The sequence below is a fragment of the Copidosoma floridanum genome, unplaced genomic scaffold (genome assembly GCF_036245765.1).
Source record: "Copidosoma floridanum isolate Cflo_tuat_1 unplaced genomic scaffold, Cflo_Japanese_pri ptg000033l, whole genome shotgun sequence".
NCBI classification, from domain to species: Eukaryota; Metazoa; Arthropoda; class Insecta; order Hymenoptera; family Encyrtidae; genus Copidosoma; species Copidosoma floridanum.
This window is the reverse complement of record NW_028321910.1, coordinates 1,091,538-1,223,602: the sequence shown is the minus strand read 5'-3', so window position 1 is coordinate 1,223,602 and position 132,065 is coordinate 1,091,538. Positions and strand designations below refer to the sequence as shown.

General features: G+C 35.1%; 1 protein-coding gene across 3 annotated transcripts; it reads left to right on the top strand.

Moving 5' to 3' along the window:
* Positions 1-12,175: 12,175 nt before the first annotated feature.
* On the top strand, positions 12,176-117,923 carry LOC106641867 (uncharacterized). Of its 3 annotated transcripts, XM_089597546.1 has the most exons (12): positions 12,190-12,248; positions 12,340-12,961; positions 13,050-13,293; positions 13,423-14,088; positions 31,083-31,568; positions 31,760-32,012; positions 32,094-32,576; positions 34,055-34,331; positions 34,423-35,652; positions 55,529-55,841; positions 55,923-56,088; positions 115,939-117,923. In XM_089597546.1, the coding sequence occupies exons 2-12, from the start codon at positions 12,588-12,590 to the stop codon at positions 116,160-116,162; spliced, it is 4,716 nt and encodes a 1,571-aa protein (XP_089453672.1). In that variant the 5' UTR covers positions 12,190-12,248; positions 12,340-12,587; the 3' UTR covers positions 116,163-117,923. The 3 variants fall into 3 exon arrangements, 2 of the variants coding, with proteins under 2 accessions (XP_089453673.1, XP_089453672.1); XR_016293419.1 differs by lacking the exons at positions 55,923-56,088; positions 115,939-117,923 and adding an exon at positions 49,634-49,873 and having other exon boundaries at positions 12,176-12,961; positions 55,529-55,581; XM_089597547.1 differs by lacking the exons at positions 55,529-55,841; positions 55,923-56,088 and having other exon boundaries at positions 12,176-12,961; positions 115,939-116,054.
* Positions 117,924-132,065: the final 14,142 nt, after the last annotated feature.

The following is a 132,065-nucleotide window of genomic DNA, read 5'->3' as shown; positions in this document are numbered from 1 at the left end:
TGTTTTTGTGATAAAGCTGTAAGTATTTGTTACTGATTTATTATAAAAGTGTAGTGAAAATGAATAAATGAGTAATTAGAAAGACTTGTTCCCCCATGTCGTCTATCATTCCCAAAACAGTGATTAAAAATCTAAGTCAAAATAAAGTAGATTTTAATATTATTGTTGATAAATTTATGGAAGGTAATGATGGTTTAAGATCGTTTCTAATAAATGGGCAAAGCCCTTTAATCAAAAGAGCTACCAGTGTAAATAAAATACTTGAATTTTTAAATGACTTGACAAGTCTCATACAGCATGGGATGTCAGATAAGTAGGATGATTTCTAAGATGAGTGATTCAAACTATGAGCATGTGATTTTGTAATGTGCAAAAAAATTGTATCTTAAGAAGAAATAATAAATCTGAAATTAAAAAAAAAAAAATAAATAGCGTGTTATTAACATTTATTGTTTTTTATGGGAAGGGGTGGGCGTTCTGTACATACACTCACGCACACACGTAAGCTTGTATTTTATGCGTGAATGCATAAATATCTACAATAATATTGAGATATTTACTGATCAACATCCTGGAACATTTTGAATTTCCCGCCACTTGCGACGTTGCCGTTGCGTTTCGGTTGAGCTTTTATTTAATTTTTTATTTATAAACGAATCAGACGATCGTCGCAAAACTTGGTATACATCAAATTAATAACATTATCTGTAACATATAAAAAAATTGGCCAAATTCACTGGCCCAATTTGCTTAAAACTGTGATTTAGTCAGTTCTCCCATAAGCGACAGTGTTAAAATGACTTAACTTTGAAATTCAATATCTCGAAAACGAAACAGAGGAACCTCTTTAAATTTTGACTGGTTTATTGTAACAACAATAAAAACGTCTGGTCAAAATTTCAGAAAAATTCGTTGGAAAATTCAATCACTACCGAACGTCCTTAAGACGCCCATGTACAGGCACCCTTAGCAAGTTTGGTGGGCACGAACCCGACCGTTGCAAATACTACTACCATTGTGAAAGGAGCGTTCGGTAGTATCAGTGAGTTTACTGCTCAAGATGACTGGATTCAATGGCATGAGCGTTTCGAGCAGTACATCGAGGTTAATGAAGTGCTTCTAGGCAAAAGGGTGCCACTGTTCATTACGATGCTTGGACGGGAGGGGTACGGCTTATTGAGAAACTTGTGCTCGCCAACCGTTCCATCATCGATGCCACTGGAGACCCTCGTTAGGTTCATGAGAGAACACCTGCAGCCTGTACCTTGTGTTATCGCCGAACGTTACAGGTTTAGGGAATGCCGACAGCAGGGGTCGTACCATGTAACTATTTTTCAGTACATCGGCTTATGTTATAACATAGGCCTGCAAAGCAAAAAAAGTTATATGGTACGGACCCAGGAGAATCAAGATATTAAAGGGTTTGTGGCAGACCTGAAAAGACTATCAACATATTGTGAGTTCGAGGCTAACCTCGAAAATAGCCTGAGGGATCAATTTGTCTGGGGACTTGCAGAGGAGAACATTAAAAAACGATTATTGGGAGAGCGAGATCTAACCTATCAACATGCACTAGAGTTGGCGTTTTCTGGCTAGGAAGCTGCGAAAAGAGACGCAGCCGGGATGAATGCAGGAAAGGAGAATAGCCTCAACTTTGTCTTAACGAAGACGGAAAACAAGTCCAAGAAGCTAAGCAAAAAGGTAAAGTGCTACTGTTGCGGTAAAGAAGGACATAAAACGTGTGACTGTCGATTTAAAAATTACACGTGCAATCAGTGCGGAAAAGCGGGTCATTTGAGAAAGGCATGTAAGCAAGGGAGCAATCGTAGTGAGAATGATCAGGGTAAAAAAGGGACGCGACATAATTTTGTAGAAGAAGTTGATAATTTGTCCGAAGATTTCGAAAGGATATGTAATATTAAGTCGGTGCATGCTCTAAAACCGGAGAAGCCGCTGGAGGTTATGTTGACTGTTCAAAACACCCCAATGTTGTTTGAGATTGATACGGGTTCTCCGATATCGGCGGTTTTTTACGAAAATTATGTGGCTTCGAAAGAGTTGAGAGTTTTGCGGACCCATCCAACTGCGAGAGTTTTTAGAGCCTACCCGGGAGATAAAATAATTCCAAAGGGAATCATTAATGTAAATGTTAGTTTTAAGAGCAAATCGAATAATTTAGAACTTTTTGTTTTGCCGGGAAACAGTGCGCCGATAATTGGTTGTAATTGGATGCTCGAGTTGGGAATGTTGAAGCTAGATAGCGAAAATAATTTATTGACCATTGGCTCGATTAAACAGGTGGTGGTTGAAAATGCGATTTTTAATGAGTTTAAAGATGTCTTTTCTGATACACTCGGTTGTTATAATAAGCGTAAATTTAGCTTGCAACTTAAAGAAGGAACAATGCCAGTGTTCAAAAAGCCGAGACCTGTACCGTATGCCTTGCGTGACAAAATTGAGCAGGAAATTAATCGTCTGGAAAACGCAGAAATTCTATAGAGCCAGTTAAATCGAGTCAGTGGGCAACGCCATTGGTCCCAGTGCTTAAGGCTAACGGCGAGATTCGCTTGTGTGGTGACTTTAAAATAACCGTTAACCCGTGTTTGGAAATTGATCGACACCCCATACCTCGATTAAGTGACTTAAGCACTAAGCTGGCTGGAGGAAAGATTTTTAGCAAACTAGATATGAATCAAGCATATCAACAAGTGTTAGTCGATAATGAATCCAAACAGTTGTTTGTTTTGTCAACACATAAGGGCATAGAGATATAAGGATAGAGTGCGCTAATTATACTAATGTACGTAAGGGGGAGCGATACGGTAAAAGAAAGAGATGGTCGCCGAGTGTCCTCTCCATCTCTTTCTAGCTGAGCGCTGTGATTGGCTGAATGGCTGCTGCTCAAGGGGGTATTCTGGCCGTCAGCGGCAGTTACTGGGTCCGTACCATATAACTATTTTTCTGTACATCGGTCTATGTTATAACATGGGCCTGTGAAGCAAAAAAAAGTTATATGGTACGGCCCCTGACATAGGTTATTGCCTCTTGAGCATCAGCCAATCACAGTGCTCGGGTAGAAAGAGACAGAGAGGACACTCGGCAACCATCTCTTTCTTTTACCGTATCGCTGTATTCAGCCTCTAGCGCACTCTATCCTTATATCTCTATGCATAAGGGTCCTTACGCCTGTAACCGGTTAATGTACGGAGTTGCGTCTGCTCCTGGTTTATTCCAGCGTGAAATTGAAACTCTTCTACACGATATCAAAGGAGTAGTATCTTATTTTGATGACATTTTTATCTCTGGTCCTACCAAAACTGAACATGATAAAAGCCTACGTGAAGTGTTGAAAAGATTGCAAGAATGTAATTTAACGTTAAAGAAAAATAAACGTTCCATTGCTAAAGACAAAATTACATTCTTGGGGCTTGAGTTGGACGCAGAAGGTATTAGAACTAGTAGTGTTAAAACCGATGCGATTACAAAAATGAAAAGGCCAGAGGAGGTGCCTGAATTAAAATCTTTTTTAGGTATGGTTAGTCATTACTCCAAATTTATTAAAAATTATGCTGACATTGCAGCCCCATTGTATGAACTTTTGCGAAAGGAAACTGATTGGGTTTGGACAGGTGAACGTGAAAAATCTTTCTTAGATGCAAAAAGAGCGATCACATCGCCTGAGGTTCTAACACATTATAATCCCAAACTGCCTGTGAAAATTACGTGTGATGCGTCTCCGAGGGGACTGGGAGCAGTCCTTTCGCATGTATTTAATGATGGAAACGAAAAACCGATTGCGTTCGCGTCTAAGGTTTTGTCGCGTGCAGAAAAAAATTACTCCCAACTGGATCTCGAGGCTCTGGCACTGGTATTTGGGGTCAAATCATTTCATCAATTTGTGTACGGAAGGAAATTTATTTTAGAAACTGATCATAAGCCATTGACTTTTATCTTTGGTTCAAAAAAAGGACTTCCCCAAATGGCAGCGTCAAGGGTTCAACGTTGGGCAGTGTTTTTATCTGGGTATGATTTTGATATTGCTTACATTAAGGGTTCAAGCAATGGACCAGCAGACAGTCTCTCGCGAGTTATAGTTAATAAAATGAAGCATACAAGCGATAATACCAATGATTATACATATTTAAATTACGTTGCCAGTGTGTCCCGGGACCTGTTGATGTCCATATCATTCGCGCGGAGACGTCTAATGATCCAATTCTGAGCCAAGTGCGTAATTTTTTACTAATGGGATGGCCAACAGAAATTGATGAAAAATTTTATGCATTTAAATGTAAACAATTAGAATTAAATTCGAAGATGACTGTGTCATGTGGGGCCACCGAGTTGTCGTTCCTCTTAATCTAAGAAAAACAATGCTTGACGAACTTCACTCAAGCCACGGGGGAATTGTTAAAATGAAGGCTCTCGCCCGGTCTTGTATGTGGTGGCCTAACATAGACGCTGACATCGAAAGTTTGATGAAGTCCTGTATGTTGTGCGCTCGTAGTGCAAATAATCCTAGGCGTTCTGAATTACATGTTTACAAGTGGCCAAAAGCTCCGAATGAGCGGATTCACATAGACTTTTGCGGACCAATCGAAGGTCATATGTACTTAGTGATTACGGATGCTTTCTCTAAATGGATCGACATCCGAGAAATGTCTAATATCATGACCTGAAACACTATTCGAATTTTAAAAGACTATTTTGCGACTTGGGGCCTACCATTAATGATTGTGTCTGATAACGGGCCTTCTTTCACTTCGGACGATTTTAAGTTGTTTTTAGAGCAAAATCATGTCGAACATTTGAAGACAGCACCATATCACCCTCCGTCCAACGGAGCAGCGGAGAATTCAGTTAAAAGTTTTAAAAATAAATTTAAATTATTGATCCAAGGAAAGAATTCGCGACAAGATGCGTTGGCTAAATATCTTATTTATTTTAGATCAACCCCGCATTGTACAACAGGCGTTAGCCCAGCTGAATTACAATTGGGTAGGGAAATAAGAACGCGCTTGGATGCAATTAAACCGTCAATACAAGAGAAAGTAGAACAGAGCCAAGCAAAGCAAAAATTTTATTTTCGGGGGGATAGAAAGGAAAGCTTTAACGAAAAAGATCATGTAATGACTAAAAACTTTAGTACAAACAAGTGGGAACAAGCGGTAGAATAACCTGACGGTGCTGCGCAACAACACCTCGTAGCCAGGCTACTGGCTACTCGTACAGACGCACGCAACGCCATCTACTTGATGATGTATATACTATGCAGTCGTATATATCACAACCGTCACTTTAACAATGATTTTCTCACATCACTTCAAGTATTTAATTAAAAATGAAATTTTTCTTAATCACTTAATATTTACAGGTTATCTATGTACACAATATTTATTCTCTCTCTCTTTCACTCATATTCTGCATTTCTGCTGTTCTGCTATAGTGCTATATATATATATATTGAATTAAATGAGGCAGAAGAGAGCATTTAAGATAGCCAATCAGGATAGGAGCAGAGAGAGATGCAAGACCAACACAATCTTCTTTCTCTGTCTATCATCTGTGTGCGGTCACGGCTTGTTTGCTTCCTCTATTATATTATCTCTATGGTCGGCCCACCTTTAGAACTTTGGCAACTGAAACTGAATTCGGACCTCCAGTCCGCTGAACTAGAATTTCTGTTCGGGAAGCTTTAGGGAGTAAGGTAAGGAGACAATGTCTGCCATTTAAGTCTCATGGGGAAAGGCATGAGCTTGAAAATGAAAATGCATCATTTAGCACACACACACACACATGGTTACATACATACATATATATATATTCATAAATATGAATACATACACAAGTATATGACTGAAGTCCCCTTAACCCTCACATGGCAGTCGACCAATCCTGAGCGGGCCCAAGATTGTCCGCTAACACCCTCGAAGCTCACTAGCTTCCGATACAGTGGGTCGAGGGCATAGAGATATTATAAATAGAGTAGGCAAGCCGCAGACTGTCCCGTAAGTGAACGCGTTGACACGAAAGAAAAGGATGCAAGATTGAGCTACCCGTCTGTCTCTGTCTTTCGTCGCTGTTGATTGGCTGTGGATATTTCGCATATATATATATACAAGCATTGTACAATACAGCTGAGTCCTAAGGAGGGAGTCGTAGCAGAAAACTATTAACAACGCGAATTATTTGTATTATTGTATATATTTGTATTATTTTGTATATTGTATTATTTGTTGGAACAGCCGGTAATCCATGACGTAAATTATTTACGACGTTTGTATGTGTGTTGTTAAAAATGACTTTAAACCATCAACCCAACAACCGTTCAATTTCAATCTGCCATTAAAAAACTATTGTTGAATAACATGGACGTTATGATTTCTCGTAATGCTAATTGTTTGCCCCAAAATGAAAGTTCAACGGCATCTAATTTTTCTTATAAAGGCTGTGTCGAAAAAATAAAAGAAAATAAGCATGATATTTGTAGTAATAATAATGAATTGAAGTCGATAAATAAATCACATGTAGAAAAAGCCACGAGTAACATAAAGGAAAACAAAGTTACACTTTCTCATGTTGAAAAATATTTACACTTCAACTCTAGTATAATAGAACATGATTATGCCAAAGAAGATACATGGGTTAAGTCTGAGTATTTAGAGCACGTAATGAAACATACTGCTGGAGCTGTTGTATTTTCAATAACAAAAAAAATAAATTGTCAACATTGTTTGCATTTGTTAAATGGAGATGTTTCATCAAAATCGAAATTGACTGATTTGAAAAATCGTGGTTCATTGAAATATGCTTCCGATGATGTAAATTACAATTGTCGACTAACCGAAAAAATTATAAGACAAAACAAAAATTTATTATTATCTAAAAATATTAATTTTAAGCTGGTGACTGAAACACTAAAAATTATTCCAATGCACAAATTGGATGATAAAAATCATTTTTTTTATTATGATCACCAAACTGCATGCGAGCATCGACAAAAACTAATTCATCTTATTGTACAAAACTACATTGATAAACGCTTAAAACACGAATCGGATAAGTTGGGGGACATTAAGTATAGAGTAAGAATGTTATACAATAAGCTCACTATTTTCAAAGGCGAATAAAAGATGTTAGATTTGTTATTGTACAAGTTTTTACATTATAACATTTTTTCATTGAAAAACATTTTTAAAAAAATTTTTAATTTACTTCTAATTTAATGCATGTAATAAAATGTTTTCTTACAGAATCTTCCTTCGATTGTAATAATTTATTTATCTTAAACTTAAGTACACTTTTATTATTAAAAATTATTAAAGATAAAGTTATTATACATACATTGTTTTAATAAATCATACGAAATTCCTAGTTTCATTATACGTACAACTTTTTTTACTCTTATTTTAACTACAGTTAACATTTTTATAATTTTTTTTTTTATTGATAGGACAGTTTACAAAATATTTTTCAAAAGTAAAAAAAATGTAACAAAATTAGTTTGTTATTATTAAACATAAAGTAATGTATGTATGTATATTTTTTTTTGTATTGGGTTCTGACCTCAACTGAGATATGAACTATATATATATTGTCCTTATTAAAAACAAATTACTCTCTTACATATTGTTTTGTACTTCATATAAAAAAAGATCAGAAAAAAATCATGAGTACACAATAGATTAATAGTTGCATTGCAGTAATTTTATCTAAATATATATTACAATTTTTAAATTGATAATTAAATTATTTATATGCGACTATTAAAGGCTGTAATTAGAAAAAAAAAAAAAAAAATCGGCGAAGATTCGAAGCCACTATCTTCGCGCACTCAAAACGATTAGTCCTCTCAGCTATCGAGTATACTCTCAGAAATTGTGTGAATGGCATATTTAAGGTGTGCCCCAGGGGGGAGAGGTTTAGGTTAAATTTGGGTGGGGAGCTCTCCCTCTACTCCTTGTCCGTTGGAGTTCGAGCCCCATCCCCCTACTCTGGCTCAACGCGCGTCTCCCGTATATCTATATATACGTTTGCGCAGCAGCCAATCAGCGTAAGCCCAAGAGAGAGACAGACGGGTATCTCGGTCTAGCATCTCTTTCTACCATGGCAACGTGTTTCTGGGCTGCTTGCCTACTCTATTTATAATATCTCTATGGTCGAGGGACAGACAACGACAGTGCGGCGGATAGCCGCCATTTATAGCAGATGTCAGTTGCGGTCAATTTGAAATAATTAATATTTCATATCACACTACTCTACAATGTGATTCTACAATTGAGGACCCGGATCGAATAACTCGCCCGACGCTCGAAATGGAATTTAAGTTCGCGACCAAGGGGCCGATTTTCAAAAGTCCTTAAATCGCTTTTAAAAAAATACTAGCTTATAGATAGTAAAAAGCCGCATCTTTTTTGTTCGTATACATTTTTCATCCGGTTAATACTTTTCGAGAAAAAAAATAAATACCGTACTTTCTGAAAACTCAAATCCAATGGATTTTAAAAACATATATCGCTGTTTCTCAGCCAATTATTATCGAAATAGTTTGAAACTTGGTATGGGATCGGAGAATACCTTAGCGTTGCTGATAAGCTGATTAGAATTCGTTTTACTTGTCATGAATTATAAATATCTAATGACAACGTGGTAGTGCAATAATTTCCAAACTTGTAAACTTTAACGAAAAAAAGTATGCGGGAAAGTTTCAGCTTGACAAAACTTCCAGCGACAAAGTTGTTCCTTAAGACTCGAAGAAGTTTTCCTCAAAGTTTCAACTCGATTATTCAAGAAACAGCTGAGATACAGAACTTTTTGTAACTACGTGCACAGCTGGTAGTAACCGCGCCACGACGGCTGTGGACCAGCTCCTGCATCAGGTTAGGTCGTCTGCTGCATACTGGTGACAGCTTTTCGCCTGCCGTCGGTCATACGTGCATTGTTTACACTTTATCCATGAGACAGGGGCAGGATATTTATATTGAATTAATATCAAATAGTTTTGTAGTATCACTTTATATTTACACAATTCGAAGTACGTATATACATGTGATTCATATAAAATATTTCTTAAATCAAACTTATACATTTTCCTATTCGGAATCCGTTTATTTTAATAAACATTTTTTTGTCTCTTTTTTAACTACCGCTTTTGATTTTACAGTTTCTTTATTTATAAGTTTTGTCTTAGTCAACTCTGTTTTTATTGTTTCTTTTTTAGTTTTTATCACAGCTTTTCGAAAAAAAAATTATTGTAAATCTCCTGCCCTTCACTACTTAAATACTGCATCAGCGATTTTACATCTTGTAATTTTTCTTTGCAAAGTCCAACCGCTTCTGCTGGTTTAGTTTTGATTAAATCATCGAATGTTACTTGAGATTCTATCCTATACTCTTTTGATTCACCTGTATAAGCAGTATAAACATTTATACAGCTATTTGGATAGTAAATTATTCTGACATATTTGCTTATTTGTAAATTCTTAGGTATATTCACGTTCTTTAATGTTTAGATAACATTTTGTTGTGCAACAATAATCAACAGGTTGAAATACTTTTTCTGGAATAACTTTTTTTGCTCGTGGCGTATACTCTTTTCCCTATAAAATAATATAAATCTCACGTCAAATTACTGATATCACTATAAACACGATATTCATGAAAGAGTTAACAGAAAAGCTCACTTCATTCCTTGCACGTTTCCTTTTATTAAACTCCCAATCACTTTCGTTTCTTTTTCTTTTTCTACTTCCTTCAGAATACTGATTGCTCGACATTTTTCACTTGTATAATAATCTAAACGTTTCTAGATAGTGAATATCAATCCTCTTATAAGCTCAATCGACACATCCAGCTCCTGTCTCATGGATAAAGTGTAAACAATGCACGTATGACCGACGGCAGGCGAAAAGCTGTCACCAGTATGCAGCAGACGACCTAACCTGATGCAGGAGCTGATCCACAGCCGACGTGGCGCAGTTACTACCAGCTGTGCACGTAGTTACAAAAAGTTCTGTATCTCAGCTGTTTCTTGAATAATCGAGTTGAAACTTTGAGGAAAACTTCTTCGAGTCTTAAGGAACAACTTTGTCGCTGGAAGTTTTGTCAAGCTGAAACTTCCCCGCATACTTTTTTTCGTTAAAGTTTACAAGTTTGGAAATTATTGCACTACCACGTTGTCATTAGATATTTATAATTCATGACAAGTAAAACGAATTCTAATCAGCTTATCACCAACGCTAAGGTATTCTCCGATCCCATACCAAGTTTCAAACGATTTCGATAATAATTGGCTGAGAAACAGCGATATATGTTTTTAAAATCCATTGGATTTGAGTTTTCAGAAAGTACGGTATTTATTTTTTTTCTCGAAAAGTATTAACCGGATGAAAAATGTACACGAACAAAAAAGATGCGGCTTTTTACTGTCTATAAGCTAGTATTTTTTTAAAAGCGATTTAAGGACTTTTGAAAATCGGCCCCTTGGTCGCGAACTTAAATTCCGTTTCGAGCGTCGGGCGAATTATTCGATCCGGGTCCCAGCGATGGGATATAGTTCCGGCCAGATTTGGGAATTCTCTAGGACCCAACCTCTCTGACGTGGGAAATCACTAGATCAAAAAAAAATTAGTACCGAAGGTGACGCGCGAGATTCAAATAAGGTCCAATAACACAAGCATCCATCACCTGATGACCCGGGGCGCTTACTGGCCACTCTGTTAAATAAATAATTATTAGTAAATAACACAAGCGCCTATCACCTAATAACCCGGGGTGCTTACTGGCCACTCTTTTAAATAAATAATTATTAGTAACACAAGCGCCTATCACCTGATGACCCGGGGCCCTTACTGGCCACTCTTTTAAATAAACAATTATTAATAAATAACACAAGCGCCTATAACCCAATGACCCGGGGCGCTTACTAGCTACTATTGAATAATAAATTATCAAGTAATTACAAGAGCGCCAATTAAAAAGATCTTTGTCGTACTAGATAGGCAATCAAAATTGTGATATAATTAATATGTTATCGATCAACTTTTTATCATTTAATAGTGTTGCAAACAAGTGTCCTGGATCCTCAGGAAGAAGGTGCTTGACATACTTATGAATAATTATTTATTTACTAGATTTGCAATTAGCGCCCCAGGTAATACGGTGATAGGCGCTTGTGTTATTTATTAATAATTGTTTATTTAAAAGAGTTGCCAGTAAGCGCCCCGGGTCAATAGGTGATAGGCGCTTGTGTTATTAATAATTATTTATTTAAAAGAGTGGCCAGTAAGCGCCCCGGGTCATTAGGTGATAGGCGCTTGTTTTATTAATAATTATTTATTTAAAAGAGTGGCCAGTAAGCGCCCCGGGTCATTAGGTGATAGGCGCTTGTGTTACTAATAATTATTTATTTAAAAGAGTGGCCAGTAAGCGCCCCGGGTCAAAAGGTGATAGGCGCTTGTGTTTTTAATAATTATTTATTCAACAGAGTGGCCAGTAAGCGCCCCGGGTCATTGGGTGATGGATGCTTGTGTTATTGGACCTTATTTGAATCTCGCGCGTCACCTTTGGTACTAATTTTTTTTTGATCTAGTGATTTCCCACGTCAGAGAGGTTGGGTCCTAGAGAATTCCCAAATCTGGCCGGAACTATATCCCGTCGCTGCCGGGTCCTCAATTGCACTTTTGCTGTACCGCGCAAGTGCGTGGGGGCAGCGCAATTATAGAAGAGCCCTAAAGGCACAGAACTGTTAATCTGTATACACTGGAAAATAGTGGGGGCTCGAACTCGACCCACTGTAGCTTTTGAACGCCCGGAGCGCTCCCAGGTAGATAAATGAACAAACCTTATATAAACACTTTAAGTATATAGGTTTACTGTACATACCATAGAGGAAAAGAATTATGTAGATTCGTTCACCTTACAATCCAGGGACGGTCGGGGACAGTGTGAGCGAGTCGGAGACGAAAGTGAACAAGTGCTCTTCTCCAATCGTCCGCGATCGTCCCTGACCGTACGCGATGCGCAGTTGTACACGTTAGGTTAGGTTAATGCTGTATGTAAACAATAATTTGTAAATGAAGAAGTGCAAATACAAAAAAGTTTGTTTACTTTTTGCATTAACCTAACCTAACGTGTACAACTGCGCATCGCCTACGGTCAGGGACGATCGCGGACGATTGGAGAAGAGCACTTGTTCACTTTCGTCTCCGACTCACCCACACTGTCCCCGACCGTCCCTGGATTGTAAGGTGAACGAATCTACAGATATGCGATGCTCACCAATGCTGTTTATACAGACGCGTCAGTGCGACACATTTTACACGTTCACATTACCATTAGTTTTTACTTGGGAGTTGGAACTCCTTAAATAGCCTCAGGCTCAGGCTTCAGTACATCATTCGGAACGAGTCCTGGAAACTGATTCCAAGAAATCGCTGTCATCATTGTCATAAGCGGAGGAAACATTCTACAGGAACATTGATCAAGCATCAAAGATTGGGGTTTAGCTGAAATCGACTCTTAATGTTGATTTTATCATAAAGAAAAAAAAAATCGTCATTGTCGTCAACAGAAGATGCATCTAGTTTATGCTTTTTAATCTAAGATGTGAGAAGCCCAAGCGGTCTCCTATTGTTGTACAGACTACAATGGAGCCTGACTTAGAGAAAGGTATTGACAGTAACATTACAAATAAAAAGAAATCACCTTATACTGATGAGCTAGATCCTCAGTTAGTGCAGAAAAAAGTGCTTCAACAGGAGCAATCAACTGATGACACTTTTAGTCAACAGCAAAAAGCATGTCAGACTTTCTTGCCCTTAGCTCAGAACTCTTGGAGGCCAATCAAGACTTCTACTATGACCACTACTTCTACATCTGCTGCTACAAATATCAGAATACCACTGACAGAAACTGTTGCTAGCAAGTCGCTTTCATCTCAAGTCATGGAGTATTATGAGAAGTAAAAATATTTTTGGTGTTTCAATAATAATTAGAAGGTATTTCAATAATATTAAATTATTTTTCCCACTTTTTTTATTTTCTACTAGATACTCGCAGAATTCTAACTTAAATCAGTATTTTTCATTGCCCACATCAATGTGTAACACAGCTGACTGTGCCAAGTATTATTATAGTATTTATGAGTTAACACCTAAGTATGTTACTGGTAGGCAAGGCTGCATTGGCCAGGATCATGGAGTAAAATCGTGTATTCCTAAAGAAAGACGGCGCTGGGCCAGACCTCCATTGATTGGGCAGTCCTCCTCTGCTGATGAATCTCTTTACTTAAAAGTAAGTTTGTTACTTCTCAAAAAAACCTTCTCTCCAAGATTCAGCTTAAATTTTAATTATGAGTATAAACTTTTCGTCTAAAGGGTGTGAGCCAAACAAATACTGTGTTATTACTTTAATTATTTGTAGCAATCCATGACAGAGTCACAATCATTGTGCCACAGCAGTCCTCAAGATCAAGACCAAGAACTTCGAAATCAACAACAGTCGTCATCAACGATCAGTGCAGAAGCTCTCGTTGTTACCAAAGAAAAGACAAGCGGTTATCAAGAATCCGTAACAAGTCATAGCGAGCGTAAAACCTCCGCATCACCAACCTCGAGCATTGCCTCACACAAACCTCTTGAGTGGGACAGTGGGGCGGACGTTGGTTACTTGTATGCAGCCGCGACATCATCATCGAACGGTGCATTAAGTGCCCAACGCTTCCAGAAGCTGAGTACACTAGAACGTATGGCTCTAACGCGTGGCTGCTCAGCAGCTCTTAGGCTCGACCCTGAGGGCACTACTGGTCAGCAGCAGTCACCCGGATCGTCAAACTCTGCAGTACATACTACTGTTACTGCTACTGTACTGTCGTTGATGACGACCCAGAAAACTGAAGGTAAAAGCAGCAATATCAGTAATAATGGTGAGCTGAGAGCAAGCTCCACACCCGTACTTGGTAACGCATCTGGAAGTGAAAGTGAAATCGAAATCACGCCAGTTGTTAAAAATCATTTGACTGGTATTGTCGTTGAAGATGATATTGGTTCTGAGCTGCCAAACGATAAGTACAGAAGAGATCTTTCTAAAGTAAGTGGTAGTTTTATCGACTGCTTGCCTATTAATCTTGCATATCGAGTGCTTTATGAAAGTATGTATTATATTTTTTTCCTTATAATGCAATCCAATTACGTCTTGACATGGTTTTTTTTAAATAAGTACTTATTCTGATATTCTTACTATTTATACATACAGGTATATTACTATTACGAAGTTAGTAAGAACCATTTTGACGCCTCAGTCAAAGCAAGTGCAAACTAAAAATTGTCATAAGGTGGTTGCGGCAACAAATAAAAAATGTTAGATGACGTTTTATTTAGAACATTGTATGTGCGTATGAATTTTTTAATATTTTTTTTAGACGTATCCTCGAGAAAAAAAATTAATTAGCATAGACTTTCATGCGAGTTAGTAACCAAACGGTCTTCAAACTACCATTAAAATAAATTATAACTTGAAAAAAAACCATTGGACAGTGGGTGCTTAGGTACCCAAGTATAAAGTTATACTTCTATAAAATTATATGGCAAATAATAAAATTATGCGTATAAAAATACCTTCTATGAAACAATATTGTGTACAAAGGTGGTGCAATTATCGCGGGAATAAGTATACCTGGGTCATTCTACTGAAAGTGGCATATTTCGAGGACCAGAATGGACAAACACTTGAAACTGATTTTTAATTTTTCTGAAAATTTTTTGTATCGTCCGTGACCAAAATAAGCTAAAATTTTTTGGGCCTTACTGGATCTGTGCAAGAAAATTTTTTAAGACTTTTTTTATTGTATTTAAAAAAAATATTAGCTTACGGGTTAGAAAAAACATCTTAAAATCATGATGATACCACGCACTGTGAAAATTAAGCTGTATCTTTGCACTTGTACCATATACTAGGTTCCTCCTATTATATACTACACTATCGGAGTCGATAATAAAACACTGCACAAAGATATGCGATTTGTTCAAAAAAAAAGTAGCGTTACGGGTTTGAAAACTCATATTAAAACCATATCGTGAGTATACCACTCACAGCGAAAATTCAGCTTTATTCTTGCACTTATACGATGTACTGAGTCCCTACTATCATATGCTATACTGTACCAGCCGATGAGTTAACATTCAGATACAATGCAGTGAAGATACAATGGGTTTTGTACCGTTACGGGATAGCGTTACGGGCTTTTAGCAAAAAAAAGAGCTTTACGGGCTCTTATAAAATCGTCAAAAAATCAAGACTTAAATGCACCAAACGCAAATTAAACTTTGCCACTTCACTTGTATCATATAAAATAGCTAAATTGTAACCCGCCACCTTCCGAGTCAATAACCGAACTCTTCAAAAAGTTACATAACATTCCTTAGCACTCTGGACTCTTAGTTTTTATTTTGGAGAGACAGAATCTCCAAATTCGTGAGCTTGTATAATTGACTTATTAGGATGGAAAATTTGAAAAAATTCCTGCAACATCCTTGATCTTCTTTATACAAAACGCCCTATTTGGAATGCCTAAATCCAATCGCGTGCGTTTGTGAAAGTTATTTCCGTTACAATGTTTAATTTATAAGATTTCGATCCCGCAACTTTAACAGCAGCCAACTCTAAGACCCAATTCTTTTTGTCTGCCTAAAATTCATGTAAATGTTGTTTGTTTTAATAAGTTCAAGATCCCATACCGTAAAAAAATTAAAAACTCCATGTTTTGATTCCAGGCATGGTTAAAACTGCAAATTTTAGAATAAGACATGAGCCCATAACGCTAGTTTAGCCCCTTTTTTGCATCTTAAAATAAAGGAGTGCTCTTGTATGGTCTAAATTATGTTGTACCTTTAGCAGTAAACATCCCTTGAATGATTAAAAAAGTTTCCAGATCAATATCTCCTTAAACGACTTTGTATTCGGCTGGGACATAAAATATGCCGTTCTTAGTAGAATGACCCACATACGTTGATTGGGTATGATTTCAATTAATATTTAATGAGTTTACGATTGCAAAAAATATATTACAGCGCAATACAAGAAAAATAATATATAGGCTGGCCAGTACAAGACTGCGCTTTCGTCGAATCTTCCGATGGTTTCAAAGCAACTTCTTTCTGCCTATACGCTGATTACATTTGTAACATCACGGTTACATTTATCACATACGCTCCCACACTTATTTCTAGTCCATGTTTGATACCCAAAATATAATTGTATCTAGAAAATTAAGAAAAACCATCTTGTAGTATCGCATTCTTCAACAGAGTAGTATTACAGGCCAGTGAATGCCCCATCCGGACGTTTATCACACATATGTTTTTTTGACAGATATTATTCAAATATTACACGTATATTGAAATAGCATAAAAAATACCCATAAAAATTGCAGCTCGTTTGACTGTACCATTATTTTATATATGTTTAATTTTAAAAAAATCGAGATTTAACATTTAACCTTGTGAACAAATCATGTTAAATGGGATTTTAATGATTTGTAGGAATCTCCTAATTTTTTGGGTACCAAAGATATATTTCTTTTAGATGAACCTATCGAATTTTCAAATAAACTCATTAGTTGATTTTTAAATGAATGTAGAAAGAGGGGGGAGCAAGTATGTGTAAAAGCATGTATGTGAGTACCAGTGTTGTACATTGTGGCATAATATCAGCCGCGAAATTCAAAATTACAAAAAAGTGAAAAAAAGTGATATTAAAAAAAAATTTAATTTAGGCATTTAAAAATCATAATAAACTAGAATAAGCATAATTACAGTGATAAAATAATTTTTAAGCCATTATTTAAGCAATAAATGGCAATTTAATGTTACCTCAGGTAAACGAATATTTTCCCAATATTTCAATAAGCTCGGGCCTTGCAAAGTTATAATAAGTTTCTAAAATCATTATTGATCATCATGGTGATAAAAGGTATGATTTATTTATTAATAAATTAATGTTATATTGCAAGATTTCATGCTCATACAAAACATGTACTGGAGTATATCTATATATGTGACACATCAATTTTGCTGCTCGAAAGTTGGCAGCATCTCGCAAGCCAGCAGACAGCTGAAGTAGGGCAGTGGAAAACGCGCTTTACGTTTATTTACGTTTTCGGCAAGTGTTGCGGTATTAAAACCGAATCTTTTGATTTGTACTCATTTATATTAAATATAATATGAGAATAAAAACTTATTAGTTTCATACGGTCATCGAAGAGTTAGTGCCTAGTATACTCGATGCTTGACAGGGTTAATATGGATTAACCTATAGTATGTCAGATAAGTAAAAACATTGCTTTACACAATAAACATTTTATCCTCTTAAAAGACAAGTCATCTTTTCATTTTAAGCTCTATTTACTTTGTTCAAAATTATCATTTCAGGTGTAATGTGCAACAGTACTTTCCACATCAACTGCAGTTTTCTCAAGGGAGTGCTCAAGTACGGCTACTGTTTGCACTGAAATTGTGGATTTAGTTGTTCAATTAAAAAGTAAATTTCATCCAAGCAAGAATTGAAGAATGCTCAATACCAGAAAATCCAAAATGTCACCTAATGAAGGATAATTGCAGCTTCTTAATCAATCAAGAGCTGATTGAAAAAGAAACAACATCATCAGTAAAGCTAATTCTAAATACTCTTTTTTTGAGCAAAAGTGCAATGGATATTAAGGCTGTTTAATAAATTGCTCTAGCTCTTATGCACCTACAAATTCTTATTTTTTCCATACACTTAGGCCTCAAATGTTGATAGTGACTTTTACTACTGTATACTACAACTCCGGATTAAGTTTATTTAGAGGATCAACTTTATTGGAAAGACAGAGCATGTTAACCACCTGGAGATGCAAGATGTCATCTGTCGAAGAGTATTGGCAACTTCTGGACTGATTCTAATGAATCGTAAGTTGATTGGAAAAGAAATATCACTTATGAAACTGTTACTTTTTCCCTCAATCCTGCATCAAAGTAATGTTCAGTGGAATGGATTATAAAGTGTTTTGGTAAACAAACAACCAGGCCGGGTAAATATCTTATTATTCTTTTAATTTGGACACTTTTCAATTATTAACTGATTTATCTGTCATTATACCAAACAATGCTCATTTCGTTTACCCACTTAGGCCTCAAATGTTGATATTGACTTCTACTACAGTATACTACAACTCAGGATTCAGTTTATTAAGAGGATCAACTTTGTCGGAAGGACTGGAACTGCTAACCACTTGGAAATGCAAGATGTCATCTGTCGAAGAGTATTGGCAACTTCTGGACTGATTCTAATGAATCATTAGTTGAATGGAGAAGAAAAATCTATAAAATTGTGACTTTTTTCCTCAATTCTGCATCAAAGTATTTTTGAGTGGGATGAATTATAAAGTGTTTTTAGAAACAAGCAAGCAGGCTGGATCAATCTTTGATTTTTTTTTTAAATTTAGATACTTTTCACTTAATGACTTTTTCATCTGTCACTATACCCAAAAATGCTCATTTGGTTTATCCACTGAGGCCCCAAATGTTGATGGTGACTTCGACTTCAGTATACTAGTACTCAGGATTAAGTTTCTTTAGAAGATCAACTTTATCGGAGGGACAGGGACTGTTAACCATCTGGAGATGCAAGATGTTACCTGTCGAAGAGTATTGGCAACTTCTAGAGTCATCCTTATGAATCATAAACTGGATGGAGAAGGGACACTATCAAGGAAATTATGACTTTGTTTTGCCCAATTATGCATCAAAGTATTTTCTAGTGGGATGGTTTAAAACTTGCTCTTTACTTAAGCTTAAGTGCAATTAATAATAAGCTTATTTGTTTTTTGCACTAGCTGTTGTACTGAATATCAACCAAATCTAAAAGTTCTACATCAAGCTTAAAGTTTTCTTAAACTTTAAGTCATGCTATAAATATCTTTGGGCCATTTTTAAATGTAGTGATATTCTTAATTGTTGACTGATAAATCTCTGCAATTACAACTAGAAATGCTCTTTTTTTTTCTCATCCACTTAAGCCGTATATGTGGTTCGTGGTTTTTAATTAATACTGAAAGTCTGAGTTCAGTTTATTCAGATGATCAGCTTCAGCGGATGGACAGGGTCTGATCTATATACCTGGAGATGCAAGATGTTAACTATCGATGATTGAATATTGCTTCTATACTAAATTTAGTCTATTGAGAGCAGGATGCAGAACAAAACTTTCAATTATAAAATTGTGTCAACTTTTTTTCACAATTCAGCATTAAAGTATTTTCAAGTAAAATGAACCTCATGTTTTTGTTTTATTCTTAAGTAAAAGTACAATGAACAATAAGTTCTTAGTTGTACTAGCTTTCATTTTGAACAGTAATCAAATCAAAACATTTACAAGTTTTAAATGTTAAAAAACAATTAGACAGGCTAGTGACATTTTTGGGCTTCTTTTTAAATGGATATTGAATAAGTTATTTTTTATTGTCAACTGATTCATCTCCAATATTAAAGCTAGAGTTACTAATTTTTTTCGTTAATTTTATTCTGATAGTTAATTTATGACTTTTAGTTCATATGAATGGTATCCATTTCATTGGAACAAGCAAGAAAGAGATCAGAGGGACTGCTTAATACTTCGAGATACAAGAGGTCACCGTTTTTTTATTATTTTACTTGAGTATATAAATTTTTTTAGATTACTTTAATCTTCTTGCTTTGAACTTAACTCATGTCGATCTTTTTGCAATAAATTGGAGCTTGGGTGAGCAAGCGCTAGCATTAAACAGCTCCACTCTCTTTCAATTATAAATAACAACTAAATCCATTTTCAAGAATCAAGCGCAGGCACTCAAAAGCTTAATTACTTTTTAGTTATAAATAATAATCCAATTAGTTATAGTTAATGGTTGAGCGAGCAAGCACCGTAGATGAAAAGCGAAATCTCTTTATGTCATAAATAAAAACTCAATTTATTTTTCAGGGAAGTTTAACCGATTTTCATAGATAAATATCAACTAAATTGTTTTTGACTACCGTAAACGGTAGTATAACGACTACATGTACTTTTTATAGTGAAATTAATTAACACGTTAATGCTTGGATGAGCAAGATCAGGCGATGAGAAGCTTTACCTTTTTTCATTCATCGATAATTATTAAAATAATTTTTTAAAAAAATCAGTCTAACGACTAAATTAATTTTTTTTAATAATAAATAATGAACAATTTGATGCTTGGTTAAGTAAGAGCCGCAAAAAAGGCGCTTAAGTCTCGTTGCGTTATAAGTAATAACTAAATTCATTTTTGGGGAATATGAGCAAGTGATGACAAGCTCATTTTATTTATAAATGAGAATTAAATATATAATCTTTTAAGGAATTAAACGCTTGCAACAACTGAATACATATTTTTCTCATATAATAAGTAATTAACAAATTAATGTTTGGGTGAGCAAGCGCTGTAAAATTGAAGCTTAACTTTCTTTAAATTATAAGTGATAACTAAATTAATTTTCGGGAAATAAGCGCAGGCGATGAGAAGCTTTACGGTTTTTCAGTTATGAATAACAAAAATAATAATTCAATTGATTCTTACGAAAGTAAAATCTGGTGACGACTGAATAGAAGTTTTTTCGTTATGAATAATAAACATTTAATTCTTTAGCGAGCAAGCGCCGTAGATGACGTATCCCCAATACGCTAAAAGGATTATATGAAGTAAATTAGAACATAGAAGAATTCTGTGTCCCAAAAAGTAATCGAGTATAATACTTATTAACGTCTTTAAAAAATAGTGAATGTCATCTGTATTAGAGTCCTTTTTCAGTGTTTGAATATTAGTGTATTAATATTATAAGAAACACATAAATATATACTTTTTTTAGTTTCTCAAAAGAGCCATTGACTACAAGCGTAGAATCTTCATTCTTTGCCAGCAAAAAACTGGAGGTCTGATATATATCAAAATGCGACACATCTCAAAACTAAAAGTTTTTTTTCTCGAATCATATAAAACTACCAGAACTAATGTGGTCTGATGACACAAACCTTTGATATCTTGCAATTCTTTTGTAACGGGGATGCCGAAGTCTTTTTTTTAAATTAATCTAAAAACTCTCATATTCCTCTTCAAATCTTTTATAATTAAATGTAAAATAAGTAAAAAAATTTTCAAAATTTTTTTTTTTTATACGCATAAATAAGTTTTTATGTGATATTTTATGTTTAGTTTTAGTAACACATACGAATTTGAAAAGTATTCTCATAGCTTTAAAGTTGGCAAGCACTTAACATTAACATTACAGTATTACAAATTATCATTTTTAGTATGCTCAATGAATGCTCACAGTAATGCTTATTATAATTCTTTTTGACAACTTTGGGAGTGTTATAAGTATGTCTTACATGAATTCTTTTAGTGCGGAGATTCACACTTTCTTAAAGAATTATTTTACCTGGAAAATCTGCGTATTGGAGAGTCTAATTCTTTTTTTCTTACAAATAATAACTACATTCGTTTTTTGGGTAACAAGGGTAGGTGATGAACATCTTATCTATTTTTCATCTATAAATAGTAATTTAATGAATTTTCAAGAAAGTAAGTACTACTGACAACTGGATAAATTGTTATTTTTTTAATCAATGATTTTTAAATACTAAAGCGAGCTAGTACCACAGGAAAAAAGCTAAATTCATTTTTAGTTCCAAAAAAAATTTTTTTTTTTTCATTTTTCGGGGAGCAAGCAAAGGTGATAAAATGCTTGATGATTCTTCATAGATAAATGATAATTAAATTGATTTTTAAGAAATTGAGCGTTGGTGACGACTGAAAAACATTTTTCTAGTTACAACCAATAAATAAATTCACGCTTGGACGAGAAAGCACCGCAGAAGAAAAGCTTAAGTCTCTTTAAGATATGAATGACAACGAAATCAATTTCTGGAAAATAAATGCAGGCGATAAGATGCTTCACTGATTTTTAATTATAAATCATAATTAACTGATTGTTTTTGCAAGTGCGTGCTTGGATGAATGAATAAACTTTTTATTTACTATAAATAATAAAAATTTAATGCTCTTTTACGTCAGTACCGCAGACGAATATCTCAACTGTCTTTTTCTTATAAATGATACTAAATTAATTTTCCAGGTAACAAGCGCAAGCAATGAGGAGCTTAACCGTTTTTTAATCATGAATAATGATAATAGCAATTCTTAAGCAATTAAGCGCTGGTAACGACTATATATTTATTATAAATACTAAATAAATTAATGCTTGGGCGAGCAAGCGATGTTAATAAGGAGTCTACCTCTCTTTTTTTTATAAATAATAACATCAATTTTTCGGATACCAAACACAGGTGATAAGAAACTATAAATAATAAACTAATAAACGTTCGGGCTAGCAAGCGCTGCAGAATAAGAACTCAACTGTCTTTGCGTTCTAAATATTAATTATTATAACTAAATCAATTTTTAGGAAAACGTGTGTAGGTGATAAACAGATTTACTTGTATTTTGGTACGCATAATAAATTAACCATTTGTAACTTTATTGATGTCGTTGTTATTGCATTTTTTTGTATAAAGTAATGCTTAGGTCAGCGAGGGCCTCGCTTGGAGAGCTCCACAATTTTTTATGAATAATCATTAAACTAAAGTCATTTATCGGGAAACAAATGCAGGTGAGGAGAAGCTTAACTGTTTCTTAGTAAGAAAAAATAATTACTTTAATTTGTAGACAAATATGTGATTGGGATGACTGAATGAATTTTTTTTATTGTAAATAGAAAAAAGTGTTTGAGCAAGCAAGCGCTGTAAACAAGGAGCTCAACTTCTTTTTAAGTTTTCAACAACTAAATTAATTTGTGAGAAAATAAGCGTTAGTGGTTAAAACCTTAACTTTTTTTTAGTTATAAAAAAATTAACAAATTAATTGTTATAAATGAAAACGCTATGGACGAATGGAAATTTATTTGTTTTACTATAAAGAATTGCCAAATGGATGATTCGGCGAGCAAGCGCCGTAGATGAGGTTTGAGTTATAAATAATAACTGAATTAATTTTTCGGAGAACAAGCGCAAATGAGGATAAGCTCACTGTTTTTTAGTCATCAATAGAAATTAATTAATTTTGATTTTTGCATGGTCGAGAAAGCGCTGTAGATAAGTAGCTTAATTCTCTTTTAGTTGTAAATAATAAATGTATTAATTTATTTTTCTTGCAGCAAGTGTCTGTAATGAGTAGTTGAACTATCTTTTACTTATTAATAATAACTAAATTAATTTTTCGTTAAATACGCGCAGATGAGAAGAAGGTTAGTGTCTGTTAGTTATGAATAAAAATTAACTAATTTTTATTCATGCTTGGGCTTGTTAGTGCCGTAGATAAGAAGCTGAACTCTCTTTTATTTTTAAATAGTAACTAAATTCATTTTTCGGAAAGAAAGCGCAGGCAATAAGAAACTCAACTGATTTATAGTTATAAATGATAATTCAAAGAATTCTAGGACAAGTAAGTGCTGGTGACGACTACATACATTTTTTTTGTAAATAGTAAATAAATTAATGGTTGGGTAAATAAGCTTTGTAGACGAGGTGCTCAACTCTCTTTTAGTTAGAAAAAAATAAATAAATTTTTTAGGGATTACACATAGGGAAACAGATGCTCAACTATGTTTCTTATTTATACGAAAAAATATGTCATTCTTAGGAAATAAGCACTTTGAATGACTGAATCAACTTTTTTTTATAACAATCAATGAACAATTTGATGCTTGGCGTGCAAGCGCTGTGTATGAGGTTTGGATTATAAATAATGACTAAATTAATTTTTCGGAAAGCAAGCATAGGGGATGAGAATCTGAACTGCTTTTCAGTTATAAATAATAATAATAATAATAATAATAATAATAATAATAATAATAAGAACAAATTTAGTTTGATATTTATAACGAAAACATGTATTTATATCTAAAAATGCAATAATATCGATTAGAACCAAGATAAAATTAATTTATTTATCATACATAACTGAAAAACAGTAAAATTTATTATCACCTTTGCCTGTATCTCTGAATATTAATTTTGTTCTTATAGTTATTATTTATGAATCAAAGAAAGTTGAGCTCTTTTCTTGTGGCGCTTGCTCGCCCAAGCATTTATTAATTTGATATTTATCCCAAAAGAAAAATTTAATTCAGTCGCCACTGTCACTTACTTTAAAAAAAATTCGTTTATTTACTATTTATAAAAAAAAAAACAGATAAGCTTCTCACTACCTGAGCTTAATTAATCCTCGAAAAATAAATTGAGATACTATTTATAACTCAAAAAAAGTTAGACTCCTTATCTATGGCGGCGCTTGCTTGCCAAAGCTTAAATTTGTTTATTATTTATAAATAAAAAAAGTCTATGCAGTTGTCACCAGATCTGACTTTGTTAAGAATCAATTTAATTGTTATTCATGGTTAAAAAACCGTGAAGCTTCTCATTATCTGCGCTTGTTCTCCAAGAAATAAATTTAGTTATTATTTATAACTCAAAGAGAGTTAGACTTCTCATCCACGGCGCTTGCTCACCAAAGCATTAATTTTTTAAATATTTTCAATAAGAAAAATAATATGTGGTCGCCACCAGCGCTTACTTTCTTAAAAATCACTTTTATTATAATTTGTAACTGAAAAACAGTTCAGCTTCCACCGCATCTGCGCTTGTTCCTCAGTCAATAAATTCAACTTTTATTTATAAAAAAAAGATAGTTGAGATCCTCATCTGCGGTAGTAGCTTATCTGAGCATTAAATATACATCATTTATAATAAATAAACAGTTCATTTATTTATCCACGTACTTACTTGCATAAGCAATTAATTATTTAAATTATATAACTAATCTTCGTTTGCACTTATTTTCCAAAAACTAATTTAGTTATCATTTATGACTATAACAGATTGGAGCACTTCTCATGTGGCACTTGCTCCCTTCATTATTAATTTGTTAATTACTTATAATGAAAATAATTAAGTTGATTATTTAGTTGTCGCAAGCGCTTACTTTCTTAAAAATTCGTTCAATTATTATTTATAAATAAAAAACAGTTAAGGTTCTTATCGCCTAAGCGCGTTCCCCGAAAAATTAATCTAGTTATTACTTATAACTCAAAGAGAGTTGAGATTCTCTTCTGCGGAGCTTGCTCACCCAAGCGTTAATTTATTTATTATTTATCATTAGAGAAAGTTCATGTAGTCGTCATACTAGCGCGTTCTTGCTTAAAAATTCTTTTAATAGGTATTCATAAATGAAAGACAGTTAAGCTTCTTGTCACCTGCCCTTGTTTCCCAAAAAACTAATGTAGTGATAAATCGATAGTAAAAGATTGTTAAGCTCCTCATCCACGGCGCTTGCTCGCCAAAGCATTAATTTATTAAATATTCATAATAAGAAAAATAAGTGTGTAGTCAACACCAGCGCTTACTGTCTTAAAAATTATTTTAATAATTATTCATAAATGAAAACAGTTAAGCTGCTCATCACCTGATCTTGTTTTCCGAAAAATTAAAGAAGTGATTATTCAAAAGTAAAAGAGAATTGAGCTCCTCCGCATCTACGGCACTATCTCGCCCGTGCATTAATTTGTTTATTATTTATAATTAGAAAAAAATTTATTGAATCATCACCAGCACTTGCTTTCGTAAAAATTTATTTAATGATTGTTTATAAATGGAACAAGTTAAGCTTCTTATCATTACCTAAGCTCGATCTTCGAAAAATGAATTTATTTATTACTTATAACTCAATAAAAGTTGAACATCATTTCTGTGACACGTGCTTGCCTTAGCATTTATTAATTAATAATTTTTAACAAAACAAAAACATGTTTTTTTAGTCGTCACTAGCACTTACTTTCTTAAAAATTCATTGAATTAATATTCATAAATGAAAAATAGTTAAGCTTCTCATCACCTACCCTTGTTTCCCAAAAAACTAATGTCGTTATTATTTATAAGAAAAAAAGAGTCAGACTCCTCATCTATGGCACTTGATTGCCCAAGCATTGATTTTTTTTTCATTTATGACTAGAAAAAATTTATTCAGTCATCCCCAGCGCTTACTTTTTAAAAATAACTTCAGTTATTGTTCATGATAAAAAAACCGTAAAGCTTCTCATTATCTGCGCTTGTTCCCCAAAAAATAAAGTTATTTATTATTTATAACTGAAAGAGAGTTGGACTCCTCATCCACGGCGTTTGCTCGCCAAAGCATTCATTTGTTAAATATTCATAATAAAAAAATAATTATGTAGTCATCATCAGCGCTTACTTTCTTAAAAATTATTTTAATAATTATTTATAAATGAAAAACAGTTAAGCTTCTTATTACCTGAGCTTGTTCCCATGAATTGAGTTATTATTTATAACTCAGAGAGAGATAAGATTCTCTTCTGCGGAGCTTGCTCACCCAAGCATTAATTTATTTGTTATTTATCATTACAGAAAGTTTATTTAGTCGTCATAATACCGGTCACTTTCTTAAAAATTAATTTTATTATTATTCATGATTGAAAAACAGTTAAGCTTCTTTATTACCTGAGCTTGTTTTCGGAAAAATGAATTGAGTTGTTATTTATAACATAAGGAGAGTTCGCTTTTCATCTGCGGCGCTGGCTCGACCAACCATTGATTAAAATTAATTTAATTATGATTTATAATTGAAATATAATTAAGCTTTTGACTGTCTGCGCTTGTTTCCTGAAAATGAAATTATTTTTTTTTACGCTAAAAGAGAGCAGAGCTCTTCAACTCTAGCGCTTGCTAACCCAAGCTTCAATGTATTGCAAAAAAAGCAATAACATCGACCACGAATTAAGTTCAAAGCTAGAAGATTCAACTAATATAAAAAGTTCTAAGTATTCCTGTAAAATAATAGAAGATCACAGGGTCCTAAATGTTATAAAGGCAAATGTTCTATGCTTGATGACATCTTGCATCTCGAAGTATTAAGCAGTCTCTCTGATCTCTTTCTCACTTATTCCGATGAAATGGATACCTTGAATCCAGACCTGTCATATGAACTAAAAGTCATAAATCAAATTTCAGAATAAAATTAATGGAAAAAATAATTAGTTCTAATTAGTTGTAACTAGAAGCATAACTAGTTCTAATATCAGAGATTAGTCAGCCAACGATAAAGAATAACTTATTCAATATCCATTCAAAAAGAAGCCAAAAATGTCTCTAGCCAGCCTAATTGTTTATGAACATTTTAAACTTGTTGTAAATGTTTTTGATTTGATTGCTGTTCAAAATAACAGCTAGTACAACTAAGAACTTATCATTCATTGTTATTTTGCTCAAGTATTAAAAAAAAATTTTTAAGTTTATTTCACTTCAAAATACTTAAAGGCTGAATTGTGGAAAAAAATTGTCACAATTTTATAATTGAAAGTTTTGTTCTGCATCCTGCTCTCAATTGACTGAATTTAGTATAGAAGCAATATTCAATCATCGATAGTTAACATCTTGCATCTCCAGGTATATAGATCAGACCCTGTCAATCCGCTGAAGCTGATCATCTGAATAAACTGAACTCAGACTTTCAGTATTAATTAAAAACCACGAACCACATATACGGCTTAAGTGGATGAGAAAAAAAAAGAGCATTTCTAGTTGTAATTGCAGAGATTTATCAGTCAACAATTAAGAATATCACTACATTTAAAAATGGCCCAAAGATATTTATAGCATGACTTAAAGTTTGAAAATACTTTGATGCATAATTGGGCAAAACAAAGTCATAATTTCCTCGATAGTGTCCCTTCTCCATCCAGTTTATGATTCATAAGGATGACTCTAGAAGTTGCCAATACTCTTCGACAGGTAACATCTTGCATCTCCAGATGGTTAACAGTCCCTGTCCCTCCGATAAAGTTGATCTTCTAAAGAAACTTAATCCTGAGTACTAGTATACTGAAGTCGAAGTCACCATCAACATTTGGGGCCTCAGTGGATAAACCAAATGAGCATTTTTGGGTATAGTGACAGATGAAAAAGTCATTAAGTGAAAAGTATCTAAATTTAAAAAAAAAATCAAAGATTGATCCAGCCTGCTTGCTTGTTTCTAAAAACACTTTATAATTCATCCCACTCAAAAATACTTTGATGCAGAATTGAGGAAAAAAGTCACAATTTTATAGATTTTTCTTCTCCATTCAACTAATGATTCATTAGAATCAGTCCAGAAGTTGCCAATACTCTTCGACAGATGACATCTTGCATTTCCAAGTGGTTAGCAGTTCCAGTCCTTCCGACAAAGTTGATCCTCTTAATAAACTGAATCCTGAGTTGTAGTATACTGTAGTAGAAGTCAATATCAACATTTGAGGCCTAAGTGGGTAAACGAAATGAGCATTGTTTGGTATAATGACAGATAAATCAGTTAATAATTGAAAAGTGTCCAAATTAAAAGAATAATAAGATATTTACCCGGCCTGGTTGTTTGTTTACCAAAACACTTTATAATCCATTCCACTGAACATTACTTTGATGCAGGATTGAGGGAAAAAGTAACAGTTTCATAAGTGATATTTCTTTTCCAATCAACTTACGATTCATTAGAATCAGTCCAGAAGTTGCCAATACTCTTCGACAGATGACATCTTGCATCTCCAGGTGGTTAACATGCTCTGTCTTTCCAATAAAGTTGATCCTCTAAATAAACTTAATCCGGAGTTGTAGTATACAGTAGTAAAAGTCACTATCAACATTTGAGGCCTAAGTGTATGGAAAAAATAAGAATTTGTAGGTGCATAAGAGCTAGAGCAATTTATTAAACAGCCTTAATATCCATTGCACTTTTGCTCAAAAAAAGAGTATTTAGAATTAGCTTTACTGATGATGTTGTTTCTTTTTCAATCAGCTCTTGATTGATTAAGAAGCTGCAATTATCCTTCATTAGGTGACATTTTGGATTTTCTGGTATTGAGCATTCTTCAATTCTTGCTTGGATGAAATTTACTTTTTAATTGAACAACTAAATCCACAATTTCAGTGCAAACAGTAGCCGTACTTGAGCACTCCCTTGAGAAAACTGCAGTTGATGTGGAAAGTACTGTTGCACATTACACCTGAAATGATAATTTTGAACAAAGTAAATAGAGCTTAAAATGAAAAGATGACTTGTCTTTTAAGAGGATAAAATGTTTATTGTGTAAAGCAATGTTTTTACTTATCTGACATACTATAGGTTAATCCATATTAACCCTGTCAAGCATCGAGTATACTAGGCACTAACTCTTCGATGACCGTATGAAACTAATAAGTTTTTATTCTCATATTATATTTAATATAAATGAGTACAAATCAAAAGATTCGGTTTTAATACCGCAACACTTGCCGAAAACGTAAATAAACGTAAAGCGCGTTTTCCACTGCCCTACTTCAGCTGTCTGCTGGCTTGCGAGATGCTGCCAACTTTCGAGCAGCAAAATTGATGTGTCACATATATAGATATACTCCAGTACATGTTTTGTATGAGCATGAAATCTTGCAATATAACATTAATTTATTAATAAATAAATCATACCTTTTATCACCATGATGATCAATAATGATTTTAGAAACTTATTATAACTTTGCAAGGCCCGAGCTTATTGAAATATTGGGAAAATATTCGTTTACCTGAGGTAACATTAAATTGCCATTTATTGCTTAAATAATGGCTTAAAAATTATTTTATCACTGTAATTATGCTTATTCTAGTTTATTATGATTTTTAAATGCCTAAATTAAATTTTTTTTTAATATCACTTTTTTTCACTTTTTTGTAATTTTGAATTTCGCGGCTGATATTATGCCACAATGTACAACACTGGTGAGTACATCCACATGAGAAAAACAATTGCTAGCATTACTGCACACATTAGCGTTCCTCTTACTTCCTCGAAGTTTTCCTCCATTAACTATGTGAAGAACGTCATTAAGTCAAAAATCACTTCAATCACGAATGAAAAAGTTGTAAAAGAAGAAAACACAATAAAAATCAATTATTGCATTTGTACAGTACAAAAAATTTTTTTTTAATTTTTGAATGAATTAATATACATTAAGTAAAAATTAACATAAAAAATAAGTAACGTACTACACCATAACATGCAGTAATCGAATTTCTAATTTTGGGACCATTCGTAGCAGAGTAGGTAAGGGCCTTGACTAGTGTGCAGAAAATCCGGGCTTTAAATCTCTGTGGAAACTTTTTTTATTTTTTTTAAGAAATAAAATTCAAAATGTGTGGCGTGGTGATGTGATGTGGAGTAGAGGGTAACCGGAACTACGTCATGGGGGAAGGGGGGAAGAATCAAGCAAAATTCACTTCTGTCACTTTTTCTCAAGGTCAAAATCTGAAATTTCTGATTTACCCTAGCGCATAACGCGCCTCTAGAAGTATAACTTTAAAAATTACTACCTCGGGCAATAAAAAGTACTAAATAAATAAAAAAATAAAACTGACTGTTTTACCACTACAAAATATGAGAAAAATTTCTTAGTTTCTCAGTTAGTGTTTTTTTTTGACCGAGGCGTCAATTAAATTAAATAGTTTAGATGGCAATTTTACATTTATAAGGGTAAGTATAGGTGAGAATTTAATCAATGAAAAAATCTTTTATTGAATTTTTATTTTTATGTAAAAACGCGTACTCCTCAATTTCTTTCTCGCATAAAAGTAAGTGATTATGATTGTACAGATTAAGTTTAATTTATATGTTATGAATAAATAGATCTAATTAACCATTACTGAAGGTGGGTTATTATGCTTACATTAATTATTGGTATGGACGTACAATTATTTTTTATAAATGAGCAATATGTGAGCGCACGAGACTGTCAATATCCTATATTCATCTTCTCATGTTACATTAAATCTAACATCAATTAAATTAGTTTTTGAAATTAAAAAAAAGTCTTATTTACTCTATGAAATAAACTTCTTATTATAAATAGAGTATTTGAATTGAGGTCCATAAAATTATACACAAATAAATAGAATATTACCACAGACTGTCTAATTTTCTCAGGATAATAGTGATTTCAATGAAACACCAAAATCATCGTCACATGTCTTCAAGCTCCCATACGCTTTCAAATATTCCAACGGAGATTCAGAATTGCAACCCAAAGAACAAGCGTCAATATCCATCTGCAACTGTTTGCCCGATGAGTCTGGACAGCATCGTGCTAAATCCTCCGCGTATCCCTCAAGAAGAAAACAACCGGCAACTACAGGTGAAAAAACAGAAGAAAAACGGCCACTCAAAAAGAGCTCGTCCATGAATCTTCTTGAGTCATCAAGTACCAAGTTTCTACTCAAACGCAGTCAAAGTGAGTTAAATTTATTTGGTCTGAACGAAAAGGCGGCTCAGAGGCCTATATTCCATTCGTCATCGTCGATAGCTACGGTGGTGAATAATCACCACAAGCCGACTACGTGTGACAAATTCATACAGACGAGCATGAGGGCCTGCGATCGGGAGTCCATTGGTATTCAGGTCTCTGTACTTACAGTAAGTTTATTCCTTAAATAATTTTATTTATTTCTTTTGATTAAAGTTCTTCAGCTCAATATTCTTTTGATTTCGTATAAGTTTATTCTAAATAAACCTTTTAATACATTTTTGGCGTTAATTTGCTTTATTTGATTCAATGAATACATTTTTAGTTTAATAATTTTTAAGCTAAAGAGTATTATTTTCAGGAGGAAGAAAAGCTGCCACCATTGACACGAGCGACGAGCTTAGCCCCACGATCGGTAAAACCGATCGTTAAAAGTGCATATAATATACTACATCCAAAAGCACCGTGCGTCAGAAAAAAGTCAGAAGAAGAGGATCAAAATAAAAAGGAAACGGATAGTAGTTTTGATTCTTCTAGAACCGTTTCATTGACACCTCACGCTGATAATACAGAAAACGTAACAGGCCAAGCAAACAGTTTCGAGTATTTTCCAGGTAAATTTTGTCCTATTCAAGTGACTTCAAGCTTTGTTAATAAGACTAATGATGTGTCCCTCTTTTTTGCATTACGCTCAGGTCACATTTATGAAAATGTACCTAATGTTAGCTCGAGTCACGTGTCAACGATTGACACCAGGCGTTCCAATTCGACAATGCCAAACACAAGCTCGAGCATAGATGAAAAACTTTGGGGTGACTCGGACAGCCTTGTACGTGATCTCGAGCGAAGCGTCAGTATACTAAAGAGCCTTCTAGATGCGAACAAGTTTAACAAACCGGTCAAAAGTCGGCTAATTCATCATGTAGTCAAACGGTTACGTAACGCTCAGTACGCGGAAAATGACACAATTGAACACAATTTGGAAGACAATGTACCTTGGAATCCAGATGACGCTAGAAGTAAGGTTTATAGAGCGGAGATCATACAGGCATTAGTGAAAAACACGACGGATTCGTCGGATGATTGGAAACCAGCAAGGGAACAGAAGAAGAAAAACTTAAAGAAGCTCGCGCCGACCAAAGAGGCGCGGGACATGAAAGAAATTATAAATATGTCTGGTGAGTTTTTTTTTGTGTTGTTTTAAATTTCTTTTTACTTGATTACTTACAATACTATATTACACACCTAGTGAGCAAGGTTAACAATGTCTTAGATTTTATGTGAAAAAACGCCAGAGATGAAGCCAAGGGTAGATAAGGTGGCTTGGGCATTTGGTGCCGTTCCAAGCGAGGGTCTTTTCAAGGTTCTATAGATTATGAAAATTTTCTTTGTTCATTGTCATGATAATTGAATATCCAAATCACGTGTTCAAATTCAAGAATTTTATTGGCCTAAAAAGTTATTAAATATCGATAAAAACAATTACTTATTAATTTTAATTTGCGCGTGCGCAAAAGACAGTAAATCGCTTTTCTCATAATTTTCTTGAAACCCACGCGGCTTACATATAATTTTCACAATTCTAACAGATTATACATAAATGAAAAAGGTACAAATGCATTTTTCATTTGTAGAGGTTTGTGAGTTACGTACAGAGTTAGTCGTTTTATGTATAAGATTGCTATAAGATTGCTTGTTAAATTAGTTAGTTTTTCGTAACGATTTTCAGAAAAATAAAGTGGCTGACTCTAGTATTTTTTCTATTCCAAATTAATTGGGCATACTTTATTTACACAATTTCAAAATTTCAAAGATTTTTATCATTCCTGTAAAAATCACCCAAGCCACCTTAACATTAAATCTAATGCATTTTTTAACCTCCGAACGTGGTAGTCAGCAGGCCCAAGCAACTTTTTTTCAGTCATTACCTACAAGCTGATACTTCGCTGCAGATGCCTTCATCTTGAGGAGTCGCAACAACTTTTTTTTGTTGCAAAAAGTCTTAAATATGTAGCGTTTTCACACCTTCAGCCCTCAAACTTGTCGATTTAGCGAGTATACCTTCTTTTATTATCAACCACTTGATTTTAATTGTAATCGTAAGATTTTGATAGTTAAAAGAAGGAAACAAACTTAGTCGACCAAATGGCCACTGCAATTGAAGCTTGTAGATGATAAAAAAACGATACTATCGAAATTACAACATATTGCGCCTGTCCGGCGCTTCAATTGCAGTGGCCATTTGGTCGACTAAGTTTGTTTCCTTCTTTTAACTATCAAAATCTTACGATTACAATTAAAATCAAGTGGTTGGTAATAAAAGAAGGTATACTCGCTAAATCGACAAGTTTGAGGGCTGAAGGTGTGAAAACGCTACATATTTAAGACTTTTTGCAACAAAAAAAGTTGTTGCGACTCCTCAAGATGAAGGCATCTGCAGCAAAGTATCAGCTTGTAGGTAATAACTGAAAAAAAGGTGCCTGGCCCCGCCAACTATGGTGTGTATACTATTTTTCACCAATCCAGCGCCGGGTGGCCTCCAATCGGCGCTGTATGGTGAAAAAAAAAAAATTATTAATAATAATAAAAAATACAAGCAGTTTATTGATTTTCTATTTTTTTTTTTTTCTTTGGTTTGTTGGCTTTTTTTTTGAAGCTACAATTGAAAGTAGCAATAGCGACAATTTTGATAGAAATATAGATCAAACTGAAATGGATGGGAGAAAAGCTAGAATGGGGTTGAGAACAGATGACTGCTCTAGACGGGGTAGGTTTAATACACCAACTAACAAGAGTGAGAGTTCAGAGTGTTTTTTGCCTCAACGTGGACGCAAAAAAAATAAAATGCTTAAAGACGTATTCATTACTTCTACATCAAATAGCTCAGCGCAAGATCAGAATAGGGTTCTTTTGGACGCTGTTGTTAATAACAGGTAAAAAAATTTCAATATTGTTACTTGGTTCTTCGAAATTGTAAGATCGATTAAACTTTTTAACAATTGTTGCCATTAATTTTATTACTAGGCAAAGTCCAATTGAATCGAGTAGCGAAGCAGGCAATAGTGTGAACTGGCGTCTTCCAGTCACGGCGTCTGAACGCAAATATGAGATACGACAACGCGACATTAGTACTTTAGATTCAATTGACAGCAAGGTCGTCAACTATGTTGAAATGGAAAAACGCAACCAGCTGATTTGGATAACTAACGAGATCACCCATTTGTCCAACCTTAAAAAACTCCTTGAGCAAGAGCCTAAAAGTAAAACCGAGCGCTCGTCGAATTCTTCAACACCTAAAAGCAAGCCATCTGACTTAAAGCCACTAAAATCTCTACCTGCATCTCGTGATCACTATTATTTGCAAAACGTCAATGAAAGCCAGCTAAATAGGAATTGGTCATCGCATTGTAATCTGATAAAATGTCCACTTTCGGCAATGAGCGCTAATGTAAGGCGGTTAAAAAAACGCAACAGCTGCACGCAAACTGACTCCGACAATTCGTTTGCCTACTCAAAATCTAGTAGTGAAATCGTGTCGGCTAGAATTCAGAACCCCAACACAAAACTAACTAACGTTTGCGTGCAGACTTCAGGAATCCTGCCGCAGGTGAGCACAGTCTGCCAAGTTTACCAATTTCAACCAAATTATCCTTGTGTGGGTAGTGAGCGAGCTTGTCCACAATGTCTGTTTAAGAATCCACCAGTACCACTGTATCAATTACACAGTAGTAACAATGCTGAGTGTATGAAAAATGACTTAGAAGGCGCCAAGGAGGTATTCAATCATTCCAGTGCTCGACAACTCAAGTGTGCTTGCAAAACTGACTGTGAGAGTAAAACAGATGGAATCCCTAATTACACTACAGCTGCAAATGAAACTTGCAACCACCATTATTGTGAAGACTCTACGTGTTCGTGCAGCAGGTGTCGACTAACTGGATCCTTGGAGACGAGTCAGTCGCAAAAAGACTGCGATTGCGAGGACAAAAAAATTGTTCATAATTTCGAGTGTATGCATATCAAAAAACTGCCAATGAAGGAGCTACTGGATAAAGCTACTGGTACGACGGACCTCGTTTGCCAGTGTACAAAATCGAAAGGGGCGCAGATGTCGCAAAGATTAGATTGTAGCTATCACTCAAACAAAAAGTCTTCTCCGTACTTTTTGAATGTTCCCAGTGAAGAAGTCAAGAACCATCAGGAAATACACAACTGTAGAATCAACCCAAAAGATCGTGAAAAATCATCTCTCAGGTAAAAACTGGTTAATGCACATGTATGTATATTACGGTTCATGTAAATTTTTGTCAGTGATATATAAAAAAAATTAAGTATATCAACGAACCTCAGATCATATTTACTTAAAAGTAAATGATATTAGATGGGTAAATTCAGCATATAATAAGGAATTTTCTGCGACTACAACGAAAATTGTTGGAATCGCTTTGTTTCGTGATAAAAATACATGAAATAATCGTTTTAGGGTATAATCGTGCAGAATTTTTTTATTGTACAATTAGCGAAAATTGATCGAATTTTTTCTTCAACTTACGCTTATAACTTTTTTTTGGGGCATCGTATTAAAAAAATAGCTAAGAATACTTTGCTTCTACACTAGGCATTAGATTCCTCAACTTTTGTCAGATTAGCGGCAGATATTTTTTGCCTCATCTGTACCCCAGCTCTTGGCCTAACATTCATTTAGCCCACCGTTCGGAAAACAGTATAGCACGTCAAAGTGTTCGACTAGAATTTTTTTTTTTTTATTGTTAATCTATGTAAAAAGTATTAACTTATTACATACATACATATAAAAAATATTATAATACTCAAAAGCTTTATTTAGGAATAATTGTTTGATAAATTAAATCTACAGGAATATTTATTTAATAAATTATAGATTTTTTTGTTAAAGAATCTGTAACATAAAATTTGATTAAAATTCTTGTATACAGTTTCATGTTCATTTAATTAACGTAACAGCTTAGTAATCTTGGGAACTTAAGGAAATACAGTAATAAATATTCTAAAATTTTTAACAGAAATAATAATAAAATTTATTCATTACGGAATGGAAGGGAAAACAAACTTTAAAATAAAACCAAACGAAATTCGGCACCCGCCTTCCTTTTTACAATACAATAATATTACGACTGTATCGAAACTATTGGAACATAGTAATATAAAAAAATACTTTTATTTAAGAATTTTAATGATTTAATTTTACTAGTTTGGGATGCGTTTTAATACGTGACGAACTTCTAGATGTATTTTCGAGTCTTGCGCGTCTCGAGATTTCCACTGAAGAAAATAACAAACATGAAGTCTTACTTTATCAAGTACTCTATGTGTTCCGAACACCTTAGATCAAGTAAATGTGGTTTAATCTATTGCCAATATTCTTTTTTAAACATTCTCTTAAGATGCAACCGTTATTTTTATCAGTTTTGTCAGCTGCAAATTCTACTACAAAAATTTTGTAATCAGTTAAAATGATGGAATCTGATAGCACTTTTAAATTTCTCAACTCTATGTCACGACCCACACGGTATGCTTTAAGGGATATTAATAAGTCACTATTATCTTGCAGCACTTTATCCCCTCGAGTTGAACTTTTTAAACAAATTTCACAGTTAAATTTTATATCGCATTTTGTAAATTAAGTATCCAACCACATACTTCATCTCACATTTTTAGAGGGTAAAATTTTTACGGATATCAGTTTTATTAATACTATCATCGTTTATATTTTCACAATCATCATTACCACCGCCATCATCCGAAAAACTAGCATCTAAGTAAAAAAAATCGTTAACATTACAAGAATCAGCAGGTACCTCGACATCGCGTTCATCAATTTGTTTGTCTTTGTTCAATTCCGATATTTTAGTCAATAAGTTGATTGATTCATCCGGCTCACAGTTTGCTCCGGGAGTTGGGTGAAGCAAAGTTGGGCGAATACCTCACTGCAGAAAACTGATTCTTTAAAGTATGTTGATTTAGTTTTTATGTCAGCAAGTAGCGTCGATCTTTTTTTTTTTTTTTTTTTTTTTTCTTCAATCATCTCATAACATGAGGAAACAGTTTATAGCTAAAGCTAAATTTACGAAACAATCTAAAACTATTGACCTATGATCGTTTAGTTGCGTAATTTTACTAATGTAAGACAAGTCGTCGCGTTAAGTTAGCTCTACTCTTGTATTATAATCACTTAAGCCACGTTTCAAGGGGTTGGGACCGTTCGGATAACGCGCATTCATACAATCAAATAAATCGTTCATCATTAGCAAAAAATTTGCTGTCGACACCCACATACGATTTTTTACTTCACCCGTACTCCATCCTGTCAACAATGCTTTTACAACAGACGCGCTCAAAACTTGTACAGCTATTTTAACACTCGTTCGTTCAAAGTTATTAAGATTGAGATGTTTATCAGTCGATTTCGGTACTTCTTTACAAGATTTTCCACGTTTGAGTGCCCTGAGTTCTCGAATAGCACTCCAAGAAATGATTTCAAACTCAATAACGTAATCATGACTAATCAAGTTGTCTTGCTAACATTTAAACGGATAATGATAATCGACAGCAAAATAAATTCTTCGTTCAAACATTTGAAGATACGGTTTATCTGAAGTTATTCTAAGCATCTGTGCCGTGCTTTGATTACCAGATATTTGATCGTACACCATTGAGGATTCTCTATGAGGATCCGTTTCCCTCGGATGTGTAACGACTTCGTATATACATGTTTTTTAGCTATATATAGAGCAATTTTTGATAGTCGAAATACTCTGGACACATAATACATTGTTAAAGTTTACTGATTCGTAGAAAATTTTGTATACAGTGGTTTTTAAGGTTGCTGATCACGAATCTGAGGTCGGATTCGTCAATTTCAAGATGACGGGTCCAAGATGGCGGACGAAACTTTAAAAAATCAATCGAATCGTACCAAACTTAGTATACGGGGGTTTTTGGGGTCGCTGATTACGAATCTAAAGTTAAATTTGCCAACTTAAAAATGGCGGATCCAATATGGTGGATAAAATTTTCAAAAATTAACCCATTTCAACCAAACTTGGTATACGTTGGATTTTGGGGTCGGTTATCACGAATCTAAAGTTAAATTTTCCAAAGTAAAAATAGTGGATCCCAGATGTCGGACAAAATTTAAAGCTTATTGTATCAGTATGTAAAACGAATATTTATTACCTGCTAGTATCCATTACATATCTGTTTATTTATGTTATTATTTATGTTTGCATATGTGAATTTAAGCTTATTCCAAGTGTGATTTTTGTTACATTGAATTAAAAAGTTTAAAGAGTGTGAGAATATCAAATTATTGTTCTTTTGACGCTTCTTTTTTTGAGAGTTATAATTGAGCGTATTAGTTTATCATTACTTATTTCATGTAAATATACATAACCACTTCAATATTTACGTATATGTGGTGCATTATTGAGTATGTGCTGATCTGCAAAACTATAGGAAACTTATCTCTTGAATAATATATTTATTATATTTTTTGCCATAATTTTCGACACAACAGTTTATTTATGTGCATTAATAATTATGTCAAAATAAATGTTGATAAATATACATATTGGTAAAATGTTTTTATTTTTCCTCATTCTTGTTATAACTATTTAACAAAACAGATTAAAGCCGGTTTATTCCGATAATGAATCATCACTCTCATCCTCTACTGAGCTATCAGTCTCGTAATCCTCCATTAATGCCTCAATGATATTTTCCTGATGAAGGGAGTCACTCCTATACTTTCAATATCTAATATTAGCAGAGCTTTTATTTCATTTGTTAAAATGTGGCTTATTTTTGGTATATCTCGAGATAACGAGAGATATGGATCAGAATTAAGTAGCAACCTGTTAAATACATCTGTGTTTGTTGTGATCCTTCAATTATACAAATATTATCATGTAAATGCTTGCACTTATCTAAAGTTAGTCTTAAATTCAATTTTACCTTTACGTTTTTCGTGAAACTATGCTAAACATAAAATTAATAAATTTATAATAACTTACAATTCGAACTGTAATATGACTTTATAGAGATTTCCGTACCCGTTATCCTCGAAATCTCATCTACATTACCGAAAAACTTTCTTGCGGTGTTACCGCTGCTTGTATTTCCTGATTCTTGGGTTGGAGCATCTACCAATGTACTAAGCTCTTTTCGAAGATTATCTTGGATCTCTTTTTTTATTTTTTCTTCATCATCTTTTTTAACCTATTATAAGAAATATTATCTAAATATTTATTGTTGAATCAAGATAATATTTAACCAAATTATTATTATTATTTAAACAATAATTAATTTGGGAAAAATTTCTATGTACACAATTTGTTCCAGTAAAAGATATGTTCTACGTTATGGAATAAGGTAAAGGGCCCATCTATGAGACAATTTTAAAATCGGTACCTATGCATGAGACACCCAGTTTAATTTATATACGTAATACTTAAACATGAAAAGAAATTTTTTTTAATATCATTATAATATAATCTTTTGAATAAACAAATATTTTAAAGAACTTCAAACGTTATTAAATAATAAAGAATTTTATTGTAAGACCCTGTCTCATACATAGGTACAATGTGAAAACATAACCTCAAACATGTGTTGTCCCTATTAAGAGACACTCAAGACGCATTTAAATAACATGGGTGTCTCATAGTAACGGACGTGTGTCTCATACACAGGGCCCTACAGATTCAATGTGTCTCATTAATAGGTGCATTTCCATCCTGTTTATATTTGTTTATAAAATTATTTTTTAACGTTTTATTTGAATTTAAAAATTATAATATTATTCGTAATGATCTAATGCTTTCATTGATACCAAAACTTGATATATTTCCGCTCATAGAGAGTGTACATTAATTTAATAGCAAAAAAAGTGGTAAAAAACTGTCTCATAGATGGGCCCTTTACCTTATGTGGTATACGATCATGAACTCTTGTACACATTATGAAACCATTATGTTACAAATCATGAGTTTAAAATAAGTTTCAAGTGTCGTACAAAAGATAAAATGTAGGTAATTGCTTATTAATATTTCTCTACTTACTGACCAAACTTGCAGTTCTATTCGATATGAAATATGAAGAACTACTTCCATCAATCGAATATTCGCATGAAGCACCGAGAATCTATAATTTAGTGCTTTTACGTCTACTGCTACTTCAGTAATTCTATCAATATCGTTAAAATGGGAAATTGTTTTTGTAAAAATAAAACACCGTTGACTCGATGAGTCGTTTAAAGCACCACACACCTGAAAATAGATAATAATAAAAAAATGTAATTTTGAATCACCCTAACAATGTATATAATCATCTATATACATATGAATATATATACATTTTCCAAGTAACATATACACTCATAGAAAATTGTTGCTTCTCAGAAAGGCCTTTAATCAGTGTATTTATCTATTAATATTGCAAACCTTGCCATCAACCATAGTTAGGAGCATATTTATAGTGACTACAAATCCATTAATAGAAATTTTTTGGAATTCATTTATTTGTTGCAACATACTTTGTTCGACTTCTTTACACAGTTCAACAGTTTCCTTCGCGTATTTAATCATAATAGGCCGACAAAATTTGGTGAAGATGGTTTTGGATTTTGCCATAAAATAGTACCCTTTGTTTTGTGCATGAGCTTTAACGGCACAAGTGATACACAAAAAAGATATTGTGTGACTGCACTCTCAATTTCAGTCTTTTGTCTGTATCCATTCACATGACTACCATCAAATACATACTTCAAATACAACACGAGCTCCTCATTATCATTTGACTTTATACATAAAAATTTACACAGCCTCTGCACTGTGTGTTATAGTAGCCTCTGCAGTGTAACCTCACATGTACTCTCCGAAATACTAATGTCTTCTGTATAAGCTTCATTTTTGGCTTGTAAAACCTGAGGAAAATAGATTGATGAACAATAATTGTGTCTTCTTACATGAAATTACACGTACATTCACCATGTATGAATGTTATGTGTAAAATCTACTTATATTATTTTAAGTAAGATGTATATTCCAAGAAAAATCTGATGAAAAGTTTCGAAAGTAATAAAATTATTCTTCCGTTATGAGTTGTCATGTGTTTTTGAAGTAGCATTATTCGTAGTAGCGTGTTACCCTTTTTATACGATGGGTATATATTATGTCTAACTTGTAATTCTGTAAGCCTGACCCTTAAGTACGCTGTTTTGGTTAAATTTGCACCCAGTATCAGTAGAACAGCCTCTTCCGGTGCTATTGCTCTGCTTTCAGGTTATTGTCTTTTTTTAATTTTTTCCTTGCAAGTGCAAAGCATTCATCATTGTCAACGCTATCATTAGGAGCCAAAACTTGTCTTTCACGGCTTCTCTGTGGTGATTCTGAATAGGTAGTGCAAGGTCGACCCGCTGTACCATCTATACATTATTTCTTATTATTACATTATACAACGCCAGAGATACAAGTAATTCTCATTTTACACATAATTTGTGATTGTCCATATTTAACGTGATTACTTTATGAAAACAGCCATTTTATCTAATTACATGCAACTACAAGAAGTATGGGATGCTGTGAGAGGGGTACATTTTCAGACATTGGTATATTTCAAATTACAAGTCGTCGAAAATAATTATACAGCTCCTCAAAAGTGTTATTTTACATCAGCCAATGTCAGTTATCTAAGACACTTTACGCATAAAAAAACTTATTTACATCTTCAATTAAGACTTTCGGAACAACACTAGTCGTGTTACTTTTGACCGTGTACTCATGGACAAATCTGAATGACTATTGCAATAAGCCTCTAAATTTAAATTGTAGTTAGTATGATCAATCAAAGAATAAAATTGTATTTGCACTTAATTACAATAGATATGATATATAAATCTTGGCGAATGTAGACAAGAAATTATTACATGCAAATTAACGTATATTTTACCACTGCAAGGGAAAGATCTGAGCAGGGAACTGTTTGACTGTCTCCATAAATCGATTGTGTAAATAATAAGAATGTAACAGATAACAATTTATTATTAAATTAAACAGCATTTTTTTCATTATTAATAATTCAAAAGTAGATAGTAAGAAATTGACGAACTAATGTAATAAATCGATCGGGAATTTCGCACATGTGTTCTTCGATGATTGTATTTGCACTTCTAAAAGTTTCGTTGCTTTTTGGATTCCAACGATGTAGGAAACAACTGCAACAATAACTAATTCATACACTGTGGAAATGCATACATTTATATACAGTGCAATATTGATCGATCCGAAAAATTTTTGCATGTACACGAAATAATCGATTGTAAATTATTTTTGCTGCTCGATGGATTCGGAGATGTAAATATAGGCCTCTAATAATATATACAGCAAAAAACGACAGCTTCGTTGTTAAAAAATCACAAGTATATATCAATTATTCAATGGGCCGTATGTATTATTTTAACGACATATATTTCTCTAAGAACCTTTATAAATTTTATTGAATTCTTACGTGTTCGTAGACGTGCACTTTTTTCTCTGTGACTATGTTCATTGAAAGTAAATAGTCCATTAGCCCAATTCTCGTATCTATATAGTACATCCAAACAAGTTTTTTTGTTTTTTGGCAACTTATCCAATCTCTTTCATAAGTTGTTATAAAACTTATGGCGTAGCTGATTCTCCAGCTCTTGTCGCAAAAAAACACTGTCAACAAGGCCCCACTTTTTTATCAAATACTCGACGATACAAGTGTTTCGTTCTTCCCATGACAAACCCTTGCTATGATGCAATTCTGTAAAAATATCCTTAACAGTTAAACTTAAAACACTCATGATTTTATTATAGTCCCTAATTAATTCAGTTAAAGCATATTTTAGCTGCGCTTTACTACCGGGACTAGTATTCATCACATGCATAACTCTCCCATGTACATAAGAAACATGAAATAGTTTTTAAAATTACTAGTGTGGTGTCAGTTCCGGTGTATGGTTGTTGATGAAAGAAAACATATACGTTATTAAACAACAATAGTATTTTTTGTAATTAGCAAATAGCATTAAACAGAATGAAATGTACTGCCGTGAAAGTATATATAAATACGTGTCTATATATGTATATATATAGAACTATGCATATATAAACACACACATATATAATTAAGAACTTACCTTCAAATAATTATGATGAGTATAAGAGAACAATATCCCAATTTTTATACTCTATATGTTTCTTTAATCATAAGTTCAAGAAAATAAGACGATGAGGCTTAACCTTGCTAAACCTATTGGTACAAATACATATATATGTCTACGAACACATAAAAATATAGTTGTTCAGATAATGTGTGCCCAATTGGCCTCGAGCGCAATTCCGGATCAGCGCCACCAAACGGGAGAGCCAAGAACGTTTGGCCTGGACGACCACACTATTATTATACCTATATATTCAGAACGACACATACATGTAAAAATGTATATATATCGTTCTAAATATATATAGGTATAATATTAGTATGGTCGACCAGCCCAAACGTTCTTGGCTCTCCCGTTTGGTAGCGCTGATCTGGAGTTGCGCTCAAGGCCAATGATGGAATTTGTTATTCACAATTAGGTGTTTTTGAATTTTTACATTTATTATAAGACACACCAGCTTATATGTATATACACATATATATATATACATATACATGTAAATTATAAAATTGACATAGGTACATTCTAAAAATAACAAATAGCATCAACAGTCAATATCCTACTAAGTTATAGTGTTTAAACTCTGATAATTAAAAAAAACAACGAAATTCGGTATTTCACAGAAACCTGACGCAACATATATAGTATATATATATTAATGCGATCGAGTAAAGGGAAACAGATTCTTGTCGGACATTATCTGACGAACAATATAAGCCCAAAATTAATTTTTATTTGTCAAAATCCAGGGGAACCACGAATTTTGAGCATTTTTTATGCTTTTCAGACCAAAATATGCGATCGTATCAAGCTTTAAGAATCTTAAAAATTTGTAAATTTTTTTTTTTTGAAAATGTCAATGTTATTCTAAAAATAGCAAGAAAAATTTCTTTTTTATAATTTCGTGTAGTATGCGATAATATTTTTTAAAATGTATATTCGTTAATTCCAAAATTTTCTGAAACCATCTTGGATCCGCTATTTTTACTTTGGAAAATTTAACTTTAGATTCGTGATGAGTGACCCCGAAATCCAACGTATACCAAGTCTGGTTAAAATGGGTTGATTTTTGAAAATTTCATCCGCCATCATGGATCCGCCATTTTGAAGTTGGCAAATTTAACTTTAGGTTCGTGATTAGCGTCCCCGAAATCCAACGTATACCAAGTCTGGTTAAAATGGGTTGATTTTTGAAAATTTCATCCGCCATCATGGATACGCCATTTTGAAGTTGGCAAATTTAACTTTAGGTTCGTGATTAGCGTCCCCGAAATCCAACGTATACCAAGTCTGGTTGAAATGGGTTGATTTTTGAAAATTTCATCCGCTATCTTGGATCCGCCATTTTGAAGTTGGCAAATTTAACTTTAGATTCGAGATGAGCGACCCCAAAACCTCAGTATTCAATATTTTTTACGAATCAGTAAATTTTAACAACGTATTATGTGTTCAGAGTATTTTGACTATCAAAATTCGCTCTATATATAGCTAAAACACATATATACTCGAAGTAGTTACATATACAAGGGAAACGGATCATCATGGAGAATCCTCTTACGAACAAAATAAGCCCAAAATCAATTTTTTTGAGTTAAAATCCAGGGGAAGCACGAGATTTGAGCATTTTTTCAGCTTTTGAGACCACTGTGCGCCGCCTACCTTATAGGGAAAATAACTGAAATATCGAAAGAAAAAGCTGCGGACGTGAAATATGCCGATTTGGCCTTCCATGCAAAAAGAGTATATTCTATATTCTCTGCCGTTGGCGTAGGCATTACCCGATGTACACCGTGAGAAGGTTGCACGGTTGAGTTAGTGATTTAGCTGTTATGAAGTACAATTTCAGGAGAAAAAGATAAAAAGAATTTTTATGTATAGAGCGGAAATCGTCATTAGATAAAGTTTAGCGACCCTAACATATATTAGACGTTGTCACATACCCATATCAAAAAAATTTTTCGCACATAGGTTATAGAGTCTTGTGATTACGTAGGTTATATAATTATGTAAATGAACGTATAAGGTCATTTTAACATTGAATTAAGATTCCGTATTCTGAAGAACATATAGTCATCATTATCACAACCGCAGTTCTAGAAAAACATTTTCCCCCATAGGTTACACGGCCACGAGATAATGTTAGGAAGTTAACCCATCGTCTCAGTCGATTATGCTCCCAGCCGTTCACTGAAAAGCAAGCACCTTGCGCCGAGCTCGTGGCCAGAGCACGTGCCAAGATGCAGTTACTTTTATAATCTGTAATTAACTTTGCAATCAAGTTATATTTGTGTACTTAAATTTTATTACCGTTAATAACTAATCTTTAAGCTGACGAGTACGCGAGTATTTATTTCGCCTCTCAAGAATCCCGCTCCTAAAGCATCCAACAGATATGCTTCGTGCACGAATGAAATCCCGGAGCGAGCGACTAAGTACCGTAATAAATTGTTGTCAGCATCGACGAAACCAGTGAATTTCAAATGCCTTTTAGGTAACGTAGTGACCTCTTCGCTGCTTTCCAGTAAGATAGAAATCGTACTGGCTGAGTATGCTGACTGTATGAGATATGTCTGGACGTGTTCCTCTGGCCAGGTATAGCAGACTTTCGATGAGTTCTCGGTAAGGGGGTTTCTTCCTGTCTGACGATGACCATACACTACGTTTTCTCGGGTTAGCTGTATAACCAAAACCATGGAGGTTGTGACGAAGTAACAGTTCTCGATATTGTAATGTTTAAGGATAGCCATTATAAAATTCCCTTGGTTGATGCATATTCTGTCCTTTGTGATCTTGAAATTAAGTTCGAGGCAGCGCTTGATTTCGCTTAGGTCCTTGATCCTTGATGTGGCTCAGATGTGATTTGAGCTCTTCGATCGCGTTATAGTTTTTGATGAAGATAATCATGTCGTCCACGTCAAATAGGATGATCAATAAATGTTTGTTAGAGCCTTTTACATAAACGCAAGGATTGCTGGCAGTGGTTTTTGCTTCGAATTTCTCCAGCTTGCTATTTAGCCGCTTGTTCCGGACCCAGTCTGCTTGCTTCAGGCCGTAGAGAGCCTTTCTCATCTCAAGCACACATCTTTCCCAAGTCAGCTCTTTAAGCGATTATTTGGCCTGATTATGAGTCGACACGCCAAATCGCTTCGATTTCGTTACATATTATAAGATATCCTCTAAGTACTTAAAGGTCTGCATGAAAACGTTCTCTTGTAGAGTGCCGTTTAGAAATGCCGTAGTTATGTCGAGTTGCTTGATATGCATACCGTTCTGCACCGCAATGGCCATAGTTAGTCTGACTGAATCCATTCAAGCTACTAGAGTCTCGTGAAAGTCAACCGCGTATTGTCATTGTTGTTGGGTATAGCCTTTAGTCACTAGCCGAGCCTTGTGCTTCACAACCGTGTTATTGTCGCCGGCTTTGTTGTTAAGAATATAGCGGCTGCTGATCACAGCGTCACCTTCTCTTCTTACTCGAAGGTTCCAGATCTCGTTTCTCAAAATTGAGCTTACTTCCTCTGCTATAGCTTCCATCCAGTCGTCATAGTCTGGACCCATGATATCTTGCTTTTTCGGGATTTCCGCAAGAAATCTGCTGTCTCTGCGTGTAGGAGCCCGATAAACTATTCTTCTGGTTCGCTTAATACATCTAGATATTCTTCAGAGCTCGGGACGTCGCTGACGATGACGGTGATCACCTTGTTCTTGATGCATGTATTAATTGGTGATGCTGTCCTCTTTTGTAAGTCTTCATCTATGAATGGATTCTCGTATTCTTCGTTTTCGACTTTGGACTTCTGATAACTTCAGTTCAAGAAGAAATCGTCTCTTATACAACCACCCTTTGTTCTGTTGGTATCCATATGCGGTACGCCTTGCTTTGGTCAATGTAGCCGATGAATAGGCATTTTTAAGAGCGAGGTTCGAGTTTTTCCTTCTCCTATTTCCGATTCAAAATGTATACTAATGAGCCAAAGCGGACTAAATGAGATACATCAGGAGGTTTTCCGTGCTACATTTCGAATGGAGTGCGTCTATCAAGCTTTCTTGATGGAGTTCTGCTTTGAATGTAGTTGGCGGTGTTTATTGCTTCAACCCAAAAATTCTCCGGAAGATCTGATTCGATCAATAAGCACCTCGCTGCATTAATGAGGGGCCTGTTCTTTCGCTCGGCTTTCCCATTCTGTTCCGAATTGTATGGTGTCGTGAGCCGTCTCGAGATTTCGTAATTGCCCAGCAGTTCGTCGAAGAACTTATTCACGTATTCCAAACCGTTGTCCGATTGCATAAATTTTATGCTCTCTCCCTTCTAGTTGAGTATAAGTGCCTGGTACTTATAGACTTCCTGTGTGACTTCGGTATTTTGTTTGAGAAACTTAACCTCGCACCATCTGGATCGATCGTCGATGAATGCACATATATCGGGGCTTGCCAGCGATTCAACTCGCATCAGCTTGCACACACTTGAGTACACGATTTCATGCATCACTATTTCATGTTACGAGAGCTTTGAGAAAGGTTTTCTTGTCATCTGTCCCTGTGGACAAGTTGCTCTGAAATCTGTAGATCCGCTAACCCCTACCAATAGCCCTAATACTGTTTTGCATTCATCCAAGCCCGAAGGCCTGTGGGGCAAGGAAAAAACTCTGGAATCACTCTGAAGGAAAATTCCATGAAAAAACTTGCCTTGAAGTAGCCGGGGTTTCATAGGAACTTTTTCCGGTGAAAATAGTTTTTGAAAAAATCAGCTCTCACTGGGAATCGAACCCCCGATCGCTAGAAGACGTTGTATCAGTAACAAGCACGCTTACCACTGAGCTTACGCTGCTCCATATCCATTTCGATAATTCAATAAATTACACAAGTACAAATTAAATTATTTTTGTTACTTTAGTACAGGCTATTTACTTTACTCCTCTATCTATCTACAGATTACACATTATTTTTACGCATTACGCTAGAAAAATCCTTATTGTGCACATAGGAGTAAAAAATACGCACGTAACAGTATTAAAACCAATGACAGAGAGTATTACGTTGGCGTAACACATTCTGTCTTGCACACATATAAAAAAAACATTACGTGTGTATTTTTGATTCATGTGCACAAGGGGTTTTTTAGTATAAAGCGTACTTTATCTAACCTTCCTCCAGCAAAATGTTACGTTATACACGCAACGCTTTACGCTTTACGAGACTCCATGCGATAAAGTTCCAACTTTCCGTTCAAAATACATCAACACGTGTTCTACCTCACATAAACCAGAATTTAGAAAAGCCTTACTTGAAATCTGACGAAAGACAAAATAATTCCGGACAGATGTTATCATCCGTTAAAAAGTTCTAGGAATATACTCCATTTATACGTTTCTCAAAACTTAAGGCTCTATTTATCAGTATTTCTGGCAACTCATCAAAAAATGTTCATCTTCTAAGAATGTCTTTTCTATTTAATGATTCTTAGTTGTCTCTATACACTCATCAGACTTGTGAGTGACACTCATTCTTATTTCGGGGGATCGCAAATATTGTTGACCAGAGTATTGGCTTCGTGCAGCAATTCGGAATAGCACCACCTTCAGGGGATAATATGTCTATACTAACTGATAAGGATACACAGTCTCTTATGGACAATTATCTGTTACAATCGTTTATTTTAATAATAATGTATTGTTTACAACTGTCGTAATTTCTATAGGTATTGATTATACTTTCGAGCTAAAAAATACTTATTTAACAGTGCATTAATAAAAACAAAATTTGTATTGTAAATGAGTATCACAATTTCCCTCGAATATCAGTTCATTTCATGGAGTACTTCCAAGTCAAGACAATAAAAACTATTTATTATGCTCACTCATACATTATATACATTTGTTACAAGAAATTTGCTTTTTTCCATCAAATTATAAAAAAAGTATTTTTTACTACAAGCACGGTACTTAGGACTGAAAAAACTTATGTTAGTTGTCAGAGATACATTAGTGTTAAAATAAACGCTTGTTACAGATCATTGTTCATAACCGGAGGTATATTCTTGTTAGTATCGACACCTTTTCCTCAGCAAGTGGAATTAATTCAAATTACTGCACGGAGCGAATAGGTCAAAGCAAGAAATCTATACACGTATAAGTGACAGCAACCAAGGCAAGATGATAGAAAACGAAACAACAATAAAAATATCATTTAGATTCCATTGGCATGCCAGACTAGACGTTGACATTTACCTCTTTCATAGGCAGTCTAAAGGTAAGTGTCTGACCAGCGCTTCGAGAGATCGAGAGCTAGATCGTGAGCCGCCTGCCCCCGCTTTCCCCGCTAAGCCTATCTTTTACGTAACCCCACCTTGAGTAAATGGTGTTAAATCTCAAAGTGTATTATTGTGTACAACCAATCAGGTTTCTCATTCGAAATAACACACTCATGACGCCATGTTGTCCGATCCGCCAAACATAACAAAGAAGGTTATATTCAAAAATTCAAATAAATGTTAATTTAAAAATTTATAAACTAAACACTTTTATTAGTAGTTAATTGAAAAATAAATGAATAAAAATTAAAAAAGAACATGTTTTTATATTACTAACTATTAAATCATGTATGCAATTTTAGATTTTTGATGATTTAGCAGCAATCCTTATTGAATAAAACTGTCGACGTAGTAACTGACTAGATTGAGGGCTGGGATTGGTCAGGGGATACAGGTTAAATGGATTGAACCCGCAGTTCTTAAGTATTTACATTGATATGGTATATTTATTACAAACTCAATAAGTGCCGAGTCTCACGACACGATAGCCAGTTGGTTGAATGTATATGAAGTTGGCCGCGATTATCAATTTACGTTAATACTAGATTGGTTAATATACGCAGAAATTAAAGAAAAGTCAAATTCAGAGTTGAGTAAGATTTGCACTCATGATATAACTTTTATGGGTTGACAGATATATCTTCCTATATTATATAGTCGTAAGAGTTAGAGCGAGGTTTTGCTCCCCCTCCACCTCCCCCCGCTCCCCACCAGCTCCCCCCAAATAAGGTAGTTATTCTTTCATTTTCTTACATTTTTCGAGTAATCCTACTTTTTTAATAGCTCCCCCCCGCTCCCCCTCAGCCCCCCCCCATTTTCCCCATATATATTGTGAATATATTAGTAAAGCCTTGTATATTAACTGTTACAAGTGGTCTAATTTTCACATATAATTTTATTTGACCATAACAACAAATTTTGTTACAATTATCTTACTTACGATGTTTATTTTGATTACATACTCTAAAATGTCTTTTTAGGTGCTCTGCTTTTAGGGGTAAACGCACCATCTACCGTACACCCGTGAATTCACTGTATTTTGTTACCATGATTGTAAGACAGTTTGATACTAAATATTGACTCAGTAAATTTTAAATTGTCATTTAGGATCTCAAGAGAGCACCGAAATTTTTTTGAGGTGTTAGAGCTTGTTAAATTGATTTTATAACAAAAATAAAAAATTAAGTTAACCCTACATAACCTTTTCCACAATTTTGACAAATACTTTTTTGAACGTTTTTTTCATGACTTTTCAAATGTCTCTGTAAGTGATGATTTCTTTTTAAACTTTTTTCGCATTTAATACTCTTTAAAATTTTTTGAATGTTTTGGCATTCCTTTGTGTGACGCAAATAGTTTTTCTTGTTTAATATTATAATGCTACACAGATCACATACAAAAAATTTTTTTTTGTGAATTTTTTCGTGCGATGATAGACACTCTTGATTTGAAAATTTTGAGTCACATTTATCACACTGATAAAATTTTTCATCCATGATGGTGTATCTGAAAACATGTAACAAAAAACGGATTGTTTATGATTACATAAATCTGGGTACTAGACGGTACTGAAATTTGCTTTTTTGATGAAAGATAAAATTTGCAAGAAAGTATAAAAATAGTAATGAACTATAGAATAGTTTTTTTGTCACTCTAAAATTTCATTCTAAACAATATTTTTAATTTCAAATTTGTTTTCTGATTCAATTGGGATAAAAATTTTTTTTTGGTTTCAACATCTAGACAGTGCAACATATAATTGCCCATTAGAAAATAATGGTTTTCTAAAGTACAACCCTAAGGCATCAAAACTTTGACCTTAAGATTTATTGATAGCCATAGGAAGAGTTAAGATAAATGGAAATCGTTTTCTGTACAATATAAATGGTAGTGAAGAAGAATTGTTTGTATTGAGTGCTATACTTAGACTAAAGACTTTATTTCCTTTTTTTTAGCTGAGATTATTCTAGCTTCGATGTTGTATTTAAATAAATTTGTAATTCATAATCTTGTACCATTGCAAAGTCCTTCAGATATGTTTAAAATTCGTATTAACATAACAATAGCGTTAATTTTCAAATTCAATTCATGTGGAGAAAGATCTTCTTTAATAGTATTTAAATATTCTGTAGGGAAATTAATATAAATATTATCGTCTGATTTATCTACTCCTTTGTGAGTTGCTTTATCAATACTATAGTACGTTACTAATATTCCTACCATATTATTTTAAATTTTTTTGTTCAAAAAGTAAGTGTATTTATTATGAGATGTTAATATAGATTTACTTACAGCTTTTTTACTACTGGGAGAATTTGACGAAAGTCTCCACCTAAAATTATTATTTTATTTTCAAAAGGTTTATTACCACAAGATAAATCTTTTAAAGTCCTATCAACGATTTCTAACGCTTTTTTCGGTACCATAGAAGCTTCATCCCAAATAATTACTTTTACATTACGTAATTTTTGTTTATCTGGCTTAAACTGGAAGAATGCACTTTCTATAGTGCTTAATTCCCAAGGAAGTCTGAAAGTTCAGTAAGTGGTTATTCCCTATGGAAGCAGAATAGAAGCAATACCTGTCCAAGCTATTGTAAGAATTTTTTTTCAATTGATATGAAATAATAAATTAATCTTTTCTATAGAAAAGTTTTTCCAGATCCACCAGGACCATCGATGAAAAAAATTTTTTTTTTTAATTTTATTATTTCTTGAAAAATTCTACATTGATCATTGATGATTGAGTTGTAAAAACATTTCATGGAATTTATGTTTACAAAATATTCTTTCATCATTGTCAGTATCAATATTTTTTTTTATCGTTTCTGTTGGTTCTGGTAAACTGAAATCTTTACAAGACATATTTTCAGAATTAAGAATTTCGTTTAAATGTAAAAGAGCTTTATTTTGATCATCTTCACAATTTTTAATGAAAAATTTTTTGTATTTGTTCTAAATAATATTACCAAAAAAATTTTCAGACATTATAAACCATGCGAAAAATTTTCGTAGTTGAAAAGGCAGCATAACGTTACATGCTTCTTCAAAAATTATATTGTTCTGAAAATCGTGTTCTACTAATCCCATAAAAATAGCTGTTATTAGTGAGGGAAAATAAAAAGTGATTGTTAAAAATTCATGTAATTAATTATGATCAATATACATTTATTACATATATAAATTTTAAGTAACAATTAATATAATTCGGGGATTTTTCCATACTTCGTAAATCTAATTTGCAATTACGGGGGTTGGTGTGCAGAGCGCGCAGTGGGCATATATAGTTATAAGAGCTCAGAAATATCTATTGACACATACAGGATAGACAGCTCATTTAAAAAAGGGAGCCACTAGAAGAAATAATAAATCTCACCAACAAAAATTCAAGGGCACATCTCTCTGTCTATATAAACTTTACCACTTTTATTTGAAATTAGCAGCTTGTTCTTCATATTTTTTTAAAAACAGACCAGCAATCATACCGCAGCGTAGAAAATTTATTCCCGAGCATTTTCGAAAAATGCCATAGTCTTCCGGATTCTGTAAAATATACTTCAACATATTATTTTCATACCAACAATTAATTTTATCATTTTTTAAGGCCTTAAAAAATATTAATACAAGCCTTATTTTGAAAAAATTACACTTATAACACAATAAAAGGGGAGGGTTGGCGCGCGGAGCCCCACTAATATATATAAATATACATAGTACTATTTAATACAGTATGAATGATCCCGTAAACGACATTGCCCCCATATTGCCACGCAATCCACGCTTTACGGGACATGTCGTTTGCGGGGTCATTCGTACTATATTGAATAGTTGGACACGAAGAGCCATATAAAAGAGTATGATAGAAAGCCAGGTGTATTGTGTATTTAGGATATGGTGGAGCCCTGGCCGTAACTAGTTTTTTTTTTTACATTTTAATAAACCAACAAAAAACTATATTTTTCGAATGAAAACAAGTTAAAGTGTACTGTCACCTTTGAGTCGAAAAAAATGATGTTCATATCAGTTTTATCGCATGAAAAATGTTTGAAAAAATCTAAAAACTGCATTTTTGATGCGTGAAATATAAAATGTAATGTTAGCTTAATTTTTATTAAAAATTTTTGTAAAAATTTCAACACGTTTTTTTAAAATTGATAAATTTTTTGAAAAAGGGGCAATCGGAACGGTTTTCGTGAGGCAATTGGAGTGGTTTCGTAGTGCTTGTTTCGTCTGCTCTAACATCAAAAAAAGAAATGCATCCATGATGAAACACAACTTGTTTCTTATTTACAAAAACTGCGTTTGTATTATTTATCCACCAAATTATTTGTAATTTAGTAATCAAGAATGTAATGTGATTTTCCATGTAAAGTTGTTGAAAAAAAAAAAGGAAAATCAACTATAAAACTGCTCCGAGTGCCCCACGCAAACTGCTCCGATTTTCCCATTTTTTCTAACCTGGCAGTCACTTCGGTTTAAAATTTTTTTAAGTATGTTGAAGTTCAGGTGGAAGAATAAAACATTTTTTTATTTATTTGTAAGTTATTTAGACTTTATTTGTATTTTTTTTAGTATCATAAATAAAATATCTTTGCAGTAATAGTGTTAAAAAAATGAGGCTGCGAAAAAGTGCTCCGATTGCCCCACCCTATCCAATATTTGCGTTCTTAGAGCATATACTCCTGAAGGTAGCATAGTAATACTTGACAGTGTGACGCGGCGGACCAAGTTTTAGCAGTAACGATCCCTCTCTAGCTGGAATACGATTAGTAGAGACGTTTCATTTCATCAGCGACACCCAATTGTTTTTTAACTAGAGTGAGATAGCTACTATGCGTCAACCAACTGGTATTGCTAGAAAGAGATAGCAGCTTATAAAAATTGGTCTGTCTCATCACGCTGTAAAGCATTATTATACTACCTCCAGGAATATATGATCTAAGTCTGCGTTAGCTCGTTTCGTGGGTTCACTCCTTATATCTGGCGTGTTTAATTAAATTTTACTTCAAAAGTATCATACAATTTCTTATAAACTCTATAAATATAGGTGTGAGTGTGAAATTAATATTGTACTGTTTTCATGTCCATGAAAGACATGTTGTGATCTATGATTTCGTGAAGTCTTCTGTCTCTATAGGAATGTTAATTGGACTACAGTTTAGAACAAAAAGCGCCAAGAAAGGGATAGACTTCAGTCAATCAGAACCATGACACTGAGGGTCCTGATTGGCTGGAGCCTATCTTCTCCCTGGTGCTCTCTTATCGGTCCAGTTTTGTTAGTTGCCCTTTCTATAGGAGCACCACGCAATCTTCATGGTTACGAAACTTACATACTAGGTAGTTATTAATACTAGAAACTGACTTCAAAGGCTTTTGAAAAATCTAGATAAAACTTGCTGATTTTTAGAACCTTACTAAAATAAGGAGTAATAAAATTAAAGTACATGAGTTGTCAAAAAAAAAAAAACTTAGTTGCATTTACAAGTTTTATGTATAAAAAAAGCTATTCGAGTTGTAGAGAAGAACAGACTCTTTAATATATAACATAAGTAACGAAAACGTTATTTTTTAAATAAAATATACTCTTGTTTTTAGTCCGAAACCTAGTTCTTTGACGAAAAGCTTAACATTACCAAACAGTCAAGTCTGTCGAGTTTGTGGAACGCTTTACCAAAATAAGCAAAATTGCCACTGTATAAGCAAGAGCTATCCGAAAGGAGTGGCTTACGAACTGTCGTTTATCAATGATGGAAAGGCGAATATTGAAATCAACGGCATGAACAGAAATAACGAAGCTCGGGCTGGACCAAGGTGTGAGTGCACTTGCAGTGGTTTTCAGATGAGATATTGTAACTGTAAAAAAAAAAAAGCAAAGCAATACAGTCTTAAAAGAAAGCATACCTTGCAGGTCAGTTGCTGCTACTTTAATACAAGCACATAAAATAGGTTTTATTTTCAAAAATTTTTCAGTTACATTATTCTTTTGCAGGAGTATTTAATTTCTAACAATCCAACATTTGCTGACAACGTTGAGATCCGTCGCCACTATGTTTCAGAAATACAACGCATGCGGGAGCTTAGGAAAGAAAGAAAAGTACAATTATTGGCAATGGCAACGACGACTAACATTTTTACGTCACCTCGTCTAACTAGAAGTAAGAGATAATATTTTTATTTAAAAAGTTTTAGTTATTTACCGATGGCCCATACGAAAAAAAGTACAACTCTTGCATTCAACCAAAATCATAGCATTCAGACAATATTAGTACAACTCGCTGCCTCAAGTAAAGCGTTTTCGTGTGTATCCGTCTTATGAGTAAAAATTGGAGAAAAAATTAATACTATTCCTATTGAGATTCATGTAGAAGTAAACTTACAGACAATACACCGTGTATCGAAAATGAGTGAGGAAAACTATACTACGCGATAAAGCTCGTCAAGACTGATAGAAAAGCTCTTTACAAAATTTTGATTTGATGCGCATTCTCCGAGGTATTGACAAATTAACATTAATAATTTCGGCCAATCACAGAGCGCTTAGCGTCGGGGGGCGGGCTCTCAGTGCCGGCAGTGTAATCAACTCTTTATGGAGGGTGCGGTGGTAAGGAAGTGCCTAGGGAAAAAAAAGGTTAGTACGCAGAGTGTAGCTTTATCGACTGCAGAGAATCAATGAGTCTCCGAACCGGGGGGTAATGCAAACACTGCCGAAATGAATGAGGATGTAGCAATAATAAAAGGGATAATAAAAGAATGCTCTTGGTAATCATGATCTGAATAACCAATTCGCTTTTCTCCAAATTAATAGCACATCTCTGAAAAAAAACTCCACAGAAAGAAAAAGGAGTCATAAAAGGACGCTGGCAAAGTGGTATAAACACTTTACTCAAATTGTCAGTCTTTGAGTATGGAGAGGCAAAATAATAATTTCTTACCTTTGAGCACACTCAGTGGTAACAGTTCAGTAAACTCCAAAAATTAAGACTAACTGACCAGTTGGCTTATTGCAAATCCCCACACATTTAGTTATGCACTGAACTGACTGCTCCGTCATGCTGGTAGATCATAGCTAAACGAATGTTCAGCGGGATATCTTTCAGCAAGGGCGGTAGTGTATCTCTCAGAAAATGCAAATAAGCTGCTGCGTTCAGTCTGGGTGGCAAGAATACTGGTCCAATCTGTGTTCAAATTGAACAAGTATTTAATTAGTTATGCTAAATATTAGGATTTCCAATTATTGACGTGTAGACTATACTTTAAGGCTCGACATGTTTAAATAATAATTATAAACTTACAACTCGATCACCGATGATTCCAGCCCAAAAATTAATATTCCAACGGTATTGGAATAGTGTAGGTCGTGTAAGCCGCGGATTTTCTTCAGCCCAATAATGGTAATTATGCTGGTTAATCATACCATTTTTCGTAAACGTGCACTCGTCACTCCACAAAATGTGGTTCACAAATTCAGCATTGACGCCCCAACAAAAAAAGTTAGTGTGAAATAACGTAGCAAACCGTAACTTTCTGTGATGTAATGTACAGTTTGGTTGGATTTCGGAGCACAGTTACAGTTTGTTACCTTTTGTTACGTTTGATTATAGTCAACTACAACCCAACACATTGTCTTACGATTGGTTACCTTTTTATTATAATTCTAAAAAGACACTTGAATCTCGTGAAAAAGCCACTGTAGTGAACTCTAATAAACTGTAAGGAAGTGTTGTCATCTGTAATGTTTTATAACAGCTCACAGTTTTTTGCAGTTTATTACATTTTTTTACATTTTTATTATGAAAAAGTATAAGTGTGACAGCATGTGGAAAATCATATTAAAACGTAAGAAAATGTAAAAAAACGTAACACAACATAATAAAGAGTAAGAAACGTCCGAAATCCATGAGACTATTACAGTTCCTTACATTTTCTTACATTTTCTTGCGGGTTACGGCATATTATTACACATGTTCACTTTTTCTAACATTTTGTTACGTTTTCAAATTTCCGCAGGGGCGCGCACTTAAGCTAACAAACCCGTACAAAAGTTGACTCGCGGTTGCCGATCACACTCTAGCAGTTCCTGCACACGAAGGTAATGATAAGGATGCTTACCGCTATCAGCCATTACCGCTTGGACTCGTCCTTGGGAAACTCCCATATGATGAGCAACTACACGTATCGATGTCGTTGGATAATTATCGAAAGCATCCAGGATCGCCTTTTCCATATCAGGATTAAGAATCTCACGGGGGCGACCTCAACCAGCATCGTCACGAACAGGTAAAACACTTCCTGTTTCAAAGAATCTGCGATGAACAGCCCCAATGGTTCAAGGATCCGGATGCCGACGATTCCGCCAAAGACCTCGATACAAACGTGCAGCTTCATCTAGGTTTCCCTGCGCCAGGTAATAGAAGTGCACCATTTGCGCGTAGTCTTCAATAGTATAATTTGCGCGATTACCGCGAGGCTCGATAGTCAAAATAACGGTTATTAAAAAACTGACACGAAGGCTGTAGCACAATACTTTATAGAGAGTGATCGCAAACAAGTCAAATAGTTAGCAGACAAAATCACAAAACAAACGAGTACAAAAAAAAAAAAAAAAAAAACTACTACTACTGTAATTTCCTGAAGTAAAATGTGTATTAGCGGATTTGTGGCTCTATTTTCTTCCCAATTAATGTTCGCTTGCATCTCAAAAAATTTGAATAAGTAGAGGTACATCGTCAGTTCTTTGTCGTCTGCACCTTTACCGTCATGAGAGACGCGCTTGGCGTGTTAACAAAGATGAGACTCCGGAAAAGCCTGATACCTACCCAGACACCGGCCGCGCCGTCACAGCAGCTTGCGCCTGCAGGTAATGATGTGGGCTAATCATCAAAAGTTGTGTGTTATGGTACCAAACATCGTTTGCGTAAATCTTGCTACGTCAGATACGTATACATTATGTACCCATACATTTACATTGATTTTTTACAATGCGTGGTTCTTCGTAGTTTCCTTCATTTTAGATAATGCTGCACATGCAATACAGTATTTTTACCTAAACAATAGCTGGTCCACAGTTTTGTGTATTTGTGGTTAACCTCAAGCGTTCATTTTGAGAGATGATCTGAAAATGAAGAGGTATTCTAGTTTAACAATTCAGAGCACCTGCGCCAAGTACACTTCTGATGGTACTAAAAGGATCCTGCAAACCTTGTCATTTTTGTTCATGCCCTAGCTTGTAATCAGATTTTCTTTTTTTAGTTATGCACTGAACTGACTGGCAAGAAGGTTTCAGTTGTGCTAGTATACGGAGTAGTCAACAGTAAGTGTCCGAACAGCCTTCCAGTGGATTAGTACTGAAAGTTACAGTAACACTCAAAGTTCTTGCATTTGCCCTAGTGTGTACTCTAATTATCTTTGTTTTTAGTTGTGTAGTGGATTAACTGGTCAGTTGGTCTCAGTTGAGTAATCTTACTTGTGTTTCACCAGTGAGTATGCGAGGAAGTGGAAAGTCATAAAATGGACTGCTCCTCTTAGTGGAACCATCTTCTGGCACTTGAAAATTATGCGCTTGCTCCAATCCATACATTGATTGGTTTTCAGATTTGCAATAAGCCAACTGGTCAGTTAGTCTTAATTTTTGGAGTTTACTGAACTGTTACCACTGAGTGTGCTCAAAGGTAAGAAATTATTATTTTGCCTCTCCATACTCAAAGACTGACAATTTGAGTAAAGTGTTTATACCACTTTGCCAGCGTCCTTTTATGACTCCTTTTTCTTTCAGTGGAGTTTTTTTTCAGAGATGTGCTATAAATTTGGAGAAAAGCGAATTGGTTATTCAGATCATGATTACCAAGAGCATTCTTTTATTATCCCTTTTATTATTGCTACATCCTCATTCATTTCGGCAGTTTTTGCATTACCCCCCGGTTCGACGACTCATTGATTCTCTGCAGTCGATGAAGCTACACTCTGCATACCAACCTTCTTTTCCCCTAAGCACCTTCCCACCACCGCACCCTCCATCAAGAGTCAATTACACTACCGGCACTGAGAGCCCGCCCCCCAACGCTAAGCGCTCTGTGATTGGCCGTAATTATTAATGTTAATTTGTCAATACCCCGGAGAATGCGCATCAAATCAAAGTTTTGTAAAGAGCTTTTCTATCAGTCTTGACGAGCTTTATTGCGTAGTATAGTTTTCCTCACTCATTTTCGATACACGGTGTATATACGAGTTGAACTTTTAAAAAAGGGAATATTGTATGTTGATTTGTAAAACAAGTATTATACTTGGAATAAACGCCTATTTTACGTGAGCCACAAAAATAGTAATTAATTTTTAAAGAAAGGATGAAAAATAAGTTACATATGTTTCTGAAAAATGAGTCTAGTCCCGTACGTCAACTTAGGTAGCGCTACTTTAAATTGCGTCTTGGTGAAAATTATAGATAGCGATTAAGTAGAGATGTTTATATAAGGTATTAAAATCTAGTTAAAATCATAATTAAGGGAATTCAGTTAATTGGTTGGAGTTTCTACTTTACCGACTACCTCAGCTTAGTAAATTTCTATTATCAATTAATCAAAATGTTTTTACGTGGAATAACGAGAATATCCGCCATCCTGGCCAAAAAAAAATCACGTTATTTATTACGTGACGTTATCGAATTGTAACAAATCACGTAAATAATCACGTTATGTGCAAAAATCACGCTATTTATCACGTAATAATTAACGTGACATTATCGATTTTTAGCTGGGATGCTTATGGTGAAATCAATCAAGCTGAAATTTCTTGTAATCCATTGTAAATGAAAAGAGAAAAGTTATATCTTGCAACAGTAAAATAGTACTAAGATACCTATCATATGAAATGTAACTTTTCTTCTAATGTAATGCATTGAATGATCTGAAGTTTGTGTTTACTTTCCAAATTATAAGACAAACGCAGATTTTCTCATAATTTCCTCTTTAAATTTCAGGCCATTCAATGCATTACTTTTTGAGGAAAGTTACATTTCATATAATAGGTATCTTCTAGTACTCTTTCATGATTACAAAATGTAACTTTTCTTTTCGAATTCGCAATAAATGTAGGCTCTGTAGGTTTCTAAAAGTATTAGCTTGGCAAGTTTTTCCGTTATTGTGCGTATACATTTTTTTTTAATTAATAAACATTAGAAATTTATTAAAATGAGGTAATCCGTGAAGTAGAAACTTTGGTCAATATACGGAATGTCCTTAAGATATATTTCAAATTTAAAATAATTTATTTACAAAATTCATTTGTGATGTTGCACTTGCCAGCCCTATCGACGTTTTCATGACGACGAGAACTGGTTTCGATGTAACGCACTAAAACACTTCTGAACACATTGTACACCACCTAAAACGCCAAAGTACTTTCACCCCATACACTCTTCCATACCACTGCTTGGCTCAGCTCTGCTCTCACGATGAAAACTCTTTACCTAGAGGAGGCTCTGCCACGGACTGTCCGTTGGGATGTAGACAGTTGCCAATGGAAATGACTAGCATACACATATTAGATACGTATAAAAAAATACACATAACACAGGATTCACTTTAAGATTGACTCCTTTATTCATTTACAAAAGATTAAAACCTCCAAGAAAATTGACTCCGGCACCAACTCGCAGTACTCGCAGAATTATACACGCACACCTGCACCCGTAAAGCCACACCCCCCCGCCTGGTTTGCCTATTCTCGGACGACACTGCAAACTCGCACACACATTGTCGTAGGGAGCTCTACCGTCGGCCTAACCAGCCGGTTTGCCGAGTCTCACACGACGCTGTGAACTCACACACACACATATACTCTATGACGTCCTACCGCAATGGTCAGCTGGCCCTTCGCCGACTGCCAAGACTCGGAGAACACTCTGAATACACACAAATTACGTCCTACCGCTACTTCGAGACTCAAACAACACTACCTCGAATTTTCACTACACTACAATACGCCTCTGCAATGTGCAGTGCTGCCGCTTGTAATCGTCCCGGATGCATCGGCTTGCCCGTAATTCAAGACTACACGCCCGCCAAGCTCTCTTTCCCTATCTGAACGTCTTTCTCTCTGACAACCTGATCCGCGCCCTCACGCACGCGTCTCAGTTCTTTCGACTTCACTCTCTGTCTCTCTCTCTCTCTCTCTTTCTCTCTAGAGTTAAAATATTGCTTCACCAAAGTGCACGCTGAAAAGATTATTATAGTACACAACTTGAAGCACATTAATACAGACGAGCTCAACCAGAAACTTCGTGACCGCCTTAATCGGCTCGAAGATGGATTGCTGACTGTCTTTTGCACATAGATAACTTAATTTCTTCGATGAACTGCATTATCCTTGCACTTATCAATTAATTTGCACCTATTCATAAAATTAAGCTGCCAAAGAAACGTAAACCAAGGGTCACTGTGGAAATTAAAAAGCAAATGCGGAAAAGGGACAGGGCGTACAAGAAAGCCAGGAGTACAGATCGCGTGGAGGACTTCGAGAGGTTTAGGAGATTAAGGGCTGCCGTGTCAAATGCAATAAGTACTGCCAAGAACTAATACGTCTCTGATGCCATTAACAATGCACCTGACTCTAAATCTAAGTAGGTGGCTTTCAAAAAACTGGGCCTGTCGTCGTCAGCTATGCCCTTTCCACTGGATATTTTTCAGCCACAAGATCTGATCAGGGCTTATGATTGTGGCGCTCCTATTCAGCCGGCAGAATCGAAATCGTTGATCAATAGTACTGCCTCGGTTAATTCAATGCACCTGGTAATGAATTTTCAGTATACAAATGAAAGCGACGTTTATTCCACACTGATACGGTTTAGCTTGGTCTCTTTAGATATGGACGGTACTTCCCCGATGATGATAAAGATGGCTGCACAAGCACTTACGCCTATCCTGGTTCGTCTTTTCAACATATGATTGATCAGAACCGTTTTCCTGCCTAATGGAGAACTGCATTGTTTATGCCACTGGCGAAGAGCAAAAACATGGTAACACCTGGTGATACACGACCGATAGTGCTGCTCCCATTATTGGCAAAACTGTTTGAGAGAATCCTTTATCAATAGATGGTGCAGTACATTGAGAAGCATGAATTGCTTGATCCATTCCAGACTGTATTTCGCCGTGGACACAGTACCCAAACTACACTTCTTAAGGTCTTGGACAATGCTCGACTGGATATAGATAAAAGAATGATTACCATTTTCACGCTTTACGATTTTTCCAAAGCCTTTCATTTGGTGCCACATGTCAAACTATTGAAAAAGCTACGTGCTTATGAGTTCAGACGGAACGCAGTCCAGCTGCTGGCGTCCTACCTTGAGGACAGAAAACAAGCAGTTGGAAGGGATGAGTGCGTCCTCTCTGAGTTCATGACTGTCGCTGTGGGCGTGCCATAAGGTAGTGTATTTGGCCCACTGTTATTTTCTTTATACATAAACGATCTGCACCTCTCACTGCGGCATAGCAAACATGTAAATTATGCCGATGTTCAGATCTACTTGCATTGCTTTCTGAAGGACTTGAACTTGGACATTAAGAAAGGCGCACAGGATGCTACAGCAGTGTCTACATGGGCTGTCAACAATAGATTCATACTTAAGGCTGTATAGGACACCCCTTTTACACTAAAGTGCACGTTTTAAATAAAATTTTTTATCAAGTCTTCTAAATACTTAACAATAACATTGTTAATAAATTATAAACACATAAATGGCTAAATCGAGAAAAATTTTTTTGAACAAATCGCTCAATTATTTATAACAATAGAAGTAGCCATTTAAAAAAATATGCTTTGGGCTTGTTAACTCATATAATTGTTTTTCAATTTCGATCCAAAACCTCTCAGTTTCTTAAAAAATTAATTTTCTACAATCGCAACTTATTTTGATTGTAAAATATTGATCATTTATGTCAAAAAAATTACTTTTTAGAAAAATTATTATAAACAACTATTTTTTTATCATAAATAATCAATATTTTACAGTAAAAAAAGTTACGATTGCAGATAATTGACTTCTCAAGAGACTGAAAGGTTTTGGATTGAAATCGGAAAAAAATATATGAGTTAACAAGCGTTAAGTAGACTTTTTTTAAATGGCTATATTGTTTTAAATAATTGAGCGATTTGTTCAAACAAAATTTTTCCTTGATTTAGCCATACTATATGTTTGTAATTTATTAACAATGTTATCGTTAAGTATTTAGAAGACGTGATAAAAAATTTCATTTGAAACGTGCACTCTAGTATAAAAGAGGTGTCCTGTATAACCTCAATGTGCCAAAGACAAAAGCCATCATAATTGGCAGTCAATAGTATGTTACCAAAACTGATTATAACAGCATAATACCTATTAAAGCCCAAAATGAACCAATACCATACGTCAGTGAAGTCAAGAATCTCGGAGTCGTCATAAATTCGATTTTAGATTGGACAAGGCAGATGAATGGGGTGTTACAGAGGGTGCACTGTTTCCTTCGCTCCCTTCGATTTCACAGGCACTCATTCTCTCTCTCTCTCTTTCTCTCTTTCTCTCTCTCTCTCTCTCTCTCTCTCTCTCTGCGCAAAATCGTGGTTGGGAGTCTGATTTTCGTTTTATATTTATACCATCCCATAGAACACAAATATACAAATATCTTTTCAAACACAAGCTGCATATTTTCTTGTACACTGGAGTTTATAGAATTTGAGGACCAAGTGAAAACATTTAAGTGCAAATTATATGAAAAGTTTTATGACTGAAACAAAAGGAATGGAGCGCCAGGGGTTTGAGAATGGATTAATGTTAATTGATTTCCTGAGGTCATAGTAATATTTCATAGTACCGGACCATTACTGTGTGTTCCCTTTCACCCGATTAAAATCCATGTACATAGCACATCTCGACATTGAACCCCTGCCTTTCCTCCGACATTTGCCGAGTCTTAGTTGTCTACATCTGGCTGTAAATACTGTCTTTTTATGCTATGCTGTTTCCATGCTGTGCCTTAAAAATTTTTTAATTTAAAATCTTAGTACTGCACACTTAGTCTTAAGTCAGTCCGAGTATTAATGCTGTGATGCACTTGTAGCGTATCAAAATAGGGTTTTATCCAATTTAAATACCTTATTATAATAGTCATACGTCAACCACTTATACCAATGGTATTATCAAGCTAGTAAAATAGTCTCACGAAATTCATATCGTGTGCCTGAACATAATATGTAATGTCTTGCATTCCAAAACACTGATAAAACTTGTGCATAATACCACTGCCTCTCGTAGGTTGCCATGAGCTTCTGGACGGAAAAAGGTTGGATGATATCTCGATGGCACACACAGTCTACATCCTTCCCTCTCGAAGGCCTGCCAAGGAGTCATTCGACTTAGCTCCCACAAGGCTCATTTTTCCCCCAATTACACGTATATATACAAACACACTCATGATTACCGGCGCAATACGATTTTCAAAAGGCACTGTAATACAATCAATAATTCTGATAATCGCTATAAATCAACAACCCATGTTTACTCCTACTTTCCTACCAATTCACACTAAAATATACACATATACTTGCTCGCACAGTTATAATATTATCATCACTTAAAGTCCTTTAGTACACATTTCTTCTTCTTACTCTTGTTTTTCACTATCGCTCTTCTTTTGCTCGTCTCACCGGTTGTATTTCTCTGTCTTACTCTCATCTTCTCTCGCATGAAACATAACAAAAAGGCAAACTCACGTAAGCTGGAATTAAAAACAAGACTCAGGTATCACAATTTGTATCGAGTCGAGTTTTGGTGTTTTTGGTTCAAAGAGAAAAATGACTTCCGTCATCCAGTTATGCTCGTCTTTTCTAAAACATTGTACTAGTCAACTCTTTAGTACAAGAGTTGTACTGCTTTTTGTCTAGATGCAAAAACTGTGCTTTTTTTATGTCTAAGCTGTACTTTTCTTCGTCTGAACGTACAAATTATATTTTTTTATGTGCTTATTTAAAAAAAAAAATTTTTTTTTTAGCATGACTGCTCACAGGGTCTTTATCACGATATGCAATACGTCGCAAAACAGTGTAGTTTCGAGACGTCCTTGCAAAAGAGTCCACATTTACAATAGGTTAAGCTTAAGTCACATTATGTTGACGTTACAATACATTACATGTCGTGATGAGACTTGAATAGTAAATAGTATGTTTTACCAGAGAAAAAATTTTTACCGCACCAAAATCGTTTTGTAAAAAGCAAACGACATTGATCTTAGCATTTATCCAACTTTCACATATAGTCACTCTTATATGTGGGCATAATCGAACCACCTTTACGACATTCAGTATCATCTGAAATTTCTACTCTACCGGCTTCCCTATTATGAAAAAATATTGCGATAAAATAAAAATAATAACTAATTATCTAGCTGTTTAAACTTTAAATAACGAAAAGAATCCCCAAACTTTAACTTTGAGAAATCAATTAAACCTAAATTCAATGCAATCTGTTGCAAATCGAAAGAGATAAGTAACGTTTTGAGATCATAAAAGAGTATGAAATTAAAACTGGGCCTCTCAAATAAAAAGACAAACACCGGTCCTCTCATGGGTTTTGAAAGTATACAGTTGGAAATATGAACTCACTCAACATGTGCAGATTTATCGGTTATGTTGTGCTGTTCCCAATAAAAATCAATTTCATGAACTCAATAATTACAAAACTATAAAAAGAGCTACGTTTGCCTTTGTATTTAAGAAGCTCTGTTCAAATTTCAAGTAATTCAATCAATGCCTTACTTTTTGAAAAAAGGTACGTATCAGATTATAAACATTAACACTGTTTTATGATCACAAAATGTAAATTTTCTCTCTCAATGAGGAATATATGGTGAAAACTAAATTCAGAGGACGCCAGGGACACTTGGTCCTGATTTATGGATGTATTAGTGTATCCGTGTGAGTGTGTGTTATTGTGTGTAGGGCGACTCTGTGGATGAACTTGATGATCCACGTTTTTAACTAATAGTATGTATAGTATGAGGTACTTACACAGATACACTTATACATTAATAAATCAGGACCGAGTGGCCCTGGTACCCACTGAGTTAAGCTTTCACTATACATCCCTCATTCACAATAGATTATATTGAATTTAAGCTAAATTGATTCCTTAAAATACCACCTTAGAGATCCTTCTCGTTATTTCAACAGTTAGATAATTAGTTATTACCAATCATTTTTTATGATAGGTCAGTTGGAAAAGTAGAAATTCTAGATGATATATTAAATTCCCTTTGTATGAAGTAATTAGAATAGTACCTAGTGTTAGCATTTAGGTATGTATGTACAGAGAAATGTAAATAGCTATCTTAAAACGTTTACGTTCGATACTCTTAACCCGTTGTGGTCACCTGTGGTCCAGTGGACCCCACGAAATTTCAAACCACTGTAAGTCCCAGGTATCGATTCAAAAAACGGTACTAGTAGCACCATCTACTGTTGTTGGGACCCTCAACTATGATGTAGACTAGTTAGGGAAGCTACTTTAGCGTCAGTGCGTCGGCAGATCTTGCTTAGTGAAGGTGTTTTTTTGTGGGGTCTGATAGACCCCGTGTGACCACAGCGTCGAAAACGTTGCCAAATTTTTTTTTTCAATCAAGTCAAATTTGTGCTCGAAGTCTACAACTAGACGTAAGTATACGTGTACAAGTACCTTAAATTTTTTTCCTAACCTAAAATTAATTATTTGGGATATATTCAGTCTGCTCTAAAGAGCTTCCCGGCTCCAAGTTCTGCCACACAAAAGGAATGACACTTGTGTCGTTCACGCAAAAAAAAAAAAAAAATTGTATTGTTGCTTACCAGTGAAAAGAACACGACTGCTATCACAGAAGGAAAACCAGACATAGTACTCCACTATAATTCAACTAAAGGTGGTACCGACTGCTTTGATTGGCTATGTCATTCCTACACTGTTGCTACAAAAACCTATCGGTGGCCGTTTCGTGTATTCTTGGGTATGCTTGACATGGCTGCCGTTAACTCTCGCATACTTGTAAAGTGTTATAATGTTAATAATACAGTAAACTCTGAAGTACGCATGAAAAAGTGTTTGGATGCATTGTGCTTACATTTAGCTACGCCGTTTTTGACAAAACGTCTCACCGAGTTACGGCTTCGAGCTGGCCTACGAGGTGCAATTAGAACCACGCTTAATTTGAAAGCTGCTACTGTAGAAAATAATGAATCGTGACATTGGATAAGAGAAAGAGGTGTGGGCTGTGTAAAAGAACAGAGGATCACAAAACGAGATACCTCTGCCCAAGCTGCGAAAGGCCTATGTGCGAGAAGCATCGTGCACCTATTTGTATGGACTGTATTGGTCGAAACTAATTTTCTCGGTCTATTTTACTTACGAGTACTTTACGAGTAAAACCCAATTTGAGTTTTTGCGATATTTCAAAAATTGAAGTAAGTAGAATTTTTTAACTGAAAATTGTCGAAATTTTCAAAAAAAAAATTAAAAACGCAAATATTTACATAATAATTTCAAAAATCTTCATAACAATCGACAGTATTACCAAAAGGGAACTTCAAACTTCCTTCCCGAACAAAATTTGCCGACGGAAACCCAATAAAACAAAAATTACAAGTATTTTTGTGCGTGGGGTCCGTTGGACCCCGTGTGACCACAACGTTATTATTTGGGAGTGTGACCACAACGGGTTAAATTCAGTCAATAGTTTCGTTTTTGCACTATATACGAACGACTTTTAAACCAGACAGTTTTATCGCAGAGAGACAAGGAATAAATGCTGAATCTGTGAAACTCTCATATAAAACAATTTGCATGTAACTTATGAAGTTGAAGTTTTTAAATCACGTAAGTCAAAAAAAGTTAAGGACTTCGAAAAAGATAACTTCTCACTTTTCTTTGTAAGTTAACTAGCGGCCCCCGTCAGCTTCGCCCAAGACTCACTAAATGGAACACCGTAGTGTGTAAACATGAAACGTAAAACAGTTTCAGCTAAAAATCTTACATCTACTCCTGACATTTCTTCGATCAAAAATCTTCTTGTTAAAAACATATTTGTTCGGAATCCATACAGTTTATTTGGTCAAAAGTGAAAAAAATGTAATTATGTTGAAAAGTACCGTGGGTTCCTTATACCATAAAATAATCGTTGGCCCTTAAGGGCCGTTGATTTGCAGTTGATTTGCATGAAGGATATTTTTTAAAGCTGTAAAAATTTAAAACTCACAAAAAATATATAATTTAAAAATAAAATTTTCTTTCATTTCAGAACTTTACCAGAGCAACAAAGTCCTGGAGCTTAATCTCTAAATTTTTTATCACCACAAAAATACAAATACATATTCTACTTATGTATAAATCTGGAAAATTTAAGAGACTACTGTGAGGGTACTATGAAAAGCTGATTTCTCACGCAATAGATTCTTTATCGATTTGACGCTGCTGTTTCAATCTTGATGAATGTTCTGCGTCAGCTTCTTAACGCCTAAAATTGTATTCATTAGATGCATTTGAAGTTTTCCTTCCAATTCGCCCTCTTTCGACTTTTGGCAAGCTTAAGAATTTTGTGAGCCTTAAAGGCTGTCTTTTGCCAACTTTGTTGAGATCTAATTTATTTGTCGGCAAAATAGTTCAACGTCCGATTGCCCTGAAAAGGACCGTTCATCTTCTTAAGTAAACTTTTTCTTGACTGAAGTTAGTTGTAAAGCTCTTTCCCAACGTCTCCTGATATTACGCCGAAGACGTTAGTGTCTAAAACACCTTACTTTTTTGCAGACTTAGTTATTTTTGTGGTCTAAGGTGGGGAGATTGGTTCGTGATTCTTGCCCGTTGGAGACTGTCCCGTTTGCTCAAGTTTATTTTTCCTTCATAGCTGTTAGGTTCTCCCAGTGCAGAACCTTAGAGGATCGGTGATTCCTGGTTGAATGCTTAGAGTCGAAAAGGTAATGTAGGATTATCGGTCACTCGGGTTCCCAGCCTTGCGACAAACAACTCCGCTCGTGACGTCTGCCAGTGAATGACTGACTTGGTTTAATAGTGGCCAGCTTTGTATGGTCTTTTAGTCGACAAATCGTTTCTGAAAATGGTAGTAAAAATGTATTTGTTAGCAAGGTAGTTTAAACTAAGGTGGCCCTTACAAGAACCGATAAGATTGATGGTTAAGTAGCGAATGTAAATACTTATAGTGTCCCTAAAAAGGGCCAGTGGTAAAACTTCCAGCTATTCCTTATTATTATTCTTGATGGTGGAGAGTTGGTTGCAAGTAGTTTGACTCTTACTCTTGAAGTCTCTGTGTACGGAGACCGAGCTGGAGGGAGGTACGCCACTGACCAAAGAATATTTCGTCTTTGGATTGATCCCCGGATAACCAACCACTTATCGTTAGACGGAAAAGTGGGCCTGGAGAATACCTTCTCTGTGGGTATGCCATTGAGACGACCACTAAGAAAAAAGCCTTTGCGGCTGCCCATACTCCTCAGGGCTATCTTCCTAGGCTTGCATTTGTAATAAAAATTCTTTGACGGCACCAGGTCGGATGGTTGAACGGCCACAAAACTTTGAAGTGTTGGTGCGGGTTGTGCTCTGGCTAGATACGTCTCCTGGTATTCCGCCGGAGACGCTCTCGTTTAAAATCTTTTTTTTTTTATTGATGGCACTCGTCAATCCTGATGGTTCAAGGTGGAATTAGAGATAGGTCGTTTGCGCACTGGAGAAAAATGTCGTCGGTAGCGGTATACCCAGCTGCACGACTAACAACTCTATTCTTGATGTCCTGCCAGTGGACGACTATGACAATCGCTGAGACGCTTAGACCTGTTGTAACCACACTCATTTAATTCTATTGCAGGTAGTTTCGATTTTACGTCTATGCCTCCTAGCGGATCCTACTGAACTAACGTAAAAAGCCAGAGTATTTTTGAAAAACTTTGAGCTTATTTGTTGCTACTGTTATTAATTTTTTTAAGCAAGCAAAACTTTTTTGAAACAAGCAAAACTTTTAAATATTAAAAAATACACCATTTTCTATTTTCATGTTTATTTCGTTCAGAATCCTTCTATTAGTATTTTGCATATTTATTCGCTTAGAACTGATTCCACTACAGCTGACGCAGATAAACCGTTCTGACTCAGCTCAAATGGAAGTTTAGATGATATTGTATTATTGCAAAAAATATTTGTTTAATTGAGTACCACTGATTGAATACTATGGAAGAAATGTAACAATCCATATAAATGACATTTTATAGGTATTTACCGAAAATCCATTATAAATTTTCAAGCCGATGTTACTTTTGACTGGTGACACTCAATTAAGAAAAGAAAAGAATTTAATTTATAGGGATTCGATTAGGCTTTCATGTAAGCTAAGTCATAAAAAATTAATATATTTTATTACCTAACTACTATAACTATGACATTTTGTATATAATATGAGACAAACACTGATATGTATATTTTTTAAATATATTATATATATTTTTTTAATATATATACAGAAAAATCATTTTGTCAAGAATCGTTACACAAAAAAGAAGTCCGAGCATATGAAATATCCATCTTCAGAATTACAAAAAAACAACAAAATTGTTTAAAATCATCGTGAAGTTTAAAAAAAAAGCATTTTTCTTAAATAACTGAAAACTAAAGAAAGTTTATAAAAATAATAAATATGAAAAATACAGCTATTAAAAAGACCTACAAAACCCTGCAAAAAATTTTAAAATTGATTTATGTATATACCTGCAAAGTTGAAAAAACTGTCGAAGTAGCTTAGTATTTTAATTTTTAATAACTGATAATATATACTGTTGGGGCTCCGCTCCGTGCATTGTTCGCGCTCTAACCCACTACTTTAAGTTACGGTAAGAATCTTCCAATTTAATATATAAAACAGTAACTTATGTGCTATTTGAATTTTTGTTGTGCTATATACTTTATGAATCAATATAAATGCATGTTAATAGTTCAATTTTGTCAAGTTTTTAACAGTAAATACAATGCTTACAATCAGTATAAATCAGAATATGTTTATCACACTTATAGTTTTTACAAGTTTTCGTGGTTCTACCCAAATATCCCAAAGGAACGCTAACGGATGTACCATTGGGTCTACAAATCATGATAACTTATGTTACGTTGGCGTGACGTATTATTCGAGTCTAAGCTTGCGCTTAATAACTCGGGATTCGCTCTGGGCGCGTAGGTGGGACGTGGGGCTAAAAGGTAGCTAAATCACTTGACAGGGCGTCTTGAAGGGGGGAAGCCTGACTGTCCTGATCAAATTGAAGCTGTTGTCACTCGTTCGCGGTGCACCTCTGATTCGTCAGAAATACCCGACGTGATGGTGTCAAACTAGTGTCCCATCCGCGATCTAGAGGTCAAAGGTAGTTAAGCCCTAGAGGTTACGCAAAGGGAAAAATAGTTTGAGTTCGCGACCTATCTGTGAACCACCAATACCATCTGGAGTAAATGTGATTGCTCTGGATTTACGTAAAGGAAGGAAGTAGAAGGTTAAGTTCGCGACTGGTCTAAGGGCCACCAATACCATCTGCAGTAAAAGGTGATTGCCCCAGATTTACGCGACGTATGAGTTTGAGTTCGCGATCGATCTATGAACCACCAATACCATCCGGAGTAAATGTGATTACTCTAGATTCACGAAAAACACTCGATTACTTGTTCTCGCGGTTTTAGAACTTATCGATGCCGTAGTAGGCAATCATCAAGACTTCGCGACGAAAGAGAAAAACACAGTTAACTATTTTAATACTTTAGAAAAACTTACTTTTATTTTAAGTATTAGAATGTACACGCGGAGAACCAGCGCGAAGTGTCCGAGGTTAAAACTTTTGAAACCGCACTCGTGAAGGACTGTGGGATGGCAGAGACGGACTCTAACTATCCAGTCAACCGTTCGAGGGTAAAATTTGAACTGTACTGTGCCTCGATTCGCAGTAGACTGAGTTGCAGCAGAGGCGGACTCTTACTACTTAGTCTACCTTGAAGGGTTATCGTCGAGTCGAATATTTTTCTCGGGGCCTTCGGGCCTTTTTATAAGGAGTAGCGGACCTCTGCGACGCGCTGGTTCGGGACGACGCAGGAAAATTTTGCCTGGAAAATCTTGGAGGGACAATAGCCAAAAATCTAATTGGCTAGAGATGCTCTAGTTCAGCCTCTCAAAAATTGGCACATCCCACATCTGGCTCATTCTCCTCCGTGCGTCAAGAGAAGGGAAGGTGATTCACTTACTCATGCCCTTCCTTTCTCCTTTACATCCAAGTTTTACAAAAACTTTAATTTGACTTAATATTACTGTTAGATAGAATATTGTGAATATTTACTAATGTTGGACACTCTTCGTTTATTCAACTAAACTTGTTGTAGAAAGAACGGAGAGAATTGCTTAGTACTTAAATTAATGCTTGAGTGAATAAACGATCGGTGTGCTACGGTACATCAACTAATACTTAAACAAAAATAACGTTGACCGTCGTTATAACAACTTATAATGATAACATAAGTTTAATAGGATGATAATAATAACAATAATGATAATAATAATAGTAATTATAGTAATAGTAGTTATAATTATGAAAGTAAGGGTAGTGGTAACAATAGAAGTACCTTGCCTTTTGCGAGTTAACATAATTAAACTTACGGGTAGTTTTGACTGATTACAGTATTGCAAAGATAATTCGGAATTTCGGTAAAATTTTAGTTAATATGTTATTCGCTTCTAGTCATTGGAGAGGGAGTCGGCACGTGATGCTCTGGGGATTTGAAATTCCGTTACTTATATTGGAGCAGCCGCATGGACTCTTTCCCGACACATATGAGTCCAGGAAAGGGGAAAGAGCTATTGTTAATGAACAGCTCGGTTTTCCTGTTTTCTCTTACATGTTAAACGAGCTCACAAATTTAGGCTATTGCCGATGGTATATGAAAATATTCGGGAATGTAATAAAAGAAAGTGTAGCTTGGCGAGTTATGCATCTATAAAAACCAAATGAAAAGTTGATGATGTTGTAGTATGTATTATTATTTGTCTATACGTATTAACTCTACGTTATTCCAATTTTTAACATCGTATCTAGTTGTGCCAGCATTTAGTATTGTACCCCAGTTTAACTGCTCCCAGTTGGACTTTTTGCCTCTATTAGTTTTTAAAGTTATTTCATTTCTCTGTATTGAAAGTATTTTATTATCTTATTTACTTTTCGTTTCCGGTCAGCATAGGCCAACGTGCGTTGGCATGAATCATAGTTGGTCGATGTGCTACAGCTACGAATAGAGTTTGCAGGTGATTCATCTCTTTTCAAATGAACGTTGGTCCCTGTTCGAAAGTACTTTTAAGTCGACATGGAAAATTCCAAAGAAACAAGCGGAGGAAAAAATAGTATTAGTAATTTTAGTTTACCGACGTTACACTTATCTAAGTATGTTTGATTTGAAATATTAATTGGCTCATCATTTGATCATTTGCTTAAAATTTTTAGTCATTTCAGATTTTGAAACTATTATTATGCTTCATTTACTTGTCAGTTTTTTTTATTTTATCTTTGTTCAAAATTTTTTTGACGTAGAAAATACATGTTTATATATTTTTGTAATTTATTATGATTGTGCATGGCTTTTTGCTATTAGATATTTTTTTTAATTTTTTTTTTAAATTTTAACGTGATGTTTAATTGTTTTTTTAAATAAAAATTTAAGGTTTTTTTTAATGGCTATAATATATCGTCATAAGTTGCACAAATAAATTGTTACTTTGAATTACTGAAGTAAAAGAACTAACATGACAGTCTTGCCCATGTTAATTTAAACTGTCAATTTTTTTTTTCTTGCAATACCTTCGAATTAAATATTACAAAACCAAAAAATCTATCATATAACTTAATTAACTGTTGAAATGTTCCATCCTAAAATAATGGGTGCCAAATAGATTTGTTGTATTAACCTAAAGGTGGCTACATCATCTTACCTTTGCAACGACAATTACTCTTAATTTTTTCTTGACTATAATAAACTGCTGAACAATAAGATTTTTTGTATATGATGAAGTAAAGAAAAAGAACATGCATAATTTAAGTTACTGAAATAATTGAATACACATTGATTGGAAAGATTGGTTTTGTTGTTTGTATATTTGTAAATTTTTGTTAAACTTTATTATTCGAATTCGAATCATTCTTACGTTTTTCAAATATTAGGATAGAATAAAATCTGTATCTTCAGCCTCTTGGCCCTGAAAAAGACTTGGTTTACAGTGACATAAATTTTACATGTAATTAAAGAACATAAAAATGTCTTACATAGCTGTACGCTTTAGTCACGTCGATCAAATAATACTTCTACGTCATTAACTATAAAAATTAATAATCCATAAGTACTTACTTCATTTATCGGTTTCATACTAAACTTATGGTCTCTACAAAAACATTGTCCAATCATTTCATATTCAAATTACCGCACATTGAATCGAACTTACAATACCTCTACAACCGCTTTTCAATATCAAAGTATACACATCACTACACGTATAATCAATACATATAAATGCCTTAAATATCTTAATACCTTAACTACACCGCTTATAATATTAATCTATTACATAAAACCTATACCTTAATCTACTTTTTAAATTATTTTCATACTTAATGTTTCTATAACGATTTCTGCTCAAACTTTCCCATTTCGAATTTCCCGTACGTCGGACCTAACCTAAGACACTTATACTGTCACTTCTCTATCACATATTCAATGCTAGCCTTACTAAAATAAGACAATATACGATCAACTCCCCCATGACAACACTCTTTTATTAACCTCAACGCCTTGCACCACCAACGTAACTCTCTTCTTTTCTTTATATAGGTACCTACAGGCTGCATGATTCCACTTGCTCTCTGTTCACAGATCTTGTTTACGTGCCAAGCCTCTTTTTCTCGTAACACGACATTGAATTCACCCATCAATACGCACCCTACACTTACCGTACCCATACCATCTTTCTTCAGTTTATATCTCTTTTGCAAAATCTTTTTTTTCTCCTCATTGTAAATATACCTCACACCACCACAAATCACGTACTTGTATCCTACCCTCACGTTTCCTTCCGCTTTACCTTATATATTTTCACCGCCACTCTCTGTATCATTCTTTCCCTCGTCACACCATTTTCGATAAATATACCACTGTCTAAGAACTTTTTTCTTGCCATCTCTTTCTTTTTATCCTCCCTAGTCAATTTCACTAGTGCCATGCATCGGCCCTTACACTTTCCCTTTAATTCAAACACACCAAGTGCATATACCTTCACGTTCAAACTGTTCTTGATAAACAATTCCGACTCCTTCTTTAAATCATCTCCTTTCAAGTTCTTGCCTTTAATAATAATATTATTTCTTATTTTCCCCTTCTCGTCCCTCTCACGAATAGCCTCCAGCCCTCTCGTCTTCAGCCACAGCTCTTCCATTTCGTGATTAAGTATTCTCTCTCTTTCCTCACTTTCTTCTTTCTCTTTCTGACGTGTACTTTCCCACTCTTGTGTCTACTTTTCCACCTTCCTTTTTGTTTCGCTTTCAATTCTCTTGATTTCGTTAGCCATTTCCTTTTTTATCCTTTCAATTTCAAATTCCAAAGTTCCTTCTAGCACATTCTTTCTTCTCGTCTTGAGCGGCATTCTACCCTCACTATTCATCACGCTTTCAAGGAAACGATTTGCAACACTTTTCGATAACAAAGGTGCCTCCCTGTCATCACCACGTGAACTTCACTTTTTTCTCTTACTTTTTAACTGTAAATCTTCCGCTTATTATGCCTTAAAACTTTTTAAAAAGCCCTTTGGCCTACACACCTCTCTTAACGCGTGTGTACTCGACCAGTGCCACCAATCAAGTCCGTTTTTTTAAATATTATATGTATTTTCGAATAGTAATAGAATGAACAAATTTAAACATCTATTACTCTTGAATGATACAGGTTATACAGACATACACAAATAACTTCAAACAAATATTCAGGAGAAGAATGAAAATTTTCGATAAACATCTCATTAATGATTAACCAAAATTATTTAGTTTGTATTTTTGACACGTTTAATAATCTTCTTTTTTATACCGAGCAACTTATACTGTTATTCAATTATATTATTTTAAACATAAAAAAATCTGTGAGAAAAGCGATGGGGCTACATAATAATGGTAATAATTATGTTGATCATAATAACAATAGAAGTAGTACTGATAATTTTTTTAGTAATGTGTAATGATGATAATAATAATGATAACTATAATAAAGATAATGATAGTAATAATGATAATAATTATCAGGATGATAATGATAATGATAACTGCGATAATGATGATAATGAGAATTTTAAAATCATTTCTTTTAAAATGATTTTCTACATATTCTCATTATTTCAATTACAGTAACTATTACTCTTATGGGATACGAGGTATCAATTAAAATGTGTTTCAATTTTTAATAACAATTGACAAATAATGTACCTGTAACTTCGGTAAACTAAAATTTCTAATAATTTTTTCCCCGCTCATTCCTTAGGAATTTTTCGTGTTGTTTTGAAAGTATTTTAAGCAAGAACCAACGTGCATCGAAAAAGAGGTAAATCACCTGCAAGTTACTCGTACCTGCAGCACAATGATGATTCATGTACATGCATGCTGGCCCATGCTGACTGGAAATGAAAAACAAACAAAACATTTTTCGATACATAAAAATGAAATAACCGTAGATGCAAAAGTTTAACTGAGAACAGTTAAACTGAGATGTAATATTGAGTGATAATATAACTTTAGATTAAGACTAATTGATTAAAATGACTTAAAGTTAATACATACAGATTAAGCGAAAATACTAGTAAAAGCCAGAATCGATACACATAGTTTGAAACAACCAGTACACACCACTATCAAGCAACTATATTACATGTTAACTATGGCAAACCTAGTAAACAACTTTATTAACTTTTGAGGAACTACCCGACTTTTACCATTCAAGTTTGCAAGCTCATGATTTACGGAGTAACCCTTTTGTATCGCGTTAATAATTTCATAAACATACTGCAATAGTCTAATTTGTAATTTAATTAAATTCTAACACTTTTCCAAGTGTTAAGAAAAACGGGAAGGTTAACCCTTCCCCTTTTCATGACTCAGAGATGTCGAGAGAGAGAGAGAGAGAGAGAGAGAGAGAGAGAGATAGTCTGTACTCCTACCTCCAACACAGGTAACTAATTTCCGATTCCCCAGGGCATCACGACCTCTCCAACTACTAGCAGCGAAAAACATGTTGTCTAAAATTCTACCAAAATTCTGTATTATTTTTGCAACATTATGAACAGTCAAAACTACCTGTAAACTTAATTATGTTAACTCGCAACAGACAAAGTACTATTATCCTTACTACTAAAATCATTACTATTATTACTATTATTATTATTATTATTATTATTATTATTATTATTTTTATTATTATTATTATTATTATTGTTGAATATGCATCCTAGATGCGTGCGCCGCCCGTCGCTGACCTCAGATCCCCCCCAACGGAGTGCTGCAGTACTTCTCTGCCGTCTTTCGTCGCGAGTGGTTGTGCCTGCCTATACCCATTATACTTTGCCTACTTGTTACAAGTATTATTCTATTTTGTCCACTTATATCCGATGTATATTTAAATAAACCCTTTATTCAAATAAAAGCCTTCGATCGGTGCTGCTTTCTTTCCCGACGAGTTCTTTCCACCCTGAATCAAAACCACGCTTTGCTACAATTATTATTATTATTATTATTATTATTATTATTATTATTATTATTATAATTATTGTTATTATCACAACTACTACCACAAATATTATAATATCAAGTTATTATGGCAAAGGCCACCAACACTGCTGTTTAAGTATTAGTGTTAATTGATATATCGTAACACACCAATCGTTTATTCACCCGAGCATTAATTGAATTGTTAAGCGATTTTTACCCCTTTTTTTGTAACGAGTTCAGTTTAGTAAACGAACGGTGTATAGCATTAGTAAATATTAATAATATTCTATCTTAAAGTTAATATTAAGTTATATTAAAATTTTGTAAAATTTGGATGTAAAAAAGAAAAGGACAGAAGTAGGTAAATCACCTCCCCTTCTTTTGACGCATGTAGGAGAGCAAGCCGGATGTGAGAGGGGCCAATTTCTGAGTGGCTGAACTGGAGCAGTTCTAGCCAATTAAATTTTCAGCTATTGTATTTTCTTCAAGATTTTCCTCCAGCAAGTTTTCCTCGTTCTCGTACCAGCGCGTCACCGAGTTCCGCTACTTTTTATAAAAAGGCCTGAAGGCTCTAAAACTGCAGACTCTCTTAATTTTCACCCCTCAAACGGTAAACTGAGTTGTAAGAGTCCGTCTCTGCTACTTGGTCTTCCACGAGCGTGGTTTTAATTTCAGATACGGACACCCGTGCTGGTTCGCCGCGTGCATAATTTAAAAGTACTAGTTACTGGCCACTTAGTAGCTGTTATCAAAAGAACATCGTATATTTTAAAGAGCTTTTAAAATTTTAACTGTTGTTAGGTATCGTTTAAAAGCTATGAATCTATTTTAAACCATACGATAAATAGAAGTCGCATATCCGACCGCAGGCAATAATTATTTGTAATTATCTGAGTATGTCAGATGCTTTAGTACATGGTTACTGAAAAGAAAGGTTGCTTTAGTGGCCCAAATTTAGGAGCGAGTAACTGGCCACCCTGTGCTAAACCCGTACATAACTTGAGGTGGCTGGCTACTAGTGCTCGCCATAAGTGAGGTTATGTACACACTTTATGTAAAAGTGCTCTAATACTTAGCCACCATTTAAAAAAATTTTTTTTAAGCGTTGAACTAATAAAACTAACTTCATTGCATTTTAAAATGAATTATTGATAAGTTTTTACAGTAATGTTATCCTGTCACGGATTAGTATTAAAGTTAATTGTTATAATTCGTGAAATAGTGTTGGTGGCCAGGTACTGGTCACGGCCAGTAACTAGTGCCTTTACCTTGAGTATTTTCGGTTTCGAATAAAATTAAGTGTTCAAAGTTTATCAAATTTTTAATTTCGTTTTCCCCTTTTCTTTCTGGTGCGGGCATAAACTTTAACGCGTACATCATTATTAGTGGTTTCCGCGGATCATTGGGAAATAATAAACTCTAATGCGCACACCATTACTCGCTACGGTATTGGTATCATCGGAACGCCGAGGAATAATTGAATTAACGTGCATACCATTACTCGCAACAGTATTGATACCCGAGGGCCTACGGGAATTTAATAACCGATTGAATCATCGTAAAAATCTAGAACAAACACCAATGCTTGTGACGGTATTGGTAGATTCTAGTCAGGTCGTGAGTTAAAATACCATCCCCCCTTTTTCGTAACCCCTAGAAACGATACCTTTACTCGTATTGGTACTGGTAGTTTCTAGGCCGCTTCGGGTGACTTCAACAAACCTTAGATGCGCCACATGTAACTTTATGGAATAATCACATACAGTTGCATGTATAAGGAAATAATCTTTAAGAATTTTCCAATTTTTTTTTAATGATAGATTACTATGAAATAAACTTAATAAACTAACAAACGGATCCACTAGTAGTTATTTTAATAAAATAAGATAAAATAAAATAACAAAGTTAAGTATACATAAAAGCGTATACATGAGTATTAGGGTGTCCCTTATTTACCAATACTTTTTTTTTCACCGTGCCGCCCCCTAGATCTCTTTTTTGTGCTGAAAAATGAAGATCGTACTTGAAAAAATCAAGAAAAAAATTGTTTAAACCGTGCCGAAACTACAAAACGTATTTTTAATTCACGTACACATTATATACTTGATCCCATATACTTTAATGCTCAACTATATTCGAAGTTAACCTGAAACGATTTACATATGTCTTTTTTCTTATGTAAAATTTGACGCAGAATCTGTATCTTTACTTATTTTGAGCCAAAACTTACATCTGATTATGTAAAATGCACTTTTACGTCAATTAAAGGCTGTTTTTTGATGATATTTTGCATAAAAGTTTCCTCTAAGCTCGCTTAGACTTTTTTAACTAAACAAAAATAGCAATCTTATGGTAAAATCTGGTGTAGTACCCGAATATTTACTTATTTTGCACCGGAATTTTGCATTCAGTAGCGTAGGAACCACTTTTATATCAATTAACTGCTGTTTTTTGGTGATTTTTACAATCAAAGTGCCTTCTTAGCTCTCATTATCTCTGCAACCGATGAAAAAAATTTGAAATCAATATGTGTATTTTTTGTACTTTTTACTAATTACAAAGAAAGAAGATAAAAGTAAAAAGGCTCAGCCTGAGTGACAAATCTCACCTAATAACTCCTATGAGATCTCAAATAAGATTTCAGATGAAACCTCAGATTTTAGCGAGACTCGTTAACAGAGAATTACTCATCTGTTCTGCATGCGTATGTACGAATTATTCTATTATAAAACCATTCTATTACAACAATAACTTTTTTTAAATAATACAAAGTGTGTAGATGTGGCCTTCCAAAACGATGCCGTTAATGCCAACCCAAAAAAATTTTACTAGGAGTTTCATACACGTAAAATTTCATTTGAAAATTTTTCAAGAAATGCACTCCAAAACGATGCCGTTAATGCCAACCCAAAAAAATTTTACTAGGAGTTTCATACACGTAAAATTTCATGTGACATGTGAATTCCATACACCTAAACTGTCACCACGCTAGTGAAATTAATTTATGTTCGAAACCGTCAGGCAGCGTCCATTAGTATCGTCGTTGAATTAATATATTTTAATTCTATACGTGTAGATATTTAAGTTTAAAATATGTACTTTTATATGGTATTGATAGTATTTTATGTGGTTGTAAATAATTGTAACTTTTTTTAATCTCTTTTTTCAAAAATCTATTTTGGAATTTTTTATTTTATTCACATGTTGAAAAGTTGTGCGCGTTTGAAAGCAACAAGAGCAATATTGTTATGTGTACTGTTAAACAAAAAACTTTAGGCCCCCAGGTATGGTGCTGTCATGCGGATAGTAACATCTAATGTTGTCAAATTGTTAATTAAATCTACTGAAAACATAATACTTTCTATATGGAATTTTTTGTCTAACAGATTGGGTCTTACTAATCGATTGGATTGCCAACATGCTTTAAAATTCCACATGTAATTTTTCATCGATTTTTTATGTAAAAAATACCATAGATTTTTACGAAGAACGTGGAATTCCTTGTGGAACTCTTCCTAAAAATAAAAGTTTAAGAGTGCATTTCTTGAAAAATTTTCACATGAAATTTTACGTGTATGAAACTCCTAGTAAAATTTTTTTGGGTTGGCATTAACGGCATCGTTTTGGAAGGCCACATCTACAAACTTTGTATTATTTAAAAAAAGTTATTGTTGTAATAGAATGGTTTTATAATAGAATAATTCGTATACATACCCACGCAAAACAGATGAGTAATTCTCTGTTAACGAGACTCGCTAAAATCTGAGGTTTCATCTGAAATCTTATTTGAGATCTCATAGGAGTTATTAGGTGAGATTTGTCACTCAGGCTGAGCCTTTTTTCTTTTATCTTCTTTCTTCGTAATTAGTAAAAAGTACAAAAAATACACATATTGATTTCAAATTTTTTTCATCGGTTGCAGAGATAATGAGAGCTAAGAAGGCACTTTGATTGTAAAAATCACCAAAAAACAGCAGTTAATTGATATAAAAGTGGTTCCTACGCTACTGAATGCAAAATTCCGGTGCAAAATAAGTAAATATTCGGGTACTACACCAGATTTTACCATAAGATTGCTATTTTTGTTTAGTTAAAAGAGTCTAAGCGAGCTTAGAGGAAACTTTTATGCAAAATATCATCAAAAAACAGCCTTTAATTGACGTAAAAGTGCATTTTACATAATCAGATGTAAGTTTTGGCTCAAAATAAGTAAAGATACAGATTCTGCGTCAAATTTTACATAAGAAAAAAGACATATGTAAATCATTACAGGTTAACTTCGAATATAGTTGAGCATTAAAGTATATGGGATCAAGTATATAATGTGTACGTGAATTAAAAATACGTTTTGTAGTTTCGGCACGGTTTAAAAAATTTTTTTCTTGATTTTTTCAAGTACGATCTTCATTTTTCAGCACAAAAAAGAGATCTAGGGGGCGGCACGGTGAAAAAAAAAGTATTGGTAAATAAGGGACACCCTAATGAGTATATTCATGAAATGAAAGTAATTGCCAGCGCTGCTGCATATTCGCGCTTCTCTCGTCACTCTAAGCATTTACCCTTCTAACTGTAATGAACCTTCTTAAGTAAAAAAATCACGTTAATTCTGGATAAAAAATTGAAGAATAAAACGAAATAAAAATCAGGTAATGGATAAACAGAATTTTGTATGAATGAACCATTAATAGAAAACATACGAAAAAATCATAATCTGCTTGAAATTTTTAAAAAAATTATTAAAAATGCAAAACTTGTTTAAACAAGTAATTATTTATTTTAAAAGTAATAAGTCAATAAAAATAAAGTAAATATTTATAAGTAAATAGAAAAGGAGCTAAAAAGAGATACTTGTTTCTGAGTTTTTGAAAAACCTATTTAATTAAATAAAAAAGAAAGAAATTGTTAATTACATGTATAATTTATTAAATGATAAATTGTACAATCAAATCTAATCAATTAGTAAACAGTACATAAATATTAAGATTAGAGATAAATTAGGATCTTCGCTATAACAAGAAGGAAGAGGTTTAGAAGAGGTACCTTGTAGTAGAGTGCATAGGGTACTTGGCTAGTGTACGAAAGATCGCTGGTTCGATTCTCGAACTAAGTGTTTTAAATTCGATGATGTGGGATTGTTGTGCTTAAGAAAATGTGTAAAGGAAGTGAATTATTTATTTTATTTCTCCGATCCTACCGTGCTACACCACGCCAGTAATGGTAAAGAAAATTTTAACACGGTGGAGATCTAGTCCCCCCACCACTCTCATACCAGATAAAGAGAAGTCGGGGGTCTACTTTTTCCCGAAGCTAACTTCAGAGTCTGTAGTTACTGCCCACAGTGCCGTAGCGTCATCTGCCACGAAAGTGGCTCTCAAAACTGAACAAGTGAAGAAAAGTCAAGGGCTGATAAAGTTTGACAAGTAAATGTACCTGAATCTCCGAAATCATCAAATGGCTGTGATTCTCCAATTGCTCCAGAAGCTGTAGTAAAAAGTTTTAAAATACTTATTGTTCGTAATGGAGGTACAGAAAAAAGTCACTCAACGTTCTCATGAAAACGTGGTGCAACGTGATGCTGATAACACAGTTGATAATAGAATAGAAGTTCAGACTTACTCAAAGTTAACAAGTGCGCAGCTCAGTACATTCCAAGCACACAATATAGCTGTGGTTGGTAATCTTTAGAATTATTCAAATCAAGTAAATTATGAAGGTGAAGGAATTGCATAAAACTGCAAATATGGCCTGGTCACCTCCAGTCCAGCAGCCCACAAACTTTCCAACTTTGCTGGCTGCAGGAATAGCTGATCAGCAGTTGGATGCCAGTTTTAGTACTGTAATGCCACTTGTACAGACTTGTATTCTCTCAACCTGGAGCAGCCAGGCTATGATGTGCAACTCAAGACCAGTGTGGCAAGGGGTCAAAGGTTTCGTCCTTTTTCTATTCATGCACAGCTAAAATATTCATAATATTGAGAAATTTAGTATGATGATTATAATTACCAATAAAATTTCACAAAATAATTTAGAGAGCTGGTTGGCTGAATTCAGCTGGCATTATTGTGAGTGCCTATGATTATGGGAAGATAAAAATTGACTTTGCTAACAAGATGTTAGAAAACGACAGCAACTGTTTGATTAGCAGTCCTGAAAAACACAAAGGTCCTGCAAGAGCACTGGACATTAATCCATTTCAGTCTTATTTGATAGCTACTGGTGCGATGGATATTAAAATAAAATCTAGTATCTTAATAGTACAAATAAGCCTATGTCTCTTGGTTCCAAAAAAATTTACTAGCTGAGGATGCGAAGTATAAAGCATGAAATAAACAAGGTGCGGTACTTAGCAACTTTTTTTACTAATTTATAACTTACAGTAGATCATTTTATTCTGTAACACATTCTTGCTTCAACATTTTCATAGCGTTGTGTCATTTGGAATTTGAAAGAAAACGAGGCCATGGTAAAACTCACCGATACCAATTCATGAGTAAGAGCCTCTATCAACATTATCATCAGAAGTTTTAATATATAAATTTTCATCATTATTTATATGTAGGTGAGATGGAAATCAGTACACTGACATCCTGATATAGCCACACAGCTATGTTTTGCTTCAGAATAGGATCTAACTCCAATTATTGAACTGTGGGATTTGAGATTTCCAACCATGCCATTAAAAATCTTCCAATATCAAAAGGGACGTACTGTCCATTGCCTGGCATCCTCATGATTCTGATCTTTTAAGTTATACAAAAGACATAAGAATTCTCTCTTGGAATCCTAATTTCGATATCCCAGTACAATGGTAGTTGAATTTTTCTTGCAGCTCTATTTTTTAATGTGTGATGCTCATTCTTTATTTTAAATCTTATGTTAGGGTAGTGATATTGTTGGCAAATTATCTCAGACAAATGGACGTTGAATGTGTCTTGGTGTTCAACATCACCTATCTTGGTTGTGAGTACTACTTCATATGGCCAGGCAATAGTATACTCTTTGTAAGGTGGAGCTGACCATTGATCTGCTGAAACGTCTAACAAAATTGTTGATTTCTTTCCTGGCGCAAATCCATTCGCACAAGTCCCTCTGACGATAAAACAGAAATAAATTATAAAAATGATGCTGTACAACCCCAAGTTTCTGGTTTAATAATAGCTACCTATCCAAAAAATATCACAGTTGAAAGTACACCTGTTGTTAAACAAACAATTAGAGTTTAAAATAGGAATAAATTATTAGCCTTACTAAATAATACACCAATTAGTTTAGATTATTTCAAAGTTTTTTTTTTTAATGGAGTGGGGAGAAGAAAATGTTCATAGACACCCCAGCTAATCCGGTGGTAGTGTTGGATTCACCTGGTGTGCCTACCGACTAAAAACTAACCTCCTCGCATGGGACAGGTCCATGTGGACCACTCCTCTAGAAAATAAAAGGGCATAAGAGAAAAAAAAAGAAGAAAAATAACCGAGAATTTTGGAGGCCAGCTCGCTCTCAAAGGAATGAGAGGAGTGGCACTCACGCATCTAGGCGAAGCTCGAATCTTGGCTTGCCCCGGAAAAGAGATATTTAAAAGGTAACAGTCCATCAAACATTGTAGATATAAAAGTAGTGTCATCCGTGTACTTAGGCAAAAGTTATTGCGCTTTAAAAACTAAGACTCCAGAAAGTTATTTTCGTCGTATTTTGCTTTTTATCTCCAAAAATGGAAAAATGCTGCGCAAAATTTATTGAAAATTGTATAGTGTTTATGGTAATGAGTTCTTAAGTAAACGCCAGTGTCGGAATCGGTTTTTTCGTTTACGTTCTGAAAATTTCGATGTTAGAAATGAACCTCGCCCTAGTCGGCCAATCGTTGAAAAAGTTGATGAGATTCTTCAAAAAATCAAAGTAGATGGACATATTTCATCTCGCGACGTAAGTATAAAACTAAAAAGCGGCCATAAAATAGTTTTGAAACATTTACGTAAGGCTGGATATCAAAAAAGCTTGATACTTGGATTCCACATGAACTAACAGAGAGAAATTTATTAGACCGAGTTTCTATTCGTGAATCGCTGTTTAAACGAACTTAAGCTATATTTGAAACGAATAATTACGAGTGATAAAAAGTGGATCATGTATGACACTCCTGTGCGAAAAAAAGCGTGGCCGAAGCCTGGAGAAGCTTCACAGACGGTTGCAAAGCCTGTATTGATGCCAAGGAAGAAGATGCTGAGTATTTGGTGGGACTGGAAAATAATTGTTCATCATAAGCTATTCGAACCTGGTCAAACAATTAATTTGACTCTCTTCTGTCAACAACTAATGCGATTACAGCAGGCAATGAAAAAAAAATGGCTGGAATTGATCAATTGTGAAGTAGTTGTTTTCCATCACAACAACGTTAGACAAAATGACTTTTTTTTTAATCCCAATTAAAGCAAAGTCTTAAAAACCGTTGTAATCGCTAACCGCGAAAACTACTCAACTGATATTGCTGGAATTTTGAATATCCATTCTTGACACTTCTGAGATGGTTTTTGCATAATTTATTCTACTATTGAGCTAGAAGCCCAATTACATCAGTATACAGAGAAAATTGGGTAAAGCGCTGGTTGCCCATATAAAATCAAGTTAATCCTAATAAGAATATTAATAAAACAAAAAATGACATTGTAAGTGTTTGTACATAGTAAGTAATAGTAAAGGTGAGACACTGATAGTTCTACACTGTGAAATCATAGTTAACACCAAGCTGTCTTTCACAGGGTGAAAACTCTTCAGGTTAGCGTGATATATTAGTTAAAATTATTAGCTGTTGTAAATGAGTAAACGTAAGTCCAGCTCAAACTGGCTGTTACAGTTGAATTCTGGTAGATGTTGTACTATTGAATTGGCCATTTTTTTTAGTTGTGGTATTGCAGAGAAAAATCAATAATTATTATTTGAGTAGTTGTACTAGGTTGTAGTTTTAAAATATCCTTGAATCATGTTATAAGGATGTTGGTTTGAGACGCATAGTTAAGACTGGACATTCAATAAGATTATGTGTAATTTTATACATAAAGAGACAGTCATAGTACTTATGGAGCAACTCAATGGGTTGCAACGAGAATTTAACTAAAAATGCAGAGTAATCATGGTCTGTATATGACATAAGGCTGGCAGTTTTACATGAGGCTATTTGAATAGTACGATGTAGAATACTGTTAAGTTGTGAAATACTATTTTTTGTTAATAGACTCCAGAGCACTGATGCATATGTAATAATAGGTGAATATAAGGTATTGTAAAAGTGAATAATCAAGTCTGGTTTGCTTAAATCCCGGGTTGGTTGTTGGATAAATCCTAACAAATTGAAGGACTTGGAGATAATTATGTTGATGTGTCTGTTGAAAATCCTGCTGGACTCCAATATTACTTCCAGGTCAGATAAATACTCCACTCTCTCAACTAAGTTGCCTGCTGTGTTGTAATGGAATAGAGACTGCTTCCTATATCGGTGAACTGAGAGGACTTCACATTTTATCTGGTGAATCATGAATCCACTTCCGAAGCACCATGCTACTGAGCGATCCAGGTCCGATTGTAGTTTTCGGGCATCGTCTGCAGTGTTAACTTTAGAGTAGATTTTAATATCATCTGCATGGATTAAATATGATGAGCGGTGCAACGAAGCGGAGAAACTATTCATTACGAGAAAGAAAAGCAGTGATCCAATGTGCTAGCTCTAAGGTACTCTATACGAGGCATGAAATTCATCTGAAGTAACTTCGGAGAGTCCTACTTTGAGCGTCCTATCACTAAGAAAAGATAATAGCCATTTTAGGAGTGTCCCTCCCATGCCACAGGAATCAGCTCAAGGTATTATAATTTTATAAGGTACACTATGAAATACTTTTGCCATATCAAGAAATATAATATCAACTTGGGAACCAACTTCAAAGGCCGATGTCACGAAGTGATTTAACGTAAGCAGATTAGTCACCTTAGACCTACCTTCGATGAACCCATGTTGTTCATGCCAAACAGCTGAAAAAATTTGTGTTAATAGTCTCTGTTGCATTATTTGTTCTAAGATCTTTAGTATCTTGTGGCACAGATTATTGATCTATAGTTAGTGACTAGCGGCCCCCCGTCTCGGCTTCGCCCGAGACTAACTAAATAGAACACCGTCGTGTGTTGAAATGTAATGTGAAACGTTTTCCTGACACTTCTTAGAACAAAAATCGTATAATTTACGAAAAGGACTATTTTTTTAAGCTGTTAAGATTTTAAACTCCCAAAAAATATATATTGAAAGAAAATTTTTTTCTCTTATCCCACAACTTTATTACCAGAGCAGCAAAGTCCTGAAGCTTAATCTTTACATTTTTTATTGTCCCAAAAATACAAATACATTTTCTACTTATTTAAAAATCTGAATTTAGATCTTTAAAGATTTAAGACATTACTGTGAGGGTACAATGAAAAGCTGATCTCTCACGTAATGAATTCTTTATTTGTCGATTTTGACGCTGCTGTTCCAATCTCAATAAATTTTCCTCGTCAGTTTCTTGACACCTGAAATTGGGTTTATTAGATACATTTGAAGTTTTTCTTCCAATTAACCCTCTTGCGACTTTTGGCATGCTCAAGACTTTTGTGACCCCTAAAAGCTGTTTTCTGTCAACTTTGTTAAGTTCTAATATATTTGTTGGTAAGGTAGTTCGACGACCGATTACCCTAAAAAAGACTGGTGAGCTTCTTAAGTAAACTCTTTCTTGACTGAAGTTTACAGCAATTGTGACTAGCTGAATACCTCAGGGTGATCTTCTCTGGCCTGCTGTTGAATCTCCAAACTGATCAGGAGAAAAATTACAAAGTCCAAAGCTTTGGAGCTAGTTGTAACTCTTTCCCAACGTCTCCTGGTATAACGTCGAAGACTTTGGTGTGTAAAGCACCTTTTTTCTGCAGACTCAGTTGTTTAGATGATCTAAGATGGAGAGATTGGTTCGTGATGCTTTCCCGTTTGAGACTCCCGTTGGCTCAAGTTTTTTTTTCCTTCTTTGGAGAGGATCGGTGATTCCTGGTTAAATGCTTAAAGTCAAGAGGGTAATATAGGGTCGTCACCGGGGTTCCCAGTCTTGCAACTGACGTCTGACAGTGAATGACTGACTTTGTTTCATAGTGGCCGGCTTTTCATAGTCTTTTAGTTGACGAATCGTCTCCAGAAATCGAAGTAAAAATGTATTTATTGGCAAGATAATTAAAACTTAGGTGGCCCTTAAAAGAACCGATGAGATTGATGGTTAAGTAGGGAGCGTAAATGCTTATATTGGCCCTGAAAAGAGCCAGTGGTGAAATTTCCAGTTATTCCTTATTATTCTTCTTGATAATAGACTCTTACCCTCGAAGTCTGTGTACGGAGACCGTACATAAGGGAGATATGCCGCTGACCAAAATATATCTCGTCTTCAGGTCGTTCCCTGGATAACCAACCGCTCATCGTTAGTCGGGAAAGTGGGCCTGGAGAATACATTCTCTGTGGGTATGCCGTTGGAACGACCACTAAGAAGTTGGCAGCTGTTGCTGCCCATACTCTTCAGGGCTGTCTTCCCTGGCTTACACTTGTAGTAAAAAAATTCTCTGACGGCACCAGGTCAAATCATGGTACAGTTACATAACTCTGAAGTGTTGGAGCAGGATATGCTCTGGCTAGACACGTCTCCTGGTATTCCGCCGGAGACGTCATCGGTTACAACAAATTTTTTATGGATGGCACTCGTCAATCCTGGAGGTTCAGCGTGAATGTAGACCTAGATCACTTGCCTATTGGAGAAGAGCGTCATCGGTAACCGGGGTACCCAGCTGTACGACTATCATTTACATTCTCGATGCAGCTCGGTGAACTGCCGGCAGACGATTGCAAAAATTTCCGCGACGCTCCGGCGTATTATAACCATGCTTATTTAATTCTGTTGCAGGTAGCTTCGATTTTATGTCGACGCCACCTAGTGGATCCTACTGAACTAAAGTGAAAATCTGGCATATTTTTTCAAAACTTTAAGCTTATTTATTGCTATTGTTATTAAATTTTTCAAGATAAAAACCATACCAAAACCATCTAAAAAGTGTTAAGAATCGGTATGCAAAATTTCAGCAAAATCGGTCTAGTAGTTTTTGCGGTTATCGATTACAACGGTTTTAGTGACTTTGCTTTATATATTAGTAAGACTAGGAATAGGTCACCTGACATACGTATTGGACAAACATAAGCTGGTTTCCATGCACATGAGAAAACACCTTTGCCGATGACTTAAAAAAGAGCAGAGCTATCGAGTAGGAGATCGAACTACAACAATTCTTCATTAAGGATCATTCATATCTGGGCGAGGTGTGTTAAAGAACTTTATCTGATGTATCATTGATGATATTTGATCTGTACCGAAGTTTAGATTGATATCGACGGTGCCGTTGTGCATCGGCAAATCCACTAGATTCGATTTCTTGAAAAATGTGAGGAAATATTTAGGAAACAGGTTATACTGGTCCTGTAGCTCCAAGGTTACCCGGTTATCAATCTGTACAAATTTGGGTATCTGACTAGTACTTTTATAAATCGATTTATTGTCTATTCTACAGTTATGTCAAAGAATGCACCTAAAAAATTTTATTTTGGCGTCAGATAGTAACCACGTATAGTTCAATTTTCAAACTCCTAAATTTCCGTTATATTCTCAAGACTATACGTTTTCTGTGAATATATTGGTAAGCCGATTCGTACAGAAAGTGATTACTAGCGTAAAAGTAAGAAAGCATTCGCTGACTACACTTCAAGTACATCTTCCAATGTATGACTTTTTCTATTATATAAAATATTTTAACTAGAATTTTTCTGTTGTGCTATCGTTTTTAATTAATTTCACTCAAAATTCAAATTGTTGCAGAATATTTTAGTATTGGATGGTTTCCATTTTATCTCAAAAATGAGGCTCACTTATTCAGTTAAATATTTTGTCCGGGAATTATTTATCGTCGTCACTTATTAGAACATAAGTTGCAGAACAGTATAAGCAAGTGCGCCATTATCACATGACTTCTCATTGCTCTCGAGTACTCTTAACACCTAAAATATTATTGACGAATCTGGTGGCAAATACACACTCAAATACTCGAATACGCTCAAAAAGTATTGCCGAATATTGTAAAGCTGATTGCTCCAAGGAAAGACATAGTGGTGCGAAGTCTGCCCAATATTAAAATCCTTAAACTTAATTGCTGTTAAATATCTGTGCTTTTTACGCCACTAGAGATTTCGAGGGACTTTTGATATTGTTACGTCGGCGCAACGTATTATTTGAGCCTAAGCTTTCGCTCAATAGCTCGGGATTCACACTGGGCGCGTAGGTGGGATGCGGGGTTAAAAGGGTAATTCAGCTTAAAGACGCGTTACTCAAAAAGGGGTACAATTGCTAAGACTGACTGCTGTGCAATATTCCGATGCACTTGCTCGCGGTTTTCTTTTGTCAAGAGCGGTGCATACCTCGTTCACGATCTAAAAACAGTTAACACCGTCACGAGTAAGGATATCGTATGTAATTTGACCTTGACACATTAATATCACGGTAGGCATTTGCCTTAACTCGATCGTTCGTTGTTATTCTAATAGTATTATTACCACGAAGGGCAACGGATTGTCCTTGGCTAATTTGATATTACCGATGACCGAAGGATGCCAATACTGTGGCGAGTAATGGCGTTCGCGAAAAACACTTTATACTGGAGATTAATTTGCTATTACCGGTGACCGAAGGGTGCCAATACTGTGGCGAGTAGTGGCGTTCGCGAAAAACACTTTAAACTTCCCGGTGATCCACGGGTGTTAATATGGCATTCGCGCAAACAAACACTTAATACTTCCCGGTGATCCACGGGTATTAATATGGTATTCGCGCAAACAAAACACTTTATACTTCCCGGTGATCCATGGGTATTAATATGGTATTCGCGCAAACAAAACACTTTATACTTCCCGGTGATCCACGGGTGCCAATACTATGGCGAGTAATGGCGTTCGCGCAAACAAAAACACTTTATACTTCCCGGTGATCCGCGGGTATTAATATGGCGTTCGCGCAAACGAAAACACTTTACACTTCCCGGTGATCCACGGGTACCAATACTAGGGCGAGTAATGGTATTCGCGCAAAAGGAAACACTTGGTCAAAAGAAAGAATATGATATGTTGTCACTTACTTTTATTTAAACGTGAAAGTTGCTATACAGACGTTGAACCAGCGTGAATGTAAGTCGCTCTCGAGGAAGATCAAGTGGCAGTAGAGACGGACTCTGGCAACCAGTTGATCGTTCGAGGGTGGTAGCGAAATTCGACAGTGTCCTTGCTTCGCAGTAGACTGGGTTGTAGCAGAGGCGGACTCTTACTACTCAGTCCACTTTGAAGGGCTATCTTCGAGCCGAGTCGAGTCGAGTCAAACTCTGAACTACGAACTGCAAACTAATTTTCCTCTGGGCCTACGGGCCTTTTTATTGCGAGAAGCGGACCTCGGTCACGCGCTGGCTCAAAAACGCAGGAAAAATTGCCGGGGGAAAATTTTGAAGAAAAGACAATTGCCGAAAATCTAATTGGCTAGAACTGCTCTAGTTTAGCCACTCAGAAATTGGCACATCCCACATCCGGCTTGTTCTCTTCTGTGCGTCAAGAGAAGGGAAGGTGATTCACTTACTCATGCCCTTCCTTTCTCTTTTACATCAAAAGTTGACAGAATTTCAATATATTTTAATCCTAACATTACGACCAGGTATTGTTAATATTTACTAATGCTACACATTGGTTGTTCGTTCAGCTAAGTTCATTGCAAAAAGAGCGGTGAAAATCGCTTAACAATTCGGTTGATGCTAGGGTGAACAAACGATTGGTGAGTTGTTAGTTAATACTACTACTTAAGCGCCAAAACGGTGGCTGCGGCCGTACTAACTTATAATTAGCGGTGGTATTTATAATAATAGTAGTAACAATAATAATAATAATAATAATAATAATAACAATAATAATAATCATAATAATGATAAGAAGAATAGCAGTTGTTAGAATACTAGTGCTTTGCTTGTTGTGAGTTAACACAATTTGTTTTACCGGTAGTTTGAATGTTTATAATGTTACGAAAATAATGCGGAATTTTGGTATAATTTTGGTAAACATGTTTTTCTGTTGCTAGTAGTTGGAGAGGGAGTCGTCTCGTGGTACCCTGGGGAATCAGGACTCTGTTACCCTTATTGGAGGCAGGCATACGGACTCTCTCTCCGAGTCAAGAAAATGGAAAGGGCTATTTTCCGTTTTTCCTTAACATTCGGGAAAAGGTGTTAGCAATCAACTAGATTACAAATTAGACTATTGCAGTATGTTTATGAAATTATTAGTTCGATGAAAAAATGGTTACTCTGTAAATTATGAGTTTGCTAACTTGAATGGTAAAAATCGGATAGTTCTTTGAAGGTTACTAAAGTTGTGTACCAAATTTGTTATAGTTAATATGTAATGTAGTTGTTTGCTAGTGGTGTAGTACGTACTGGTTGTTTGTGATGATTCTGGCTTGTAATAATATTTTCGCTTATTTCTATGCATTAATTCTAAGCTATCCTAATTTTCAACCTTATGTTTATCTTACATTATATCTGAATTTAATATTTCAGTTTAACTGTTCCCAGTTAAACTTTTGTATCGATGGTTGTAGAAAAATATTTTATTTTGCATTTCCGGTAAGCGTGGGCCAGCGTGCATGTAAGTGAGTCATGCATGGTCGTAGTACCTTAGCTACGAACATTCTTGTAGGTGATTCACCTCTTTGCAGATGCACATTGGCCCCTGCGTTTTGTATTTTAAAATCGGCACGGAAAGATTTGAAGCAAGAGGAAAAAAAAATTAATGTGGATACACCGATGTTACAATATAGTAACTGATTTGGTAATAGAAAATGTATTTCTTTGACGCATTGAAAATATTCTGTAGGATTATCCTTCACTATAACGCTGCTAAAATGAATAATAAAATTAAACGAAAACATTTCACTAAGTAAGATGTTATGGAAAAAATAGTCTATTTGTTCGTTATTTATTGTAATTATTGCAATTTTAATTTCATTTCTCTAATTAACACGTCGTAGTGTGTCGTAACACGTTTAGTGTGTTCTCAGTTGGAAAAATAGAGATCACACCTGGTGTGTACACTGAAAAAAAAATCAAGCAGCTGTAGCATGAGAATCTATACTGCGTTAGTATGACTATCGATTCACATGTGCAATGCTTGGATTTCAAGTTTAGATCGTATGAGATGCGCTCAAAGTAATATAGTATGGTCTGATAGCGTATACACTATGACACACACGGTCGTAGCACGTGGAGCCCACGCGCAAAGTGTTTCGCGTGTACGCACGCTGAATTCGAGTGGGAGCTATAGGCATACCCTATACATAACATACGCGGTCTGCAATACGCATTCATTACAGCTGATATACTAATGTGATATGTGTGATGCTCGTGTGATTTTATGTGTATAATGATGAATAACCAAGGTAATAGTTATTTCTTTAATGAGTACTAAATTAATGTGGCGATTGTTCATCATTAATTACTAATATTTTGTTCAAGTGTACTACATGTGAATTGTGCTCAACTTTGTTTGTCAACACCCTGCGCTGAATGCATTATATATATATATATATATATATATATATATATATATATATAGAGAGAGAGAGAGAGAGAGAGAGAGAGAGAGAGAGAGAGAGAGCGGAGACAATCACCGAAACAACATCAGTATACGTTACAATTTTGAAGGTTATACGGCAAAAGGTAAATTAATAAACACCTGTGCCAGCGCGAAAAGATTAAACAGTATGACAATGCCAATAGAAATATTCCTCATAGTTTTTGTAAAATTTTTAAAAATTACTTTAGGTAAATATAAAAATCATTTTTTGTTACCACTATGTGTTAAAATGATGGATTTAACTAATTATGTACAATGATGTCAATCACATCGGTTAATATCAGTAGAAGTTGGAACTACGTATTTATATCCAAAGAATTGTCTATTATTGAGTCTTGATTATATCAAATTATTAGGATTTTTCTGCCATATAAATATATTTTTTTTAAATATATTATAGTGCTTTACGTCCGGCTCCTATAAAGGGCACTACCGAGGGCACTTAGCACTTTAAGGAAGGAAGAAAAGAGGGATGGGAGGCCTCCCATTACTGGGAGAGGGGTAGGGGGGAGTTAGGCAATTATGCTGCGAGAAGGTCGCCTAAACCCTCCTTGAGGAGCATTGCGTGGTGAAAAAGCACATGTGAAAAATCACAGAGGTACTTCCCCGAAAAAAGTCGCACTAGCCGGGAATTGAACCACGGTCTCCCGCGTGCCAATCCACGACCTAGCCGACCGAGCCACCGCGCGCTCCATATAAATATACAAAAAAATTTTTTTACGTAATATTTTATCATAGGACAGCCATTGAATTTACAGTAATGTGTATTCTAATAGATTAAGTATACCTTAGTAAGCACAGTGAAAAATACCAACCCCATGATAGGCACGTAGAATACCTGAGATGCCTGTGCATCTCAAGCATGTCTCTCATTCAAAATCAGTATGAGTACACACGAAACACTTTGCGCGTGGGCTCCACGCGCTACGACCGTGTGTGTCACAGTGTATACGCTAGCAGACCATACTACATTCGTTTGAGCGCATCTCATACCGTCTATACCTGTATCGCACAGTGTTACTATGTGAACCGATGCGTTTAACCCAATACTTCTCTCACACTGCCGATATATAGATGGTATTCATGCTACAGATGCTTGATTTTTTTTTCCGTGATGTAACCAGGGCCAGCACAAGCAGTCTCTCAGGCCTGAATAATTGCCATGCCCCACCAAGTACGGAAACTATCACTCTTTTATGTTAATAATGGTATTATAGTAGTTTTTGTACCACGGGTGAAAAGTAAAAAAATCTCGCCCGAAGGGTGACGTTTTGGTTTGTTTGTGTCCCAGGTGCGAACGTTGTTTTCCTTTTCGAAGGTGCAAAGTCGTACTTCCCGAACAGAAATAAAAGTCGGTTGCCTCTCTAGTTCATGAGGCCCTACTTAGGCAGCCTACTGAGGGCACAAGTAGGCGCGTCAGGGGGCATGCGTGAGGTACTCATTAGGCAGCCTACATAACCTACCTTTATCTTACTTCTCGAATAGTATATACAGTTATATCAGCTACAGTTGCAGTGTAAACTGTAACGTAACATTACACACAGGTACACAAGTTACAAGTGTCTTTCATTGAGTCCTACACAAATGATTAATGAGTATTCTTATACATATATGAGACTGACAAAATTAATCGACTTAAATTTGTTGTCAACTAAACAAAGTTTTTCAAAGTACTGAATTAGAAATAATAATTGGTGCTTCAAAAAATTTCAACAAAAACTATTTAAAAACCGTACTAAGACTATGAAATTTAACAGCTTGAACACTGTCATTTAGATGTCCACCGTCAAATCAAGTTCATCTATCATTTAATTGAATCAATATGTTTTTGTATGAAAAAAAAGTAAACTGCAGTGTGATCATGTAATTTGTATTAATTCCTTAGTGATTATTTAATAGTTCCTCAGAATTAACTTACAAATCGCATGTTCATATTGTAACCTTGATATCAATTGTGAATGAGAGATATTTTTAAGGTGACATTTGTATCTTTATTTATTTAAGATTTTTATTCATCTTAATTTTATATTTTTGTAACTACACGTGATCAACAATGCCGTGATGAAAAATTTTCATGAAGAAATTAAATGTGATTCGTTTGAAATGAAGCATGACTATTGTTCAATTATAATACAATGTGTATTTTCATATGTACATATCTGTATTTATCGATTAAAAGGTGGTTATGTTACGTCAATGGAGGCAGCCTACTTAGGGCCTACCAAATGCGACCTGACGCTGCCAACGTAGAACCTCAGTTGGCAAGAGAGGCAGCCTAAGTAGGCCCTACTGATCGCCTAGTTACAATTTCCGTTCGGGTTCTACCCGTGAGCACACTTAGCACCCGAAGTACGGAAAAGTGATATAAGGTTGCAAAGTGAAACCTGACTTTGCAATCCTTGGTAAGAAATAGTAGTTTTCATACCTGGTAGCGTTTGTAACCAAGGCAAGCACTGGGCCCGAGGGACCTGCGAAACAAAGCCTGAGGGACTCCTTGTGCTTGCCCTGGATGGATGCGTACTAGGTGTTAACTGTATTTTTCCCACTGAAGGCGCAATAAACGTCCAAAAATGAAAAAAAGGACAAAACAGAAAAAAATATTCATACCAGTGTATTCAGCATGCACTCTCCTTCTTTTTCCACCGTTTCCTATGTGTTGAGTTCTCTCTCTTTCTCGCCACCCCCCCCTCTCCTCATTTCTCTGTAAATGTTATTTAAAGGATGTTGCACCTATTGTTGCACATTTCGCGTTTATTCAACACCTGCTTCAGTACTGGCGTCTATCTCGAGCTATGGTCACGATCTGCTCTTGTGCCTTTGTCCAAGATAAGGGTTCCAGGAGGCCCATCCAACATACGCTTTGTGGTTAACCTGACTCATTTTGCGAAGAGCCTTGATCATCTTCTTTTCGACCAAATATGTGGATCACTTGGAGTCTTAATCCGTCCTGTCACCCCTACAGTCTGATTTGCGTCATGGCTGTAGTACGCAGTCGGCACTCTTGCGTATTTCGGGTGATGCCTGGTAGGGTATGGTCAGAGGAATGGTCATTTTTTTTTTTTTTTTTTTTTTTCGATTTTAAAAATTCGTTTGAGACCGTTGACCAGACTAGACTTTGAAAAGCTCTGCAGCAAATGAATTTATCTGTTAAAGCCTTATACGTTTATGGCTATCGAGTGATGCCATGATAAGAGAGAAAATATTATTTGATGTTTCGTCCCGGGAGCACGCCAGGACTCATCAGTAAGGCTGATGACGTGCTCCCTGCCTTAGACACCTATATCGGTGGGGATACCCTAGCTCAATCTTAAACGCCCTTATATATTAACCAACATGAAATCCGGGCACTTGCGAGAAGGTCGAGTGACATGGTTAGACGCCTAGCGGATGGTTGGAGAAGGACGGAGAGCCGAAGTGTACGTACATGTGTGTGAGAGGGTCCCCACATACTCCCCCTCCAGTTACAACGCCGGATGAAGGAGTGGTGACGATATGTAAGAAATGCGCAGTGACGCATATGACGTGCATGACGTGGTGTATTAGCAGAAGGCAAGATAGGGGAGAAAGAAGTCGATAGTTGATAAAGTAGATCTCCGAATCCTCCACGCTCTTGTAGAGTCCTAGAGAGAGGCGAGCAGAAGCTCTAGCCGCGACCGAGACAGAGGTCAAGTCGGAGAAAGAGAGGGAAGCTAGTTGCTGTCTCGAGGCGTAGAGATTACGGAGATGCTATTAGAATAATTAGAAGAAGGTTGCGCATGTTCAAGTTTACGGGGTCACCAATATGGCTATCGAGTGATGCCATGATAAGAGAGAAAATATTATTTGATGTTTCGTCCCGGGAGCACGCCAGGACTCATCAGTAAGGCTGATGACGTGCTCCCTGCCTTAGACACCTATATCGGTGGGGATACCCTAGCTCAATCTTAAACGCCCTTATATATTAACCAACATGAAATCCGGGCACTTGCGAGAAGGTCGAGTGACATGGTTAGACGCCTAGCGGATGGTTGGAGAAGGACGGAGAGCCGAAGTGTACGTACATGTGTGTGAGAGGGTCCCCACACGTTTTTCTATTCAAACTGAAAATCGACTGGAAATCCATGTTGATTGCTGATCATGATAGACGCTGATGCTGTCATGTAGACGACCCGGTTTGTGACATATGATGTTCCCCAAGGTTCCTCTACGGACCTTATTCTGTTCCATACTTTTATTAACTCACTAATGTCATACTTTAATCACTGCAGAGCTATGCTCTTTGGAGTTGTCCTTCAAATACATATTAGGTGTAAGCCCTCTGATACGTTGGATACGATCCAGAAATAAAACGAAGATACAAATACCATGGTGCAATGGGCCGAGGAATAGAGACTCTCACTAAGATATAAAATAAATTTCACTGTCTTGTTCGCAACTACACAGTAGCAAATGCACATTGATCGAGAGCTGCCTCTGGCTATCGTCTTTTTCAATCAGATTGTACTCCTGAATTCTTCGTTAAAAAACTTGGGTTTTTTATTTAGCTAGAATCTTTCATAAAATGCAACGTATCTCAGGTTTGTTCTCTAAGCTTTGCATGGATTACGCTTTAAAGGGAGGTTACCTTGAAATAAAAAAAAATTATTTCCAGTGTCCTTATTCTTATGTCAATTATGCATCGCTAGTATACCTTTATCTTCCCAAGTACGTTGATTCTTGATGTTGAATTGCGCTGTCTTTGTAGTACCGTGGTTAGGCTTATATTTGGAATAGGCCATGGTGTTGAGCTGCATAAAAGGTGTATAAAAGGCTTGAACAATTGACGATTGCAGGTTATCGTAAATTTTTATTCGGGCAAACTGTTTACCGCCTCTTCACAACTAATAGACCTGAATATCTAAGAGACTTCTTTTCCATGACAGATTGTCTAAGGAAGACAGCTAGACGCATGAACTCAAGCCTGTTTTGCCCTTACGGTCTGACAGCCTGTGAACGTTCTTTTAGACCGTGGCATCAAAAACATGTTGTTAGTGTTGTTTCCCTTTTGTAAGCTCACGACTGCATTATGAGCTATTAGTAGCGACATCTGTATTTCAAGCATGCCAAATGTACAAGTATATACAAACTGTATGCGCTAGCGTTTAGTTAGTTCGTCACGAGCCTTGACGCACGGTACACAAGTCACTGTAAGACCTTGTAAATTCACTTGATCAAAAATTCACATTAAAGTTCATAGTTAATAAAAAAAGTTGTTTATTCTCTCCTGTCCACTCATATTATCCATAATTCACAACAGGTTATGGACTCAGTTTATTGCAGTGTGAGAGTTTAAATTAATTTTTCTGGTGAGTTACAAACCGAAAGTACCTAAAGTGAGTAAAAATGGCCGCTGAACTGTCCACAAGGCATGTAACCAACTTCGATGAAAATAACTTTTTTGCTTAAAAGTTTTAGCTGAAGGCTGTTTTGATCCTGCACGATCTGTTTAAAATTGTAAATTGCATTTTTTAAAAAGGTTGGAAAGTAATATATCTCAAGAAGCCAAGGCTTGTATTAAAAGTAATGCGCAAGCAATGTTTTTCATTTCATCATCCATAGAGGCAAAATAATTGCATTGTCTCCTCTCGTGTACAAGTGCAAAGCAAACGTAAGACAAATTGAGCGCCATACATGAGCGCAAGATAGCAACACATAAGCTGATGCAAAGATTCCACGAGCACAAAATTGATGCATTGGACAGTGTAGCGTAGCATGTATCTAAAGTGCAAAACATGGCTTTGCAATTAATAGATTTAGGTATTACATTTGATATTAATAATTTCTTAGGAGTTTTAAAATGTATAAATTACACTTATATTCCAAGAGATTATTTTATTATTATGTAATTACGAAATGGTCTTGCCAACAAGAAGTATCAACTTACCAAATTATTTTATACAATTAGCATTGAAAATATACTTTTCTTTTGACGTATAGGTAAAAAGTGTTTGCAACATTATTTACAAATTTAAATAAAACATAAATAAAAAAATTAAACCAGGATTGTAAATTGCATTAAAAAATATATATATATATGCCGACAGTTAGAATTGATCACAAGATTTCAAAACGATTCTAGAAGCGACATAAGCCTTAGTCATCGTAGCTATCGCGACTTCGGTCAACACGGATTTTGAAGTCACATATGCTCATTGATAAGCTCCGGGGCTTGTCCTACACTTTATAGCAATTATGATCTGCTAAGATATGGAACCGAACCCAAGATCGCAAAATGTCTGAACCATCTTAGCTGTCCGAAGGTTACAAGGATATGCTTTCGAAGTAACATATGTTCATTGAGAACCTCCAGAGCTTGTCCTACATTTCATAGCAGTTATGATGTGTAAACTGAACAAATTAGTGATTATAGCTGAACTGTCATTTTAAAAAAAGCTGAATATTATTTCAAAATAATACTGGATTTCAAGATGAGTATTAAAAGTACGGGAAAAATATATAAGAAATGTCGTGAAATCAAAAGTCTGTGTATATAATTATGAGCATTTAGTTCCGCGATTTAATTAAATAAGATTAATACATAACATTGAAGCAAGAGCGAGTGCAAGAGTCAGTTGAATATATAGTATACACTTGGTTACAGTCAAAAAGAAAGAAAAACTCGCGTCGTTGCTTGCTTTGGCTGTGGGCTCAGCTATATATCTATAGTCGACATTTTCACTCCTCTCTTCGTAGGCACACATTCGGTTTATCCCTTTCTCGTGTCTTCAAAATGTGCGCTTACACGGAAGATTGTTGTTACCAGAATAAGCTGTACCAAAAGTGATGAGCATAGAAAAATAACGTACAGGTCTTGAGATTTCTGCAACCAGTCTCACATTTCTACATACTTATCTGGATCACCGAAAAACCTGTGACTAGTCGGTTTTATAACTATACTAGTACAAGTTTTTCAATAGCTTTGATACAGGATTTTTCTGTACCATGGATATATAGTGGAGATATACATACATATATATATATATATATATATATATATATATATATATACATGTATGGGATTGTCAATCCATACAAATACACATAAGCGAGTTAATACACATACATTATATGCATGCACATATATATCCGAACATGTTGATGAATATTCATTACAAGTATACTTATATATATACAGCTCCCAGTCACATGATGGCTTTGTCGGTAGCGTGTCTGTCTACAGATCTTGATGGCCGGAGTTCAAATTCCACTCTGGACAAAAATTATTTATTAATAAATGAGGTTTTTTTCTGGGTGGAATTTGAGCTTCATTAAACCTACCCATTTCCCTACCGTTTCACATACCGTAAATTAACCAATGTATGGCTAAATACACTATACAGTATCAAAATAGCCATGTCTGAGCCCCTTATATATAAGGGGCGATGACGAAAAAAAAAAAAGTATACAGCTACGTATGTGTATATATATATATATATATATATATATATATATATATATATATATATATATATATACTGACATTCTGAATGCTCCCACTGGCCGACTAATTTTCTATACTGGTACAGGAAAAACCCGTACCACGTATCGGATTTTGACGTACTAAGCATAAGGTTTACCTATACTCAATAAGGTACTTTAAAGTATACTACCGTACCAAATATACCTGTACCAGTACACATTTTTCTTGTACAGAGTATCGAAAATACTTGTACTAACATATACAACCTGTTTTTCTGGTAACAATAATCTTCCGTGTATATGCTCATTTCGATACGATTCTCGCACTCTCAAAAAATGTGCACCTGGTTCGATGGCTGGCTAGCAATTAGTCGCCCCGATCTGTGCTAAAAAGTCGTCTTGCATCTTAGCATTGGCGTTAGCAATCCCTCTACTTATTTCTGCTCAAAGCCAGAGATCTGCCAGATTTTCATTGAGCTGAGGCAGTAAGTACTGTTTTGTATCTGCTAAACAGAACGTCTGTCAGCCCATTGAATAAAGACAAAACAGCATATGAAGAATACTTCAAAAAGAAGACCAATTTAAGTCACGTCAGGATTTTTGGCTGCATTTATTAATGTTCCGAAGCAACTAACCAAAAAGTTGGATTCCAATGCTAAGAAGGTTATAATGGTGTAGTACGAGAAAAACCGGAGTAATTATTGGCTTTATGATCCTGCTTCAAAAAAAGTGCAAATGTCTGATGATCATAATGATTACTTGTCGTTGCCAAAGAATACAACACCAAATCAGGAAAATAATCAACGAATCGAGGACCTACCGGATCATCAACCAGAAATACTAGAGGAACAAGAAGAAAAAGAAGCTCCAACAGTCCGTGAGGAGGTATCATTTAGCATGCAGTGACGTGACAGTCAAACTGAACAGACCAAATAGGTACGAGGTGAGTGTTGCTGTGTATCAGCCACCATGTACGTAACAGAAACAATAGTCTCCAAGTGGATATTTAAAGTAAACCCTGGAAGTGAGATTGATGTACCTGTGTTCAAAACTCGTCTCTGTGCCAGAGGTTTTCTGCAGCATGAGGGGCAAGATTTTACAAAAACCTTTTCACCGGTTGTGAGGTATGACGGTGACTCTTTGCGAGTACTCCTTGCTTACGTAGTACAGGAGGATTTAGAAGCTATCACCTTTAACTTCAAGTCAGCATTTTATACGAAGATCTCCACGAAAAAATATACATGAAAGTGCCAGAAGGTATAAAAGTGAGCAATATAGCCTCTAAAAAAATTACCAGTAGTGGTGTAGTTTGTCAGTTGCGTAAGTCATTATATGGGCTTAAACAATCACCAAGATGCTGGAACACTAAATTTGAGATTTTTTTTTTAACTTAATTTTGTTGAAAGTAAAGTCGATCAATGTATTTTTGTAGGTAAATGCAATGATTGCAAGGTATTTTTAGCGTTATTTGTTGACGATGATGTTACTTGGAATGTAAATCCAGTGAAATGCTTCGTTTCATTTTGTCTAAGTTGAAGGATAATTTTAATATTACAGTCGATGATGCCGAGTATTTTGTCACTCTAGAAACAGAGCGTGTGAGAAAAAAAAATCTTATTTATTAATCAAAAGTCCTATATTGCTCATGTAATTGATAAATTCGATATGACTGAATATAATGTAACAATGATGATGCTGGAAGTCGTATTATATTTGTTAGCAAGTTAGTTCGACATTCGATGACTCTGAAAAGGGCTGATTAGCTAAACTCTTTCTTGACTAAAGTTTCCAGAAAACATGACTGCCTGAATACCTATATGGGCCTGCTGTTATAGCATTATTATTAACCTAACTGATCGAGAAGAAAATCATAATGTTCTGAAGCGTTGGAGCTAGTTGTAGTGCTCTTTCCCAACGTCTCCTGGTGTTACACTGACGACGTTGATGTCCAAAGCACCTTCTTTTTTCGCAGAGCTCAGTTGTTGTGGTGATCCAACGTGGGAAGATTAGTTCGTGACGCTTATCTGTTGGAGGCTGTCCCATTTGCTCAAGTTTATTTCTTCTTTATAGCTTCATTGTTAGGTTAACCCAGTGCAGGCGTTAGAGAGAAACGATAATTCCTGGTTAAATGCTTAAAGTCGAGAGGGAAATGTATTGTAGTCAGAGTCCAGGGTTCCCAGCCTCGCGACGAACAACTCGCTTGTGACATCTGCCAGTGAATGACTAACTTGATTTTATAGTGGCCACCTAAAAATATTTCGGCAATTTGTTAGCAAGGTAGTTTTAAGTTAGACGGCTCTAAAACGAACCAATGAGATTAACGGTGGTTTAGTGAATGTTAAGAGTTATTATTGCCTTGAAAGGGCCAGTGGAGTAGTGATACTTACAGTCATTCCTTTTTTTTTTTTTTTTTTTTCTACCGGGTTACCACGACAGCCTATTGGCCTAGTCGCCGGGGCCACCCACTCACCACCTATGTGTGGGGGTGTATTGCCACACCCATTTCCAACCCTTTTACTGATATCATACCTGAATCTATGGGTACAGTGTGAGTATCTCCGGTGGAACACCTTGCCAGTTAAGCTGACACTCTCTGCACCAATGGTGTATCGGGTCCACTCGTCACTGTGTAGCCTTTCCCTGGAGAGGACTCCATATTCCAGGACGTCCACTCCTCACTGGATAAGCCGGCGCTCTCTGCTGAAGCATCGGATTCAGGCTAATTAACATCCCCGGAGAAGCCCCATGATTCAGGGACCACTCCTCGCCGGTAATGCCGGCGATTCCTGCCCGACGACTGGCATCGGATCCGCTAATCCCTACCTATAGCCCTAACACTGTTCCGCATTCACCCACACCCGAAGACCTGTGGGGCAAGAAACAAACCCTGGAATTACTCTGAAGGAAAATTCCACAGAAAAACCCGCCCCGAAACAGCTGGGGTTACATAGGAACTTTTCTCGATGAAAAACAGTTTTTGAAAAAATCTGCATTCACCGGGAACGAACCCACGACCCCTAGAACTGCGTTGTATCAGTAACAAGGACGCTTACCACTGAGCCAATGCCGCTCTAATCAGTCATTCCTTATTATTCTTCTCAATAATGGAGTCTGCTGCGGGTAGCTTGACTATTACCCTCGGAGTCTCAACGTACGTAGATCGTGCTCGAGGAAGGTACGCCTGGCCGTAGAATATCTCGTCTTCGGGTCGTTCTCCGTATCACCAACCGCTTACCGCTGATCAGGAAAGTGGACCTGACGAATACCTCCTCCGTTGGGACGACCCTCTGAGAAGGAGACTGATGAAATTTCCATGCCATGTGACTGCCCAAACTCCTTAGGGTTGTTTTCCCTGGGTTGCTGTTGTAGCAAAAAGTGTTCTGGTAGTAGCAGGTTGGTTGGAAGAAAGGACACGAAACCCTGAAGTGTTCGAACAAATTATGCTCTGGCTGGACGTCTTCTGGTATTATGCCGAAGATATTCGCGTTCATAAAGCCTGTTTTTTCGTGTCACTTGCTCATCTTGGTGTTTCAGGATTACATTCGACGTAAGTCACTTGTCCATTAGGATGTGAACACATAGAGCAGGAATCGGTGTGGCACGGCAAAATGACACCCAATCAGAGTAAAGCAGTGCGTGCAACCATGGCAAAACTGTGTGCCCTGTTCACATGCAGCATGGAACTGGTATTACAGACATGGAGAGGAAGAGAAAGGTCCGATATTCTGATCTCTCACTCGCTCTAACGTATTCAAATAGAGTGACGTGACGTCTTTCCTTTACATGTGAATAGGGCACACAATTTTTGACGTTGCGTTAGCACGATACGGCAGCGTGTCAAGTTTGGTTGGTATCGATCTATCACCTACGTTTGAATGCGCAAGAGCGAGTTGAAGGTCAGAGTGTCAGATCTCTCACTATCTCTCATGTCTGCAATACCAGTACTATGGTGCATGTGACCTGGGCACACAGCTCTGTCGCGGTTGCATGTGCTGCTTCACTGTGTTTAGACGTCATTTTGCCGTGCCGTGCAGATTCCTGCTCCATGTGTTAAATAAAAGTATTGTAGGTAGCCGGAATACCCAGCTACACGACTAATAACTGTTTTCTTGATGTGCTGCCAGCGGACGGCTATGGTAATCGACAATTTGCTCGGAGAAATTATAACCAGACCCACTCACTTCGATTTTTCGTTGATGCCACCTAACGGATTCTACTGAACTAAACTGAAAAGCTAGCACATTTTTTTAAAACTTTAAGCTTATTTATTACTATTGTTATTAATTTTTCAAGATAAAAATTATGCGAAAACAATCTAAAAAGTGTCAAGAATAGATATTCCAAATTCCAGCAGTATCGGTTGAGTAGTGTTCGCAATTAGCGATTACAACGGTTTTTAAGACTTTGCTTTTATTGGGATTTTAAAAAAAAGTCATTTCGGTTTTTTTCATGTTTTGCAAAGTGAATTCATTCATATAAATGTCAAACACTAATCAACGATGTACGTGCTATTTGGATCGATGATCTTTAGCCACTTTTCTAATAGAACCTTAATTTGGTCACTATAGAACTTTCTAACGTTTCTGGGCCAAAAACTGAATCAAGTTATTTTCACAAGCCTCTTTTGAAGCCAACTTTACATCACCAAGATAGTTCTGCAGAGACCAAAACAAATGGTAGTCGGACGGGGCAAGATTCGAGCTGTATGGAGGATGCATTAAAATTTCCCAGCCAAGCTCTCTCAATTTTTGGCCAAGTTACTGCAGATATATTTGGTCTAACGTTGTTGTGACGGAAAACGACTACTTTACAATTGATCAATTCCGGCCATTTTTTTTCATTGCCTGCTGTAATCGCAATAGTTGTTGACAGTAGAGAGTCAAATTAATTGTTTGACCAGGTTCGAATAGCTTATGATGAACAATTATTTTCCAGTCCCACCAAATACTCAGCATCATCTTCCTTGGCGTCAATACAGGCTTTGCAACCGTCTGTGAAGCTTCTCCAGGCTTCGGCCACGATTTTTTTCGCACAGGAGTGTCTTACATGATCCACTTTTTATCACTCGTAATTATTCGTTTCAAAAATAGCTTGAGTTCGTTTAAACAGCGATTCACGAATAGAAACCCGTTTTAATAAATTTCTCTCTGTTAGTTCATGTGGAACCCAAGTATCGAGCTTTTTTGGTATCCAGCCTTACGTAAATGTTTCAAAACTATTTTATGGCCGCTTTTTAGTTTTATACCTACATCGCGAGATGAAATATGTCCATCTACTTCGATTTTTTAAAGAATTTCATCAACTTTTTCAACGATTGGCCAACCAGGGCGAGGTTTATTTTTAACATCGAAATTTTCAGAACGAAAACGAAAAAACCGATTCCGACACTGGCGTTTACTTAAAAAAACATTACCATAAACACTACACAATTTTCAATAAATTTTGCGCAGCATTTTTTCATTATTGGAGATAAAAAAGCAAAATACGACGAAAATAACCTTCTGGAGTCTCAGTTTTCAAAGCGCAATAACTTTTGCCTCAGTACACGGATGACACTACTTTTATATCTACAATATTCTATGGACTGTTACCTTTCAAATACGCTATTGTATAGCTTCATTGAATAAATATTACTAATAATATGTGACTTTAACGCGGTCTATTGGGAAAAACCGAAATTCATTTTTCCCTAGCTCAATGTATTACTTAGGTGTAATATATCTAAACGGTGCGTTTGCTCGGTGTTCTGCTCTCTGTGTTGCTACCCGATCAGAAATTGAATCTTCGGCGCATATGCGGGCTGAAGCTGGTTCCAAAGGTTCCCAGAGTGGGCCGACTTTGGTGGCCGATACTGAAGATGGCCTGACTGTGGCGTGTGAGTAGGCGCAGTTTCGGTCCAGCTGTGGCTACCAAACGTGCAGCTTATTGATTAAGTAAATTATTTCCAAGCCTCTCATACACATATCCATAAAATTCTCATAAATTATCACTCATCAGTGAGTTGGTTATCATTCTTAATGCTTTCCGTTTGAAAATCTGAAAAGTATGACAAGGCTTTGTTAGAATTTAAGTCATAAAATATTACTGGTCTTATTCCATAGATCATAAAAAGTTTTATGTGATAAGCAAGAAGAATTAACATCACATTATGAAGTTAAAAGAACTTGGAAGTATCGCATTTTTTAACAGCATTTATAAAAAAATCAAGGTCGTAATATACCGACGTTTGGCTTTCAAAGTTGTTATGAACGTGTTATTACACTTGCAAAGATTTTGTACCCCAGTTCTTGTAATTGCTGAATTAGTATTTGTATTCTTCGGTTGTGAAATATCACTCTGACTGATAATGGTTGGTGCTAAAGGTTCTAAGCAATCATCCAACTGTCGGACTTGTAAATTCTTCGAAGTCTTCGAAGCTGCTTGAACGCGTATCTATCTTTCAGCCATATAAGCCTCGCTATCTTCGTACGAAGCTAATTTGTAACAATTGGAAACCTTTTAAGCTTATTTCTCAATTTGGATCTCATTAAAATGTGAACACTTACCCCATTATTTAATAATACTGCATTTGTAGGATTTCCGTTTTGGTGGGATTGGTAATTTTTTTTTAACAAATTCTTCTATTAGTCCCTTATTGTCTTCAGTGTATGGAGAAGCTAAATATTTAGTTTAAAATACTCCAGATGGCTGGAGGTTGTTTAAGTACACCACGGGAACAACAATATGTACGTCATTTTCGAAGAGCTCTGTCTCAATGAATTTCACAAAGATGAAGTCGCTCGCTGTCAGTTATACACTCTATCTAAAATGAATGTAATTATTTTAAAGATAAAGATTTTGTAAAATGGAGATGTGTATTTTTTTAAATTTTCAGTTACGACCAAAATCGGATTATTATCATAAGTAAATATTTCAAAAGTAAGGTTACGATAATAAATCATCTAAATTCTTTTAGTACAAATATAAATACATAATAAAAGTTTAAATAGTAATAAACAAGTAGACAAAATGATCATGAGATTACCTCCTTTATGTCTTTGTATAAGTAAAACTGTAATAGATTAAACTGGCACTTAATCGTAATGAACTGGAATGACTGACAACTATGTTTTTGTTTACATTCGTCAATAACATATAAATATATGGACTATTAGGGCAAAATTGTACTGAAGAGATAAAACAAAATTTTATGTACGTGTCAATATGACGTGAAAGTAAAATGCAATAATAGAAAAATAATTTTTTTAAATATTTAAAAAATTTCAATATTGCACAGTAAAGTTAAAATTTTTTTGTTTTTTGTAAAAATGTCTTTGTACACATCAACTATATTCAGATCTTATAGCTGTCGATGCATGTGTAATAGTGGTATTGTAATTGTTACCCAGGATCTGATTCAACTTCGATGATATTTAAAAAAATCATTTTAAATTTTACTTCAGATAACTGGACTTCCACATTCTTTTAAATCACTATTTCTTTTACTTCAAACATATTTAAAGCTTTAAAATTTACAGGATGCTGGAAAGCGCTATCCACCACTGTAATCTCGTTACCACTGACATATAGGTTTCATGTTGTAAAAAAATATTTCGGATTCTGATAATTATACTATTATTCAAGAGCACAACATTATTGGAATTGCTACAAGTTAATTCACAATACTTGTAGAACACCCGTTTTATTTTTGAACACAACTTAACTCAAAACTTTCACTTCTCCTGGAATTTTTTCTGCTGATATAGGTTGATTTAATTCATCAATTTGATAACAAAGTTGTTGGAGTGGCTTATATGTACTTTTCAAACACTTTCTAAGCTTTCCCAAAAAGCTGTCATTCGCAAAGGGACTAATAATGTCGTTTACTGTGCACTATTTCTTGATAACATCATCAGCTACATGCAGTAAAGCATGCAGGTTACTTGTATTTATATTTTCACCATACCGTTTCGCTGATTCCTTTACAAAAATCTTTAAATACATTATTGCATGGTCTAAATAATTCTTATAAATATCCTGATGGGGCTATATAGGTCAATCAGATGAGGCTGAATGAGCCAAGAAAAGTAGATAGCTCTTGTATGCATACATACATATGTTTACGTTTTAATCTGATTTAGTTTGGATGCCTACTCTGTTTCGATGTAAAAGTTAGTATTTGTAGTGAAATCGTGAGAAAATACAAGAAAAACACAGATAGGCAATCATAGACTGTCGAAGATATGAGAAAAGCTATAAATGCTGTTTCCACTGGAGAGAAGTACCGAAACGTAGCAAAGAAATTCAACATATTGCGTGAAAATTTGATAAGCAAGCTAAAAATTTCTATGAAAACTGTCAAAAATGATGGATATACGTTAAAACCAGGTATGTATTGTATAATAACCTACATTTATTAACCTTTTTTTGATAAATTTTGTAGTTATTTTATTTTGAAGTTATTCTAGTACTACAGGAAATTTATAATACTTTAATTTTGCTTACCAGTGTTAGGTCAGAAGGCTGTACTAAATAAGGAGCAAACTCAACATCTGTGTCATCAAATTTTTTTAAATGAACAAAAACTGCAAGGATTACTGCACTTAAAGTCAGAAAAATGGTGTACATGTATGCAAACGACTTAAAATTAAATCACAGATTTGATGATGTCAACCAATTAGCTGGTAAAGATTGGTTTTTTAAAAAGACATCCTTTGCTTTCTCTCCGAAAGCCAGAACCAACTTCATTGGCTATAGCCAATGGATTCAATTAAGATACTGTGGGAACATTTTATCTCTTATTGGACGACTTGTTAAAACAGTACGAATTTTAAGCTTAAGATATATATACCGTCGATAAGACAGGAGCGTCATGTAATCCAAAGACATACTTAAAAATTATTGCTCAGAAAGAGAAACGCCAAATTGGATGTAAAGTTTCGGCAAAAAAGGGACCACTGTCCCTACTTGTAGATGTTTTTCTAACTCTGGTAGATACAGGCCATCTTTTTTAATTTTTCCGCGCAAAACTGAAACCCCAAAGTATTATGAGGGAAAACAGGATGATGCATAGGCCATATTCAATGGAAGTGGATGGATGGACGAACTAAAATTTACCAAGTATCTAAAAAAGTTAATTGAATTTTCGAATGCAAGTAAGGACAAATCCGTTACGCTGATAAGTACTCGATGGATATACAACGCGTATAAAAAATTTGGAGGCTATCAAGTTGGCTAAAAATCATGACGTTGTGATGCTTTACTTGTCTCTGCATTGCACGAATAAATTTCAATCTCTTGATGTCTTCTGCATGACGCCTTTAAACAATTATTACTCTGCTAAAATTAATAAATAGGTCGCGAGACCTCCCGCACTCTACTATTCGACTCAAAGATATTTTTTCTATTTTCACACCTGCTTTTACAAAATCTTCTTCGATGGAGACAACTGTTAATAGCTTCCAAAAAATGGAGTTGTACCCATTCAATTCAAATATTTTTAGTGATGCTGATTTTTCTTTAATCAGCCAGCCAGCACTGAAACTCCGACTACTGCGTTGTACGAAAATATGATAAGTAAAAATTCATTGATTCGAAAAAGTACTACTATATTGTGTAATTGGTTTGCACGTATTTCAAATCAAATCTTAATCAACTTTTATGTCCATGGGTTATCCAAGAAGCACATCCAGAAGCGTGAAAGTATCTCTTGGCCAACCTTCAAGCTCTATGATAGAAACTATAACCTCTGTCGGTACAAATAGAGAAAATGCTGCTCAATCAAAAGAATTAAACTCTAACGTGAGAGCCATTATGAGTCCTTTTCCTGTTATTGCAACCTGCAGTAGTGATACTTCACACACGCATATTACAAGCATAGAAACAGTAACTGCAGCATCTTTGTCATCAATTGATACTTGCCCAAGAGTAGAGATGAACGGGCAAAGTTCAGTCTCTCGATCAAGCAATGCTTCTCATACTCGTAGTAATATTATTACTCCTAAAAACAAGATTATTGGAGCAGTAAAGAAAGCTGTTAATAAAGAGCTAAATCAATTATTTAATCAATTGTCTAATACAAACATTTAAGCAAAGCCAGTATTCACAAGTTTTTTCAACGAGTTGCATATTTTAAAAAAGTTACATAACAAAGCATTTTATTGTATTTAGGTTGCGAAAAAAAGAAGTATACGTGGAAAAACTGCAGCCATTACTTCAGATCAGTATGAAAATTGACTTACTTTAGCAACATAAAAACAAAAAACTACATCCAAAACCAAAAATAAAGCAAAAAAAAAAAAAAAAGTACTAAAAGACACATCAAATATTAAAGTGATGCAAGAATCTTCATTATTTTATGCATTGTTTTTGTTGATGAATCCGCAGTTCCGACAATGAGCCAGAATATTTCATTATCAAATGATATAAACGTGCTACAGCCAGTAAACCAGCAATCTTTTCAAAATCATCCATTACAGTATTTTTGTCTGCCTTAAAAAAACAATTTTACAAGTTTTGTTTCGTATTTCTAAGCATTTGCTTGAATATGATTGTAAAAGTTAATGTATCTAAAGAATTCAATTAAAATTTATAAATAATTTCAAATGAATAGTATATTACGTCACAAGGCAGGGAAGTAGTACATTCCCGTCTACGTGGATATTCATGGCAAATACGCGGACGGTGATGTGCTATTTTGCTGCCGAGTGGCGTATACGATTTTTCTTCATACCCGGCGGGAAGTTCGCGACTCAAATAAAGTTATTTGTTTTTTAATTTTATATAAAATCAACACGCAGTCGTTCCGTCGTTCATTGTGAACGCTTATTCATTTGTTTATATCTAGAGAAATAAGTGCAAGCGAGATAGAAAACACTGTATAGCGACTCCGATACTGTATGCAGCAGCCACGCTCGTAGAAGTAGTTCAATTCTATATGAAATTCGATTACACACAAAATTTATGTGAAAATCTTTTATACCGGCACTATGGGAATTATGTTAGTATATAAATCTACTTGGAAACAAAACAGACCTATAGGTATGTCACCAAGTACATAAGCTTCATTCATATACTCACAGAATTGCTTTCAGTACTCAGACGTACAGAGACTGAGTACTTGAATATTTTCAATTGTTGAGTATAACACTACTCACTGGCTAAAATCATTAATTTTACATTCTGCAATCTACATATTTGCACGGCATAAGTATTGAGGTTATGATCCGACTGTTTTGGCTTTCGTCAGCTGAGTATAGTACATTGTCAACTATAGTTATATACACATGAGTAGCTGACGACTGACATGAGAAATTAACTAGGAGAGAGCTGCGTGGTACCTTAGCGTGCAACAAAAAAGTTCTCGTCCTGGTCAAGAATGCCAAACTCCCCGGCCTTAAATCAGGACGGGAATGCGAACTTCCCGTCAGAGTATGATGAAAAAAATTTTACAATGAAAACATTTTATGAATCACTATAAATTAACACGAAGAGTCGAATCTGTGATTTAAAGTAACAAAGTTATTTCAACAAGAAATGTATATGTGCCAAAGTTTGTTGTTATGTCAATACTAAGTATAATAAATTAACCAATAGGTATTGTAATAAAAATAACTCAATACATGTACAATATTATTCAGATTTCAATCTGTAATTTGAGATTTCAACAATTGTTCCAATCAACCAATTCCATTATAATTTATGTGCACGGAACGGATCATTTTGTTAGTGAATGAAAATGTTGATAACTTAATAATTTTTTGTAATAGCAGTTAATAATAAAGATTTGAAAGACGTTTGTTTTGCAATATTTCATTTCCTATTTCTTAAAAGGATCATACATCTCTGTTATTTCTACCTACGTTAAATTCAAGGCACCCATAAGAAATGTACAGGCCCATTCAGTCTCAGTGTACGCCTCATGTCCGAGGTAAAATGAGTCTTTGGATGTTGCAGTCCTTAATCCCATATATTTAAAAATCAGTTGCGTTTGAAAGCCAAAAAAAATTTTAGTTATATTTCTGAAATGTTTTAGGATCTTATGTATGGATTATATGTAAATCTCATAAATATTAAATTTTTCAAACCAAAATTGAATGTACAGAAAATAATAAGAATGTTAGGTTTCAATTTAAGGTGGCTCATCACACCTGTACTACCTATTTACGTGACATCAGACTATCACACCCAAACGTATCGAGTTATGAAGTTGCCACGCTTCAAGTAACCTGTTTTTTTTTCATTAAGAGTCACCTAATTAATAAAATATTATACAATATTTCCTAGCAGACCTACATTTTCTTGATGTCATTGAAAAGCTCATTATTTGTTTTTTTATTACCTAGTTTTATCATAAAAGTCAAAGTATAATTTGGAAGATATTTAATCAAATATTATTAAGATTGAATGGCCTTTTGCAAGAAACCTTGGCACAGTTACTGGCTGCTAAATTTGGGCCACTAAAGCAACCTTTTTTTTCAGTGGCCATATACTAAAGCATCTGACATACTCAGATAATTATAAGTAATTATTGCCTGCGGTCGGATGTACGACTTCTATTTATTGTATAGTCTAAAATAGATTCATAGCTTTTAAATGATACCTAACAAAAGATAAAATTTTAAAAGCTGTTTAAAATATATGATGTTCTTTTAATAACAGCTACTAAGTGGCCAGTAACTAGTACTTTTACCTTAAACATGAAATTTTTAAGTGATTCGTCTTGAGAAAATTGCCTGGCAACATGGTTTGAAGCTTTGCGAGATGATTCAGTTAATATTCGAGTGTTATTCCTGCAAGGTACATACATACTTAAAGTATTTTGATTTTGTGATGAGCGATCTTAAGAGAATAACATATTTGTAAAAAGTAGATATGACTACTGAGTACTTGTATTTTTACACGTTTACGACGTTATATTACAAGAATTATAAATTTTTTTACTCTGGTGGAAAATCGTAGCAGTCGTGCTATAAATGCAAAAAGTTACTTTTTGGTATTAATTAAGACACTTGCTCTATTTTTCCAGAGTGTCCACACAAAAAACTAACGGATAATGAAATTAAAGTAAGGCTCAGGAAACGTTACTGTCAACTACCCGAAATTCGAGCCAAACGGCTACAACAGCAGCTGCAAAAGGAAACACGACGCAACAGGCTAATGGCTAAAATATTCTGTAAAAAATTACAACAAAGAGTATTAAAGGGACAAGTTGATCTGTCTCAAAGTGTGAGTGTTATTTCAAACTTGTAGCATTTGAGGAAGTTAAGTATGTACTAAGAACACTTTTATTGGATTGAAAGCATGTGTACGAAATAATACAAATTGTACTAACCAGAAGTCATTATTATAAAAGAATGTGTGTGTGTGTGCGCGCGCACGCGCGTGCATGTGTGTAAATATATGTATACATGGAGCATCCCTCGTAAACGGAGACAAATAATGTTTCTCTTTAAACTTCGGGTGTAGATCGTACTCCATGAAAGAATATTAGGGTAATTTTATTAAATTTTGACCAACACCACTGCTATCAGTCATAGTAAAAAATTTAGAATTTTTTTTCGACCGCCAACTTATAAATTTTCGAGGAAAGATTATGCTGACGAAAAAAAAAATCCTCATTAGCATTTTTTTCCAAGTAAAATATGTATATTTGATGTATCTTTAGAGCTTTTATTGCGGGACAAAAATTGTTTTTTCTCATACCCTAACCGAAAGTACATCTTTGTTTTCCCTGTTTTCAGGAAGCAAAATGCAGTATTCCTCCCAGATAAAAAATCGCATGTACTGCTCATAAAAAAAGTAGTTTTACATCATCTGCATGGTTGCCTCGCAAAGGATGTCAAAATACTCTTACTTATAAGCAGTAAATGCAATTTATACTGGAGAGGTCATGTTGCATTTTTCTCCCTGATATACCGGAAAAACATCGTACTTCCGGCAAAGGAAGAGAGAAAAATTGGATCGAGCCTCGGGATGAGAGTATGGCATCATCTCTCGCCTTCGGTTTGGGTGGCAACTCACATCTGGAAGAGTATACCGGTACGTAATATACTATTTCATGTATAAATATTTAGTTATGAACAAAATTTTTGAAAATGTGTTACTTTTTTCGTAGAACTCATGATTAACTTTAAATTTAAAAAAAATATGGGTGAAACTAACCTTGAGATTTTCAAAAATGTGCATATCTTATTCTACAGAAAACATGTTAACAAAATATATATTATTCATTTTTCTTTTTACCATCATAATTTTTCCTCTGGAATTCAGTACTTGACGGTCTAACAAAAAATTTGAAATTTGTAACAGTCACTTATGACTGTGGTATTGGTCAAAAAATCTGAAAAAATTACAGTAATGTACTCTCATAAAGTACTACTTACACCTGAAAAATAAAAAAAATTAAAATTTTTTCATCTCTGTAAATGTGGAATGTTTCATATGTACACAATATATATATATCGTTTTAACTCATTAATGAACAAAAATAATTCAGTGTGGCCTTACTTCAGATATTATTGCATGATTCTGAATGTATAAAAAAAAAATTTTTCAATAATGTATAATAATAAAAATATATAATTCTTAAATAATTGGACTTGAAAAATTAAATTATAATTTTCAATTCGAAAAACTAAAAAAAAATTACTTAATTAAAAACCAGGACAATGCATAAGTGTTAATGTTATTTTAAAATGGAAAATTTAAGTTGTACTCGTCTTCATAAGAGGACTCGTAATATTGCAAGTAGGTTTAAGAACTGGTGTCAAATTCAAAACACTCACAATTCATCCAGTCTTCTTTTTCGTAAATACTCATTTTTTCAAACTTTTACAACTCATACAGTAATAAAATCATCATATGTATCAAGTTAAGTTCTTTTTACTCAGTTTACACAAATTTAACGAAATGTAGATAAAAATTTGAACATGCTATTACTTAATTACGAATCTGCTTCTCTACTACTTATCTCACATTAGAGTGATAGAATTAGTCCAGGAAATTCTGGTGAAGAAAAAAAAAAATAAATAAAATAAAAATAAAAAAAATTGTACTCGCTACGAAATCGTATTCAAAAAAGATTGTAGTACTTTTTAACAGCTGAAAATGTCAGTAAAGGCCCCCAAAAAATGGTAAAAATGGCAAAAACAGGTTTTTTGCGTCTAGATGAAAAGCTACAGACTGTACAAAAAAAAGTTTGAGATAAAAAAGATGCACAATTTCAAGACGAAAAAAATTTGATCCGCAGAATTAAAATTGGTTAATAAAATCGGTTTAAAAAACAGTATTTTTCAGCTGGCCGAGTAGTGGGGCGCGCCTTCAGCGGCGCTCCACAGCACTTAATACTTACTGGAGGTTTCATAAAACAGAATTCCAGCATAATGTAAAGTAATTCTAGAGAAACCAAGGCCTTTTTGTAAAATTTACGTTAATTTACTTTTTCATGGCCATTTTTCGAAAGGATCTTTTTTCACTTTTTTTAGCGGTTCGGCAAAAGTTTACCACCGATCTTTCTAAAATTTGGTGTACATGTTGGAAGCTATAATACCTACCTTCTCTCTAAATTTCGGCTCTTAATATTCATTAGAACAAGAGTTATTTGCAAATTGCAAAAAACTGTCATTTTTGGCCATTTTTTCGAAATTTTAATTAATCTCAACCAATTTTAATTCTGCTGGTTGCATTTTTTTTGTTTTAAAATTGTGCATATTTTTTATCTAAAATTTGTATTTTGAACAGTCTGTAGTTTTTCGTCCATACACGCAAAACTTGTTTTTGCCATTTTTACAATTTTTTTTTGGCCTTTACTGACATTTTCAGCTGTTAAAAAGTATTGCAATCTTTTTTTGAATACGATTACCAAGTGAGTACTAAATTTTTTTTTTTTTTTTTTAATCAGCATTTACTTGAAAATCAGGGGTCAAAAAGCTAATTGTATCACTCTACATGGTATACAAACTTTTCTGCAGGTATCAAGTTCATTATACTTATTTTATAAATTACTCGTTGTACTTATCTTAAACAGAATTGGAAATTATTAAAAAAATATAAACTAAAAATTCGGCCTATGAAATATTTTTTAAACTAAAGTCAATTTAATTTTATTAATTTAAAATTTTATAAAAACAGTTATAAATAATTGAATGACAGTAGTTAGCATACTGCAATGCGAAACAATAGAGTATGTAAGTAACAAAATGTATTCGTCACATTTGCATAGCTAAAGTGGTAGCTATAATTTTACGCACAATAACTTCAGTTTGAAAATTTAATATAACGTACAAAAATTTTAGAAACAGTGCTTAAATTATTTGTGTAAGACAATATCTTTATACACTTAAAATTAATTATTTATATCATGTAAAAACAAAATAAAAGTAGAATTATTTATTATTTTCTTTGAGATTTTCGATCGAGAGTGATTCAATAGACTTATATCAATACAATGAATGTGCGTTACAATCTTTGTACCTCATTATCTAAGTAAATTTTTAAACATTTCTAACAAATTTTCTAAGAACTGAAAATGTTATTTTATACAGTAGTATTAAACCGAAGTACAATTAGCAAAACATGGCATTTGCGTTAATGTTGTGCTAGTTTTAATGAAACGCAAGTAATTAAGTCATTTGTGATGAAAAGTGTTGCTACGTTAGTATTGAGACTTAAATTATTTTTTATCAATATCAAATATGCTTAAACAATACGAGAAGCTTGTGCTAATCGTTGAGAGCCACTACCATACACATATAGCTGTGGTGCTATGTATGTGTCATATCTGTGTTCATTTATGTGACTAAAGTAAATGATCTGGTAACCTCGCATTTGTCGATCGAAAAAAGTCAGATTGAATGTTGTATTTACTATATGTATACTGTGTTTATAACCTTCAGATGCCGGTAGGTGCAACAGGTGACATGTGACGGCAACTTTTCTAATTTGTTAGTTCTTGTGAATTATTCATTTGAAAAAATGTGGAAACATCAATATAAAAATTCAAGAGGAGATTTTAATGTTATTAAAAGAGAGGAAAAAAAGAAAAAGGCACTTGTTGCAATATCATCTGCAAAAAAAAATTCGCAATCGAAAAGAGCACCTCGAAAGAATTATATACCTAGTTGTCATTGAATTGTTAATTTGAAAGAATTTATTCGATTATTAAAATTCTTCACCTGTTAAGGTATTTTAGATCTGGTAACAATTGAGTGAATCTCGCATTGGTTGACACAGTACTTTTTCTGTTTGTGAAAAATGTAAAAACAATAATAAAATTCAGACAAGTATTTTTCGTAAAACTGATAGAAAAATTTTTTTAAACACAAACACGTCTGTCGTACTTCGTAATTATTTTAAAACAACTTACTGCACTACTTGAAATTATTTGTCTCAAGCTAACTATTGTGAGTATTACTTTTTACAGGCGCAATCCATTCTGGCTCAGGCTATACTGCTCTGTCAAAGTTGTTATCTTGTGTTGATATTCCTGTAATCTGTAAAAAACTCTACAATAAATACAAATCTCAGGTGGGAAAGTCTATCGAAGAAGCTGCCAAAGTAAGCTGCGGACGAGCAGCTTGTGAAGAAAGACACTTAGTTGTAGAAAAAATAAATGAATTATCAAACTTATTGTAAGTTTCCGTAGAACTCATGAGTGTAGTGATACGGTTTTTAATATCATGTTTCTACAGCCTTTAGGGGAACCGTGTAATATTTAGGGATTTTTTTTCTTTTAACAATTAATTTTTTTGTCTACAACAGTTTTTAGTGATTTATTCCCATTAAAAATTTATTTTCTACATCTAACATATTAATAAGAATTTTTTTTTACAAATTTACGTACGATCCTGTTTGTGTACGTACTGATCATTTGTTTAATCAAAATGAAAAATGCGATGACTGGTATTTAAGGAAAGTAAATTCTACGTATGAAATGTGCATCCTTACCGATGCAAATTTACACATAAAACTTGGAGAAATATTTGATAAGTACGTGAAAAACGCAAAAAAGTTTAGTTGTTCGGCATCTAGTCAAGTGAACGAATCTATGAGTAATATTATAGCTTACAAACTGTCGAAAAATATTTGCTGTAGTAAAAGTATGTCAGCTGATAAAAGGGTTTAAGTGCTATGTGCAACAATAATGATAGAGAATCAACCATTCTGAATATTAAGATCAAATTATGTTTGCCTTTAGGTAAATTTACAACAACACATGCTGTAAGATTTGACAGAGTTAATAACAACACGATAACGATAAGTTAATAACAAAAATGAGGGTAATAATAACAACACAATCTCTGCTTCAAACATAACACGAAGTCCTTTCTTTGTTGCCACATTCATCGAGTACAGGTTTTTGGCAAAGGTAGGTACATACAAAACATCTTCGAGACGCCCTTCATGCGAGAGGGGGTAAATCCTACATCCGGAAATCCTACATGAGCATGCATATTCTACACTAGCAATTCAAACATTCCGTTATTTAACATTTGATGATTCTACACAAGTAAAAGTGCGATGTAGAACAATAAATATGTCGAAAGTATCTACATTTTGACATGTTTAATGGGTGGAAAAAATTTTTTACTTATGGAGAACCAAGCGATGTAGAAAGTCAGCCAAACAATCGTATGTTTAACTCATCAGCTGTTCTACATGCTACTTATAAATCTTGATTTTGATCCAAATTGTTTTTAACATATTTTTATTACACATGTCAACAATTCAACATTATTTTTTTTAATATGTGAATAAATTTATGAAAATGTTGAATATCATCATTCAATTCAACACATGCTCTTTCAGCACGTTTTTTTCATACATAGTACTTCATTTGATGATACTTATTCAACATGTGTTTCATCCTTTATACCCGCTTTTCACATTTCTACATTCGCATATTCATCATTTAGCATATTATTAAACATACTCTCTTTCTTCATAATATTTGTACTCTATGTTTTAAGTACTTGTGTCGAACTTTTGTCATGCTTAATGTATTATGCAGAATACATTTGCGTCGAATAAAATTATGTTGAATAATTATTTGTCTATGTAGAATATATTATGCGTAACCATGATTATGCAGAATAGCCACTTCCCATCGACCAGCTTTTTTACGTATATTGTACCGACACCCGCCACTTCATGTTTTAGTCCCCAGTACGCCACCTAAATTTTTTTATGATTAATACATATCTAAATTTTCGTTAGCAGCTTCATTTTAAAGAGTCTACCAAACTTTCTCATTACACTTATGTCCGAAAGTGCTGCTTTTTGGCAGTAGAACGCGTAAAGTGTGTCGAATAGGTGATTTCTTCTTTTGCAACGAATACATATTCTATTTTAACACATTAGACACATAATTTACTTACAAGTTCGAAAACGTTTGTGTCCGACAAAAATTCTGCTGCGAATAGCTTGTCCACCAAATCAAAGATGTCGGATACATGATGTTTTGTTTTGCAATTAATACATGGCCTATTTTTGCACTATCGACTGCTAATTATAAATGAAATACAGTGGTCTTATTGTCCGACAATTTTTCTGCTGCGTTTTTTGTGGCCGACAACTCAAATACGTCGTGTAGGTGTGGTTTTGTTTTGTGATAAATACATGTCGGACAAGAAAAGCACACAGTATATATTATCAATACATGTAAGAAACAGCATTGTCCGACATAAAAACTGATTCTTGAAGTCAGTCGGACAAAAATAATGTACCAAGGTCTAAGAGGGGGCGAAAAAATCGTGGAATTCAATTCATACAATTTTAATAGTTTATTTTATAATTGCTTATGACAATTCATTTTTTGTTGTGACAATACAGAGCAGCTGTTGCAAATAATAATATAATTAAAGTGCCAAATAGAACTCAATTACATTTCATCATTATCCCAATTATTTTCTTGCTCGTCGTCGTCGCTCGCCTCAGTCTCCACGGAACTTTGAATCTCCTCTTCACTGTCATCATCAGCACCTAGGTAAATAAACAATTTGTTCAAAAATGTATTTTGTGTATATTATGACGGTTCAACATATTTGAGATTCTACTGACCGGATGTACTTGCTGATATGTTGTGAAAAGTCGGACTTATCGGGCCATCAAACCAAAGAAATTCGTACCGCTCATTTATCAGCGTCCAGCCGCAGTCCTCCGGTCTCTTTTCAGTTGGCGTTTTCATATGGGCATTGCACCATACGCTGGCTATATATATATAGTTCTCTTCACCTGCTGAAGTAACTCCTCTTTAGTTGGTGGTAAACAGGATGCATCGTATCCAACAACGGCTTTTTTGATAACTCTCTCGTCCTGACTCCTAATTTTATATCCTTTTACAAACAGCTCGTATCGGCCTGTGTTAACGTCAGCCGATTTCAAAGCATACATCTGACATACAAACTTGTGTATGGACTTGAAAATTTCACTAGTAATATTAATTTCTGTTGGCGAGCTTTGAATGAGGCTTACAAACGTCTCTTGGTATTTTAAATTTTGTTTTAAAATATTAAATGCTTTCTTCTTTCCTTTGCGATAAAATGACGGGTTATAGTCATTCCCTGTAAATATATGACATACGGCAAGTGCTCTGGGAAATTCATTGCCCAGCTCAGTATGGATTTTATAAATATTTAAATATACTTTTTTTGTTCCGCTGCTCATATTGATGAGCACTTCCGTCTCACTTTTACGAAACTGGAAATTCGAGACCATTATAACGGGTATGTCAGAGTCGGTGCAGTGAACTGTCACACGAAAATTCGCTTGAAGTTGGCAGATGTGATAAACTATTTTAGTGTCTGCTTCCTCGTGATAGCATGTCAAGTCATAATCAATCCTTCTTTTCATCCTACCGTCAATTGATTCATAAACATAGCACTTATCGAAGTTTAATTTGACGATCGTATTTGCACACAACAAGCTAAACCGATCGCTTGTCCAATCGTCTATGAGGAATTCTACCAATTTTTCTTTGAAACTCGAGCTTCGCAGCAATTTATTAAACTCGGCTGGTCGTTTATTTGCTCGGCGAATGTCATAGCAAAACTCATCATCACCTCTCAGACGATGCTCATAATCTTTGATACTTGGTGTGCTGTATCTATCAAAAACAAAATAAACTTCTTTTTTATTGATAGTTAAACACTTGAAAATATACTCGGAAATTTTTTCATAACTGCTAGGGACGTTTTTAAAGGTGTGTAATAAGTAAAATCCGTCATAGATGTGTATATCAGCTTCTGGAATCGGGGCTGCATCCAGTTGTTTTCCCTGTAATTCAGTTGTCACGACCGATTTTCGAGTTTTACAAATATTACCATCATAGTGACAGAATGAAAAAGATATCGGTTCTAGTGGATATGCCAAAGCTTTTTGTATTTCTACATTGCTCTGCAAAGAAGCATGCAGTAACCTACCAAAAACATCTCGCTGTATTTTTACTTCTTTTACTTGGCCGTTGACTTTGACTTTTCTCGTGTTTTTCTGACTAAAATTTATTATTTTGTTTTTCGCTATGGGCCTATCGAATCTTTCGGGATCCGCCAAACACTCCGCCACGAAATTTTTGCGCTGCTTTTCGCCTTCCACCTCGATACTAGACAAAAACCGGTAGATTTCGTCAGACACTGACTGCTCAGTTGCTACATTATATAGTTGGTTTTCCGACAAATCTGACGAGAATGGATTTGTACACTGCTGCATGAATAAGAGTATGTCATCTAATTTTTTAGACCAGTTTTTAATGACAGATGGTCTTAGGTCATTAGTGACATCATCAGATTTCCGTAAATCGCAGAAATTCACAAGTTCTGACGTAACGCTCGTGCGCAATGAGTGCGTTACTGCCCATTTTAATCGTGCAAAAAAAGAGTCGGTAAGATTTATAATACCAGAAGCTTTAGAAGCAGCATCAGCATTCACTGTTTGTTCCAAGGTGAGATCGGTTGATATTCTGGAAAATGATTTACTAGTTCTCTTTACACCCAAAAAACAATCTCCACAATCCACCCTCAAGCCTGGGTGACTGGTCTCGATGTTTTTTAATCTATCCAAATATACTGTCAAATATCGTGCGTAGTTTTGATGGTTTATGGAGAAGAAGACACACACAATCTTAGACAAAACGTACATGTACATGTCAAAGTCACCAGTACGAATGCTGTATTCTATTAGCAAATAGTAATCTACAAGCTTTACGTACATGAGATATATCTGTGGCGTCTTTCCATGAACGCCATTGAGAGTGTCAGTTTTGAAACTGTCATATTTCTGAAACAACTAAACAGTATTCGCATCATCGAGCGCAGGTTTTTCTGCTTTTTCATTGTTAAATTTCAGTAAACCTAATTGTACGCTATCTAAATCGGTAACATCTTGATTTTCGTGCTGCAAGAAATATTGAAAATGAAGAATTTGTAGGGCGAGAGACAGCAGAGGGTGAATTTTCTGGCACTGGTTAAAATGCTTGCCAGTTATGAAAGTGTTGAGAGAGCCTCTTGCTAAGATTTCGCTGTCATTTAACACATCTGTTAATCCGCTACCGCTAATAAATTTGCCAATTGCTTTGTGATACGACATCATGATGTGAAAAGGTCCCAAATAAACAAAAAGTTTTGCAAATTTATTCTCTGCGCTTTGTATTCGTAAAGCAATTTTTGCCATAGCCAGGTCAAACGTTACGCTATAATGTGTTTTACCACATTCTTCCGCGATGCGCAAACTTCTGAGCAGAGTTTCCTTTACAACCGCTGGATCCGTAGGTGAATGATTTATTTGAGTAAGATAACCGATTTTTTGAATACAACTGTTATCATCTAATAGTTTTGCATGATAGCCCACCCACATGGGCGTATTGTCGATCCGCAGCACATGAGACAGTAACCAACCAAATTGAATGTGCTTGTACATAACTAGATTCTGTGGACTGCATTGTACCTCCAAGCCACTTTCAGAGAAATCGAGACGAAGTTGCTTTGCAGCAAGAAAATCTTCCACCTGATCTGGTTCAAAAGATCTCTTTTTCCGTCCAAACTCGTTTCGTACGTCGAAGACGTCAGCGTTTAATAAACGAGAGGGATCAACAGTTCTCTGTATCATATGCATTTGATCTTGTGTTGGCGTACTTTGATACATAATCCCCACAGTATCATGTAAGGATTCTTTACCAGCAGTTTGCTTGCCAGAACTTTCCACGAAGCGGTCGAAATTGTCCCAGGCAACTCCTGACGATACTACTGACGTGGGGTACAGCTCCGATGGGCATAAATTCCGGGTTGAGGCACAAGTGTATGCTGCCGAGGTTTCTAGTTCAATAATGCTTGAGTAACTAAGGCAGTAGCCCAGGCGACTCAAAATATTGACAGCTTTTTCACTGCCAGTAATACTTTTTATTCCGATTCCCAGCACAATGTGTTTACTAGTTTTTATCCTACCACGGGTAACAGAATAAATAGAATTTTGTGCAAAGCAGGATGATAATCTATCCACGCGGCTATCAGCTTTCTTACCAACGCCACTTAAGACGACTTGCCAAAAAGAAAGTAACCACCGTGGGATATCGCACTCACCCTTTACCAAACTTTCACTGTCAACATGATCGGGTAAATCGTTTTTCTTCATTTTTAGAATGTTCGCACGGTATTTTACAGCGAATTCAATAGCCTCTTGCTCAAAGATAAGACTGCGGATTTCTTCATCTTTCATAGTCTCCACATCCATTGTTGACGAAACCACGTACAATTTTCGTCCTACCTCGATAAATTTTATTTATTTTTTTAATTGGTCGGCTACGTGTTGCTTTACAGTTGAAGTGCTAAAGGTCGTGCACTCGACATTCTCCTGAGCATACAGCTCACACAGAAATTGTGTAAAACAATTTCGGAGGTGCGTGAGAGAAATGACACGCATTCGCTGCAGAACTTCAACTTCGACGTAATGTGTGAGGAATTCACGGGCTTCCTTGTGGGCGTCACGTTTTGTAGACCAATTCGAGTTTGGAGGCCGGTTGCGCTCTACTTGCTGTTTTGCATGATACTCGAAGTGGCAATGAGTGTGGTACGTTAAGGTGCCATCGACGTCCTGGTTTTCCTTTTGGATTTTGTTTAAAAGTACTGTGTTGTTTAATTCCGTAGCGTATTTTTTTAAGTGTTTCCAAACATGCAGACTTATTTTTAATGATGCGACAGTAAAATTTTCTTCTCTTACGGGTGATGCAAACTTTGTCGCAAATGAAGCACACTTTGGCACTGGCATCGTCGTTAAAACTCTCAACCGCCGAATCTGTGACATCGTCTGGTTCGTCAGTGTTGTCATCGTTGTTTGTCTCATCGCCAGCTGATCTGTTTAAAAAGAAACAAACGTAATTATAAAGAATGTGGGTCGTATGAATTGAAGGTAATATAATATAAGTAAGTAAAGGTAACTTGCAACAATAACTTACAGGGAGACTCTGGCCTGACAGTCATGTGACTCCGGTACCGTCGAATGGTGCTCACCTTCCCCAAAAGCGAAGGAACTGTAAAATTACGCAAAATTATTATGATATAACCTTTTCCCGCGATGGTGCTAAAAATTGGTATCGGAACTAACGATGACGTTAACGGTGCAGTATCATAGCCAACAGCGAAGGATGCGGACGAGGTCGACGAATCGAGAGTACTGGCAGGTATTGGCTGAGTTGACGTTGTGGGTAACTCGAAGCTGTAAAAGGCAAACACAATTGTAAGTGGTAACAAAACGTAAAATTTATTTAACAGTGATACAATCATGACTCGTTAATATTATATGTCAATGAAGGCATTGAACTGAGTGAGTAACAGTAGTCATACTTAATTGAATTCATTATACACACTTATATTACCTTTCCCAAGTTAAATATTTCTTTTTGACATTAAACTCCTTGTAGCAGGACGAATGGTAGCCGACGATCGTGTCATCCCAACTGTTTGGTAATTCTACTTCATTGTACTTATGATTAAAATGTTTGCGTGATGTAAGAAATATTTGGCACTGCTTCCATATCTCCTTTGAAAAACTTTTCACTTCCTCTCTTTTCGGAGGCCGATCGGAAGAACTCCGCAAAAAATTACACAGAAAACATTCCATGCCGTGAAATGTAATATAACTAGACAATCAATTTTCTAGCCACGTGGCCCATTCAGTACTATGAATATATGTAGAATTTTGGCGGTCTCTCAGGAATCTCCTTCGGTAGTTGTTTTCATGAGAAAGAATCGCACGTCGCATACGACGTTAGATCTTTTTTCCAAAAATGCTCCGGCGGGAATTTCTAATTTCTTGTCCTTACATTTCATTGAAAAACAAGAAATTCATTTATTGTGTATTTAAATTAAAAAACATTTATTACTTACAATTTAAAAATGTTCAATAAAATCACTATGTTACACTGAATTATTTTACGTGTAGTATTGTGATTTTTTTATGCATTTCATTATTAAGTACTTTCAAAATAATTTAAACGCTTCAATACTTTCCGGAAAATTCGTTATGGTTCTTAGATATATAATATTTTTAATGTACATTATTTTTATAAAACTCTAGGGATATTTTCTGTATTTTTTTTCCCAATACTTTAAGACTCCTTTACACTCGATAAATTAATATTCCTTTACACGTGTGTTTCGAAATATATGCTTTGAATATAACCTCAAGGTTTGATTCCATGAAACAGCGGTAAACGTACACATCTATATTCACGGCATATGAGCATCTGATGTTTCTGGTAAGGTGTCGACAACGATACACTGGGGAAAGGCGAATGTTACATTGTGTATGTACATATGTCTGAAAGCGCCAAAACATATACTTGGATATGTACGACTGACGGGCATATATTCACGACCCCCATTGCATAAGGTCTCTGTGATGTGGGGGTCGCGAATATATGTCTGATAACAGTAAATATTTAAACTTTAAGTGGAATAGCACATTTTACATTTGAACAATTTTGCAGCAGAGAAGTTGTCGGACACAAACATTGGCGCAATACATGCTTCAGTTACAATTGAAAAATATCAAAATCAGATATGTATTTATCACAAAACAAAACCACTCCTACACGACGTATTTGAGTTGTCGGCCACAAAAAACGCAGCAGAAAAATTGTCGGACAATAAGACCACTGTATTTCATTTATAATTAGCAGTCGATAGTGCAAAAATAGGCCATGTATTAATTGCAAAACAAAACATCATGTATCCGACATCTTTGATTTGGTGGACAAGCTATTCGCAGCAGAATTTTTGTCGGACACAAACGTTTTCGAACTTGTAAGTAAATTATGTGTCTAATGTGTTAAAATAGAATATGTATTCGTTGCAAAAGAAGAAATCACCTATTCGACACACTTTACGCGTTCTACTGCCAAAAAGCAGCACTTTCGGACATAAGTGTAATGAGAAAGTTTGGTAGACTCTTTAAAATGAAGCTGCTAACGAAAATTTAGATATGTATTAATCATAAAAAAATTTAGGTGGCGTACTGGGGACTATTTGGCGTCATCCTCCATGCGTACACGTAGTCTTTACCTTGCATGGGCTTGAGATCGCTAAACCAGTCGCCTCTCATTAATATATAACGCGTGGCACTGGAGTGGGTCAGCCATATATCTTTTGGACTTGTACTTTCTATACTTTGCTTCATGTTGTCCGACGTTGGCCTGAACTTTCGTAACCGCTACCTGCACTCTAGCCAAAACTTGCTCTGCTTGTCGTGTCCGTGGTGTTGGCTTATTTAATGGCGCCTTTGTTTGCCCAGAACGCCGCAGCTAAATGGTCTCTCTTTTTACATATATAGCACTTGCGATTCTCCTTCCCCTTATCGTCTCGCCTGCATGACCTTGTCTTTACCGTTCCGTTGCCGAGAATTACGATGACTATCAGTGACATCCACTAGCGCTGTTACCTTTTCTTCGTGTGTTGTGATTCTATTTTCCTCTTTTATCAATCTTTCGATGAGTAACTTGACAGTTTGTTTCTCGACGTCAACATTGTTCCAAGCTGAGACAAAGAGGTTGAAGCGGGGGGAAGCTTGCCAATTATTTTAGCCATAATGGCGGCGTCAGCTAGCTTCTCTCCCACACTATCAAGCTCCCTCGAGACGTTGATAATTCGAGAGGTATACGATATTATGCTGACATCGTCATCGCTGAAAGCAGTGTTGACGCAGCCAATGCATCTAACTTTCTCCATTGCTTTAGCTCATCAGGCTTATCGTCCGCCGGTTTCTGTGTCATTTTTGTCGCTGTTCCGTCGAATTTTTCAACGCCACGTGCGGTGTTTTTGGGCGCCATGTTTCATCAGTAAATTTCAAGATTTTACTGTCCTGTACGTGCTTAACGATTCTCTTGATACACAATCCGTCGCCTCGAGTTACACTTGCCGTTTTTTAAAGTTACTGCTTAGCACACACATACGCCTTTTAAAACGTTACGATCTCTCATCGGACACGACACACATGCACTTTCACTTACGGCTCCGAGAGCAGTTCCTCCACTCTGCCACTTATCGAACCCTGTGTGAAGGCTCTGTTCCCATAACCTTTTGATGGTGCAGAGTAAAATAAAGGAGTTCAGGTACCAGAGCAGAAGAAGTATTTATTAATATCCGTTAAGGTAGTAGATCAGTTAGGTACATCGTGTGGTATAATGCACTATAAAGTATGCATAGGTTATGCAGTCTTTACTGTACAGCTGTCATTGTCCCTCTCACGCAACTACACGATAGTTTTTAACTTTAGAAAGCTGAAATATAAAAACTGTACGGCTAGGCTTCTTGAGCCTTGGTATTTAGTTTATTTATAATATCAATTATGACAAATCGTTTTTTTGAAAGGATTGATCGTTTCGTTCAGGAGTTATGAATGATTTCGTTTCAAATCCTACCCCAAACCAGGCGCTTTCCTATCTCTCACGTGTTAAAAGATCAATAGTAAAACTTTAATATCTACAAAACTACATGGCTAGGTATTTCCAAATTTGGACTCGTGATGAACTGTAGCAAACTTGAACCACACGCAAAATTTTATAAAAATTTATCGTCTAGTCGTTTTACTGAACTACTACCTTAAACAAGTACTTATGCCACACAGGTGTGTACGCTCTCGGATTAAGTACTAATCTTATGCAGAGATTAGTAGGGAGAATGCTGATCATAGAGATATAAGAATAGAGTGAGCTATCCCCATCTAACTCTGTACTATGCGATGATGCCACATGCGAAAGAAGGGTCAGCGACATTATGCACAAAACTAGATTGGTAACTTTTTGCTGCAAGGTTGGCTACAAGCAGTCTCTGAAGTGGAAATACATAGATAAGGGGCGCGGGCGTATGATGAAAATGGTGTGGTGGTTGCCTTATGTAGTCAAGAGGTTGCGCTGGATGTAGTACTTTTAATGCATGAACGTTTTGCGTATGCAGTATAATAGTATAGAGGGTTGAGATGAGCAGCTATAATAAAACTTGCGTGCGCAGTCCTAAAATCCATTATTTTATACGTTCACACTTTAAATGATGCGTACGCTATCGGCAAGTAATTTTTAGCATGCGTACGCGTTACGTTGCGTACGCAGAATTAGCAGTATTTGGGCAAAGAAGCAAAAGGACAAAGAAGAGTCCAGTTCATAATCTTGTATAATATAAGAGCTGATCTTTGCGCACGCAATTACGTTGCCTGCGCAACTTTAATACCATTATTACTGCGATTTGTTTTCACTGTTGCCTATACGGCGAGTTTATGCATGCGCAAACAACCATCAGTACCGTGTTGTTTCAGCTAGAATTCACGATACGTTGCATACGCGAGGTTTTCAGTCTTTGCGTACGCAAAAGGACAACAGAGTCTAGTCCATTTCCATGATTTGCATAATCTGATCCTTGCGCACGCAATAATCTTGCCTGCACATTTCAATTCAGTTAATACTCAATAGTTTTTACTATTGCATACTTACGTGACCTTATGCGTGCGCAACCCATGATTGTTGATAAGTGTATGTATATATAATGGAATTGTTTAAATTTAAGGTACGGGAAGTATATTAAATATACACGCAATCATTGTAACAAAAATTAACATACTTATTTGTTCTAAAAAAAAATGTAATTTTTTATTTCTGATTAATTACAACAGACTCAT

Bases quoted from the DNA above. Each gene is read 5' to 3' on its own strand.
- LOC106641867 (XM_089597546.1), top strand. From the start codon at position 12,588: ATGCTTTTTAATCTAAGATGTGAGAAGCCCAAGCGGTCTCCTATTGTT. The intron at 12,962-13,049 runs GTAAAAATATTT...ATTTTCTACTAG, and splicing joins GTCATGGAGTATTATGAGAA to ATACTCGCAGAATTCTAACT. The intron at 35,653-55,528 runs GTAAAAACTGGT...TCTTGTTTTTAG, and splicing joins CGTGAAAAATCATCTCTCAG to TCCGAAACCTAGTTCTTTGA.